This window comes from Haemorhous mexicanus, chromosome 19, assembly GCF_027477595.1.
Source record: "Haemorhous mexicanus isolate bHaeMex1 chromosome 19, bHaeMex1.pri, whole genome shotgun sequence".
Taxonomy (NCBI): Eukaryota; Metazoa; Chordata; class Aves; order Passeriformes; family Fringillidae; genus Haemorhous; species Haemorhous mexicanus.
This window is the reverse complement of record NC_082359.1, coordinates 12,788,637-12,931,599: the sequence shown is the minus strand read 5'-3', so window position 1 is coordinate 12,931,599 and position 142,963 is coordinate 12,788,637.

Sequence of the window (142,963 nt, the reverse complement as noted above, 5' to 3'; positions counted from 1 at the left end):
AATATTTATAGAAATATTTCCCAGTCATAAACCCCTCTCAGTGTCCACATTTGGTGCTGGGGATGGTTTGGAGTTGGGGTGGAAAGCTTGCAGTCCCATTAGCCTTTATCACTTCTGAAAATCAAAAATTGTGCCTAATGAGGATATTTGATGACTTTTAGTGACTTTGATAAAATGATGGACTTCAGCTATGTGGTTTCAAAGCAGTTTGATGAGATTTACCCTCCTGCCTTCTGTATCTATTCTATTCTTATCTTGAATGTCTGTTATAAAGAGACCTCTCCATTTCTTTGTACTAGAATTCCTTTTATCATTTAAAGATTCTTGAAAAGTGTAAGAAGAGAAAGAAATTACCAGGAACACACCTAATTAATTCAGAAATTAATTGAGGCTAATTTAGGTGACATTACAGCATGATGATTTCATTAATAAATAAAAACTATTATCAAAAGGAACACACATTTCCCCCCAACTTGAGTGTAGCTGCTCAGCTCCCATCATTTAAATAATCAAACAGTTTTTCACTTCCCTGTGATCACCAAGGGTGAGCTCTTTGTGGGGGAACAGACCTGCTTCAGCTCAGAAATTCAAACTAGCAGGAGTTCTCTGGTGCCTGAAGCTTTGTCCCAGATCCCTGCATGAGGGGAATGCTGAAATCCTTCCCACCACAGCTGCAGCTTGTCCCCAGACACACATCTGGGGATACTCAGGCAGGTCTTGCTCCTGGTGCCTCCCAGGTGTGGCTGTGCTGTGGAGAGCTGCTGGGCTGGCCTGGGGTGCTGGGTCACTCCTCCTTTGGGAAAGCAGCACTGGGACCCATCTGCCAGGGTTTCTTTGGGTGCTGGGGCTTCCTGGAGCCTCTGTGCTGTTTGGGGCTGTGCCAAGGGCAGAGGAAGGAGAACCTGCTCCTGGGGGAGCTGATCACTCAGAGCTTGGGCTGTGCCCTGAGCCTGAACCCTGGGCACAGCAGCTCCAAACCTCCATGAAAGCAGGGCAGGAGCAAGCAGTGCTGGTGGGGAATGACCAACAAGGGGCCTGGGTTCTTGAATTAGTTTAACTTTTCTAGAGGCTGAAATACAGTGAGTGCCATTCCTGCAAGCTGCAGTAGCATTAATTCCTGGGGGATTTGCCTGGGCTGACTCTGGGTGTTGTATCCCAGAGCAGGAGCCGTTCCAGGCAGTGCCAAGCTTTCATTGCCTTGGTCAGTCAGTGTGCAAACCCCAGCAATGAATTGGTAATTTTTAATATATATATTAAATTATATATATATTTATACATAAACAATGTAATTATTTATAAATGTATTCTAAACATCTAATTTAGAATGATGAATTTATAATGACATAAAAATACATTTATACATGTAATTTTCTGAGTGGCCTGTTCACTCCAGTGTGCAGCAGTGCTGCTGGGAAAGGGTTTTGTAGCCTCCCTCTCCACCCAGGCTGTGCCTGCCAGCAGCTTCTGCCCCTCCATTGTCATCATGCTGCCAGATGAGGGTTCAGAGAGGAGCCAGCTGGAGGAGGGGGTAATTTTAGCTCTTCTGAATACCTCAGAGTCTTCTGTAACTGGGTTTGAGCAGTAGTTGGTGCCAGACACTCTCCCATGATCAGTTACAGCACTCCACCAGCTCTGTCCTCGTGTTCACAGAACAGTTTGTGCCCCAGAGAGGGGTCAGGCAAGGAGCATCACATCCAGAGCTGCAGGAAAAGGGGCCTGGGGACTCCTGAACAGCAGAGCAAATGTGGGAAAACCCAAACCTTTGGATAACTTCCAAGTGGGAAGAAGTGCCTGGTAAATGCAGCCAGGTGGGATGGTGAGGGGCAGGGTTGATGGGTTTAGGGAGCATGTGCTGCATCCATGGGGGCTTCACCCCAGCTGGCCTGGGGGCCCCAGGCCCTGTGGCAGGAACAGGAGGGTTTATTTCCACTCCAGGCAGGAGCTCCCAGAACTGGGGCTGGCTGTGCTCAGTGTGACTTTCACTCATACAGCAGCTCCTCTGTGGCATTTTGCTTGGCTTGGCTTTGTTTCTGTGTTTAAAGGAATAAACTGTGCTCTGGCCATGTGAGAGCCAGCCTGAGCACTGCTGGTAAATCTCACATTGCTCAGTGTTTGCAGAAGTTCATGGCTGCTTGCTCCTCTCTCTCCAGCTGTGTGGCAACATCCACTCAAACATCTGGTGCTCCCTGGAGGAGCTGTGGAAATGGCCAGGGAAGATAAAAATAGAAGGTCAAACAGCAAACTGCACCATGCAATTAACCTGGCTGCAATTCCTGAGCCACGAATGGAGGCTGTTTTCCAGCAAAAGGGATCAATATACAGTTTGCTGTTGTTACACATGAAGGAAAAATAAATAGTGTCTTGAGCTCCTTTTCATGTGGAATTGCTTATCGCTCCCGAGCAGCTTGGGGTGGCACAGAAGGCAACAAAGCCTTCAAAGGCTCCCCTTGCAGGGCTGGAGCATTGCAATGACTTTGGTCCAGCTCCAAGTTCAGCTGGTGCTGCCTCTTCAACCTCAGCCACACGGGAGGGGGCAGCCTGGGGGAAAAGCAGGGTCCAGCCCAGGGCTGAGACCACCCTGTGTCCCCAGGGCACGGCTGGGGTGTGCAGGCAGGGCAGCTCCGGGGTTCTGTGCCCTCTGTTCCCTGCACAGGACAGTGGGAGGTGGCTCTGCACTGTCCCCGTGGGCTGGGACAGGGCTCTGTGCTTTCCTGGCTGCAGCCACAGCACAAGCTGCAGGTGCTGGTGGAATATCTGGCTGTGCTGGTGGAATATCTGGCTGTGCTGGTGGAATATCTGGCTGTGCTGGTGGAATATCTGGCTGTGCTGGTGGAATATCTGGCTGTGCTGGTGGAATATCTGGCTGTGCTGGTGGAATATCTGGCTGTTTGACACACCAGGAGTATCTGTGCTGACCCTGCCCTTGCCCAGGTTCCTGAGCCCCTGCTGCTCACAGCTTTGTGATGGTGACAGGGAGCCCTGAGAGCATCCAGGGCACTGCCTGATGTTCTCCTCCAGCAGATTTACTGCCTGAAAGCAAAGATGAGAAGTGGAGGAAAATATATGATTGAAGGTCTATTCTAAAATGAGAGGCATCTGATTTTCTGGCTTCTGGAAAAAAAAAATCCATTTGCCTTGTTTTTTTAGAAAGAAAGGCCATTTCTCTTTCTGTAGCATCTATTTTTAAACAGTTGAATTAAAAGTAATTATTTCATGTCTGCAGTAACCCTTTTTGCACAGGGACCTGTCTGAAAGAGTCATTGATTTCCTCTCTGTGTGTTCACCAGCTGCAGAACCAGTGCTTCATCTTTTAATCTCCAATATGAAAGGAACAACAGAGGTCACTGTGGACTTGTATTCTTCAAAGTGATTAAGGCAGAGCTGGGAGAGCTGGCAGCAAGGCGGGCCTGCTCTCCATTTAAGTGTATATATATATTTATTTCTCTCTGCTCCCCCCTCACCTGGGACCCACATGTCCCCGAGTCCAGGGAGAGCTAATTAAAATGGCTTGTTCCTTTTAAATGAGTCTGCAAAGCAGCTTGGCCCAGAGCCAGAGCAGGTATCACTTCACCATACCTGCTTTGAGAAGGAGGGAATTGTCCTTTGCTGTCTCTCAAGCAAAATCTCTCCTGCTTTTGCTCCTCCTTACCACCTTGAAATATTATTTATTAGAGATGTCCAACCCTGGAATTAAAGCCCAGAGAGGGGGCAGAGTGTTGGAGAGCCTGCTGCACCTGGTGCCTTTCCCAGCTCTGTTATTTTGCAGTAGACCCCATGGTGAGGAACAGTCCATGTCTGAAAGGACTCCCAGTAACAGGGGATCCAGGCATAAGGAAGAAAAAAATAGACTGTAAATTATTTTCACACCATTTAACCATTCAACTCTGCTGTTTGCAGAGCAAATGCCATCATTCTTGGACCTTCCCATTCACTTGGAGCTTCAAAGATCCTGAAGCAGAAGGACTGAATGAAATAAATTAAATATGCTTTCCCTGTAATGGAAAAATACATAATGAGGCAGCAGTTGTGAGTCTGCTCGATGGTTGTGTTCCAGAGCTGACAGTCAGACAATAAACAGCACACTGGATCTTTCAGGTGAGGGTGCACACCATCAGAATGATGGGCATCCCAAGCTGAGCCTCATGCTGGTACATTTGATGGAATATTTACTTTTCTAGGCTGCCTTTCTGTGGCTTTTCCTGTAACTGAGACAAAACCCCCACAACCTTCTTATCTGCATACACTTTAACTTCTGATCATCCAGTCGTGGGGGCACTTGGTCTGCATGTGCAAACACAGCCCCACATTGTGCTTTACAAGGGTTTTCCAGGCAAAGGTTTGAACTGGCATTCCCAAGGCTGGCTGCCTGCCAGCACCAGCGAGAGACAAATTTCAGTCATCAGCTTGTACTGCACATTCCATAAAGGCCAAAGCCATCCCTTTGTGCTGCTCTGCTACAATAAAGAACTGGGATGGGGTGAGACCAAGGAGCTTGTTCTGGTTCTTTACATCCTCTAATAAACTGATGTCTTTTACCCACAGTTACAGTGCTTACCTGTGGACTTGATGTTTCCATTACAAGGGAGCCATAAAAAACCTTGTAACTGGCCATTGCAGTGGCAGATTTACAAACTCCTTTTTTTTCTCCTCCTCTCCATTCAATTAGATGGGAAATTGTAGCCAGAGCTAATATTAAAAATGCCTTCACACATTAAGTTAACACATTGCAGCCTCGCTAATAGGATGCATTGGAAGCTAATTCCAACTTTTGCATAGCAGAGTATTAAATCAGGAATATGGCATCTTCTGTGTGATGCCTGTTGTGTATCAATTACAGAGCAATGCTCTGTTTGCCTCCAGCCATTCCTTCCCTCTCTGGCACTGCTCTTCCTCAGGGGTTTGCAGGGGCTGGAAAGAGTGAAAGAACCAGGCTGGGACAAGATTTTGTTCCTCCTTACCCCCACCTTTAAATACTATTTAGCAGAGACATTCAGCCCTGGAGATTTAAATCCTGGGAGAGGTGCTGAGGGCTTCAGTGGGAGCTGCCATCCCAAGGGATGGTGCTGACTCCTCCCAAACTCTGCCCAAATCCAGCAGGTGAGCACGAGGTCTCCTTTTACCTGCTCAGAGCAGGGGTTCAGTGTTGCACAGGAATGCTCAGCCAATGGTGAACTCCATCCTAACACCAGGATCACAGCAGTGTGGTCTGTACAAGCAAGCTTTTCCCTTCTAATTCTGTAATTCGAGCCTAGGAAAGTGAGTGAAGTGCAATTGATTGCTCAGTAAAACACTCAATTAGAGCAGATTATCTGAAGGAAAAGAATGGCAAACTAGAATTTATTTTTCTGTGTCATTAGGGAAGCCTGATAGCAGAATCACTGCAGAGCCAAAGAGGAAATCAGCAGCAGGGAAGAGAATTAATTCATTTAAAAACATGCACTGTGGCTTTTCTCAGGAGCTCGGTTTGGGGGAAGGATGCTGGGTGTTTGGTTGGGGTTTTTTTTGATTGTTGATTCCATGGATGGGGCTTGGGCCTTTCTTCTTCTGCTGCTGTCCCTCTTTTGTGCATCTCTACAGTCCTGGTTATTTACCCCAGCAGTGACAGTGGTCAGCCAAAGCTCTGCTCAAGCAGAAGAAGATTTCTCCCCACTGAAACAGCCCAAATGCAAACCCAGCCATCACTGCTGAGCTCCCATTACAGTTGGTTGTTAAAGCATTTGATTCTGCAGAAGAACAGCAATGCATTTCTTTTTCTTGCTCTGTTCAGTGTTGAGGATTGGATTCTGCCTCTTTGTCGAGGTTGGTTTTTGCCAAGGGCAATGATGGGCCACTCATCCAAATCCTGAGTCCTCCAGCACTCATCCCTGCTCTCCTGGGCTCCTCTGCCTCCCTTTTCTCTGGGAATTAAACTGTAAAATTATTGAGCCAACAGTCTGAAAACACAGCAGAAAATAAGTTCTGCATGGTTCCTAAGCAGAGTTAGGGGTCAGCTCTGGCTGCCAGAGCAGTGGGCAGTGCCTGATGGGGGTTTCTCTTTCTCCTGCTCCTTCTGAGGGGCTGGTTCTTGCTGGAGCAGCAGGGCAGGGCTCTGGGGGTGCAATTCCTGCTCTGCCCTCCTGGGAAACACAACTGTTTGTGCTGGGAAAGTCACCTGTGGCTGCAGGAGACACCATGTCCAGGTGTGGCTGAGTGTCCTCTTTGGGACTGTCTGCAAGGCTGGGGCAGTGTCACTGCCAGGGGACATGGTGGGAGCACAGGGAAAGCTCTGCACCTCCAGTCTGGAGAGTGGCAAGCACATCTTGCTCACTATAAAGTGTCTCTGGCTGCACATAAAGTGCATTTCAAGTGTTCTGTAAAGCTGGCCTGCTTTTATGAATCTCAGCTCTATTGACAGACAATATCTGGGCAAAATGCGATCGCAGCAGTTCTAAAAATCGTTTTAATGATGGAAAGTGGCAATATTTTTCATCAGTTGTAAAATTATATTGGCTTCCTATAATTCATTTAATGGCAATTATACTAAAAATACTTCCACTTGAAGTAAGTATCTGCAGGAGCTTCATAGAGGTGGGACTGTTTGACAGATATTTGCTTACACAAGCTGCACCTTCACAATGGAATCAAAGAAGCTGTTTTGCCATTAGTTCTACTTGGATTTGTACCCTCCAAGCCACTGAGAAGTGTCAAGGCGCTGTGGAGGCTCAGAAGGAACCCAGAATTCCTGATATTTCAAATTATTCTCCAAAGCTTTCAAAATTGGATTCGATTGAATGAGTTCTTGGAAAGAGCAAATAATAGCTTGTCTCCATTTGTAGCTGGGCCAGGCATAAACTGCATTTACTGCTGCTTCCTCCACTGCTCAGGAATTCAAAAATATACTGAATGATGAGCAGCTGAAGAGGCTGTGCCAGGGACTGGAGCTGTGTTATCTCTGCCTTGAATCATTTTAATGTTTGACTCTGCAGAGCCTCAGCTGGGGAAGCAGAGGGCTGGGTTCCTGCTGCACTGGACTGGCTGGTGGATTGGCTTTTTGCTGGAAATGGAGTAGGTTTGGCCAGATAAAATCCTCATAAGCTTCACATTTGCTAGCTGAGGTGTTTGTTATTGCTTTGCCATGGCTCCCCCTGCCCCAGCCCCACCAAACCTGCGCTGCCCAGAGCTGGGGGTGCAGGAGGAAAGCAGATGGGAGAGGGCAGAGCATGGAAAGAGTTCAGGATGGGAGGCTCAGCCCCACCTCCTCTCAGCTGGAATCAGCCCGTGCTGCTTCCATTTGCCTGCCCTGAGCCTTGGGGTGGGTCAGGAGGAGCAGAAATGAGGTGGAGCAGCTGCCTTCATCTCTGACTCTTATTCCTCCCCTGGTGTTCATTTCTGTGAGGTGGGGAGCAGGGTCCTGCTGCCCTTTGGGGGTGCACACAGGCTTGACCAGAAAGATCAGCTGCAAGCTTGACAAAGGTGCTGCAGTCCCTTTAATCCAAGAGATTGGGCAGCACACAGAGGAAATCCCAGTTGACCAAGTAACAGAGAGAGGGCAGGGTTTGGAGCTCTCTGGGAAGGTTTCTGTATTGGCTCTGCATCCCAAAAAATCTGCATGGCACCTCTGACCTGGGAATGTGCTGCCAGAAGGGGAGCTGGGCAGCACAGAGCTGGCACTGGGTATGCTCTGGCTTGGAAGTGTGAGGGGCACATCTGTGCTGCCTCTGCCCAGCCAGCCTGGCTCCCAAGGGCACCAAATGTGAAAAGGTGCAGAGATGTGGAGAGTTTTACCAGGGATGAAGAACTGAGTTCTGGATTTCTGGATGTGTTTTATAAGAGGGAATAAAGAATTGGACCTGGTTTGGAGGATGGCAGGAGGTTAAGTAAGCTGGGCTCCTCATCCAGCCTGCTTGTCAAACTGGGATTAAATTTGGTTTTACCATTGTTCCTTTTGTTTACAGACAGTTGTAGTCTTCAGATCTTTGTGCTGTCACCCAAGTTTTGATCCTGATAGAAGCTTCCTTAGTTCATGCCCAGTGATTTCCAGAGATGCTGCTCTACCCATCATAAACACACGTGGTTTACAAGATAAAAACATGTTTGTTTGTTTGTTTCATGTGGAGTAACTTTCATTGTAGAATAAATTCCCTTCCAGCCACTGGTACTATTGGATTGCACTGACAATGGCATTCTTTTATGGTGGGGTTGTGGAAATTATTTTATAGATTACCTATCACTGCTCTCAATAGTAGGCAGCTTTAGTTAATGTCCTGGAACTGGGATTTTTCTCCTTGATGTCTGCACTTTGTAGCCTTTTATTCCATGTGCAAGAGGTGGAAAGTACTAGAGAGGAATGCATCGACCAGCAGAACATTCCAGCCAGCTGTGGCTCCAAATGTGGGGTTGAGGGAATGAACAGGAGTGTCAGCTAATTTAATATCTGCTGATTTCCTCTGGGCTTGGGGGAGAGGCTCTTGGGGATTACAGAATGTCTACAGTTAAAGTCTCTTCCTGTGAATGGAGTATGTGGGTGTTAACTACTGGGAATCGAGGAACTTGAAGAGACCAGAACTCTGAGATTTGGGCTCTAAACACAGCTAGGATCTGCCATCAGAATTTGTTTCCCATCTTTCTCCATGTTCTCAGAATTCTGTCTCTTGCATTTGTAAATGCTGGAGTTTTGGTTTTGGACAGAAGTCATTTCATGTACGTCAGCACATTCTGTAATCTCCGTGGTGCCAGCAAACAGAGTGGGACACACGGGAGGGAGGGAGGGAGGGAGGAGAGAAACTGGGAGCCCTGGGGCACGGCTGCCTGTGGGGGAAGTGGGGTTGCTCCTGACAACAGCAGCCTGCTGGGCTCTTACTTGGCTCTCCCCCTGCTTACTTGCCTAAAATACTCATTTACCTCATTTCAAAGCCTTTTCTCGTCGTGTTATGAGTTTCCCACCTTGCCTGTTGTAGCTGCTGAGATATTTCAGGGCTGCCCTACTTGCAGCAAGTGCTGTCAGAGCTGTTTCCCCGGGAGGAGTTAAACACTGATCTTTAGAAAAGTGTCTCCTTGCAGTCCAGAGTCCTCCCTGGGTGGGACTGGAGCTGTGGCTGGAGCTCCTCTGGGCTGCCCAGCCCCTGGGGCTCTGAGCCAGCCAGGCTGGGGATGCTCAGGCAGGTGGAATGTCCAGGCAGGTTTTTGGCCAGGCACATTATCTCCAAAAGCCAGAACCCTTCATGAATGTAAAAGCACTGAAAGGGGAGGCCCAGAGGTTTTGATTGCTGGGTGCAGAGCAGGTTGTCAGTGCCCAAGGACAAGAGCAAAATAATCTGCAGAGACAGCCTGCTGGATTTTTGGGTCCCCTCCTGCATCACCAAGAGCACTGCAAAGACAAGTGGCAAACAAGCAGAGCTGCTGGAGTACCCAGAGCTGTGCTGCTCTCAGCACTGATATTTTCCTGTAAGAACAGTTTACCTGTTCAGAGAGCAACAGGTGACTTCATCCTCTCCTGAAGTCTCCACCTCATAGAAAATTCCTTCCAAAACACCCAGCATGACCCCTCCTGCACTGCTGACTTGCTATGTGTCATCCAGGCACAAGATGTCTCTGTGGGCTCTCCAGAAATTCTAGATTTAAAAAAAACCCAAACAAAACCAACGAGACAAATCTGTAGCTCAAGCTGTGTGGGGAAACCTGTCAGCTTGTGTTTGTGCTTTTGTTTGTTTGCTGTAAGGAATGTTTCCTGTGCTACACAGGCTGAGGGGTTGGGGTTTGTACCTTCCCCTCTGCCCCAGCCCCTGGCAAAGGAGACACCCAGGGAGGGGAGGGAAGGGAAGAACCTGCAGGATTTGGATTCCAGAGATGTTGGGGAGGAGGCCCTCACAGCTTAGGCAGCATGGGTGGATAATAAAGCACTTCATCCTCTAATTTCTGTATTGAGAGACACATTCCAATGGCCTGAGTGCTCAGGACATCAACAAACACCATCTTCATGGTGGCTGAATTGATTAAACTGATGGAAACTCAAGGTTTGAAGTATCCTAGAGTCTGAATGCTTGATTTGCACCCTAGAATTTTAATAATTAATTCTGGGTTTAATGTTCTTCAGAAATTTACTTTTAAAATAATTAATCAGTAGGGCTTCTTTCTAACCTTAAAAAAAAAAGTCACAACCACGTGTTGCACCCAAGCATTCAGAAATGTCCAAGAAAAGATTGCAAAAGCATTCAGTTGTGAGCTGGTGTTTCAGCTCTGGGTCTCAGATAAAGATCTTTGCTTTCTGGGTTTGAAAGGGCCCCTCTGGTGTTCTGGCTGTCAAAGCCACATTGATGAGCTCTGCCCAGTGGAGCAGGGCAGAGTTTTGCACGGGGCACAGAGTGGCTGGGAAAGTCACTGACTCTTACCTGGGCTGCCAAAAATGTGCTTATTTTGTACAAAAACGTACAAAAAACCCCTTTCTGGCTGTTCTACCCAGAACAGGCAGAGGAAGCCCATCCAGCCTTGCCCAAATAACTCCATTCCATCATGCCCAGCCAAAGGTAGGAGCTCAGCAGGACCCTCCCTTATCCTGAGATGTAATGTCAGGCTCGATTGAAAAATACAGATTTCTATTGCTCCATTCTATTCTCTAATTTCTACTGCTCAGAAATCACCAAGGATGGAGTGAGTGCATCTCCTTGGGAAGCCTGCTCAGCCTGCCTGCAGGTTCTCTTGCAGGGTGGAGGCTTTTAGAGCACAGCATGGAATTTTGGTGCAGTGGGCAAACTGTAGAGATGATGTGGAGTAATTGTGATAGATTGTGCTGGGAAACAATCTCCTTGTGAGCAAAGCACATGCTAACCAAAAAATGAACTCTTAATTCAGCTGTCCACTGATGCTGCTGATTTAGCCTTGTTTTACAGGCAGCACTTGATTTTGTAATCATAGTCTTTGCAGTAAATCTGCAAACAATGGTGGCACTCCCACAAACTGGAAACAGGGAAATTATTCTTAAAACCACTTAAATTATTCCTAAAACCACTTAAATTATTCCTAAAACCACTTTCCCAGGTGGGATCTGAGGATGTACAACACCCCACTGCCACAAATTGCCCCTCTGGGGCTGAAGAAAGTAAATAAGATAAAAGGAAAATGACCTTGGGGTGTTAAATTCTTAATCCTTTGTCTTTACTTGGGATTCCACCTGATACTCTTGCAATTAGGAGATTCTTGATCACTTAATTGGCTCTCAAGTCTTCAGTCTTCTTTTACAACCCTGTCAATAGCAGGATTGATAACATTTCCTCCTGTGTGGTAGGATTTGATGCCAGTCAGAAAAATCCTGTGAGGAAGCAACTCTGCCCATGTAACTGGTGATAAGAACTGCAAATGCAATAGCACAAAGCAACAAAAACCTGCCCCAAAACCCAGCTGGGAGGTTTGTGACATGCAGAGGGTGACAGCAGGGGAGGGACGTGTTTGAGAGGTGCCCCTGGGTGTTCTCCAGGAGCAGCAATTCCTCCCTTTCCTGGTTAGCCCAGCTGAAATTAAAGGATGTGTGTGGAGCCTAAGCTCGTCATTTTGGGGGTGGGTGGAGAAAACTCCCAAAGTGTTGGTGACAGTTCATGTGGTGGAAGTACCAAGTGGTGTTCAACCAAAGATTTCTGTCAGGGATGTCCTGGGAATTGGGAATTCCCTTCCCCAGGGACGCTCAGGTGAGTGGGCAGCCTTGTGCAGGTAGCCAGAGCTGTGTCACACCTGCCAGCTCCTGCAGGGCTGGGGCAGGGTCAGGAACTGATTCCCTGGGTGGTAAATGAGGAAATGCAGTGGTTTATTGCTAATCAATAGCATTTAGGGTAATAAACCCTTCAGAGTCACACACTGCTGTCCTGCTGATGATTTAATGTTTGGAGGTGCTTTGTGCAGCCCTGGCTCCGTGTTCTGCCACAGCCACTTTGTGCCATTTCTGAGTTTCTGGCAATTTCTGGGGCTGGCAGCACAGGTGTGTTTCCTTTCTGAGAGTTTGGAGAGACCAGGAATAGAGGATGTAACACACTGCAGAAATTCAATGTGGGGATAAAACACCCATGTCGTGGGGGGTGACTAAACCCTGGGTTTGGGCATTTGAACCCAAATTGTGTCTGACCCTCGGGCACATCCCCTCTGTGCTCTCTGCAAAATCCTTTTATAAACAGGCAAAACAAAATGTCCGTGTTCTGAGTGAGTTTAAGCATTTAAAACTTAATTTAGTAGATAAATCTTTGGGTTCTAGAAAGGTTCTCTCCTTCATGCAGAGCCTTTGCTGTCTTTGGCTGAGCAGGAGTGACACCCCAGTCTGTGTGGCACTAATAGACAGGAGGAGTGTTTTAGCACAAAATAAATGAGCACAGGGGTAAATGTGAGCTGTGGTGTGTCCTGGCACTCCTGTAAATCTCACATCACTGCTCTGGTGTTTCCTTCATGGCTAACCCTAGCAGAACTTTGCATTTTGGCAGCACAGTGTCACAGCAAGGGGGAGGAGCTGGGGCTCTCAGGGCCCTTTTCTCCAAAAACTACAACAACAGTTGCTAGAAATCCAGAATCTTTAGCCAAAAGACTCATCAAGCCTGTGGCACAGAAGTAGCTGTGCAACAGGCAAAGTGGAAAATGGCACTGAGGAGTAAATTTGATTCAAGGACAAATATTCTGCATTAAAGGCTGAATAAACCTCTGAACATGCCCAGAGAAGTGCCCATAATTAGTGAGCCCAGCCCTGACTCTGGTCCTTTCCCACTGCTGATCATGAACTGAGCTGAAACTGTATTTTCATTTATGCTTATTTGAGATTTTATATATATTTGATATACCCCACAGGTTGATCACCACATAAAATTTTTGTTGTTTTTAAAACTCTCTTAAAACCAAGAACACAGCCACTGCCACATACAATCATGATTTCACACTTTAGCAAGATGAATTTCATGAACATTTCCAAGAGGTTTTGGTTTTGTCTCTTTGTGGCTGCAGAATTTGGTCCCTCAGTCTATTAAGCTTCTTAAAGATCACCTTCTTTCCCAGTCCCTGTAGTTTTTCTGGTTTACAGAACTTGCCTCAACCCCACAAAGGTCAGGGATAGAGAAGAACCTTCAAGGCAAATATGAAACCTGATGATGGGTAAATATTCTGAGTATTTGACAAAATATATCAATATATTTAAAGTGATAATATTTTTATTCAGAACTCGTGCTTTGGCTCCCAGGGCAGCACAAAGCAGGAATTATCATCTAAGCAGCCTTTCCTAAGAAAGGGAATCTGTCACTGCCAGAGCTCCCCCTGGAAAACCCAACCCCAACCCTGGAGCTTCCCATTCCCAGCCTTGGTTTTACCCAGCCCTTGAAGGGTTTCCCTGCCACCCATCCCTGATCCCTGTGCCTGGAAGGTGCTGCCAGCAGTGAGTGTCTGTACATGGGGGTAATTTTAAGTTTTGCTCCCATAATGAATGGAAATTGAATCAATCTCTTCTGGGACTTACTCCAAGATGAGACATTAAAGCAGGATTTTTACACTCACCCTACACACGCTCCAGCAGTAAGCATAACTTCAGTTAATATTCCTAACAGCTACATTTTCTCCTCAAAAACGAGCTCATTAACTGGTGAAATATACAGGATTCAGGTGCTTGATAGCAAATAAAGCCTTTAAAAAATTACGTTTAACCGCCAGGGATTTTAGGAGCCTGACAAGGAACAGCTATTTCACACAGAGCTTTTTTTGAGGCACTCCAGAGCAAGTTCAGAATTCTAATTTTGGAGTTAAAAAATCTCAAGGTTGTTCCTCAGAGGAAGAGAATGTGCTGCTGGAGGACCAAAATCCTCCACTGCCAGTCAGAAAATGCCATGACTGCCTCCAGACCCAGGGCAAAATTATATCCTCAACACGACAGGAAACTTGGGAGGATTTTTACTTTTTTTAAGTGAATAAACCAGCAAGGAAGAGCTGAAAGAGTCCCAATAGTTTAACCCTGGTTACTGCAGCACCTTAGGAGGTTGTTCTTTGTGGAGCTTAATGAGGTGAGTGTTGAGGCAAGGTAGAACTGCAGAGGCTTGGAAGGGACAGCTCATCCTCCTCTGTGGGATGTGGGTGAGGCACAGGGTCACAGTGAAGTGTGGGTGCTGGGAATATGGGATCTCCTGAAGGTTTTAAGCAATTTGGGATTCCTTGATGGGTCTGGGATTGCAGGAGCTGGGGCAAATGGTGATGAAGCTGTGTCCTCTCACCTCAGAACTGGGCTTTAAGTGGGTGCCAGGATGATGGATGGTGGGGTCTCCCAGCCAGGCTGGTGTCTGTGGGTGCTCCCACATGTGGCTGCAGAGCCCAGGCTGTGTGACAGCCAGGACACAATGCTGCTGGCAGAGCCACCTGTCTGAGGTGACACGAGTGTCCCTCTGCTCCCCAGCCCTGCTCTCATCCATCTCCTCCAGGTTTCCTCAGCAGCTGCTGCTGGGCCCCTCTACAGCTAATTCTGGTCCAGGAATGTGTAGTTCAAGTGTAGAAATGTTAGGAGTAGGCAGAGCCCTGCAGGTATAGGTAATAGGCAGGTATTTCTCTTTTTTACCTGTTTACACATAGGTAAACTGAGGCACAGGCTTGTGATCTCCAAAATAAGCTGTTGAAGCAGTCTGGGCCTTTGAAATGAGGAATGCTGGTTCAAGTTACCTAACCCCATTTCCCACTGACAGCAGGAGCTGAAGAACTGCCTTTGAAGGATTTTGAGGATCTCTCCCAGCCCAGGTGAGCTCCCCCTGTGCTGCTCCCTGCAGAGAGCAGTGCTGCGGTCCTGGCAGCCCTTGGCTGGCTGGATCCCTGCAGGGACCCATGGCAGGGCTCTGAGCAGGAGTTCCAAACCCAGAGCCCCTCTGGTGAGCAGGACAGGGCTGGCTCAGCCGGGGAGAAGGGGGTGACAATTCCATCTGCAAGGACATTCTCTGAGCTTGGCACAAAATCCCCCTGTGGCACAGGTAGAGGGCTTCCCTGGAGCAAGCTGGGATTTGGGGATGTCAGCTGGATCTGGACCCTGCAGGGAGAACAGCATCATCCAAAAGATGATTTTTCCTTCCTGGCTCTCTTTGGCCTTCTGGAACCAAAGAAAGGCCAAGGGGGGCCCCACAGGTTTCCCTCACCACAGAGAGGTTTGCCTGAGGTAAGGCAGGAAGGTTTCTTACCCACAGACCAGCTCACAACTAATTAAAAGTGATCTGATCCTTTTGATCACACCTTCAGGGAGTTGGTACAGGCTATTATTAAAACCCAAGTGGGAATATCTTTTTTTTGTCATGTGGCAAATTCTCACATTTCATTATTTTTCTTACCCTCAATCAAGAAGAGAAGTAATGAATACAAATCCTGATCCTGTTCTCTCTGGATTTGTGTTTTTATTAAAGGAGCTAAAAGAACAGATAGCCAGTTGAAATAATTGTGGTTAAATTCAAGGCTTTCTTTTCTGCAAGTAACCCTTCATGCTGGATTTTTTAATTTAAAGCATCTCAGCTGGGAGATTGCAACAAGTGCAGATGCTCCTCAGATTGATGAATTGAATGAAATTGGCTCTTTACCCTCCACACTTTGGTTCCACTCCTTGGCACTCTGCAGTCCAGAGCCCTGGCAGCCCGTGCTGCTCTGGGAGTGTGAGCAGCACAGCCAGACCCAGCTTTGGGTGACTTTATCCCTCCTGGAGGAGCAGAGCCTTCAGTTTCACAGGGCTGTCAGCAGCCAGTTGCACCTGCAAAGGAGAACAAGCCCAGCTCCAGTCACTTCTTCTGTCCTGTGATTTTTATTTTTAATTTAGTTTTAAACCTCCAAACAATTTTCAGTTTCTTTTTCTGCAGTTCCTAATTCTGGAGTTGCAAAATACTTAACTCCTACTCCTATCCCCTAAACTGAGCAGCCTATTTTTAAAACCATTTCACAAAAGTGTAAATTCTGCTGGAAAACTTACTTCTGCAAGGAGAAGGAGTGCTGAGTTACATTAATGGAACCAATTGGCCATTAATGTCTCTGCCCATCAATTTGATATTGTTACTCCTCTATGAGGCAACATCATTTCTGTGCTCAGAAAACATTAGATTTAATTAGTGCTGGCACAGAACAGAGGAACCTTGAGTTAAAGAAATGCTAAATTGCTTCATTTCTGACATAGAAAATCAATGCATTCTCTATTCTTCCATTCTCTATTCAATTCTATTGACTTGGAAATGGTTTCCTTATGCTTCTAAATAGATTTACAGGACTCTGTTTAGGATTTTAATACTGCTAGCACATTAAAAATTAAAATACAGTCAGGACAGGGTCAGTTACTCAGGTGTCAAAGACAAAGCATGATGATGATGATGATGGAGTCTATTCATCCAGTGAGTTGGAGCACTTCTCACTTTGCTTGGTAGGAATTGTGTTCGTGCCTGCCACAAAGAGTTTGCCATCACCCCCAGCTGCAAGAAGTTTTCTGGGTGAAGTGAGGCTGAATTGGATTCCCAGGTGCTGAGGCTGATCTGAGGGCTGGGTGAGGAAGGGCAGTGCTCACCTCCCTGCTCACTCCTGCAGCTTCAAATGCTCGCTCTGCAAGCTGAGCCTGGGTGAGAAGCTGCTGGCCAGGGCTCCCTGCCTGCTCCTGGCCCCAGTTCCCAAGGCTGGAGTGAGTGTTTTCAGTGCCAGCTCACTGCCTGCCTGAGAGCAAGCCCAGGCTTTAACAAGACTTTTCAGAGGGGAGAGCAGTCTGGGCTCAGAGATGGAGTTTGATGGCTCCAATTAATGCAGGGCCTGGCAGGTTGGTTCCACCTGAAAACCCAATCCCTGCAGCAGAGTGGAGCCCTCCCCTCTGCTCCATGAATCTCAATTATGTCCTGAGAGCCAATCTATCACCCAGGACACCTCTGTCAGACGGGTGGGGCTGCCTCCAGCCTCCCCTTCTCCAAGGTCGCTGTCTGGGCTCCCTCCCGGATTGCCACAGTTGTTTATTGCCCCATCAGCTAGCTGGTGATTAGCTGGGATTTTCTCAATGCTTTTCTCACTCTGTGCTGACTCGTGGTCTCCTTTCCCCTGCCCTGAAGGGCCTTCCCTGCTCTGTATTTCAATCAAGTCTCACTGGAGTGCAGCTGTGTCCCAGAGTCCAGCTGAGCTCTGCTCCTGCCCAGAGAACTCCCCAGCACCAGAAACCTGCATCTTCAGGGATGGCCTTCCAGTCTCTAAAGAGTGTATTTATTTTATTTTTCAGAAGATATGCTTCCCTTTCTCCCTTTGGTTTGTTTTTTGAAGTAGCAAGTTCTCAAGAGAAGGGAGGGAAATAGGAAATACACATCCAGAAACACCAGTCTTTGTGTTAGTCTGCAACAGCTGGTAAAAAAGGCACAACTTTCTGAAATCTCCAGAGCTTGTCACACCATTTTTGCTATTTGGAAAGCCTTGATGTGCTTCTTGTGGCTGTCAGTCAGCAGCCAAGCAGATCCTGAGGAGCAGAGCCCATCCTGTCCCTGATGTGGCCCCAGAACAGCACAGCAGCTCACACTCATTATTGCAATTAATTGAAATCTCTGAAATCTCTGAACCTGCAGCCAGCCAGACAAACTCTCCTCTCTGTGACTGGCTCATGGAACTAATCCTGGAGCAAGCAGGGCCTGTGAGAACTGCCTGGCAGCTTTGTGGCCCTTCTCACCTCCTGTTTGAAACTCTGAGTAAATAAGGGATGGCTTTTTGTAGCAGCAGTGGAGTGTTTGCAAATGCTGGGGTGGAGAGCAGGTGGAATTTGGCATCTTGACATCCTTGCTCCAGGATTAGTGCAGAAACTTTGAGGAATTGTAGAGATGTTCATTTTGGAACAGTTCTGGGGTGGCTGGACAGGAGTTGTACCTTCACAAATGAAGGCAAGAGTTCAGGCTGCCTCGAGGCTCTTCCAACTCTCTAAATATTCCTGTTCCTCGAGTCCCTGTGCTTGATCCTGCAAGGGTGAGGGATACACTGCTGCTCCAGGAACAGCCCTGCTCTGGGTTCATGGCTGTGAAAGATTAATTCACAGAAACACACTGTCAGCTGTTGCTTTTGCAAAGTTTTGCTGAGTTTTAATCTAATTGCTAATACAGCATTAAGTACTTTTTGTTCATCATTACAGACTTTCCTTTAGGGCCTGTGGCCCTTTGTAGGACAAGAACAGGATTTAGTTTTAAGCACCAGACTGAGACATGATGAAAGCAAGAAGCAAAGGCTGAGACCTTAATTAAAAGAGAGTTATATTTCAGAGAGTTATTGAAGAAGGAGGAGGTGCTAGGGGCTAGAGAGAAGCTCTAAATGTTTCTCAAAGCCCATTTGTACAGAGAAAGAGCCAAGGCAACAGCTCTGTCATCCACCTTTGCCACGGGAGTGTTTGTGAAAGGCAAACTTCAAACGGGCTCAGCACCAGGAGCAGCCTGGCCCAGGGTGGTGGGCACATCAAGAGCAGGGATGAAGGAAGGAATGCTGGCAGCTGCAAGCACAGAAGCTCCTCTGAAGTTTGCTAATGCCTTTTGACCTTGCTGGAATTGGCTGCACTTTGTGATCCTCTTGATTTCCGTGTAAGTTCTGGCTCCTGCTCTGCTCCCCCTGGCTGTGAGGAGCTTTTCCTTGACTCAGCTCCCTGCTGGAACTCACCCCTGCCTGCTGCTGCTCCCAGGCTCCAGCACAGCATCCTGCACGGTGAGGAGGAAGCAGCCAGCTTCCTTGGAGAGGGGCAAAGTTAAGCCAAGCTGGTCAGGGCTGAGCAAAAGCTCAGGCTGATGTAGTTTACAAAAAAAAAAAAAAAAAAAAAAAACAAACCCTCAAGTTTTAGGGCATTTTTCATTGCTTCTGATTTATCTCTGTGTTGTATCAGGGTGTTTTCCCTGATCCATGGATCAGAATTAGCTGTGTGGATCAGAATTAGCTCTATGGATGAGAATTAGCTCCTTCCAATCTAATTTATAATAATATATATATATTATAATCGATAAATCCCATTAAATCCTTCATGAGCAAGCAAATGCTGTGGCAGGTGGTCTCTGGGAACGAGGGCAGCAATGTTATTTCTCCTGTGGACATCTCCCTGCCATGCTTTCATTCCCCCAGAGGCATCCAGGCCATCATCATCCTCTGGGATTCAAGTTGAGGACCTGTCAGCTACCCAGGGATCCTGGCAGGACAGGATCAGAAATAAAAAACTTTTTACCCCATCCTGAAGATCCCCACTCAGAAGAAGCCCTGGGATCTCGTGTGTGTGTTCCTCTGAGCACAGCTGTGCCCAGAGCTCGGGATGTGATGGAGAGAAATGTTGTTTTCTCACTTGGGGAATTATCTGCTGAGCTATCACCACTTCTCCCTGCAGCTCTCTTGAGAGAAACTGAATTAAATATGATAAGAATTGCTGGACTGTACCAGAAACCCCTCAGGGCTATCAGATGCTCACTTGAGGAGCAGAGGGAGGCAGTGGCCCTGCCCTGGTTCTGGTTTAGCACATTATTGATGCTTTGGGACAGCTTTGGGGATCCCTTCTCATCTCAGAGTTGGGCTGGGTGGTTTTTTCTCATGAGACCACATCATTTTTGGGAACTTCTAAGAATTTCTTTTTGTGCCAGACCTTTGGATTCTTTCTAGAAATTTGCTAATGGTCCTTAAGAGCAGAACAACTGAGATAAACTGTGTGCACAAACATAATACACACACAAAGGAGGCTCAGAGGGGATTACATTTCCTGCATCAGTTCCTGACTCCTCTGGATTTTTGCACAGCTCCTTCTGAAGAAGGCAGTACTGGTTTGTGTTTGGGGTTTTTTGTGGTTGGTTTTTTTCCTTGTTGTTTGTGAAGGCTTTGGAATATATTTTCACGTTTTTGATTCAGCATTCCAAGACTCTGGTTGTTGATCAAAGGAAATGCCTTCAGGTTAATTGTTATCCACTCAAGCAATACATAAAAAAATAAAATCACTAATAAATGAGATTAGAAGACAGTAAAGCTTCAAACTTCCTGGCAAGAATGGGAGAAAAAGCCACTTGAGGCTGCTTGCTGGCAGCCTCTTGCTTTTCTCACAGAAACCTGTCTGCCACTGAACTCTGGGCCCATAGTGAGGTGAGATCATTTCCAGAATCACAAGGTTGGAAGAGACCTTCAAGATCGAGCCCATCCTCTTTATTTTTTTTTGTTATTCACAGGAGCAGGGCTCTGAAGCAGGTACTTCTAGCAGGAGGTTTTAACTAATAGCAAAATAATAAAATTTATCTATGAAATCTCTGAACCTGCAGCCAGGCAGGCAAACTCCCCTCTCTGTGCCTGGCTCATGGAACACTTCCCTCACTTACTAAAATTCTTGTAAAATCTTACAAAAGCCCTGCAGATCTGCTGGGTGCAGAAGGCTGGGTTTGTGTGTTTGGAGCTGCAGGAATTTCTGGGATAAATGCTGCCTGGTGCAGGTGCCTGGCAGTCCCTGCTGGGAGCTGCTACCAGAGCAGTCCCAGGGCTGAGCCTTCCCTGGGCTCCCACTCCACACTCACAGGCACTGCAGGACTGGGATTCAGCAGCTCCCTGATAAAAACACTCCCCTGAAGTCCTCAGAATCATTTCATTTGGAGTAAATGAATTTCTTTCTAGACTTAGTCAAAGCAATTACATCCAGCTAGATGCTGTGTTATGGCATTGCATTTATCATCATTTAAGCACTGCAAAGGACTAAAGGAGCCAAACTTATCTTTATTCCTGTGCTGGCAGTTTGGTGGCCAGGCTGACTCTGCACTCCCCTTCTGCTCACTGCAGGAAGAAATGAGAGCTTCTGGCAGAATTTGGAATGCTGCCCCAAATGGAGCAGAGAACAGGCAGACCTAGGTTGATATGGGGTTAGGGTACAAATCAAGTTTGTCTCACACTTGTTGAGTTTTGGGTTGGGTTTTTTCCCCACTTGGTATTACCAGAACATGAGTTAACACAAAACCTTTCTTCTGTTCTTCTCTATTTACAACTTCTCCATATGCTTCACCTTCAGAAGAATTTTTTTTTTCTGCATCATACTCTGCCCTTTGTTTTATTTATTGCATCATTTTGTGAAAAGAAAATCCTTTTGCCTTCATATTACAAAAGAGTGCCTCCATCCACCTCCCTCAGAAGCAGGGTGATGCCTGAGCCCTGGCCGAGGCAGCAGTTAAGAATTCACTCCAATTTCTGAGGTGCTTGACCACTCTCAGATCTCCTTTCTTTTGAAGTGAGTTGAGAAACATCAATGTAGGATCTGGGTCAAAACAGATTGGAAACCCCAGTGATTGTAGGACAGCAGGGAATGTACTCTGAACTGCTGAGAACTCTTTCAAACCAGTGCTCTGCCACATTGAATTAGAGTTTCTCACTCCTGTGAGAGGTGGAGCAGGGAAAGGTGGAACAGGAGCTTTGCAGGGAGCTCTGGCACCTCTGTCCTGCTGCAGATCCCAGGGTCTGGGACAGCTTTGCTCTGTTCCTGTGAGGATCCACAGCCTGCATGTCCTGCAGCCAGCCCTGTGGCAGGAGAGAGGGATGTCTGCCCTCTCCCACCACATCCAGCCACGTCCTGCTGGGCCCTGGGCACGGAGCCCCTGCCAGGCTGGGGACAGGCAGCCCAGGGAGGGGAATTCAGGGCTCACAGGGATGTGAAGATGAGTTCTGGCAGAGCTGGGGCTGCAGACTGTAAATGGTGCCTTCCAAACCAGCCGGGTCTGGTCTCTCCTGCCTGTGCTTCTGGATTTATTCACGATTTATTCACATTGCTGGCTCTTGTTAAAGACAATGCCCCGAGGGTGGGAAGGTCTTGTTTGACTGCAGAGCTGAAATGTGAAATTCCAGAATCCCCTCTCCGTTGTAGCTAATTAAGGAAGCTCATTAACCCTCTCTGTGGATGGACTGAGGGGCTGTCTCTGCTAATGGGTTTTCTGGTAGAACAGCAAATTTACCTGACCCCTGGGATTAGGTGCCATGTTAAAGTAGTGCTCTGCCAGCTTGTGGCAGTGACATTTCCTTTTTTTGTCCATTCTCTCTGAGAAACTTCTCTGTATTAAACCAATTTCTCTCTTCTCTTGCCCTGCCTCGGGAGCAGTGCCAGTTCAAAAGCTGGGAAATCAGTCAGCTCATCTCATGCAAGGTTTGGGGATTCAAAGGGACAGGGATCTGCTGGCTGATGGGGAGCTAAAATGTCAACTCATTTCCCTCTGCTGACCGTGCAGAGATAACTGTACCAACAAATCCAGCACAGTGCTGGACATCATTTTCCCTCCACATCCTCCCTTGCCATGGAAGTGTTTACAGGAGCGTGGAGCAGGCTGCTCTGTGCTACACCAGTGCCTCTGCTATATTTAGAAAGTGATCTGCTGTTCCATTTGTCAGGAAAGCAATGATCTGATGGCCCTCACATGCAGATCTGCTGGAGAAATCTGGGCAGGGAGGAGGAGATGCTGCAGGACGTGCTGCTGAGCAGGAGCAGTGCCCAGGGCTCCAGGCTGGCCCTGCAGCCCCACCGAGGGTCCCTTGTGCTGAGCCTGCTGCAGGAGAGCACAGGGGACTCCATTTCTCCCTGCAGGAAATTCTTTATTTACATACATATTTATTTTATATGGATTTCACAGACTTTGTGTTTAACTTCAGTTGGCTGGTGGTTTTCTTGCTGCTCAGATCTTTGGGTAGTAACTGGCATTTTCAGGAGCAGGTCCTGCAGCAATGTTCAAGTGGTTAAATGCTTTTGTGGTGCAGGAGCAACAACAGCACACGAATTACCCAATTAACAAAGGCACCTGGGAGTATAAAAATACCCAAGGGACCCTTTCATTGACTTGGATAAGGGAGGGAAAAAGTCACCTTAGCTATCAGAGTCAGATACTAAGTGATTTTATTTAAGTGAAATATGAAGACTGGTATTCAGATTAAATCATTCCCCTGTGGCCTTTAAATCTATGGCCTTTAAATCATTTTCTTGCATGCACTGAGGCACTTAACTTGGGCAAAGTCCTCTTAAACCATCAGAAAATATCAGTAATTATTTTTTTTTCCTAGTGCTCTGCCTATTTGCCCTGCAAAGGGCCAGCCCAGCAGGATTTGCCCTGCAAAAGGCCAGTCCAGCAGGGCACAGAGGATGCCAGGGCAGCTCTCTGTGCCTGGGCACCACAGCAGGCTAGCACAGGAATGTTCCTCTTTCAGAAAGGTTTGGATTTCTTTGTCCCTGCCCGTTTTTCCCAGGTGGAAGGAGGTCGAGCTAGAGTTGGCTTTGCTCTACTTGGATTTTCCTTTCATTGAATAGAACTTCCTTTTAGTAGAGGAAATAGTGTGTGTTGGAAAAACCTGCATTAAAGACCCACCTTTGACAAAAAACTCTGCAAACCCAGCTTGTCCTGTGTCTCTGCAAGCTGCACTAATTAGGGTGTGTTATTTTTCTGGCTAACAGAAGGTGTGCCCCAAACTTCTGTAGCATCAGTGAACTTAAAATTCCTGAAGATTCTTCCCTCTGCAAGACTCCTGGGAAAGCCAGGCTCACTTGGCTGCTGTATAAAACCTAAAGCATCCTAATTACCTAATTTACAAATAAATCAGGGCTGACGTATTGATGCACCACGAGGTTAATTGCTCTTCCTGCTCAATTAGTAGGAAACTTTATGCTCTTTATTACATTAAAGTAAGCCATTATCACTTTCTGCATTTTTATATCTGAGGTTCAAGTGTGACAAAAACTTTTATCTCAACTCTGCAAACCTTAATTGGTTTCTGTCTGAATGCCCATTTCATCCCAGAACCCCAGCCTGGGGTCTTCTCCATCAATATTTGCTCTGGGATTCCACCCTGGAATTTTTAAGCAGGATTTATGGGCATTTTCTGGATGTCTTGCTTCAGTTCTTTTTGGAAGCTTTCGTATTTCTACAAATTCATCCTCTTGACAAGTTGCTGGCTTAGTTGGCTGTGAAAAGGTGATTTTTACTCAGTACATCAGAGCTTATTAAAGATCTTTTCCTAGCATCTGCCAGACTCTCACTTTTTCCAGAATTTGGGTGTTTCATGGAACACCTATTTTATTTTTTATTTTATTTTGTTGTGATTAGTCACAGATCAAAGGGAGTGTTGTAGGTATGTGGGAAAACAGCATTAGAAGTTTATTTTGAAATGATCTTTCAATGGATATTCTTTTCTATATTGAAAAAAAGTCAAAATTGTCATAAAATATCTTGATTCAACTGAAAAATTCCAACTTATTTTTGTATATTTCGTCTACAGAACAGAGTTGGAAATTAATTTTATTCCCCTGGAAATAGGAATTCCTTTTCCCTCTCAGGTTTAGTCAGAGCCAGGGAGCTGGGCAGGTTCCCAGCTCTGGTCTGCAGGTCACAGTGGGTGTGAGAGTCCTTCTCAAGTGTCTGTGTGAGACCAGACTAAATCTGGGCCATCCCTGGCAGACTGAAATTCATTATCCAGGCTCTGCTCCACAGCTGCACAACTCTGAGCCTTGCAAATTGGAAGATGCAGCAGTTCCCAACTCCCAAGGCAACAATTGCTGATGATGTGTTCCTGTCCACGTTAGTAGATGATGCAGCAAATAATTTATAATAAATGGTGGCTGCTGTTGAAAGGCTTTTGATGCTGCACACTTATTACCAGCAGGGTCTGCTTTTTGTCATTGTTTGCTCAGTGTTTGGAGGATTTGTGTCGTCTCAAATCACCCTGCCATGGCTGATCATGGCTTTGTTTAAGTGGGTTAACTTGTCTGAATCATGAAAGGCTTGCAGATGCTTTGACCCAGGCTCAGCTGAGCACAGATGGGCTGTCTGTGATGAAAGGGGAATCAATAGGATATTCCAGCCTGAACAAGTCAGGGAGTCACATCTCATCTTCCCCTCGCTGCCCCTCTCTGATCCTGATCCCTTCTGAAGCAGCATCACGTTCAGTTCCCATCCAAAGGAGAAGGGACAGGGCCATCCTGGGGCTCTCTGGGTGCCCTGCAGGTGCTGCTGGCTCACTGGAGGAGCTGCCCTGGCCCTCAGACCCCTGCACGGGGTGTTCTTCAGGGTCTGAGACAATTCTGGGGGGTTTAAAGCAAGAACTCATCTTCCTGCAGCAGGACAGCTGTGAGGGGGGGGTTGGTGCCTTCAGTTCCAACTTGCACATTTCCAGATTTTGTACTGCAGTGGTGTGTGACTCTGAACTCCATAGAAAGTGTCAGCAAGTTCTCCTCACAGCTCAGTCCCACAGAACAATCCTTTTCCTCACTGCTCAGTCCCACAGAACAATCCTTTCCCTCTCCTCAATCCCACAGAACAATCCTTTTCCTCTCCCCAGTCCCACAGAACAATCCTTTCCCTCTCCCCAGTCCCACAGAACAATCCTTTCCCTCTCCCCAGTCCCACAGAACAATCCTTTCCCTCTCCCCAGGCACACAGAACAATCCTTTTCCAGCCCCAGAACCAAGTGCAAACATCTCTGCATCAGCCCAGAAAGTGTAAACAGGGAGTGGAGGAGAGCAGCCTGGGAGGGTGGGACTGCAGAGCCTGAGCAGGAATTGGACACTGAACCCAGTATGGACATGGACCAAAAGTTATCAAAATGTGAGAACTCATGACCATTGTCCATGTTGGGTGGAGCCCTGGCTGGGCTCTTGCACTGCCCAAGGTGCCTCCTTTGAAGGCCTTTTCATAAATCCCTGTCCCTTTATCCCTTATTCCTGTAACTCTGCCCAGCCTCTGTTCCAGGGAGCCTCTCCAGGTGCCTGGGGGGGCACTGGCCCCTCTCCTGCCCCAGCTCTCCCTGGGGAAAGGCTGCTCCAGGCAGGGGCTGCTGGCTCTGCCTGCACTCCCCAGGCAATCTGGCTGTCCCAGTATTTCCCTGAGGTGATCTCAAACACAGCACAGCCTCTGCAATACAGACTGAAAGGCAATTCTCTTTGTTGTCTGTGGGATGGAGGCTCCCTGTTACCCTGGAACATCTTATTTATACATTTCATGGGCTGCTTCTAAAGGGCTGCCAAATCATTGTCAATTATTTATTCACCTCAGGAGGAGCAGAGCAGAGGAATTGCCATATCCAAAGTTAAAGAGCACTATCTCAAAACTTTGTAGAAAAGAAATAATTCAAATTTTAATAACTTTACCCTTTACTCATGTTTTTTCCCCATTTCTAAGCTTTTTAGTGTGGGTTGATTACACATCGCTGCAGGTGATTTTGTTTGAAGGTAGTTGAGTGAAAAATAAAGATTAATCTTGGCTGAATTTTTAATCATGCTTGCAAATGAGTTGCAGCAACCAACTATCAGCTGGCGTGGAAATGCAGTTATTAAGAACATATGGAACTGAAAAACTCCAGAATTGAGACTGAGCCACTTGGTAACTCTACCAGTTTCAGAAGCTCCTCACAACTTGTTCCATAAAATGATTCCTGTGGTAAAGGATGGGGCTGCCTTTAGGTCAGCAGCATTGGGGAATCCATGCATGAGTAGGGGGGAAATGTGGATATTTCTGTAGAGCAGTGAGAGAGGGGAAGGAGCAGGGCTGGGAGAGTGGGCAGCACCTGGGGAGGCTGGCACAGCTGCTTGCAGGGCTCTGCTCTCTTGTAGGCTCTTAGCAGCAGCAAATCCCTCATTCCTATGCTGCAACTCCTTTTTAAAATGTAAATTAATGGGGAGGGAGGCTTGGGAAGGAGTGCTGGGCTGCCTGGGCAAGGTCCTGGTGGTGATGGAAAAATGTGTTTGAAAGGAGTGAGGGCAGTGGGGCCACACAGCTGGGCACGGAGGTGTGCTGTGGGGCACTCCTTCCATTCCTCACTGGGAATGAATTCCTGGTGTTCCCAGAGAGCCAGGGGACACATTTGTCTCCTGCCTGTCCCCCCTGCCCCATTCCCTCTGCCCTTGTTTCTAACACTGTGCTCTGGGCACACAGAGTGCCCCCAGTGCCTCCCTGGATTGTGCTGCAACCCCTCGGAGCACTTGGAATAAAAATGGTGGGAGGGAGTTTGTTTGGGGGCTGTTGTGGATGTCAGGTTTGTACAGAAGAGCTCAGGGGCTGCTCCTGTTGTGCTCAGTGATGCAAAGGAAGCTCAGTGTTTTTATTAACAAATGCCACTTCTGAATTTTGAGTCATTGCAGCCTGCTCAACTCAGCAAATGCCTGTGGCAGTCAGATTTTCTGAAATATCCCTTTGCCCAGGATTTTGCTCCTGGGAAGCTGAGACACCTCAGAGAAAAAGGAAAACAATAATTATCTGATTTGTTTCTCCTGTGCTGTGCTCACATGTGGAATGTGTTTGGAGATTGTTTCATTGGTTTCATGTGAATTGTTTTGACTCAATGGCCAATCAAGGTCAGGCTGTCTCAGGACTCTGGAGAGAGTCACAAGTTTTCATTATCATCTTTTAGCTTCAGTCTGTATCCTTTCTGTATTCTCTAGTATAGTTTAGTATAGCATTCTTTAATATAATACAGATCATAAAATAATAAATTAGCCTTCTGAGAACATGGAGCCAGATTCATCATTCCTCCCCAAGAATACCACACCTGGACCACCAGCAAGTGAAACCAGGGCTGTGTCCATCACCATGATGCACGTTAAACTTGCCCCCCTGGGTCACTTCAGAAAGCAAGTGTTAAAAACTCCAGGAAATTGCAAACCAGTTTGAAACCAGTGGAATTCAGGGATGCTAAAAGGCGAGTTTTAATTCCTGACCTCTTGCATGGTTTGCATGTTCTGCAGTGGGACTCCTGGGACAGGAGCTGGGTTTTGTCACTCAGCTGTGAGCCATCCTGCTCTCCCTAACAGGCTGGTCCCACTCCTTTCCCTGCTGCTGAGCTGATGACAGTGAGCACCAGGAGCAGTGTTCTGTAGGGAGAGGAGTGGGGAGTTGTGTCACACCTCTGCCAAAATGCTCTCTGAGGGAAAAACTCAGATGATCCACTTTGAATGAGCAAAGGGCAATCAGCAAAATCTATTGAATTAATTTTCTCCCACATTGAGGGTTTTTTTCCTTTTCCCCCCTAATGAAGTGGTTTTTTCCTGCTTATCCTTGGCTGGGAGCTTCAGTCTCTCACATGATGGAGCAGCAGCTCCTCAAGCAGAGCTGATCCATCTCGTCTGTCATTAGCTTTCCCCTCTCCCATCTGCCACCAGACTGGGCTGTGCATGCTGCAGAGATCAGGCTGAGCTGTCAGCAGCTTCCCTCTGCTTCCCGAGCCACTCAGCCCATCACACACTGCTGGGGTTTTGCTCTCATACACTGAGGTTTCTCTCGATGTAAACTTCCTCCTGTGACTTTTTTTCCTTGCTGTGGCTTTGTGGTAATTAATGAGGAGTCAGCTTCAGGAAGTTGGTTCAGGCTTCTCAGAGATCAGAGGTTCATCTGTCTTCAGGACAAGCCATAGCCCTGTGACATGACCCAGCACTCACACAACCATCATTTTCATGGGTGCTGCTTTGGTTTCTAATGTTACTCCCTTATTTTAGATGATTCTGATTGCTCCATTGAGTTCTCAGTGAGGTTGCTTAAATTTAGTGTATCTTACAAGCTCCTAATAGCATTTGGTAACATTCTTCTTTAGAAACAATGATCAGAAATCTTAATTACATGAAGCTAAATGATGAAGCTGGGTGCTTTTTCTTGTGCTGTGCTTTGAGGCAGCCAAGCCATTTCTGATTTCCTTTTGTAGTTACTGAATGAAGGTTGATATTCAAGGTGACAGCCCCAAAAGCAGCAGTGGGCTGTGACAAAGGATCCAGGGTGAGGTCAAAGGCAGAGCTGCCAGGTGAAGATGCATGGCCACAGAAACAGGAGATCTTTGGGGAAACATGCAGCCTTGAACTAAATGCAGCAAAAGGCAGAGAGGATAGGTGTTAAAGAGAGGAACCAGGGGGTCTGTGTGTGGGGAGTGCTGGGGGAAGGAGGATTCCTGGGATGGTGGGGAGAGCCTTATCCAGACACTGAAATGGAAAAAAAACCCACTGAGAATCCCCACCCTTCAGGGCTCTGGCTCAAAGGACCCTTTGCCATGTCCTCGTGTCCCTGGGGTTGGTTCAATGCTCTTTGGTGGATCCAGTGTAGAGGGGTGCAAGGGCAGGTGAGTGACTGGGGATAATCTTTGTTTTCCTTCTCCCCCATAAGGGGATGGATGTGCTGGCATGGCTCTGAGCAAAGGCAGCAGATTGTACAAGTTCCTAGTAAACTGAAAAGGAATTCATTCAGCTTCATTTTTAGAGGGATAATTAAGGTAAATTAAGCTTAGCATCAAATTGACATCAACCTCTCAATTCACCAAAACTCTGCTTTAAAGTGCCTGAGCTCTGCTCTGCTGCTCTCTGCTCCTGGGCAAGAAATAGGAAACTCAGGGGGACCTGCAGAAACCTTCCCATGAGAAAAGACTTCTTTAAAAAATAAAAGCCTTCCCACCAAGAGCCTCCAAGTACAGCTGGGCTGTATTTTCCTGCAGTCCATGGTGAGAACCCTGTGTCCACTGTAGCTCTGCTGCAAAACTCAAACAGGCATCACTCCTCCTGGAGGGGAAGGGTTAACTGGAGCCAGGCCACTGCACACAGCATTTCTGTCCTTGAACTGCCTCTCACATTTATCCCAAGCTCAGCTGAGCCTCAGCTTCATGCATTGAATAATCCAGGAGCCAAGCCCAAAGTTTTCTGGCTGTGCCTCCGTCTCTGTTTGCCTTGTGCTGGCACTGAGCTCCTTGGAAGCGTTTGCCTCTGCTGCCTGAGCCCGGGGTGAGATGGAAATCCAGGCTCTGCAGGGAGACACAGGCACTGCAAAGCCCTGCTGGTCCCTCAGATCCTCCCTCCCCTCACTGCCAGCCCTGGAGAGCACCTGGACTGGGCTGGGAGCAGCAGAGGGAGGCTCCTCCCTGTGTCTGTTCTGTCCTCTCTGCTGTGTTTTGTACCCAGACACAATCCCACCCCTGGCAATCTTCAGTCATGGTGCCTCAGTCACTGGGGCAAGGGAAACGTGGCCTTTAGGAGCTGGTCAGCAGATCACAGCAGGGATAACCAATGTTTACCCAGGGATAACCAATGTCTTCCCAGGGATAATCAATGTCTTCCCAGGGATAATCAAAGTCTTCCCAGGGTAGCTCAGCCCATCATTATCAGCACCTCCCCCTTTGCTGGCCTTGGCTTTGTTAATGAGGCAGGAGCAGGAATTGAACAGAATATTCAGCTCCAGCCTTCTCAAATTTGCATTAAGGCTCTGGTTCCAGCTGCTGCCACCTCTGCATCAGCTTCCCCAGGGTGGGATGATGGTCCCCTGGCACCCTGCCCTGCCTCCCCATCACCTGGGCACAGCTGCTGGCCCCAGCTCTTCCAGAGGAGCTCTGCTGCTGTGGAAAAAAGATGGGCTGGGGTTCATGGGCTGTGGGGCTGGAACCACCTGAGAGCAGGAGACAGCAATTTTATCACCAGAGCAGCTCCAACAGCTGTGCTTTGCTCCTCCAGTCCTTGCAGAAGAAATGTTTCCATTCAGATCCATTTATAAAACTGCAGAAGGAACTGGGAGTTTTTGATGTTCCATCCCTGTTCAATTCTGTATGGAATTGAAATGACTTAAATGGTTTGAAAGACTTTGGCCCTTCATGGTTTCTGTAATTATTGGCATTTCTAATGTATTGGATCTGTTCCTGTCAGGAATCAGAATCTGGGGCAGAAGGAGGTGACTGTGCCTGCAGTCAGGCCTGGACTCCTGGGCAGGGTCCAAGGGCAGCCCCAGTTTCAGGAGTTCCAGGGATCCCAGCAGTGCTGCTCTCCCCTCTGGAGTTCCCTGGAATATTTTCAGTTCTGTCCCAGAGGGGTTTATGGCATTCTGTTGCTAAGGGGAAATGTGGCTGTGGCAAACACATTCCCACCCTGTTTATAAAAACCTTTTGGTTTATATTTTGTATTCCTTCTTTAAAAGCAATATCAACTGAGCATTTCAATGCATCCTAACAAGTATTTTTAAATTTGTGTGTGTGTGTGTGATTATGATGAACAGGTAAAGATTTTTTTTTTCCTGCATGGCCATATTTAACAAGATTTTCCCTTTACTAGTGGCAGTTTTCAAACAGCTGCAATACTGGGAGCTGTGTTCTTTCTGGGCTCTTATGTAAACACCACCTAGCACTTAAATCTCGTGCTATTCTTTCATCCTGGCAGAAGTTGTTTTCTTCACACTCTTTTCATTATTTTTAAGCCATTGAACTCTCATTCCCACAAATTCTGGAGCTGCACAGAGGCCAAGCAGAGCAAGAGTGCTGATTTGCCATTGGCAGGGGGAAGGGGGAATATTTTCATCAGCACTGGATTCATGGCACAAAGTCAATAACAAAGCAATATTTATAGAACTTGGAGATGATTGTAAACATACTTCAAAAATTCCCTTCAGCAGCCCTGAAATGTAATAATCAGTGATCACAAGTGCTTGAGTTATTTCTCCTGCTCCCCCAGCCAGGCATTCTTGTAATACTGCTCTTGCTGTTTCCACTCCTCTCTTAATTTCATTTGGATGCAAACAATAAGCAGAGCAGGGGAGCAGTTCATCAGGGTGAAGGGCAGCTCCAGCAGGGCTCAGTGCAAGGCTCAGCTTAACTCTGAGCCTCCACCTGTGATGCATGCTTAGTGCTTCTCCTAAGCACAGTCTTGTTTTAAGGGAAGAGTTCCAGTCAAGGATGATCTGTGTGGCCTTTTGGGGCACAAGAGCTGCTGCTTTCTCCAGCTCACCTGCAGAATTTTAAGGTGATGCTGTGATGGAACCAACTCCTGGCTTAATTCCTAGTTTAACTCCTGGTTCAGTGGCCACACAGGAGTTTTGCTGCTGAGGCTCCCCAGTGTGTAAGAGGAGGCTGAGCACAGAGCAGTCACCTGCACACCACAGCAGTCAGCCCCAAAAATGCCTTTATAAATCAGCAGAGTTTAGGAATAAATAGAATTCACCTCAAAGAGGGAAATGTCTTCATTTAGCCCCGTATTTGGCTCTGCCAGAGACTGATTGTTGGTGCTGAGGGGTGAGAGATGTCCAGGGCCACCACAGGAGCTCACAATTCCTCCTTGGGATCAGCTTGTTCTCCTCCTCAGGGTTTGAGAAGGGGATTCCTGTACTCTGACATTGCACATCAGTGGAAATATGGAAATCATCCTGCTGCAATGAGGGAGCAGAGCCCAGTCCTGAAGGGAAGTGAGCTCAGGTGGGTTGGGTGCTTGCAGGGCAGCTTTTCCTTGGCCTCTAGAAGTGTTCTCTGAAGGAAACAGCCCCGAGGGCACACAAACCCAGCAGGATGTTAAATGCTGAGCTTCTCCTCCTGGGGGTGCCTGCCCTTCCCAGAGCAGTGGGAGGCTTCAGCTGGCCTGGCTGCTCCCCCAGAGCCTTGAACACAGCCTCACTTCAGGATCTTCAGCAATCTGGGGCTCTCCAGAATTACCTCAGTGCCTGACAAAATAACCCCTTCCTCCTCCAGGCAGCTTCTCATGGGATTGCTGTCCCTTAGAAGGGATTTCTCCAGGCTGTTCTTTGTTTCCCTCTCATTCTAAACCTGTGTAACTCCAGCAGAATTTGGCCCAGTGTGTAAATCCTGAGCTTGACAAGCTCCAGAGCAGAGGCAGCAGTAATTGCAGCGTGTCCCTGTTAATTGGTGGGTGCAGTTACAGCTCACAGCTGAGCTGTGTCACAGCTACAGGAGTTCTTCTTGCCATCACCTGTCAACACAGGCAAATAAAACTCCACCACTGGGCTGCTCCTGCTGGAAAGCCACACCCGGGGGAGATGGAAATGCTCCCAGCCTGAGAGCCAGCCCTTGCTCCTGCTCTGCCTGTGCCCCTCCCTCTCTGTCCCCTCCTCACTGCATGGGAGGTGCTCAGAAATGAGAAGGAATGAGATGAAAAGTGCAGCTTCCCTTGCCTCAGAGGAAGGAGAGGCTGGCTGGAGGCTCTGCTCTTCCCTGATGCTGTGACTGGGTTAAATTTGTCCAGCTGCTGCCAACAAAACCTAAAAAACTCTGTGGAGTTCTTCATAGAAAAGGGCTGAACATGAAGCAAGACCTTCCCAAGGAGCTGCCCCCAAAGCCTCCAGCCAGGCCACCTCAGGGGCCAAAGCTGTCCCAGAGGTGCCCTGGGGGCACAGCCACCCCCTCTGCTCTGCCCCACAGCCACCTCAGAGCTCGGCACAATCCTGGGCTGCCTTTTCTGGCTCAGCAGCTTCATTAGAGTCTGCCACTAAAAGGTGTCAGGCCTGTTTGGGTTGTCACTCCTGGCTCATTCAGAGTGGGTGGCAGCAAAGCTCTGAGTTGTTTTTCTTTATTTGTAAAGCAAAACTCTGCTGGGATGAGTCTCTGTCATGATAGCCAGGAAAAAATGGATTTATCCAGAGCTGGTACAGTCTTACAGCCTGTGGGCTTTGGCTGACACTTGTTCATGCATTTGAACAATCTTTCCTTTGCCATTCCAGAGGAAAACCCCTGAACCACAAAGATAAATTTTCAGAAGCAACAGATAAAAGAATAAAGCATTAATAAGTTTTAGAACCCCCCACAAAGTGATTTGTTAAAAAATAAAAGCAATAAGTGCAGTGAGCAGAGCAGTGCTCTGTGGAGATCATTCACATTTGGCAGCAAAGGTCGGAGTGGGATCACAGGGCAGCTCTCCCCCCTGGGTGCTCAGGTTAAAAAGGTGTTTTATGAGGAGTCCTCCTCTGTTATCAGACTCTTGAAGGCAGCTGCAGAGCTCTTTCCTCCTTTGTTATTACGTGGCAATTTCCAAAGGAGGGAATGGCCTCGTGTTCCATCCAGTGCAGCTCCTGCAGCCCTGCAGCAGGCAGAGCCTTGCTGCTGTTTGGGGACAGCCCGACTGCACCAGGGCTTTAATGAAAATCCACCTCTGCAGCCTCAGCCCCGGTGTGCACAGGAGCTTTTCTTTGTCCCCCTCTTGCTCTCCATGAAAACAGCAACATCTGCTGTGCTTCCTATCCATCTCCTCTCTGAGCTTCCTGAAAACTTGCTGTGTGTGCTTTGCCATGATGAGGAGAGATCTGAGGGCAGGCTTAGTTCTGGTGCCTGGCAGGATTGTGGGGAGGACAGGGAGATATCTGTGCATGCCCAGCCTCTCCTCCTGCCCTTCCCTGGTTTATTTGGTGCTCTCTGTGCATTCCCAGCCTCTCCTCCTGCCCCTCCCTGTGCATTCCCAGCCTCTCCTCCTGCCCCTCCCTGTGCATTCCCAGCCTCTCCTCCTGCCCTTCCCTGGTTTATTTGGTGCTCTCTGTGCATTCCCAGCCTCTCCTCCTGCCCTTCCCTGGTTTATTTGATGCTCTCTGTGCATTCCCAGCCTCTCCTCCTGCCCCCCCTGGTTTATTTGATGCTCTCTGTGCATTCCCAGCCTCTCCTCCTGCCCCTCCCTGGTTTATTTGGTGCTCAGAGCTCTCTGTGCATGCCCAGCCTCTCCTCCTGCCCTTCCCTGGTTTATTTGGTGCTCAGAGCTCTCTGTGCATGCCCAGCCTCTCCTCCTGCCCCTCTCTGTGCATGCCCAGCCTCTCCTCCTGCCCCTCTCTGTGCATGCCCAGCCTCTCCTCCTGCCCCTCTCTGTGCATGCCCAGCCTCTCCTCCTGCCCTTCCCTGGTTTATTTGGTGCTCTCTGTGCATTCCCAGCCTCTCCTCCTGCCCTTCCCTGGTTTATTTGGTGCTCTCTGTGCATTCCCAGGCTCTCCTCCTCCTGCCCCTCTCTGGTTTATTTGATGCTCTCTGTGCATTCCCAGCCTCTCCTCCTGCCCCTCTCTGGTTTATTTGATGCTCTCTGTGCATTCCCAGCCTCTCCTCCTGTCCTTCCCTGGTTTATTTGGTGCTCAGAGCTCTCTGTGCATTCCCAGCCTCTCCTCCTGCCCTTCCCTGGTTTATTTGGTGCTCTCTGTGCATTCCCAGCCTCTCCTCCTGCCCCCCCTGGTTTATTTGGTGCTCTCTGTGCATTCCCAGCCTCTCCTCCTGCCCTTCCCTGGTTTATTTGATGCTCTCTGTGCATGCCCAGCCTCTCCTCCTGCCCTTCTCTGGTTTATTTGGTGCTCTCTGTGCATTCCCAGCCTCTCCTCCTGCCCTTCCCTGGTTTATTTGGTGCTCTCTGTGCATTCCCAGCCTCTCCTCCTGCCCCCCCTGGTTTATTTGGTGCTCTCTGTGCATTCCCAGCCTCTCCTCCTGCCCTTCCCTGGTTTATTTGATGCTCTCTGTGCATTCCCAGCCTCTCCTCCTGCCCCTCTCTGGTTTATTTGGTGCTCTCTGTGCATTCCCAGCCCCTCCTCCTGCCCCCCCTGGTTTATTTGGTGCTCTCTGTGCATTCCCAGCCTCTCCTCCTGCCCTTCCCTGGTTTATTTGATGCTCTCTGTGCATGCCCAGCCTCTCCTCCTGCCCTTCTCTGGTTTATTTGGTGCTCTCTGTGCATTCCCAGCCTCTCCTCCTGCCCTTCCCTGGTTTATTTGGTGCTCTCTGTGCATTCCCAGCCTCTCCTCCTGCCCCCCCTGGTTTATTTGGTGCTCTCTGTGCATTCCCAGCCTCTCCTCCTGCCCTTCCCTGGTTTATTTGATGCTCTCTGTGCATTCCCAGCCTCTCCTCCTGCCCCTCTCTGGTTTATTTGGTGCTCTCTGTGCATTCCCAGCCTCTCCTCCTGCCCCTCTCTGGTTTATTTGATGCTCTCTGTGCATTCCCAGCCTCTCCTCCTGCCCCCGCCCTGGTTTATTTGGTGCTCAGAGCTCTCTGTGCATTCCCAGCCTCTCCTCCTGCCCTTCCCTGGTTTATTTGATGCTCTCTGTGCATTCCCAGCCTCTCCTCCTGCCCCCCCTGGTTTATTTGGTGCTCTCTGTGCATTCCCAGCCTCTCCTCCTGTCCCCCCTGGTTTATTTGATGCCCACCCTGGCTGGGGATGCCCGAGTGCAGCTCTGCCTCTGCTCTCAGTTCTCAGCTCAAGGGCAGAACTGGGCTCAGATTTTGGCTTTTTTGCACTTTGCTCCCTGACTTGGCACAGTTTCTGCCCAATGGAGAAGTGATAGATTTGAATTTCTTTTTTTTTTTTTTGAACTCTGGGGTTTCTGAATTCAGCTTTTGCCATCTGATAAAGCAGCTCAGAAGCTGAAGATAATCAGATAATCTGTCTTTTCACTTCAAAGGTGTCTATCAGACCTTCATCCTCTGCTCTTTGTCAGGAGGAAACTCCTGATTTCTGAACTCAGGAAAACATTTTGAAACAAGCAACACAAGCGGGAGAAGAAAACCCAAATTTTTAAGATATTTAGATCTGGACTGTAAGTCCTTGAAATAAAATACACCAATGCATTTTAACATTTTTAATAACACTTTGAGGTGGGGTGAGAAATTTTGACTGCACTAATTCTGACATTCTCATTATGCCTCCCTGTGTTTTATCCTAATCACTTGGGGTATCATAATGCTGATTAATTTGTCTCCTGGAGGATCTCTTTTATATTAAAGTTCTGTCTGGCTTTTCTTTTCTTTTTTTTCAAGCACTGCACAAAGAAATAAAAACTAATTAATTGCATTAATAACATCTTTAAGTTCCTGTGCTTTATCTCACACTCAGACTTTGCCATCCAGTGTGCTGGAGAATGCACTGCTGGGATTGTCAGGTGATAACAATCCATGGATTTTCTGAGTGGGCTTCTCTGTTCTCCTTGGGCCTGTAAGGGATATTTCCTTTTTGCAGTTCACAATCAACCTGAGTGAGAATTCCCTTGGGACAGAGGTGGAAATGTTTATCCCAGCAGAAGACCCCTCCTACAGGAGTGTTTGTGTGGGGGGTCAGAACCCCAGATTGACCCTCTAAGTTATTTTGGGTGGGGTGGCAGTGAGCACCTGCCCACCCCAAAATTCTACACAACAGCTGAAAGCAAGCAAATCTGAATCCCAGTTCACTTGCCCTAGAGGAAGCCCAGCTAATGCCCTAGGCCTGTCAGCAGCACAGAAAAAAAGAAAATTCTTTTCCGTGGTTGAGGTTTTCTTCCCCAGCAGCTCCTGGGGAGTGGAAGTGGCTCTGTGAGCACCAGAGCACAATGCTTCCCATTGGGTGTCAGCCTTGGACAATTAGTAAGCAAAAGCCATCACCAGAAGGCAAAAAAAAAAAAAGAAGAGAAAAGCGATTAAAAAGAATTAAATGAGGCAAAAGCAATGCAATAATTTCCATTTGTAAGGAAAGGATATAATAAGACAGTGATGCAGTGCAGATTTGTCTCTGGAGTCAAACCAGTCTGTATGAAGACACCATGCCTTCCTTCAGCCTTCCGTGGTACCCTTCCCTGCCAGCCTCATCACCAGCTCAGGGCCAAGCTCAGCCCACCAGGCTGCACAAGGGGGGCACCCACCCAGCTGTGGGCAGAGGTGATTTATCCTCCTGCCCTGGGATCTCCTAGAGAGCCAAACCCCGGGGGGAAAGATGGAGCTGTGCCTCCAGTCATGGCCAGGCTGTCATCCCTGCATGCCAGCAGCTCCTGGAGGGGTCAGCAGGGGATCAGGGGAAAGGGGATCAGCAGGGGAAGGGGATCAGCATGGAAAGGGGATCAGCATGGAAAGGGGATCAGCATTCCTATGGGCAGCCAGCTGACAACAAACCCAACCCACGGAGCCAGAGGTCAATAACTGCAGCATTAATGGAACTCAGCAGCTGCTCCTGGCTCAGCCAAGCAAAACCAGCTCTGCCCTGGGGGGTTTCACAGTGCCCTGGGGGGTTTGAGCATTCCACTCCCAGCTGCAGTCACAGCAGCAAACCCAGCAGAGAGGAGCATCCTCTGTGCCTGGATCCAGGTCCCCATCTCTGGGATCTGCTGAAGGAGCATCCTCCTGCAGCCTGACCCCCTCCAGGTCCCTGTCTCTGGATCCAGGTCCCCATTTCTGAGTTCTCCTGAGCCCTCCTGCAGCCTGACCCCCTCCAGGTCCCTGTCTCTGGATCCAGGTCCCCATTTCTGGGCTCTCCTGAGCCCTCCTGCAGCCTGAGCTGATCCAGGTCCCCATTTCTGGGCTCTCCTGAACCCTCCTGCAGCCTGACCCCCTCCAGGTCCCCATTTCTGGGCTCTCCTGAACCCTCCTGCAGCCTGAGCTGATCCAGGTCCCTGTCTCTGGATCCAGGTCCCCATTTCTGAGCTCTCCTGCAGCCTGACCCCCTCCAGGTCCCTGTCTCTGGATCCAGGTCCCCATTTCTAGGCTCTCCTGAACCCTCCTGCAGCCTGACCCCCTCCAGGTCCCCATTTCTGGGCTCTCCTGAGCCCCCCTGCAGCCTGACCCCCTCCAGGTCCCTGTTTCTGGATCCAGGTCCCCATTTCTGAGCCCTCCTGCAGCCTGACCCCCTCCAGGTCCCCATTTCTGAGTTCTCCTGAACCCCCCTGCAGCCTGACCCCCTCCAGGTCCCTGTTTCATCTCTGGGCTCGTGGCAGGGAGGACTGAGGGTGGATGGCACAGGAAGGCTCCAGTGAAAGGGCAGAGCTGCCACCTCCAGATGTTTTATCAGGGCATGGCAGGGCTCTGCAGCAAGAGAGTGCCTGGTGGATAGCATCAACCCACAGAGAGAAAAAAATCCAGCAGGAAAAGCAAGATGAGAAATAAACATTTTGCAGAGGAGCCCATCCTGCCTCTGACAGCAGTGGCTGCTCTCTGCAGCCTCTGGAGCACCAGGACTGGAGCTTGGCTCTCCAAATCCCAGTGCTTCCAGTCCAAACTGGCCAGCTCTTCCTGGGTTGTTTGGTTTTTTCTTGGAGGGATGGAATAGATTAGTGCAAATGCCTGGAAATCTGATTCAAGCACATTAGGGGGATGAGATGTTGATGGTTGGGGGGAATTTTTGCATTTCCACAGGACATGTTGCTAAATAGCCTGGGCAGGAGAACAAAGCAGCTGCAGAATAAATGAGGCAGAGAAAAAGCTAAAACCTGGCCTTGCTGGGAAAGAAGTGCAAAGGGAACTTGCCAAGAGCAGACACAAAGAAAGGAGAACTGGAGACTGGAAAAAGAGGCTTGGAAAGAGTCACTGAATGGAGATGCAGGATTGTTGTACAGAGACCAGGGGACAGCAGGGACAGAGCAAATGTTCTGTGACAGAACCCAGCTTGGAGTGTCCACCCAAATGGGCAAGAGGCTGAAAAGAACCAGGGTTGGAGAGAGTGTCCAAATCCCATGTTTTCTCACCTGCAAGAGTGGAAGTTGAAGTGCTGAAAATCAAACAAGCCATAAATACCTGGTATTAGTTTCCTGCCTCTAATACCCAGGTTATGTGTAAAAAGGATAAAAACCCCAATAATTAAGCAGCTCTGTAGAACATGTGCATTGATAACAGGAAAAGAAGTTTTATTCCAGAACTCCCAGTGGGTTTTTTCCCACTGAGAGTACAGGAATTTCTGTATTGGTATCAACTACTGGCTCCCTCTAGTATGCAGCCTTGGAGAAAACTCTGAAAATATAAACTTAATTATTTCTTTCTTTAAGCCACAGTTTTCAAAGAGATTTTTTGAAATCTAGGTTTTGAACTAAAAAAGGAATTTGAGCTCCTTTTTTTAGGTTTCAAGTTGCAAAAGGACACTGAAAAGAGATTATTTTAAGAGCAGAGAATAATTACAGCCTCTTTAGCATGTAAGGTGTGATGGCATATAGAGTGCAAAACCAAGTCAGCCCTTGCACACATCATAAAATCATCAGGGTTTATAAAAAAGTCCTGGTAACCAGCAGCCAGGGAGGCACAGAAATCTGAAACTATGGCAACTCTGTGTAGGAAGAACATTCAGTGGAGAGAGGGATTAAAAACAATGGCCCTTCAATCTCTGCAGCAGCTTGGCTCCTCATTTTCTCTGCAGTTTATACCTTTGCAGCTTCCCGGGTCGGATTCTTCCCCTGCAGCTTCACCACAGCTGTCTGGGGAGTTATTTTGGGGGAAACTTGGTGCTTTCCATCAATCCAGCAGCCCTGGCAGCCTGCTCCTGTGTGCCCAGATCTGTGAGATGAGGAGTCAAACAGAAATTCTGCTGAAAGCATCAGAAGTGCAGGGGAAAGGGGAAATACCAACTTTTCCTGTTGCAGGACGTCCCCAGCCCTTGGTGTTTCAGGAGGGTTCTGGTTCCCAGCCTGGACTGCTCCCCTGTCCTGTGCCAGGATGTGAGCTGGGCATTTCAAACCAGGCAGTTTCCGTGGCTGATTGTTCTTCCCTTCCCTGCCTCCACCTCAGCCCTGCTCTAATCCAGCTCTGGGCAGAATCCTAGCCAGGGCTTCTGCTGCTGAGCAGGAGTTTCAGGCCACGGAGACCTTTGGCTCTGTGTCCCTGCAAAGGGCACAGGGATGTGTGGCAGGGAGGATTTGGGTGCATTCAGAGCTGCCTGTGTGTCCAGGTGACAGCAGCTGGACCTGCATCAGCTCACCCAGTGCCCAAGGGCCCTTGCTGGCCCAGTAAAACATTTCTCTATTTATTTTTCTGTTAATCAAGTTTTTGCACCATTTACACTCCTCCTTCAGGATTCATTCCTTCCAATCCTTCACCTTCCTTCTGCTGCCATTTTCTGTAGTGATTAGTGAATGGAAACTGCAGCTTATTTCAGGAGAGAGAGTTTCAGGTGCTCCAGGGTGCAGAGCTCCTGTGCTTGGGTGCCTTGCAGGCACGTGGGGAGCAGAGCAGTGTCCCCATGGCCTGAGAGCAAAGCCACAAATGAATGTCTGACCCTGCCTTTGGAGAGCCTGCTCCACCTAATGTGTAGCAGTATTTGATGTTCCTTTTTGTCTGTGGCTCCATTTCAGCAGTGAATGACATTTCTTCTGCACCTTCATGCCATTTCTTCATTTCTTCATGCCATTTCTTCATGCCTTCCACACCTATCCAGAAAACCAAATTCTCACCTGATTGAAGGTGCTGCTCCCTCAATGATCCCCCCAAATTTATTTAACCATCACAGCAGCAACAATGTGCTCAAGCTCAGAAAGAAGCTTCTAGAAGCTCAGCAAAAAGAGTGTTTGGCTGATGTGGTCATTTGTTTGGAGCCCTTCTTAAAATTCTGGAGATGAAGAAGCTCTGTCTACATATCATCCCAGGCAAGGAGAATTGCCAAAAGATCTGAGGGTATAGCTTATTTATCTTCTTGTTTGAAACACTGGGGGGATTTATGTCTGGCTTAGCAAGGTGCTGTCCTGATCTATAGCCCTGAGCTGTCAGCTCCTCAGATGGGCTCAGATCTCCTGCCTGCTTCCCCCTTAACTTTAGGGAACATTAATGGAGTTTTGCTAATTTTTAAGTGTGACAGTTACATGAACTGTTTTGTCTATAAATTTCCAATATGAGGGTTCAGAATAACTTATGCCCTGCTGAAGAGCTGCTCTCCAGCAGCTTCTCTGTGCTGGTGGCAGAGCACAGATCCAGTTTGGGTGGGCACCAGTGCCCCTCCTGCCAACACAGCCCACGCAGGCTCACCTGGGGCAGGCACCTGAGGCTCAGCCAGGATCCCCTGCAGGGATGGGCCATGGAAAGGGAATAATAAATATCTCTGAGCTGAGCCATGGAAAGGGAATGAACATCTCTGAGCTGAGCCATGGAAAGGGAATGAACATCTCTGAACTCAGCCATGGAAAGGGAATGAACATCTCTGGGCTCAGCCATGGAAAGGGAATGAACATCTCTGAGCTCAGCCATGGAAAGGGAATGAACATCTCTGAGCTGAGCCATGGAAAGGGAATGAACCTCTCTGAACTGAGCCATGGAAAGGGAATGAACATCTCTGTGCTGAGCTATGGAAAGGGAATGAACATCTCTGAGCTCAGCCATGGAAAGTGACCATCACTGAGCTCAGGATGTGTTACAGCTTTCTTCCAAAGGTGGGCTAGCAGCTGGGAAGGCCCCAGTGGCAGTGAGGAATGCAGCTGGGTGCTGGAAGGAACATGACTGGCACGGGGACAGCCCTGAGGGGGTTGGATCCCCTTTTCTGATCAGCATTCAGTGCCAGCCTGCACAGAACCTGAGCCACTGATTCCTGGTGTTATCCTGGAGTGTTCTGGGCAGAGCTCAGGGTGTAGTGTGTCTTCTCTTGAAAAAGAGAGCTGCTATAGCTGCTCAAACACAAGTGTTGAGTGCAGTGGCATTCTCTGGCAATGCAGGGTTATTGCCCACTTGTCAATGAGTTTAATGAGCCTTTGGCTTCCCCTAAACTTCCATAAATTAGAAGGCTGAGAAGAATGAGACTTTCTCTGTCATGGGTTTACTTTAAATTTTAGATTATTTCCTTGACTGTAGAAAAGACTCTGCTTTGAATTAATGACATTCCTGTGAATAAGATTTTTGGGACTCAATTATGAAAATCTTTGCTTTACTCTGAAGAAAAAAAAAAAAAAAAAAAAAGAGAGAGAAACTCCCAAGGAATCTTCTTTTCCTGGACACGAACCACTCTAGGCAGTGGTGTGAGCCCACCTTATTTTTCCATATATATTGAAGCCAAACTTGTGATGTTAACAGCTTTCAGTCCTTCTCCCCCTCAATTGCTCTGCCCTGAAGCAGCAGAGCTCTGGAGTCTCTTAATAAGTCCTTTGCTAAGGCGAGGAAGGCTTTTATTTTTAGCCCATCAAAGAGTGGCTGCTTTGTGCAGGCTGTCTGAGGAGGGTGGAGCCCCATCCCTGCTCCCCTCCATCAGAGGTGTTTATCCAGACTTTAACCAGCAGCAATTCACAGACCTGCTGATATAATTAGCAAAGTGCTGGCTGAGCGTGGGTGTGTGCTGCAGCTCCCAGAGCCGTGCAGGGCCCTCATCACCTCAGCCCACCTGGATGAGGAGAAGCAGCCTCGCAGGGAAGGCACATTCACAAGATGTGCAGGGCAGGAGGCCTCAGACTGGGTGGTTTTTCACCTAAGCCTTCTGCAAATCTTGTCTCCTTTGGAACACAGATTAAAGGAGATCTGATTGCTAAGCACCAGCCAGGCACAATTCCCAGCCAAGGAACAGACTGCCTGCTTGGAAGGCAAAATCCATTCCTCAGAAATCCCAGGCTGAGATACAGCAACAATCTCGGAGATCACTCTTTTCTCCCTCTCAGAATGTGTTCTGGTATTGACCCAGGTGAACATGAAAGCTTCCTGAGACACCTCCAGCTTTGGGAATCCTTCCTTTAAGCCTTTTTAAGCCCCCCTGCACATCGTGCATTGATTTTCCCACATATATTCATATTGGGTTTCCATTTCATTTTGCTTTCACTCAAGCCAGCAAATCCCTTAATTACTCTGCTGCCTGTAGCTGCCCACAGCTGTCTGTCCTGCTTTGAAGGATTTGGCTTTGCTGCAGGGGGGGAGCCTCAGAACTGGAGTGGCAGAGAAGGGTTTGGCCGGGCAGTGTCACCTCTGAGCACAGAAATTCCCTCGGCTGGGGCTGAGGAGGAAATCTCTCAGAGGAGCTGTGCTGCACTGTGTGTGCTGTCTTCACTCTCAGGCTGCTCCTGGGAAATGAGCTGCCAGGAAATCAAACCTCGCCTCGTTCTGAGCCCCCTGCAGGTGGGGTTCTGCACAAAATGGATTTTGGGTCCCACGCTCGGAATGCCACCGTGGCACAGGGAGGAAAAGCAGGGCAAGAGAGGAGAATCTGGTCGTGGCTTTTGTTTTGGGACACTCTGCTCTGGATCTGGGCTCAAGTGGAAGGAGGTGCATGAAGTTCCATTAATATTTTGTCATCAGTTTCTCTGTTTATCAGTATCCTGGAGCATCTTCCTGTGCTGATTTCTTGCCAGCAGGCTCTGGCACAGCCTGTTCCCCTGAGGCCTGAGCTGCCAGGAAGTTTGGTGAGAGAAAAGCACTTTTCAGAGTGCATGAGCCCTGAAATCAATGGTGAGGTGTAGTTCCTTAGCCTGGCCCAAAGAATAGAAAAGTCTTTGTAAGGCCACGTTCATAATGCAGCCTCACACATAATACAGGTTTTTTACAACAAATTTAACATTAAAATTGTCCCCAAACAGCAGCTGGGTCATTATGGAGCAGCTTTTGAAATGGAAAAGGTTGGGGAAATAACCAGCTGCTTCCTCAGCCTGCCTGTGCTTTCACTCTGGGCTAAATTATTATTTCCCTAATTAATAATCTGCATGCAGATTAAAATGATTACTCTACAATATATATTGCATGACAATAAAAGAGTGACAGCAAATTATGCTTCAGTGTGCATAACAGCTTAACTCTCTAAACAGGAGATGTTTTCTAACACTCAATTCATGTCCTTCTGCTGATGATTAAGCCCTCACTGATTTTGTTTTTATTAGTCCTCAGTCATTATTGTTCTTTTATCACTATGGGGTCTTTAGAATTAGCCAGAATGGCTCAGAAGCGTGGCTGCTGCTGCATTCCCTTATTAAATCAAGTTACCTCTCTGGTTGTCAGGGACTAAAATCAAACCCCTTTGTTACAGTGTTCCACAACCCTTTAAATATTGATTATTGTGACTACATAGAGCTGCTGAAAATTTATTTTTGTTTGGACTAGTTCAAAATGGGGAGAAACTTCCATGACAACAGTGAGGATGCAGCTGCTGCTTTCTCCTTGGCAGAGCAGCCTGGCTGCTTCTCCTTGTAGGGTTCTGGCCTGGGGGCTCCCCTCTGGACCTGGACCCTGCTCCCTGCAGGCTGGGATGGCTTTGGTGGCTTTGGGGTTTGCAGTGGCTGCAGAAGCAGCAGCTCTGTAGCAGAATCAGGGGCAGGGAGGTGCCACAGGTGGGCAGAGCCTGGCACCTGCAGGGACAGGAGTGACCTGAGCCAGACCATCACTGGCAGAGGTGACAAAGGATACACAGGGAGCTGCTCATGCTGCCTGTGATGAGGCTGCTGAACTAACTGGTCACTGTCTCCTCTGAACGTGGCAAGAAATAGATTTTCTGATCTTTCTCTGCTATGCTTGAGCCTAATTAGCCAAATGAAACCTGCCTTGTCTCACCATTAACTAAGGAACACAGCTGAATCCATCAGTCCCATCCTTCAGCAGGGTTCATTTACACCCAGGTCTCCCTGTAAAAAATAAATCTAAAATCGTTGAAAGCTGAAATCACTTTGACTGTTACTACAAAGGGAAATGCCAACCTCATTTGTTTGGATGCCTTTTTTCCTGTTGGATATTTTCTGTGAATCAGCTGTCATTTAGAGATGACTCCAAACAATCCTCCAGCCCAGAGAGGGCTCCAGATCTCACCAGAGCTGCCCAGGGCAGCACTTCTGTAAAAGCTGTTGGCTCTTTGTTACAGCCCTGAAAGCAGCAGCAGGAGCAGCTCAGGGCCCCAGGGACAAATTCCAGCTCAATCTCGGGCTCTCCCTCGTTATTTCCAAGGAACAGATCTTCCACCATGCTCCATTTCCTGTGCAACTCAGACTTTATCCAGCACATCCCTGTCCCTGCCCTGCTCAGCTCTGCACAGCCACCAGCCAGAGATGCTGGGGGGGTTCATCTTCAGGATTTTAATTTTTAACAAAATATGCCAGAAAAAACCTCCTCCATTATCCTGGCCTCCCACTTCCAGGCACTCTGAGCTGTTTGGTGTCTCCTGGTGTCAGAAGCCTCTTTTCAAGGTGGCTGATGGGGACTCAGGATGGGCAGTGGGTGTGCACAGGGAGCTGGGCACGAGAGAGATTGTCACTTTTTTTTGTTGTTTAACTGACAGAGCCAGTTCTGAAAGGGATATAAATTATTACATCCAGAGAAAAGAGGTCTGAAAATGTTAATTTGCTTTTTAAGGGCACAGACAATATAATTTGGGGCACAAGTGGGAGAAATTACTTAGGAGCTGTGAATGCAAACCAGAATAAAATTTACATTACTGCCTTTATTTTCCCTTCCCTTCATCTTCTCTCTGAATTATTCCTCACTTACTTTTCCCCTCCAGACATCACAGAGTTTTGATTTTCCTCTCACTATTTTCTTTAAATGGCCTAATGATAAAAAGTCTCCAGAAAATTTCCACCAAGCCCCTTTGATTTCATTAATGGAAAAGTTCTACCTTGGATTAAATATTTTAGGAGCAGGAAGATTAAAAAAATTACCTGCAGGACTTGCCAGTGGAGCATTGGCAAGCAGGAGGGATGGGGGCTGTCCCAGAGGGCAGAATGTGCCTTGGCCCTGGACAAATGCACAATTCTGAGTAAAAGCAAGATGAATGCAGGTGCTCAGAGCTGCTTGACCACAGAACAATCTGGTTTTCTGTGGGAATTTGTAAAATGTACACCTGCCTTCTGGGGCTTTTTCACGTTTATTTGGTATTTCTGTCTGTTATTTAAGTTTAAAGAAAGTGGAAGGATAGTGTTTAACTTTTCAGAGCCATGTGGCAAATGGAAAATCTTTCTGTTCTGAGTTTTAAAATTGAAAAATGATAGTTGTTTTGTGTGAAAAAGGAGTGTTTTCCTGGAGGATCTGAACATTTCACAAGAAGATTAAGGTGCAGGGGTGACAAGGCTGTACCTGAAAGCAAACTGAGGTTATTGCTCACTTCTCACTTTTTGACAATGAGAAGTTTGGGGTTTTTGTTTTGTTTTGGGGGTGGTTTTTTTTGGTTTTGGTTTTTTTTTTTTTTTTTTGAAATGAGAAGTTTGAGGGGCCATAACCTGGTGCAAAACAATTTCCCTATGAGACATCAGCATTTCTGAGAGGAAGGAGGGGCAGAGCAGAGAGCCTGTGGCATCCTTGGGATGCTCTCCTGCAGAGGGGCTGGGATGGGACAGGGCTGAGCCAGCCTGGACGTGCAGTTAAGGATTGCTAATCCTGTCCCAGGCTGTGTAATTACTGCCTGGAGCCTGAATTCACAGAGCTGGGGTTCCTAAAATAACCAGCCAGGCCCTGATTCAGGGCAGCAGCTATTCCTGGAGCTGCAGTGTGTGTGCTGCACAGCACGAGAGCAAATGTTACCTGTCTGGGAAATTACAGTCGTGTCACCACCAGTGACAGGTTCACTCGAAACATCCTTTAATGACTTTATTTTTTTTTTTTTTTTCAATCTGTAGTTCTGGTTTAATCTGCAGCACTGTGGGGTTTATGGATGTTTTTAAGTTGTTTAAGTCGTTGATATGACTTTTATGATGATGTTGACGTGGATTGCTTCCCCCCATTTCATCCAGTTTGGTTCTGCTGCATCCCCTTCCCTCCTCCCTGCCCCCTGAGAAATCCCAGGGCACTGCACAGCCTCAGCCACCCCACCTCGTTTAGGAGAAGCAGCACAGCTCTGATTGTCACTGCTCTGACTTCAGTGTCTGTTGGAGCAACTGCTATTTCTTTTTATTTTCTAGAACAGAGGAAAGAGAACAGCTTTTAACATATGTCTCCTCCTCGTGTGAGCTACCACACACTTCCAGCTCCAATGCATACACTGAGCAGACATATGGTTAAAAAGAAGTTCTTTTTCTTCAAAGACATCCAGAAAGAAAATTCTCTGTTTGAAAGGAGAAATAAAGGAGAAATTACAATTCCACCACTCGCCTGCTGGTAGGAATGTTGAGAGTCAGGGAGCTTGTAGCTGATGTGTTAAAATGCTGCTCTGCAGAATGAAAAGCCAAAGCAATCCCCACTTTGAGGTGTCATTTTAACCCTCACCTCCCGTGCCAGCATTGCTGGTGTGGGTCTGTGGAGCTGTGGGTGCTGCCAGGGCTCTGGAGCAGGGGGTGAATGTTCTACAGCTCGTCAGAGGTTTTGTTGGTGTAGGCAAGGAAACACAAGTGGGTTCTTGGCCTTCTCTGGGCCTTCTGCTTGCTTTGAGAGCACTGTTACAGAAAAAAAAAACCTCATGTGACCTTTTCCAACATGAAACAAGGTAAAATGCACTGGTGTCACTGGAATCCAGGGGAAGTGCTGCAATTCTGTTCAGACCACAGAAGGCTGGGGGATGTCCAGGTGCTCAGAAAGCACTGACAGCACTGGTGCTGTGGTACTCACAGGAGATGGAACCTGCCCTTGGGAAATTAATTACTGCCAAGCCAGCATAACCCTCTGTTCCCTGCATGGTTAGGATCCCCCTAGAAATAATCCTGAAATTTTTTATTTTAGTTGGAAGGTTAAAAATTGGGTTTAGAGTATCCCAGTCTAGCTACATGCAAGGAAAACACAATAAAAACCTATTACCAGCAAAGCAATCCCTTCAGAGATGTTCTGTCAGGTTTTCACTCATTTCAGGTGATGATCAAGGCCATTTTCTGCTGCTGCAGCTCCTCCTGCTCAGTGCAGGTTTCCATTATTGAACGTGTTTTGTTTCTTTCTGGAGTGGAGGAAACGTGGGGAGTGTTTTGCTGGATGCCTGAACACTGACAAATGCAACCATTTCCTACTCAGTGGGATCCCTGGCAAGGCTTTGATCCCAATATATCAGCAATCAAGAGACAGTGGACCAAATCCATCTCTAACACAAACTTCATTGGATTCCCACCGAGCTGCTCCGAGGATGAACTCGATGCAGGGCTGCTGACAAGCCTGAGTTACCTGGGTGGATGAGGGGAGGGATGGGGCACAGGAATTCTGGGTGCAAATCACAGGCAGGCCCTGGGAGGGCTGGACAGGCACTGCAAAGTGGTTGCTGTGCTGCAGCCAGCTGAACTGAGAGTGTTACAGAAATATTACTGCAAGAAGTGACAGAAGGTGCTGGTGACCCCACCTGGCAAAGAGGGCGGGTGGCTTTTCCCACCTCGGGGCTGTGTGGGCAGCTCTGCTCCCCCTCTCTGCCTCTGGCACACCCCAGGGCACTGAGGGATGGTGCCAGGCCATGGGGGCACCTGCTCAGCTGGGAGCAGCTCTACCTGGAGAGCACCTGGGCACTGCTGTGCCCTCCTGGCACAGCTCCCCAGCAGCTGCAGGGTGGGTGACCTCAGCAGGCTCCTCCTGCACTCCAGTGCAGCTGCTCCCATCTCCCTGCTCATCCTGGCCCATCCCTGCAGCCGAGGTGCCCGAGCTGCCAGGACCTTGCCAGGCGGGGGCAGGAAAAGCAAAGGGAATTCTGCTCCATGCCGAGCCCTTGCTGGGGGCTCTCAGCCCTGAGGAAGGGTCTGCTGTGTCCCCCTGGCCCACGGAGTGCCCAGCTCCCAGGGCAGGGCCCCTCTCCCTCTGGGACCTGTCAAATGGGGCTGCACACCCTGAGCACTGGGCTGCTCCAGGGACAGCTGATCAGAGCCATGAGGCTTTGATCCACACCCAGCTCATCCCAGCTCCCCAGGGAAATACAGGAGAAGGTTTTTAACCTCTGGGAAAGCCCCAGGGCAGCCCTTGTCACTCACACCCAGTGCCCTGGCCCTTGGAACCGAGCTCAGGCTCTGAAACACCTGGAAGAGACCAGCAGGTTATAATTGATATGTTCTTCTTGTTTAAATTCCTCAAGTTTGGGCTTCCTTAGACTCCACCACAAAACTCTGAAGGTCATTTTAATTGCAATATTTATAAATTGCTTTCTTGGCCACACAGTGCCACTCAGAGCAGATGAAAGCCAGGGCTCTCCCTCTGCCTTTGTTTCATGGAGAAGATTGAGAAGCGATTTACTCTCAGTAGAATGGTTTACAAGTGAGCTCTTACATAAATGATCAGCCAGAAGTTGGGCTGGTTTGTTTTTTTTTTTTTTTTTTCACATGGAATTATTTTCCACAGAGAAGAATTGGGTTGTTTTTCTCTGTACCAACCTGAAGATGCACAGACCAGATTCTCAGCTGGAGTAAATGAAGAGTCTGTATTGATTTACACCAGCTGCAAATATTTTTCCCATAATATTTTTCCTTCTACTGTAATTTTTTCGTAATGCAAGCCCTAATTTCTTCTCCCTGAACTCAAATTCAGAGCTCCTGTAATTCCTGCATCTGTTTATTTACTTTCTGGTTGGTATTCTTTTAGCTGGCTTTATTAACATACTACATTTTCCTCCCCTGCTCCACACTATGTGCACTGCATGTCTGAGCTCTCATTTATAGTCCATCTCTGCTTTCTGGGATGCTGGTATGTCAAAAATCAATAAAAAGGCAATTTGGGAATTTTCTCTGAAGTCTGGTTAAAGGAGCTGCCAATAATTAGCAGGGGAGAACAATCCTGCTGCCTGGGAGCCCTGGGATTTCTGACTGCAGCAGGATTCCCAGGGCTCCATGGACTCCAGACCTTTAATCCATTGTCAGGGCTGGGAGCTGAGCCTTGGCAGGAGAACCAGGCTTAGCTCTGTGCAAATCAGCTCAGCTCCAGTGACAGGAAAATGCTCCTGGCCTTTTCTCCACACAGGAAATATAAATATGGTTTTGTAATTTCAACTCCTAGCAGAGAGAAGTTGTGAAATATCCGTTTAAGAGGCTCTGGATTTTGTTGGTGCTTCCTTGGCAGATCTTGCCTTGCAGAGAGGGCTGGAGAGCTGGAAGGAATCCCCCAGAGCCCCAGCAGAGCCTGGCTTTGGGCTCTCAGGCTCTGAGCTGCACATCCCCACCTCAGGAGGGGAACACATAAACAGGGGACTGCTGGACACAGAAATCCCATGGCTTGGAATTGGGCTGGGAACGTGCACAGCTCTGCAGGGGTTTTGTGGGGCTTTCTTTACCCCAGAAAAGTTGAAAATAAGGTGTTAAATAAATGTCTGCTTCAGTGGAAAGCTGGTATTGTGAGATGAAGAAAACCATACCTGCAGTTCTGTCTGTCCCACGCACTAATCAGTGCACAGATAAATGCATTTTAATAATTTATTGCCATTTATCTTCAGTGCAGCTCTATTATGCTTTTCACTCTTGCTGTAAATATGTAAAATGCTGTTAATCAAGCTTTGTTAGTGAATATTTGATTAATAGGTAGCAGATGTACTTGCCCCTGTGTATGCTGCGTTAAATGCAATGTACCAACACATAATTCATTATTTTAATAACACACTGGGCTCATAAATCAAAGGAACACTTGAGGATGCAGCAGCCAGAATTACTGAAGGAATAGCTGTGCATTGTTTTAAAAGTGATACATTTGGGCATTGTTTTAAGTGTGGTGTGGACTTGATAATCAGCTGCTGATGAGCTCTAATGTGCCATTCCTGCGGGAACGGCCGAGGATTAGCAAACAGCTCCTTATTTCCCCAGCCCAGAGAGCAAAACCCAGTCCCTGACCCAAACCCTTCCAAAGGCAGAGGCAGGATGGATGAAGGGTGAGGAGGAGGAGGAGCAGCAGGTGCTGATGAGCACAGGTGTGCTTTTCACTCTGGCCTGGGGGCATTGGGCACTTCCAGGCTTTGGGCTCGAGGCAGGAAGGTGATGTGATGCCTCAGGTTTAGCTTTTATATTTTCAGGTTCTGTGCTGCTTTAGGGTGTGGGTCTGGGTTCACATCAGGGGATGGGGAGCTCTGTGCACAGAGCAGGGAGACAAAACAATTCCTGCTCCAGCTGGGCACCAAGGACAAATGATCCAAATCTCAGCCCAGGAGCACAAACCCCGTGGGCTGGAGAGAGAAAAACAAGCAGGGTGGGAGTGCCTGGGCTAAAGCTGGGCTGGGACAGGGAACTGCAAGGTGCCAATGGAGCAGAGCTGATCCCAGGGAGAGACCCCGTGCCTGATTGTGCAATTTGTGACCATTTCTGGGTGCAGCCCTGGCTGGGCTCTTGTGCTGCATCCACTGAGGATTTTCAATAAATCCCGACTTTATTCTTTAGCTCTGTCCAGCCTCTGCTCTGGGTCAGCCTCCACAGGGCACCAGCTGGGGCTCCCAGGCAGAGCAGAGGGAGGAAGCTGCAGGAAGGAGCAGAGAGGAGAGGATTTTGAGTGAGGAGTGGAGCAGGGAGCAGGCAGTGACCCCTTCATGCCCATCAGTGCTGGCTGAGCTGCTGCACACCGGGGTGGAAAAGGGATGCTCAGCTGGAGCAGCCTGGTGTTTTCTGCAATGGGCAATCACCTGCCAGAGCTTTCTGCTCCAAACCTGCCCTGACTGCTGAGCCAGCCCCTCCTGGTGACAGGTGCCACCAGTCCCTGACTCTCAGTGCTTGGAGCTCTCCAGGCTGAGGGGCTCCGTGGGGGAGGCAAAGATTGGGGTCCAGGGTGATTCCAGGTGCAGAGCCAAAGCACACAAACGTGAGCTGATGGGCACAAATTATAAGGCTGAGCCAAGAACTGAGCCCTAATTCCATGAGTCCCACGTGGGGCTCTTTCCCTCCTTCCTCAAGGCTGCCCATTCCTAAGGGAAAGTGTTTCTTTTTTCTGTCAGTGTCTGTTGTGGGCATATTTAATGCCAGGATGTAGAGTTCAGTGCCCACAGTCGTGTGTGGGATTGACTCTGATACATTTCACAGGCTGCTTCTTTTGGGTGACCTCGGCCATGTGTGTGATGCAAGAAGGGATTATCAGCTTTGATAGGGCCTGGATTTAATTCTGTAGCTGGGTTGAAAGCTCCACTGCTCTGCATTGATTTCCATGTGCAATTAAGAGGTTTTGTCAGCGACAAATGCGTGCAGAGATAATACACTGCACTCATTTTCATCTCTCCTGTGTACATGCTAAATCAAAATAGCACCTGGTGGCCGAGCCCTCCTGAGGAGAGGGGGATTTGATGTGGAAAAGGAGCATTAAGAACTGCTTGTGTGATATTACCATAGTTTTCAGGAGTGAAACAGCAAATAATTCCCTGGAAATCGGAATGACTCAAAAGCTTAGACACCCTCACTTCAACGCCTGGTTAAATGGATTCCTTGTGCTGAGCCTTACTCACACTCACAATGCAACTGAATGGCAAATTAGATGAGTAAGACAAGGAACAATCCCCTGAAACGTTGTAGAATGTTGTAATGTCTTCACTCTGCTGCTCCTCCAAGACGTGACCCTTGTAGGACTGGCAGATAACAGCATTTAGTGCTTGCATGGATATCCTGGAGGGAGCTGGCTCTGCAGGGGGATTTCAGCTCTTGAGGATGTGCCATCTCTTTCTCTGGGTTTGTTCCAAATGCAGGGGAAAAAAAAAAACCAAGCTAGAATTTCTTTGAAGTCTCAGAGATCTTATAACTAACTTTGCTGAAATATTTAATTTTGGTTTTTCTGGCATATTCCAGCTGTATCTTTTTGACAAGTATCATTCAGCATACAATCTAAAAATCAGAGCTACCTAAAACATTTACTTCATGCTTCAAGACAAACAAATGTTTCAACCTTATTCAACAGATTTTTATCTCCAGTCTTGGAGAGATCAATATCTGTTTGTGAAGAGCTTCAATTCTGTCAAATCTGTGTTTTCAGACATTTAGAAGTGCAGTCAGCTCTCTGAAGCTGCAGACTTTTTCATCTGCCCAATATAGAAATGGACCTTGGCAGATAAGAGTGTTTCAGGACTGCTCCTGTCAAACTTCACAGAATTGAGACCATTGGAATGTAGATGAAAATCAACTGCCTTTGTTTATTTCAAAACCAGCCAAATAAAAACCTAGCTTTGTAGGACTGCCTTTGATATTGGATAGAGCTCCCTTTGGAGCTGGGCTTCACAGGAACCTTTAATTTCTGATAGGAAAAATAAAAAGCTAGTGTTGAAAGCTAGAGCAGAAATAAACAATAATAATTAAAAACCAACCCTCTGCCTTGTAAAAGTCTGTTTAGATCCTTAGAGTGAGCTGTTGGTACAGTTGCATGTGAAGCAGGAATGGGTGATGTGCTCAGTGTCCCTGCAGATGTTTTTCCCAGGTTGCTGACAGATTTCAGAAAAAGGGTAGAAAAAATGGCCAGGCTGACATCACGTAACTTTGGACACATGAAAAATAGATTTCTGGTCTAAATAAACTGGAGTCCCTCTAGTCAGGAAATAGAAAGGGACTTTCAGGGGATGATTTATTCTACTTATTTCAAGAGGTATCATCTGTCTTGTGGAGGCAGCCTGGGCAAGAAACACCAGAGTTCAGAGAGTGATGTGGGAACCAGAGGGATCTGCACAACTAGAACGAGGTGCCCAGGACTGTGCTTTAGGGACAGGGTGTAAATCCTGCACTGGAAGGGTTTCATTTGACTGCTTGGGGGAATTCTGCATTTTGCTCTCCCTATCTGCCAGCCCAGTGAGCCCTGGAGAGCAGGACTCTGGTGAGAGCATGGCATGAACAGCTGGGTTTGATGATCTCAGAGGTGCTTTGCAACCTAAACAACTCCATGAGTCCATCACTGCCCCAGCTGCCCACAGCCCCCCTTCCCTGGCCAAGTCCTGTCCTGTGTAGGGAGGACTTAGGCATTCAGAGCACTTGGGCTGAAGGATGAACACTCAGAAATGAAATTATTATTTTTTCTCTTTGCTTCTAATAAATTATTATATAAATTATTCTAATAAATTATTATTATTTTTATATTTAATTTATTCTTTATAATAGATAAAGAATAACTAGAAAAATAATAAGTATTAAATAAAAATATAAAATATACTATTTAGTATATATTTATTGTAATATTATAAATATAGAAATAATAAATGTTATTTAAATGATCAGGAGGGGCTAAGTGGTGCTGCATGGCCTGAGTGACTGCAGCCACCCCCTAATCAAAGCTGACAGCTCCATTGCCTCATAATTATGGACTGCCAGAGGGGCTTTTTAGACTATCAGGACTTTTGGGATAGTTTGCATCTAAATTAAAATTGAACTTCAAAGCAGTTTGATGGAGGGAGATGTGTTTCCAAGGAGTGTTTCAGGAATGTGAAAGGCTCTCCTTGATTAGCATGATGCACTGTACCAGCTGGCTGCTGCTGTAAAAAATAAAATAAAATAAAGAGCAGCATCCGTGCTGATAATCAGAAAGTGTATCTTGAATCCTATTAATTTTCCTTTGAATTATTTATGGGGGTTTTGTTCCAGCCGTGCATCTCCTTTCAAATGTTCATTTAGTTTCTCCATAAAGAAAAAAGAAATGGGGAGGAAGAGAGAGAAACCTGGAAAACCTCCAAGGGTTAGCTCACCAGCAATCTGTTTCGATGTCCTCTTCTCAACTGAGCCCTGCTCTGCTAAATATTTATGGCAATGTTTAACAAATAAACGTCACCCACCTCCCCAGTTACAGTGAGGCAGAACACAGAGCTGCTGGGAGGGGGGATTGCCTCTTCTGTGCCACGGAGGGAGCAGAAATTCCTGGGGAAAGCCAGAACTGCAAGTGCCAGCACCTGTGTGTCCAGTTCCAGATGTTCTCCCTGCAGGCTTTTTCCTGGTCCCACCTGCAGGCAGCAGCAGCAGCAGAGGGGTCCCAGCTGCAGGGAGTTTTCCCTGCCCTGAGGTGGTGTCTGAGCACCAGTGGGAGCAGCAGGATGGATCCAGTGGATCCTGGTGCTCCAGGCAGGCAGCACAGTCCAGGTGCCCAAATCCAGCTCAGGTGACTCCAGGTGGAGTTGGCATTGTCCAAGAGCCCTGGGTGTGTGTGCCTGATCCCCCAGCTCCTGGGCTTGGATGGGAAGGGCTCTGTGCCACAGATCCTTTTTTGGGTTGTTTTTGTGTGCTTCGCCCCCCTGCTGGATCCACCCAGCTCCAAATCCTCCCAGGGGCTGAATTCAGCCTGCCAGAGCAGCCCAGTGCCCAGCAGTGCCCACACCTGCTCTGAAATCACTGGGACCCACAGATTACATCCCCCCAGCCTATTAATTCCTGGCTGAAAACTGGGAGTGCATGGAGCACTTCTGGGGGGAATTTTAGGGCTTTAAAATGTTATTGAGTCTGCTGGCTGGAGGAGAGGGAAACACCAGTTGCATGATCAGAGCTGTGCAGCTTGGCTCCTGTGCTCCCAGCACTGCTGCCTGCTGCCTGGCAGGATTTCTCCAGGATCCTGGATCCATGTGGATGCCTCCACACTTCTCTGCCTGCCTATCTTGTGCCAATCTGTGCAAGTGTGCTGCCTGCAGAACCCATCTAAACAGCTTGAGCTGATTTGAAGCTTGCTCACCATTAGACCAGTTTTCAGGAGAGAACTTTAGCAATAAAGTATCCAAACTTTTCTGTTCTCCCACCCTGACAACTCGTGTGTTAGCAATACCTTTTGTAAGAAAAGGCAGGCTTTCCTTCACAGTTTCATTATTTTTTTGCTTTCTAGCTGTTGCTGACTTTGGATGTTTGTGTTTATTCATGATAATTTATTCATTACTTCATTTGCAGATGGGGCACATAGTTAATAGCATCTAGGAGCTCCTTCCAAAAAGCCAAAGCTGTTCAATGAAGGTCCCCTTCAGAACTGCACCACCCCTGTGTTCTAGGGCAGAGCCTTCATTCTCACTGAATTTTTTGGCAGAGGTTCTCAGGGGAAAAGAAAACCAATGTATCTTTCATGAAACGTTTTCTGAGGAAATATTTCCTGGTTTACAAGAAAGCGTGGAACATTCCCCATGTATCTTTTAAAGGAAAATGATGAAAATTCACCAGGTGTCTTTTAAAAACTGGACACCTCATTTTCATCGAGGCCACATGCATGTGCAGATGCCTCACCTCTCCTTTTGGAACTCTCACTGAGTAAAACATCCCTCAGTTAAATGTTTTAGCCAACAGCAGCTTTTAAGAATTATTTATATATATTATATTTATATTAATTATTTATTATTTATATGCTTTTATCAAAAGCACAAGTCCTCTGCTTTTGATTTCTGTAGCAATTTATTTATTCACTTATACAGCACCTTTTTCAAGCAGAGGCCTGCATGTGCACATGAAATGATATTATAAACATTTCCATGATATTATAAATATTTCCATGATATTATAAACATTTCCATGATATTATCAACATTTCAGTGATGTTATAAACATTTCCATGATATTATCAACATTTCAGTGATATTATGAACATTTCCATGATATTAGAAATATTTACATGATATTAGAAACATTTCCATGATATTATAAATATTTTCCGATATTCTAAATATTTCAGTGATATTATGAACATTTCCATGGTATTATAAACATTTCCATGATATTATAAATATTTTCCTAATATTATAAATATTTCAGTGATATTATGAACATTTCCATGGTATTATAAACATTTCCATGATATTAGAAACATTTTCATGATATTATAAACACTTCCATGATATTCTAGACATTTCAGTGATATTACAAACCTTTATTAGCAACATTTCCATGCTATTAGAAACATGCTTACTCTTAGGAGGAAGCACAGGAGAATCTTTGCCACCTTGAAAGCTGCAGGATGAATCAAAGCTGAATCAATGATGGAGAGCTCTGTTGCTAATTAACCACTTAACAGGATTTCCTGGTTTTGGGGGAAGGTTTTTTCTCTTTGAAGCTGGAGAAGGGATTTTAGACAGCCAGCCCAGGATGAAATCTGTGCCAGTGGTGTGACTGTGCTCCTGTTGGCACCGTCTGAGCTGGAGTCCTGGGGAACATATGGAGTGCAGGGAGTGAGAATGGATTCAGTGCTGCTCCCGGTGTCTGCTGGCTGGGAAGCAATTGGAGCAGGAAAAGAAGAAATCTCCAACTCCAACTCGTCCTGGCATGCTCCTCTGCCTGCTTGCAGTCATAAATGTGGGTGGCATGGCCAGCACAGGCTTGGCAAGGAGGCAATGCTGCTTGAGGCAGCTCCTCCTGCACGAGCTGGCCTCTGCGGTCACCTGGCTACCAAGAGCTGCTCTGAAGCTGCTCCTAAACTGTGACAGAGCTGGGCTTCCCAAGGCTCTCTGGCCTGCTGTGGCACGTGGTGGGCAGCTGGAGATGGTCTGGGGATTGTTAGAACAAAATCAGTCTGCAGTGCTCTCAGCTGAGTCACTGCTTGGCCACAGACGTTGGCTGGGTGAGGGTAAACCATGAGGAGATAAACCATGAGGGTGGAAATCATGAGGAGATAAACCATGAGGGGATAAACCATGAGGGGATAAACCATGAGGGGATAAACCATGAGGAGATAAACCATGAGGTAAACCATGAGGAGATAAACCATGAGGAGATAAACCATGAGGGTGGAAATCATGAGGGGATAAACCATGAGGAGATAAACCATGAGGGTGGAAATCATGAGGAGATAAACCATGAGGGGATAAACCATGAGGGGATAAACCATGAGGAGATAAACCATGAGGTAAACCATGAGGAGATAAACCATGAGGAGATAAACCATGAGGGTGGAAATCATGAGGGGATAAACCATGAGGAGATAAACCATGAGGAGATAAATCATGAGGAGATAAACCATGAGGGGATAAACCATGAGGGGATAAACCATGAGGAGATAAACCATGAGGGGATAAACCATGAGGAGATAAATCATGAGGTAAACCATGAGGAGATAAACCATGAGGGGATAAACCATGAGGGGATAAACCATGAGAAGATGATAAACCATGAGGGTGGAAATCATGAGGTAAACCATGAGGAGATAAATCATGAGGGTAAACCAGGAGGGGATAAACCACGAGGGTAGAAACCATGAGGAGATAAACCATGAGGAGGTAAACCATGAGGGGATAAACCATGAGGAGATAAACCATGAGAATAAAAACCATGAGGGTAGAAATAATGAGGTAAACCATGAGGAGATTAAACCATGAGGGTAAGCCACAAGGAGATGAGCCATGAAAATAAACCATGAGAATAAAAACCATGAGTGGATAAACCACGAGGATATAAACCATGAGGGGATAAACCATGAGTGGGTAAATCATGAGGATAAAAACCATGAGTATATTAACCTTGAGGAGACAAACCATGAGAATAAAGCATGGCACGGGGACTCTGCTGTCACCTGCAGCTCCTGCTCCCCAGCTCACACCTGGCTGGGCTCAGGGCTGCTTCCCACAGGTTCTCCCTCAGCCATGCAGGTTTCTCCTGCCATGCAATGTCCTTTCCTGTGGCTGTGCTGGATCCACTGGGACCAGCCTGAGCCCCCAGCCCTGGAGCAGGAGCTGGCCGAGAGCTCTCCAAGGTGTGAGCAGTGAATGAATGCTCCATCCCTCTGCTCACTGAGCAGCCAGGCCATGGCTCTGTGGGAGCAGGAGATGGAATTCCTTCCTCCCTAGAAGCTGTGGGGAATGAGGGAGCTGTGCTGCTCGGGGCTGGGAGTCCCTGCATGATTGATTGGAGAGCATTTTGTCCTCAGGGGCTCTGTGATCTTGCTAAATGCACTAAATGCTAATGGGTAGTAACACGCTGTCTGAAGGAATGAGGCACTGGCAGCTTCACATCTCCGAGGAAAACGCAGGCAGTGCCAGATTCCTTGGGAAAACAGAGCTGTGGCCCCAGCTGAGGGAACGCTGAGCTGCTGAAAAGCCTGAGATTCACATGCTGGAAAACATCCCCAGTCAGACTTTCATCTCAGCTGCACCCAGATGAATTCAGCAGGAAAATCCAGGGGACTGGTACATGGAGCTGTTCATGGCATCAGCTCCTCGGTGCTGGAGTCAGGGCTGGCTCCCAAACCCTCTGAGCCCCCTCCCAGGGCAGTGACCAGCTCTGGGGAGGGAGGCTGGCACCTGGGATTGTTGCTGGTCAGCCCAGAGCCAGGTGAGCACCCAAGGGATCCCCCAGGGGGTTCCCTGCACTGGGACTCCTTGTGCCAGGGTTTGTGCCCTGCGTGGGGCAGAGCTCAGGGCAGCACTGCAGAGGGGCAGTGTAAGAGCCTGAATGAGGGATGTGGGACTCCAGGGGCTCTCCAATGCAGTTCATTGTATCCAGGAGGTTACAGCAGTCCAGGGTCGGGGGTGACAGAGCTGTGCCCACAGCTGTCAGCTCCAGCTGCAGGCAGGCCTGCAGACCCTTTGGTTTTGGTTACAGTGCATTCTATACTTTTCTTTTGGTTATATTGCATTATATACTTTTCTTTTGGTTACAGTGCATTCTATACTTTTCTTTTGGTTACGTTGCATTCTATACTTTTCTTTTGGTTATAATGCATTATATACTTTTCTTTTGGTTACAGTGCATTCTATCCTTTTCTTTTGGTTACAATGCATTCTATACTTTTGGTTACAGTGCATTCTATACTTTTCTTTTGGTTACAGTGCATTATATACTTTTCTTTTGGTTACAATGCATTCTATACTTTTCTTTGCTGAGCATCTTCATACAGTAGCACCAATCTATCCCTTAACTATTATCTATAGCCTATCATAACTCCTGTAATTACCATATTCATGTCACTGTTCTCCAGTCACTCACAGTCAGTACATTGCAGTTTAAGCTAGAAGTTGTTTTTCAATTTTCTTGCAGTGGAAAATTCTGAGACCTTTTTTCTACTTGCCACATTTGCTGACTTGTTTGCCTGTGCTCTCTTCCTGCTTGGTAAAAACATCTTCTTGTTTGGGGTGCCATACAAACCCCTTCTAACTAACACACCCTTTGCTCCTTGGTTACCCAGTCAGACTGGCTCAGCAATTCTCTTCTTCTATATCAAAACTTGCTTCCATTTCTATTCCTTCATCAGACTCTACATTGAAAAATCTTTCTGCCCAGCACACATAGCTGTGAGACTTTCTTGCCAAACTTTCACCCTTCCCAACAGGGCAGCTCAGAGTGGGCAGTGCAGATAGCCAGGGTGAGAGAGGGATTCCTGAGGGAGCAGCATCCAGGTTCAGCTCATCTCAACCTCCCCATCAGACCCTTCTCCAGTCCAACAGCCCCTGCATCTGAAATCAGGAGACAGAAATGAGCAGTAGGAAGGGGGAGCAGAGCCTTTCCTTTGAGCATGGAAATTATTCTTCAAATGTCTTTGCTGACAGCTGGCATGGCACAAAATAAGCACAGGTCTATTTGCAAGTAAGCAGGAATTACCATAAACAGCAGCTGCTGTATTACCACCAAACATGTAGCAATAAAGGAATTTTTTCTGCCTTCAGAAACAAAAAGCCTGCATGAAATAATGAGTGAGTTACCCACCTGTTAAGGGTCTGAGCACCAACAAAATGAAAGAACTATTTGTTGGTGACATAAGTCCTTTTTTGAAAGAGACTTTCTGGTTGAAACGGAACCTTTCCTTCTGGCTCTTCAGAAAATCCAGAGCAGTATCAAAAAATACCCTTTTTCTCAGCTCCTCTCTCTCAGGTCAGGGGATTTCCTACACTTCCCTTCTCTGTTGACTTCTTGCTGCATCAGGTAAAAAATTCAAATTTTCCTGAGGTTGTTTGGAGGTGATTCCCAGCTGCCTCTTCCCCAGCTGCACAGAGCAGAAAGGCAAGCCAAACCATCAGGACAGAGAATTGTATTTATGGCCAGGCCATATTCTGCAGGATAGGTTTATGCTCTTTTCTCTCTCTGTCTTTCCCTGCTAAAAGCCAGTCAGGAGCAGACTCCACAGCACTGTCATATTTTAATAAAAACTAATGACCCAGCACAGTGCCATGCAGAAAAGAGAGAAGAAGCAATTTGAGGTGCATCATTTTAGATTGATGATGCTTGGATTTATGGCTTAATCTGCTTCCCATGGAGGTGCCTTACCTGTCCAGAACTGCCAGGGGAAGTGTGCTCCTGGCACTGCAGGGGCTGCTGCAGCCCCTGTGCTGGGCTGCCCTTGGGACCACCCCTGCTGAGCATTGCTTTGGGATTGCAGCTCTCTGGAGTCCTCTGCAAACAGGATTTCAGCCTCACCAAATAGCCCTCTTTGGAGTTTACACAGAGATTTTCATCTCCAAAAAGCCACTTTGACACAAGGCTCAGCACACAGGGAATCAGTTTCAGGGTTTCCACTGCGAGTTTTGGTTCAGAGTCAGACCTTTCCAACCAGATTGCTCACTCTGTTTCCTGAGTCAGTGAAATTAGCTGAGTAAAACATCACTTCCACTCCATCAGGGCCTGAGAAAATAAATGTGATCCCTGAGGGAGGGTGAGGGGGCTGTGATGGGTTTTGGCCTGGAAAAAGCCCGTGTCCAAAGCAGGAGGAGAGAGTTCAGGAGTTTCTTGTTCAAGGTCCCATCTTCTTCCCATTCCTTCCTTTCTCACTGTCCACAGGTTTAAAATCAGGGTTTGTTTTGGGTTCTTGCTGTGTCAGTAGACACCTGCTTTAGCTGATAAAGGATTTGGGACAGTATTTTGTATGGGAAGACTTCTGTGGCCTGTGTGGAACGTTTGTGAAGCGACTCATTTCTCCCTTGATTGCAGTTTTGTAGTATTGCTTCTGTTTCCACTGCCAGCTTCTGTTTTCAAGGTAACCATATTTCAAAAGCCTGGTATCATTTTGGTGGGTGAAATACTCTGGGAGCTTTTGAAGTAAAAAACACACATAAATTTTCCACAGCAGGTTTCTGTAACCAGCAGAGAGAATCAGATCTCACAATTTGCATACAGACTGGGCCAAGTTTTCTTCAACACCAGTTATTAAAAACACATTTCTGTTTGGCTGTGGGCTTTTCTGAAGGCATTAAAAATCCAGTTATTTACATTATGGATGGAGACATCAGCATCCCAGCCATGGAGAGCACAGGAATTTCATTGTGGTACCATCCACAAAGGGGTTTTGGTTCTTTTCTGGAATCTTATTTGTGATTTCTTTTTCTTTCTGAGAACATTCCATCCACGATATCTGTCTGCTGGTTATCTTCATATCTGCAAGTGTCTGGGCATGTGAGCCTGTTTATTTGCACAAAGACACACAGAATCCTTATTTTCTGGCTACATGATAAACCAAAATGTGTGAAGTCTTTTCACTCCCAAAGCAAACCTCGTTGTGGTCAAATGCTGTTTTATTTTAGGAGAGATCACTTTAATCTCTCTCTCCTCACACTGATTCAGACTCTGATTCTTTCACCTCCTTCAAAGAGCCCCTCAGCCCTGGGGAGCTGGGTGTCATCTCCATGGAGCTGCTCTTGCTATTAAATACTTTCAGAGGAGCAGGAGCATCTCTGGTCTCCTTGATTTGACAGTGACAACAGCAGCTGAAGGAGATCTGATCAACTCTCGAGTCAAAATGGGCAACATTTGCATTTTCTGTGTCTGTTTTCTACCAGATATCAATCTGATAGCAGATTTAATTCAGACTGGAAATAGAAGAGTTCAGATCCTGCCAGATTAAGGTTTTCTCACTCTACAGAAGAGAGAAAATATTCTAGGTAGGAAAAGATGTCAAGGGGTGGCAAGGGTAGCAAGAGAATGAGACCAAACCTGAACTCACTGAAGATGCTGAAGTTTTTCTCTTGATTTTAGTAAGTCCAGGGTGTTACACTTGAATTGAATCCTGTGGTGGACTCCCTGAAGGATCTGCTGTGATTCAGCATGAGCAGTGCCAGCATCTGCTCCCTGTGCCCAATCCCCTCTTCCCCCATCAGGCTGGTGGGAGAACAATGCCTCTGGTGGTTTGGGGTCAGCAAGGACACTGCTCCACGAGCAGCTCTGTCACAGTGTGAGCACAGCAGCAGTGACACTGCCCCAGCAGCAGCTCTGTCACAGTGTGAGCACAGCAGCAGTGACACTGCCCCAGCAGCAGCTCTGTCACAGTGTGAGCACAGCAGCAGTGACACTGCCCCACCAGCAGCTCTGTCACAGTGTGAGCACAGCAGCAGTGACACTGCTCATGAGCAGCTCTGTCACACTGTGAGCACAGCAGCAGTGACACTGCCCCACCATGGTGCAGCTCTGTCACAGTGTGAGCACAGCAGCAGTGACACTGCTCCACGAGCAGCTCTGTCACAGTGTGAGCACCAGCAGCAGTGACACTGCCCCACCAGCAGCTCTGTCCCAGTGTGAGCACAGCAGCAGTGACACTGCCCCACCAGCAGCTCTGTCACAGTGTGAGCACAGCAGCAGTGACACTGCCCCAGCAGCAGCTCTGTCACAGTGTGAGCACAGCAGCAGTGACACTGCCCCATGAGCAGCTCTGTCACAGTGTGAGCACAGCAGCAGTGACACTGCCCCATGAGCAGCTCTGTCACAGTGTGAGCACAGCAGCAGTGACACTGCCCCACCAGCAGCTCTGTCACAGTGTGAGCACAGCAGCAGTGACACTGCCCCAGCAGCAGCTCTGTCACAGTGTGAGCACAGCAGCAGTGACACTGCCCCAGCAGCAGCTCTGTCACAGTGTGAGCACAGCAGCAGTGACACTGCCCCACCAGCAGCTCTGTCACAGTGTGAGCACAGCAGCAGTGACACTGCCCCAGCAGCAGCTCTGTCACAGTGTGAGCACAGCAGCAGTGACACTGTCCCACCAGCACAGCAGCAGTGACACTGCCCCATGAGCAGCTCTGTCACAGTGTGAGCACAGCAGCAGTGACACTGCCCCACCAGCAGCTCTGTCACAGTGTGAGCACAGCAGCAGTGACACTGCCCCACCAGCAGCTCTGTCACAGTGTGAGCACAGCAGCAGTGACACTGCCCCACCAGCAGCTCTGTCACAGTGTGAGCACAGCAGCAGTGACACTGCCCCACCAGCAGCTCTGTCACAGTGTGAGCACAGCAGCAGTGACACTGCCCCACCAGCAGCTCTGTCACAGTGTGAGCACAGCAGCAGTGACACTGTCCCACCAGCACAGCAGCAGTGACACTGCTCCACCAGCAGCTCTGTCACAGTGTGAGCACCAGCAGCATCTGTGCCTGGACTCTGGTTTTCTCTCCAGAGTTCATTTCTGCTCTCTGAGCTTTGGGGCTTTGCAGTTTTTCCCAAAGGAAATATTAAATGATGAGCACTTGTTAAACAAAGAGCTCTGCTGGCCTCACCACAGGCACTGCCTCTGCTGATAGATTGTTCATTTTAGGCACTATCTGACTACACAAACACTTCTCTGCTCTCAGTACCTGCCCATCAGGAGGATATTAGCTCTTGCAGAAATGCTGCTTTCCTTACCTGGCTGCTCAAGGAGCCCAAACTTGGCTTTCCCAAACTCTGAGCACTGGGAACAAAGCCTGTCCTGAAAGCCCACAGGAACAGATCATGAGGAGAATAAATCTTACCCCAAATTAAAAATTATTAAATATCATTTTTCTGGTAGACAAATGTCCACATTTCCCTTTTCCCACGGAGCATGTAGATCAGCTCCTGACTCCTTAACTTTCCTCAGACTCACCCAGAGCTGCTGTGTCTGTTTGGACTCTTATTTATATTTATTGTCCAAAGGCAGTGAACATTCATCATTTGTCTCCCAGGGCTCGTGGCAGGCACTTAGAGTGTGAGAAATGTTCTGGGGAGTTCCTGTAAGGTGCTGCCCAGAATTCCACAGTGGGATTTAAAAAACCATTTGAAAACCATTTGCCTGTGTGCAGAGCTCACTCCCACAGCCCAGGGAGGGGCTGGGGATGTCACCTGGACAAATGTCACCAGAACATTCCAGTTCCTGCAGAAACTTCGAGGAGGAAAATCAAACCAAGCTGGGAAAGCTTTCTTTTCTTTCCTTGAACGCTGTGTTTGTGCCTGGACCTCTCCCTAATCAGCTTTTAATGACTCTTCCCACTGCTCCCAGAGCAGCTGATTCTTTGCATGCAGCCTTTGTTTCCTGCAATAAAACCCATTAAGCTCCTTGTTTCTGTGACCCCATCTCACACCGAGGCTTAGCACAACAACTGGAGCCCTTTTTGGACTTTATTCTTTTATAATTTTGGTTCTGCAGGCATTGCAGCAGGGCAGGTGTCAGTGCAAGGATTCATTTCAGTGCAGCACGATGTGTGTGTGTATTTAAAGCCTGCACTGATCTCATTATTACACTTACATGCTTCACTTCTGCAAAACACAATTTAATGAGCCTGTGACACCTTTCAACAGCCTTCTTGAATATTTTTGTTTGGTGAATATTCCAATGGACAAAGTGATAAATTTATGGCAGACAATTTTGAAGATTTTCACAGACTTAAAATACCGAGCTGTTGGAAAGATGCTTCTAGAACACAACACCAAACTTCTGTTGCTTGTTGAGATATTTTGTTTCCAAATTAACTTCAAGAAAGTTGAGCATTTCAAATTAAAGTTCTTAGAAAATGAGCTTTTGTAGAAAGCTTTTTTTTTCTTTTTCTGTCAAAACTCCTTCAACTTATTTTGGGCCAGCTTTAGAGAAAACTTCTTCAGTTGCCATCACAGCTGATGGCATGATCACTTTGCTGCTGGAGAGAAAACCAGCACTGCCCTTTGCATCCTGGTTTAAAACTGATTTGGCTTTAGGCAGGTTGATCAGGCCCTGCCATCTCCTGCTGCTAATGGGCTCAGTGAGGGGTGATAAAGGGAATAAGAGCAGCTCCAGGTACCACAGGAGACACTTGGTACCAGAGATTCCCTCTGCTCACCACATGAGCATCTGTGCTGCTGCAATGAGTCCTGAGAGCAACCAGGAGAAGAAAAAGGCTAAAGGAGCACCTGAGCTTAGTTTGTTCACCAAAAAGTCCTGTCCTACAGCTATCAAATTTAATTAAAAAATGAAAAGAACAGGGCCAAACTGAGCTGAACACTTGGCTGTGCTATCACCAGCCCTGCCTTGGCAGTTTCTGGAATACTGAATAACTTTCTGTGCTCGCTGTGATGGCCTCTGTTGAAAACATCAGTGACATTTCACTTTGAAAACAGAATCCACTGTTCACCCCAAATGTGGTTTTCTGAAAGCCACATTTCCCTTTCATGTCTGTAGGGAAGATTTCCAGAGAATTTGGTGAAGACCTGGGCAGAGCTGTTCAGAGAACTGTGGTGTCTTCAGGGAAGTCTGGCCTTGGTTGTGAGTGGAACATCCTTGGAAAGGGACCAGAGAACCTCTGGTCACAGGCAGGTCCTGCTCTGTCCCTGAGGGCCATCTCAGGTTTTAGTTGCATGACTTCCCCAAGGAGAAGGAATTTCTCCAAGCCCAGGCTGGGATCAGAAATCAGAGCCCATCTCTGCCCAGCCCCTGTTTTCCAGCACAAGGACTCAGGACGGGGACACACCTGAGAACTGGGATTCAGTCACTGTAAAACTCTGTATAAATAATGTAAATGCAGGGTGAAACGTGAAGATTTTTGTTTTTCAAAGGAAAAAAGTCGATTCCACAAGTGCCCTGTGAGACTGGCAGCTGTGCCCCTGCACACTGGGCACTGGTTCCTTTCCAGTCTGGACTGGGAGGTGTTTGCCACTGCCTGGGCTTCAGTATCAGTGCAGCAGAGCCTGGCAGAGAGCTCTGGGGCTCTGCTGGTAGCAGAAATGCTGGTGGGTGGCACTCAGGAGCCAGCAGAGAGGGACAGGAATGCTCTCATTAAACCCTGGACGGCTCCCAGGACACAAAGGGGGCTGTGGGAATCCTTGGATCAAATCTTGGCTCAGCCAGTCCTAGATTGGTGTCCTCTGCCCAGAACCCCCTGCAAGGGCCAAAGGAGGACACAGGTGACAGAACATTTTGCTGCAGGGTCACTGACCTGTGATCTGGCTGGGTGTGTTACTGACTGCTCTCTGGCCAGCTGGGATGCTGTTTGCACCACTGCAGAGCTTCCTCTTTGGGAAGTGGCATTTTCAGAGAAAGGAGCTGCTTTTGTGAGCAGCTCCTGCTTTCAGGTGCTCTGGGGCCCCCTGAGTCAGAGGAGGTGCTGAGCAGAGAGCTGCTCCCTCTCAGCAGCTTGCACAGAGCCAAGGTCTAATTATTTCCAGACACACATCTGAAAAGTCTTCTTGCTTAGGCTCTGACACAAGCTGTAATTACGAGGTGGAGCAAAGAAAAAACCCAGTGTTTTCCAGAGGAGTTGGGCTGGGATTGTTCTGTCGGAGCTGGGAGTTGCTTTGATGCAGTAACATCCCACATTGCAGCTCCTGGAATTCCTGCAGGGCCTCAGTCTCCTCAGCAGCTGCACCCTCTGCCATCAGCAAGAGGTTATCTGCTCTGGACAGCCCCAGGAATTCAAAAGAGAGCAAAGAAAATTAATAGGAGTATTGCTAATGGTACTTAATGCAGCCTGGAAATTGAAAACAAGGACAAATCATTCTGTGGCTGCAGCAGAAATGGCATTTTAACCCTGGTAGGCATGGCCACAGAGCTGGAAAAGGAAGGTTTGTGATTTGGAACATCAGGGCTATCTCAGCAGTTGGTCCAGAACTGATGGAACAAAGCTCAGCAGCTCCTGCTCTGCCAGTGCACAGAGCTGAGGGAATTACTGTAATTCCTTTGCATCCTCCCATGACATTCCAGCCCTGCTTGCTCTTCCACAGGGGATGGCTCTGCTGACAGAAATGGGGCTTTCCTGCCAAAGTTCACCCAGCACAAACCTTCTCTCCCATCTCTGTGCATTCCTGCCATCCCACCCTCACTCACATCACAAGGTGTCAAAGGAATTTGATCACTTGTTCTTCACACCTTTTACTCACAGCTTCTCTATCCTCTATAAATCTTTCTGTTTTCCTTTAATTAACCTTAAACATTTTAGGTCTGTTGATTTCTGAAGTCCCTCAAAACGAAGTGACAGCCATAATGGGGCTGTTCTGGATTCTGATCATTCTATTTCTCTAAAAATAAAAGCTCAATATGAGCTTCATTTACAGTTGTGCACCTGGGGAAGCTCTGATTGCTGCCTGTGGTATCCAAGGCTATTAAAATATTCACAGTGCAAGTGCTCTGCAGCCAGGGAGGATTTCAGCTCCTGCTGCTGGGAGGAATCCTGCCTTGCTTAGGAGGGCAGTGGGGCTGAAGTGGTGAGGCAGATCCCAAACCCAGAGGTTCCTCTATGAGGATTTCAGGTTGTGAACTTTGCCTTGTCCTGAGAAAGGAACAGTTTGGCCACTGGAGCACCTTGAGCAGCAGGGCAGGAGCTGCCTTGGCCGAGGGGACCCTTTTGGTGATGCAGGAGACTTTACCCATTCTGGAGTTTCTAGGTTTGGCCTCTCTATGAATGATCAAGGCACTAAAAGAAATCTGATTTTCCCCAGGATTTCTTGCCAGTCTCTTTGGAGCTCTGTGCTCAGCAGGATTTCTGCAAATCCACTGAAGTGTTGTCCTTTCCATGCCCATCCAATGCCTTGGAGCACTTTCCTCCTCAGCTGCTCTCTCCTGTCCAGCAGCAGCACAAAGCCAGAAGGACCAGCACCACTTTTATATTTGCTCATCTCAAGTGGAGGCTGTGAAGAAGGGCAGTGAATAAATATTTGCTGTCTCCCTTTCAGTAAGACCAAAGCCATGCCAATACATTAAAATAAAAGCTGGGCTGTGACTGTGGCTGGAAAAAGGCAGGAATCCACGCTGGGAGGAGAGGCAGGGGATGGGTCCAGAGGAAAATAAAACTGCCCAGGGGAAAATTAGGCATTCAGAGGGGAACTGTGGTTTGTTAACTGTTTGTGCATCTGTCAGGAATTGAAGTTAATTCAGGTTCACACTGCACTGGATTCTTGTTTGGCTTCAGTGAAGTTAATACTCAGTGTTCACTATTTGGCCTTGTATAACTCAAGCCCTTTTAATACAGTTTAAAAACTTAAGGAAGTCCAAGATGTTGCCATTTTCACATATTGAACCATAACAGTGACAAGAAAGAAAAATTATTTATTAAAGTCCCTTCTCCTTCTCTTATTTAGGCACTAGAGAGAGCTAGAAAAACTATTAAAATGCAATAAAGTTCAAGCAGAAAAACAAACTAAAGAGCTGAAACATAATTATCTCTTCCTGCAAATGAAGCACAAGCAGCATGTAAAGCTACCAAACAAATGATTCGAGTAATTTGATGGTGTGTGAGGACACTGAGGAGATTTAGAGACAGGACCAAAGCACACTCAGATGAACCAGGACTGAAAATGAACTCAAAGAGGGTTTGCTGTGTACAGCAGTCCTGATGCTCTCTGGGGTTTAGCCTATCGTTTTAACCTGCCTTAATTAAATATCAGCAACGTGTGTACTTTGTACTTGAGGGCTAACAAATGTGAATTTTGCAAAGCTGCTGCTGAAGATGGCTTTTCATGCACAATAAGCACAGGAGCCCATGGTTCTCAGCTAATTACCACTGATGGGGGGGGCTCACCTTGCTCTTGCTGTTGGGAGGAGAATAATGGGCTGAGAAGCTTCCATCATTTCTCTGAAAATATCTTTTTCTTTCCACTGTCTGCTCCCCTTTTCAGCCAAAATATTTATTGGTTTGGGCATGGTGGTGATTTATTTCTATTTGTTTTTCATTTCCTCGTGCAGTGTTTCAAAGGGTACCAGAGCCACGAGTGCATTGCTGCTCAATTCCGTAGAGGTGCCACGTTGCTCCTGAGTGCATGTTCTTGATGAGGTTATTAAAACTTGGACAATACAAATTACCATAGCAACCAAAAGCATCCATTCACAGCCTGTTCCAACCTCGGGGGTATGGAAATAGCTCAGAGCACCGGGACACAGCTGACACGTCCTCTCTGTCCTGCAGCACCCCACACTCTCTGCTCCTGGGGCTCCCAGCCAGGCAGAAGGTGTGGCTTTGTTCCTTTTATTTTCTTGGGGAGTGTTTGATCCAGCTCCAGCCCTTGCTGGTGACTTCTCCATGACCCTTTGGTGATCATTTGAGAGTCACCCTTAGCCAAAAGCAGAGTGACAAGGGTGTGGGCAGGGATGGTGATGCTGGAGTGGGGCTCTGGGTTTGGCTCCCATCTCAGGCCTCATAAAACAACTTCTGACTTTTGGGCTGGAGTTTGAAGAGCTCTGGTTTGGGAAATGGCTCTGTAGTGCAAGGTGCTGTAAAAATGCTGTAAATCCTCCCTTCATAAGCAGGTGCTAGTTAGGGAGTCCCAGCAGGGAGCTGGAATTCAGGAATTCCTCCTTTACAGCCATGGAAAAGTTGGGAGAACTGCTCCCATTTCCCCCAGATATTTCAGAGCAGGTATTTCACTCCTAAACCCCCCCAGCACGTGGTGGCTGCAGATCATCCCCTGGCACTGCCCTGGCTGTGGAGAGAGGCTGCAGTGACCCTGCAGTGCATGCCAAGGGCTGTGCAGGGCAGGGTCAGGGGAAGGATGGGTCTGGAGGAGCAGGGAGGGCAGCTCTGGGTGTCTGCTGCAGTCATTCCCTGGGCTCAGCAGCCCAGGAGTCAGGAGGAGGGATGGGGATGGAGCCCCTCTAGGCCCAGCAAGCAGCGGGCATCCTCGTGTGTCTGTGCTTTGTGAGCACTGCTGCATGCCAGGGCTCATGGGGGCAACCCTGCCTGCTGCTCCTGCTCTGCAGCCACGCTGCAGCCGGGGAATTCCATCTGCTCCCCTTCCCCAGCCCTCCCCTCTGCCCTGATGGTTATTCCACACCTCTGGAATCTGCTGGGGTCTGATCCCCAGGGAAGGCCCGAGGGCTTGACAGGGCAGGCTTTGAATTGCCAGCTTGGCACCTGCTGGAGATCAGCACTGCCCCTGGGCCAGGCTAGGACAGCCAGACTGCAGCAGGCAGCGAGATTTGACTCAGCTTTCATCCAAATGGACTCCACACATCCCCTTTAGGCTTTCATCTAGTACATATATATATATGGATAGAAATATACTAAATATTCATTTATATATATGAATATAATTCTATAGATATTAATTCATATATATGAATATTAGAAATATATACTGTATATATAGTATATATTATATAGTCCATATATTTATATTATATTATATTATATTATATTATATTATATTATATTATATTATATTATATTATATTATATTTAGTATATATTATATAGTATATATTATATAGTATATAGTATATTATATATTATATACTATATACTATGTACTATATTATATATTATATAATATATATAAGTATAATATAATTATATATTATATTATATATATAGTATAATATATAATTATATATTATATTATATTATACTTATATATATATAAGTATAATATAATATAAGTATATTATGTAATATATAAGTATATATATTGTATAATAATATATGTACTATATAATATATAGTATATAATATAATATATGGTATATATTATACACTATACATTATATACTATATACTATAAACTATATACTATATACTATATATTATATATTATATTCTATAATAGAATATTTATCTATATGTAATATAATCCATATCTTTCTGTATATCTAACAACCAACCGTGGTGTGTTCCAGTTCTCCTGGCTCAATCCCAAACAAGATGATAAGAATCAGGATTCCACAGCAAAGTACATTCCTTAGAACATGCATAATCTGGTTTTATATGGAGCACATAATCAGATTTACGTTATGGAAAAAAGTGCTAATTTAAACATTTTATACCATTTAAAAATGTAAGTAGCTTCAAACAGTTTATTTCTTTATTAATAGGCTGTGGTTCAGCTTCAGAGGAAGCAGCAATCCCAGTCTGCAGAAAGTGTAACGTGGCAGATTCTGTCCTGCAGCTCCTTTGCTTTATTCCTGTGCCTAAATACAGCAAAGAACAGAACAAGTCTCCACTTGTTGGAGGCGAGGGAAAAACCTGCTGACACAGAGGAGCTGGTGATGTGTTTTACAATTATCATTGTTACAAAACTCTCCATTTCCCATTTTCTCAGCACTTCCACCTTCCAGAGGGAAATTAGTGTAATTTTACTCTCTAAAGAAAGTCACTCTGATCATAGCTGGGGTTGAACCCCGAGATATTAGTTTTAATGACAGTAAAAATGTGATTTTTGCTGTCCTTGATTCCCTCTGCAGGTGAGAAAGCAGTGCCACGTTCCATTTCTTTTCCTGGCAGTAGCTTGCAGGAGCCAGCCAGAACATCACCTCTTCTGCAATACTGGGGGAGAAAAAGGGGAGTTTCCAGCCAAAATTCCAACTATTCTATTAGCAAAATTGAAAAAAGAAATTCTGTTTGTGCCAGACTTGTCAGGAATTGTTGTGACAGTGAAGGAAATGCTGTCAGTGCTTCTCCTGCACCAAGGAGCTGAAGCACTGCCCTACCAATCCACCCAAATTCTGCACTAGGGCTTTCCAGAGAGCTGAAATGAGCTGAAAGCAATGGAAAGTAGGACATATGAAGCCACAATAAGGAAGTTTTTTCTTTTGAGAAGTGTGGGAGGAACTTGAGAAAGTGCAGAGCAGCAGCTCTGACTTTTCTCCTGGATGAAATGGTAGAAAACTGTAATAAAGAGACTTGATAGACATCCTGGGAAAGAGACAACATTGGTTTTGTAGAGGGAAGTCATATTTCACAAACCCATTAGAGTTTTTGGATAGAATCAATAAATATGTGAAGGGTGATCTGGTCTGTGCTGCGTTAGATGGATTTCCAAATCTTCTGGGTGAGAGTCATCAGAAAAACTTTTGAAATAACTGAGCTGCCATGGGCTGAGAGAAAGGCTTGTTCTGTGCACTGCCTGCTGGAAGAAATAGGAAACAAAGGGGATTTTTGTAGTGTTTTAATGTCTTATCCCTGCTTTGAGCAGGGCTGGAGCAGGTGAGGTCCCTCCATCCTAAATTTCATTGGGATTCTGGGAGTGAGGGAAAGGGGACAGGATTGCACCACTGCTGCCAAAACAGGACTTAGGACACCAGGCTGTCATCAGTGCTTAGAATAAAGTGCTTGTTCTGACTCAAACTGAAAAAAAATTAATTAAAATATATAGAGAGAGATATATACACACATATGTATATATAAATATATATGTGTGCATGTTTATATGTAAATATAAACACCTGTAAAATATAAATATAAATATATAAAAGTAGAAATATAAAATATACAGCTATAACTATAACTATAGATATAAATATAAATGAAATATAACTATAACTATAACTATAACTATAAATATAAATATAAATATAAATATAAATATAAATATAAATATAAATATAAATTAGTTCTTTTTCCTTAGCTGCATGGTCCCACTGGAGCCTGTCAATCTCTAGAATAACTGAGTGGCTGCAGAGTGGAAAAGCTTTGCCAGGGTTTTTGAAATTGGTGTTTTGGAAGAAATTGTTGGTCCCTCCAATCTGATTTTCAAGCTGGTGCAAGGAATGAAATGATCATAAATTCTGAGCCGAGTTCACAGCTCCATCCAGGTGGTAAAGGTGACTGTCTGGGGGGTTTATCCTGATTTTAATTCGGGTGGGAGCGCTCAGGAGAGGTTTGCCAGAGGGCCTGGGTTGAGGGGAGAGGTGGCAGCTGGCAAAGGATCATCAGGTGAGACCTGCTGGAGCAAGCAGAGGTTCAAAGGAACACGATGGGAGCAGAATCAGTGCGGAGAATTATCTGCCATCACTCTGCACTTTGCTTTCCTTGCAACGATCTTAATGACAGCCAGTGGGATCCAGCAGGTGCGAACTACAGCAGGTAAATATTCATGAGGAAAGGAAAAGCAGCAACTGGATTTAAGCTGGGCTCAGCACAGGGTGAGAGTCCTCTGCCAGCTGCAGGGCAGACAGGAGGGAAGGACAGAGTGCCACGAGTGGTCATGGCCAGGGTCAGCTGAGGGATAAACCAGGAGGGAGGCACGGTTGGAAAAGGCTCTGGGAATGTGGCTGCACCTTTCCAGGGATGCTGAATTCTGTGCCTGAGAACTGAACAGGAGCCCTGGGGCAGAATTCCAGGGGATCTGAATTCCAGGGGATCTGAATTCCAGGAGATCTGAAGGAGAGGGGGCAGAATTCCAGGAGATCTGAATTCCAGGGGATCTGAAGGAGAGGGGGCAGAATTCCAGGAGATCTGAATTCCAGGGGATCTGAAGGAGAGGGGGCAGAATTCCAGGAGATCTGAAGGAGAGGGGGCAGAATTCCAGGGGATCTGAATTCCAGGGGATCTGAAGGAGAGGGGGCAGAATTCCAGGAGATCTGAATTCCAAGGGGATCTGAAGGAGAGGGGGCTGAATTCCAGGAGATCTGAATTCCAGGGGATCTGAAGGAGAGGGGGCAGAATTCCAGGAGATCTGAATTCCAGGGGATCTGAAGGAGAGGGGGCTGAATTCCAGGAGATCTGAATTCCAGGAGATCTGAAGGAGAGGGGGCTGAATTCCAGGAGATCTGAATTCCAGGAGATCTGAAGGAGAGGGGGCTGAATTCCAGGGGATCTGAAGGAGAGGGGGCAGAATTCCAGGAGATCTGAATTCCAGGAGATCTGAATTCCAGCAGATCTGGAGGAGAGGGGGCAGAATTCCAGGAGATCTGAATTCCAGGAGATCTGAATTCCAGCAGATCTGGAGGAGAGGGGGCTGAATTCCAGGAGATCTGAATTCCAGGAGATCTGAAGGAGAAGGGGCTGAATTCCAGGAAATCTGAATTCCAGGAGATCTGAAGGAGAGGGGGCAGAATTCCAGGAGATCTGAATTCCAGGGGATCTGAAGGAGAGGGGGCAGAATTCCAGGAGATCTGAAGGAGAGGTGGCAGAATTCCAGGAGATCTGAATTCCAGGGGATCTGAAGGAGAGGGGGCAGAATTCCAGGAGATCTGAATTCCAGGAGATCTGAATTCCAGCAGATCTGAAGGAGAGGGGGCAGAATTCCAGGAGATCTGAAGGAGAGGGGGCAGAATTCCAGGAGATCTGAATTCCAGGAGATCTGAAGGAGAGGGGGCTGAATTCCAGGAGATCTGAAGGAGAGGGGGCAGAATTCCAGGAGATCTGAATTCCAGGAGATCTGAAGGAGAAGGGGCTGAATTCCAGGAGATCTGAATTCCAGGAGATCTGAAGGAGAGGGGGCTGAATTCCAGGAGATCTGAATTCCAGGAGATCTGAATTCCAGGGGATCTGGAGGAGAGGGGGCAGAATTCCAGGAGATCTGAAGGAGAGGGGGCAGAATTCCAGGAGATCTGAATTCCAGGGGATCTGGAGGCAGGAGGGGCTGGTTCCTGCTCTGGCCCTGGGCTGTTGCTCGCTGCTGCCAAAGCTGCAGGCTGCCTTGCCAGTGTCCCAGAGCAGATCGTTCATCCAGATCCTGAGGGGTGGTTCTGCTCCTGGATTTCTGTCCAGGCAGTGCCACTGGGAGAGGAAAGCAATCCTGGAAGTGATCAAAGAGTGAGATCAGACCTTCAGAGTGAGAAAAGTAAGCTGGAGGGTTTAAACTGAGCCCTGGCTCTGTGGCACGATTGGAAGAAATCATTTTCCTGTCTTTTTTCCTGGAGGCAGAGCAGGACTGATGGCACCCAGGTCCCAAATTCCATCCTTGTCTGGGGACAGCTGGGGGATGGCTGTTCCCCAGACTGAGTGCAGAGGGCACCCAGTGCCTCTCAAACAGCCAAAGTTTGGGTAAAATGGCCCAGAAATGCTTTGTGAAACTGGTGCTTGCTGCAGGGAGTCCAGCAGGGCTCTTGCTCCAGACATTTCAGGGCACTTCAGCAGCAGCTCCTTCTCACACATCTCTGGAGCCAGCTCCAGAAAAGGTGGGGGAGGCTTCCATCCCTGCAGTTTGGAATTGTTATTTCATTTTTGCCCTTGTAGAAGCTGGTGTTAGACACATTCCAGGCCTAATGTGCATCAGAGAAAGCAGAATTCCTCCCCAAAGGCAGGAGGAACTCTGTTTGCAGGGATTGGAATGACCTGGGGGCCTTGGAAAGTGTCACTGGGGTCAGTTTAAAGCAGCTTTTTTCATCTGGTAACCTCAGCCAGTGTGCATCCACGGAGGAGAGGAGGCAAATCCATTCTCTAAGTGTTCATACACAAAAGAAATAAGAAAAATTGGCCCTGTCCTTGAAAGAGCATTACAGTAAGTTAAATCCCAGAGTGTCATCTGAGGAGCTGGAAATGGAGCTGTCATCAAGAGAGTTAAACCAAAAAAAAGTTCCAGAAGGCTTCCAGGCTCTCTGGGATTGCAGATATTGCAGGAGAATTTGGCTGTGTGCATTGACTCTGTTCAGCCTGGGCAGGGCTCTGACACCCAGCCCAGGGCCCTGAGTGCAGGAGGATGCTCCTTTTTTTGGGAGGTAATTTTTTGGAGCTGTGTTTGCCATCCAGGGCCCTGAATGCAGGAGGATGCCTCTTTTTTTTGGGAGGTCATTTTTTGGAGCTGTGTTTGCCATCCAGGACCCTAACCAGGGCCCTGAGTGCAGGAGGATGCTCCTTTTTTTGGGAGGTCATTTTTTGGAGCTGTGTTTGCCATCCAGGGCCCTGAATGCAGGAGGATGCTCCTTTTTTTGGGAGGTCATCTTTTGGAGCTGTGTTTGGCATCCAGGACCCTGAGTGCAGGAGGATGCTCCTTTTTAGGGAGGTCATTTTTTGGAGCTGTGTTTGCCATCCAGGACCCTGAGTGCAGGAGGATGCTCCTTTTTTTGGGAGGTCATCTTTTGGAGCTGTGTTTGGCATCCAGCTCCTGCTGCTGATCCACAAGCTTGGTGTGACCCACCCACAAGTGCAGCCAGACCAGCCCCCTGCTCCCCCCTCCACGGTGATGGAGCACTGGGGAGGGAAATGGAGCATTTATGGCAAAATTCTCAACCTGATTGCAGTTTTTGGATGAGTGTCAGTCCGAGGCAGAAGGCTGGGAACAGTGGGGATTATCTTGCATTTATAAAGTATACACTGTTCCAAAGGGCTCCCAAGCAGGTTATAAAACTAAATGGGGTTTTCAAGAGCAAGTTTTAGATAAGAATAAAATCTGCTGGGGAGGGAGCAAACCAGATGAAGAAAATCTATTGACCCATTCTTCAAAATACGTGCGGAGAGTGGCAGGATTATTTCTCTCTCTGCTGATAAAGATTTTTGCCACTCTCATTTGGCAGTTTCCATCAGCAACTTGCAGGAGGTGGAGGGCATTGCCCTGGTCTTGTGGAAGAGGAAGCTGAGGCAGGGCAGTCAGGATGGCTTTTGCCAGGGTTATACTGGAAACCACTCCAGAGGCAGAAGGGATTTCCTGATTTTCCCAGGCCCACATCTCCTGTGGGGCTGGCCTTTGGGCAGTGGAGGCCACGTTTAATTTGATCTAAATCTCTGTGTGTGCCCAGGAATTAATGGAGATGGGGCACTGGGGAGCCCTGAAATGCAAATTGGGGTCCCCATTTCTGTGTGGAGCAGATCCCTTTAGAGCAGCAATGGGAATGAGTGGGATGAGAGCAGCAGAGTGGATTTTACTGTCCCCAGCAGGATCCCCAGACAGATCAGCCACTGATCCAAACCCTGCTCCACCTGGATTGGACACCCCAGACAGATCAGCCACTGATCCAAACCCTGCTCCACCTGGATTGGACACCCCAGACAGATCAGCCACTGATCCAAACCCTGCTCCACCTGGAGCTGAGCCTGCCCTGGCTCAGAGCAAAGGAATTGTCACCGTGAGGGAGGGCTGTCCTTCTCTGGAGGGGAAGCTTTCAGAAATGGAGACTATTGTGCAGGAAACAAAAGGGATTGTTTCCATAGCTACTCAGGTTCCATCAGGAAATTGCTCCTGGGAATTACTGGAAATCAGAGGGTTTGTCCTCCCCGTGGCCCTTGGGTCCTGCACAGAAACTGCTTTTGAAAAGACCAAGCATAAAAAAATTGGATGCTTTTGTTTACAAATCTCAAGTTTTCTGGGAAGCAGGAGTGTGTGACTGAAAGCAAAGTGAAGGGTGCACAGGACAGGGCAGTTTTGCTTGGAAATTGAAATTGTTTCCTGGCAGTTCAGCATCATTTCACAGAAATTCTCTTTCACCAGGAAGATTTTCACCTGTGCTGTGGCCAGTGGGGTCTCAGGAGCACCTGCACTGCCAGCAACAGGAAAGTTAGTTATTCTTGAGGCAAAACCTAAAATATGTGACAAAGTCCAAGACATTCTGACAACCTACACGTGAAATGGATTAGGCAGTGTGTCCATAGATCCCTATCAGCAGGGACTTTGTGTTTGGGGGAGGATTTGACCCCTTTTTTCCTGAAGCAGAGCCTTCTCTTCCTGGCACGAGGCTCCCCTTGGGAATGCTCACACATTTGGAGGCACTGAATATGCCCAGAGATAAAATAATAACTGATTACACACAGTGCATTTTTATTAACACTGCAGCAATGCAGGTCACCTTCAAAACCAGATTCCTTTTAGGAAACAGGAGAATGGCAGTCCTGCCAGGATTGGAGGCAAACTTTATCTGAAATGCTTGCTGTCTGCTTTGTTTTTATACAATAATATGCTGGAATAAGTTCTTTTAATGATGCTGAAGGGAGGTTGGAGGTTTCCAGATAAGAGGGAAAAGTTGGCATGCAATTTTCAGCAGGATTTGGGAATTATTCCTAGTTCCACATAATCCTTGATCTCCTTTGTAAAGGACTGGGGCTGATACTGTTAGCCCCGTTTTACAGATAATGAGAAAGTGGCATGGGGACTTAATAACTTGCCCAGGAAGTTCAGTTGAATTAATTGATAACACAAAATCAAAACAGAAGTGGATTCAGCCCCCACAACTTGGAGCAGAGAGGTTTCCAGAGCCCTGTTTCATTTGGATGAGAAACTGCATCCATTTGTCCAATTGCTGCAAAGGATTTAGGGTTGGCTGCATTCCCCTCCCCTTCTGTCTTCCTGCCTGCTGGGGGACACCAGTGGAGGGATTTTTTGGGTCTTTTTGCTGCTTTTGAGGTTGTTTGGTTGTATTTTGTGTCTCGAGGACAGCTGTGTGAACAGGAATACCCAAATATTGGGGGAAATTGGGGGCCAGCAGCACAGAAGTGCTCCCCTTTCCCTGCCCTGTGACTCTGTGCTCCTCCTGCACAGCTCCCTGGCAGCAGTGCCTCAGAAATGGCTGGGAACCAATTCCTGATCAGTTCTTGATATTGGCAGCTGCTGGGCAGCTTCCCCCAGCTGTTGCTGACACTTGTCAGGTGTCTTCAGCCCTGCTCTGATTTGCATGAGTTCATCCTAAAAGCAGACAAAATCCCTTTTGCTTTGAACGTGGGAAGTTCACTTCCAGGCTGGGGCCAGCTGATGCTTTCCTGCCTCCTCAGGTGTCTGGGTGTTAAACTGAAGTTTAAATTTCCACGTTAACCCTCTGTGAAATACTTTACAAGGTCAGTCTAAGTATTTGAAACTTTTGCAGCCAAACGTGGGGTTTAATTTCCTGAGCTGAGCTCTCCTGGTGCCCCCTTGTCAGCCTGAAGGTGACCTCCAGGGTGCAGAGAGATTTCAGGATGCATTATCCAACCTGCAGCATCCTGGCTCAGTGCTAATGGACAGCTGATGACTCATTCCAGAGCACAGACTCTGATTTTATTTAAAAAAAAATAAAATAAAATTATCCTGTCACTTTTAAAAGGATCCCAACCTTCCAGGATAATGAAGAGCAGATGAGAGGGCTGCTGGAGCCCTTAGGATGAGGCAGCCCTGCTTTTGACTCCCTGCCATCTGATACTCTCTCTGCTAATTGCAAGGAGCATTTCAGTTCCACTTTTCCCAGTTGCTCAGTTCCAGAGCTTTGCTGCCTGGCTCTGTCTGTCCTTTCTCCTCAGCACAAAACCCTCTGTCTGCACTGGCACAAGGTCTGGGGGCCAGCTTTGCTCTGCACTGGGGTTTTTTTGGTGCTCTCACTCCCTGGGGAGTGGCTGGATCATTTCTTTTGGAGTTGGTAGCAGATGAGAGCTTCCTCCTGCAGGAGTCACACCCAGGACCTGCTCCCCAGCAATAAAACCCTTCCCTAGCTCATTTCCTCCCAACACACCTCCTTGAACATTCTTTCTGTTCCCCTGGCACGGGATTCCTTCTGTCTGAGCTTTCCTTGGCTCCCAGCTGGGCTTACTCTGTGTTAAACCTGGGACCTGCTCTCCAGAGAGAGCTCTGTGCCTGCTGAGCTCTGGGGGTTCATGCCCATAAACCTGAATTTCCAGGCCTAGCATCTCTGAGCTCTGTTCCCACCTGACTTCCATGGTTTGAGGCTGTGCCTCTTCTCCCACGCTCACAGGAACCACTTTAGTCTCTGCTGGGTGTTACTGAACCCAATCCCAACCAGATCTCTTTCTCAGCCTCGCAGCTGGGTCTTCCCCAAAGCCAGGCTCTGCTGGGAAGGGATCCATTCAGCTCTGCTGGGAAGGGATCCATTCAGCTCTGCTGGGAAGGGATCCATTCAGCTCTGTTGGGAAGGGATCCATTCAGCTCTGCTGGGAAGGGATCCATTCAGCTTTGTTGGGAAGGGATCCCTTTTGGCTCTGCTGGGAAGGGATCCCTTTCAGCTCTGTTGGGAAGGGATCCCTTTCAGCCCTGCTGGGAAGGGATCCCTTTCAGCTCTGCTGGGAAGGGATCCCTTTCAGCTCTGCTGGGAAGGGATCCCTTTCAGCTCTGTTGGGAAGGGATCCCTTTCAGCTCTGTTGGGAAGGGATCCATTCAGCTCTGCTGGGAAGGGATCCCTTTCAGCTCTGTTGGGAAGGGATCCCTTTCAGCTCTGCTGGGAAGGGATCCCTTTTGGCTCTGCTGGGAAGGGATCCCTTTCAGCTCTGTTGGGAAGGGATCCCTTTCAGCTCTGTTGGGAAGGGATCCCTTTCAGCTCTGTTGGGAAGGGATCCCTTTCAGCTCTGCTGGGAAGGGATCCCTTTCAGCTCTGTTGGGAAGGGATCCCTTTCAGCTCTGCTGGGAAGGGATCCCTTTTGGCTCTGCTGGGAAGGGATCCCTTTCAGCTTTGTTGGGAAGGGATCCCTTTCAGCTCTGTTGGGAAGGGATCCCTTTCAGCTCTGTTGGGAAGGGATCCCTTTCAGCTCTGTTGGGAAGGGATCCCTTTCAGCTCTGCTGGGAAGGGATCCCTTTCAGTCTTCTTCACCAATCCTGATCCTGCTTTTCCCTCTGCTGGGGCCATTCCAAGGCAGTTCTGGTGCTGTAAATGGATTTAAGCCTTTCCCCAGCTCCCATGGCCCAGGGTTTTGTGGCCCCACAGGGACCCAGGGTTTGCTCACAAAAATGCACCCAAGAGGTTTCACCTCTGAAATTCTTCATATAAATCTGAGAGGATTGCTGTCAGTCACACAGGGGCAATGACTTTTCTTGTCTTGTTTACAAGATTTCTTTCTGTTTAATTTTTCTTTTTCTTTTTTCCTTTTTATGACACTTCTAGTTAAATGTATATATTTTAAGTTGTTTGCATGCAGCAGTTTTCACATCTGAGGGAGGATGGACTTGGATTATGAGGATTAAAAGGCTTCCTGACAATCCTGCATTTATATATTTTCTTTTTCATTGCTGTTTACACTCCCCACCTCTGTGAACAAACAGTGCTGCAGAATGTGAGATGCTGCTGGAGTTTTCTGAACCTCAGGATAACACCAGGGAAAATTCAATAGATTCATTCTCTGCCGCCTTCACCCAAAATACAAATGCTCAGCCCCCAGCTTAAACTGCCAGACTGTTACAAAACTCAACTAAAACTGAACATTAGCACGTGTGCTCCTCACACACACACACACAAATCTCGATTTTGGTGGAGATGAAAGCTGGAATTATTTTAAGACAGCACACAGCATTAGTGTGTGCTGAACTACAACATCTACAAACCCCGGGTCTGCTGGCAGCTGGCAGCAAGGGTGGATTTTGATTAAGTAGGCCAAGAACACTGGAAAAAATGAGAAATTCTGTATTTATCTCTGCTGCAGACAGAGGGGTGGGCGAGCAGCTGCCTCCACAGATGAGTGCAGAGCTGCTCCTTGGCCAGCTCAGATGGATTAAAGGAACCCAGAGTTTGGTTTTGTTCAGGGGAAAATGGAGCAAGGAGGAGGCTGGGAGAGGAAATATTAGCAGGCACCTGCAGATTCAAGTTCTGTTTGTTCAGCAGGGAAGTGTCCAGTCCCTCTGTCATTAACTGAGAATGTGGGTTTGTGAAAAGCTGAAAATGTGGTGAGGAAGCTCAGCTTTGTTACCCATCAAACAGCACACCAGTATCTCATGTACAACTGGGATTTTCATTAGCCTGCTCTGGCCTGAGTGCTCGTTCTTTGTGAGGAGAATTGAAGGAATTGTGAAAAGTTGAAGACATTCCATTAAAATCCTTGCACAGCCATGAATTTATTAAACATCTGTGGGAAAATTTGCTGAGCTTCCACTCGCCCAGGTGATGACTTGAGAGACCAAACCCTTTTCCTCAGGATGATTCACCCCATCCTTCACCCCTTCAACCTCAGCATGGTCCCCAGGGCTTGGCCTCGATTCCAGCCCAGCTGGAGGGGACTTTGGAAACTGTTCCACTCTTTATAAAATTGTTTCTTGGTTTCCTGGTGATTGTCCCTTGGTTTCCAAGGTAAACTTGAGGAGGCAAAATAAAATTTATATGTGGTAAGGTTACAAAAGGAAGATTTTGAGGAATGAATAAATAAATATTCCCAGTGCCTTGAGTGATGTGAAACCCATACTCTCATGTGACAAAGCAGAAGATCTACTTGGAAATGCTCAGATTTGAGAGGTTTTTCATTCTTAGACTGGATGCTGGGCCTGTAGGATGTAGAGATGGTCTTCAGTCTCACAAGTGGCACTGCAAGTGTAACACAGAGCCTGAGTTCACTGCTCAAATTACCTAAATAATGGCCCTTCCTAGGTGGAGATGATTCCCAAGGCATAGATGTCCTTGCAGAGATTTTAATCAGTGAAGCAAAATTTCTGGAGAGGATTCAATCCACTCTTCCCTTTTGGGACCCTGAGGGTTCAGAAGCCAGTGCTGACAGGAGCTGACAGGGCCAAAAGCAGCAGCAGTGCCTGAGGATGATCTTACCAACCCTGGAAGCAGCCCTGGTGATGTGGGTTTGGATCCAGCTTCTCAGTGCAGTCTCCTTGCTGACTAAATGTTCCATCTGGCTTGGCTGGTGTTTATCCAAGTGCTCTGAGTTTCTGACCTGGCAGTGCAGATGTGGGCTGTGCTCTTGATTCAGATTTATTTTCCTCAGCAAGAGCACTGGAGGGGAGCAGTGATGGTTTGATAGCCCTGGAAAAGGAGGTTGGTAGAACAAATTTCAGGTCTGTTCTTACCTTCACTCCTATCCTGCAACAACCAGTTAAAAGTTGCTCAGCAGTGCTGTGGAGATGATGCCTCAGAGGCCAGGGGCTCAGAAATGGATCCTCTTCCCCTGAACTGATGGAATATCCCCCTGCCAGGTGCTTATAAACACATTTTAAAATAGTAGAGGCCTTTATCTGGGTACACAAGATCCATGTGATTTCAGTTTCACAGAGCAGCCAGGTTTGCCCATTTGCACGTGGAAAATGAAAATACCAGATGGCAGCCAGGAGCCCAGGGTGAGTGTGCTGATAACTGAACCTCTGAAGTGCAGGCACTGCTCTGCCCTTTGAGGGACACAAATTGTCACTGATAAATGTCACTCGGGGTGCTCCCAGGCCACTCACCCTCAGGCTGTGCTCAGAGCAGCCCAGGAGATGTGGCTGCCCCTTGTGAGGAGGGTTTGGGGAGGGAAGAAGGAGGAGCAGAGAGCTGTGATCCACAGCCCAGGGACGTGGGTTTGGGGTCTGCAGGGTGGGCCCTGCCTGAGGAAGAGGGCACAGGGATTGTTCTTGGAGATAGAAATGAATAAATTGAGAGAATGGAACTTTCTGGTGGGACTGAGAGATGGAAATCTGCACAAAGAATGGCAGGGGAGAGCAGCCACGAGGGGGGAAAGGCTTGAGCTGCTCTCTGACCTGAAATATGCAGTCACGAGCTAGTCAGGTGAGAAATCTGCACAATCTTGAGAATAAAACTCAGCTGTCACCTCATAATAAAAGTGGCTGGTGCCTCTGGGAATGAAGAACAAGCCCTGGCTGGGCAGACTGCAAGGGCTGTTCATCATCACTCGCTGTTGGACGTGCTTTCCATTCACTTGTTCCTTCTCCCCCCCTTTCAAATCACACCCATAAGTCACGGGAGGGGGAAATCTCCATCCTCAGCTTCATTAGACAGAGTTATTCTTTGGAATTCAGGGCAAGGAGCATATGGAAATTTCCCCAGCAAAGAGCACACACTACACCCAGCATAAGAATCAGGGGTGCAATACTGAAATGAGTGCCACTGGGGGTTATTTTGAGCCAGGCCTTGAGATGATTGAAATTCAATTACCTCTCCTGCTCTGAAGGGCCAAGGAGCTCAGAGAACACAAAGTGAGACCAGAAGGATTAGGAGAACAAAGAATCTGTGTTGATTGTTGTTCTTGGTGATGGTGGCTGTAACCTGCTCTGGGAGGGCTGCAGACAGAAAATGTTGTTTGTGCCGTGGCTGTGCTCAGATTTCCTGGTCAGAAACTGGCTGAGCACAGCTGACCTCAGAGCAGCCAGAACATCCTTGGTAGAACCAACCTTGTTTGTAACTCGCCCTGAATCTCTGACTTGCCCTGAAAACTTGGTGAGTAGATGCCTTTAGGTCTACTTTGCATATTCTTCTTCTTCTTTTAGCCTGCATTTCTGCCTCTAGTCAAAGGCCTTTCCCTTCTCTGTCACAATAGGAATCTTGCCATTAAAATGGGGTGTGTGGATGTAGGGGGAGAGCAGTCAGAGGGTGTGGGCCCAAACCCTCTGCTTTTACAGCCAAATGGGTGAGATACTGCTCAACACTCCGTGGCTGTGGCCTCCTGGTGACAGCAAGACAAAGATTTAATCTATTGATCAACAGCATTCACTTTTATTTGTAAGACAACTGCTCTGTTACAATTTTACTGTGACTTTTTCCAACCCAAAACATCTGGTTCAGGGTGGGGCTGAGCAAGTGGCACCCTGCTCTCCTGGAAAATTTAACAATGCTGAGGCAAAGTGTTGTTTTGGAAGATAAATCTCTTTTCTCTTACACTGCTGTGCTGCTCTAAATCAAAGCTGTCCTCAGGAGAATCCTTGTGCAGGAATCTTGTGCAGGAATCCCACTCTGGTGCAGGCACAGGACAGAGGCAGCACTTCCCAGGTGACTGGGTGCATTTGTGACCTCAGCCTGCAGAAGGAGCAGCAGTGCTTTAGAGCCAGGCTTCAGCACTTTAGACTTCAGTTTAGAACTAGATTTTAGCACTTTAGACATCACTTTAGAACCAGACTTTAGACATCACTTTGGAACCAGACTTCAGCACTTTAGACTTCAGTTTAGAACCAGACTTTAGTACTTTAGACTTCACTTTGGAACCAGACTTCAGAACCAGACTTTGGCATTTAGCCATCACCTCCATGCCAGACTCTGCACAGGGGGCTGGCAGCTCTCTGGATGCCCCTGGCCATGCTGGGCCACTGCAGCCTCAGAGATGTTCTGCTGGTGACATTGTGCAGCCATTCCTGCCCCCAGCAGCCCAGCAGGGATGTTCTGGGTCTCCCCTGCCCCAGCAGGGATGCTCTGGGTCCCCCCTGCTCTGGCAGGGATGCTCTGGGTCCCCCCTGCTCTGGCAGGGATGCTCTGGGTCTCCCCCTGCCCCAGCAGGGATGCTCTGGGTCTCCCCCAGCCCCAGCAGGGATGCTCTGGGTCTCCCCCTGCCCCAGCAGGGATGCTCTGGGTCTCCCCCTGCCCCAGCAGGGATGCTCTGGGTCTCCCCTGCCCTGGCAGGGATGCTCTGGGTCTCCCCCTGCCCTGGCAGGGATGCTCTGGGTCTCCCCCTGCCCCAGCAGGGATGCTCTGGGTCTCCCCCTGCCCCAGCAGGGATGCTCTGGGTCTCCCCCTGCCCCAGCAGGGATGCTCTGGGTCTCCCCCTGCCCCAGCAGGGATGCTCTGGGTCTCCCCCTGCCCTGGCATTTCCCACCCTCCCAGCCAGCCCTGACACCAGGATGGAGAGGTCAGAGCCCCAGTGTGGGTGTGGCAGCACAGGAAATCTTGGGTTTGCAGCCCACAGGACTTGCAGAGGAAGCTCAGGCTGGGATTTGTGTTGCTAAGGGGATAATGCATTTGTAACAGATTTATTCTTTGCTTCCTCCTTTGTGAATGTTTCCTAACTCACGTTTTCAGTGTGGATTCCATTCCTTTCTTACACACCCTTTTAATGCAGAAATGTGATTATTGGTATTTTTAAAAAATAATAACTTGTAATGTTCACAGCACTGTAATGGAAACAAACTGAATTTGAATTCCATTTTAGGGCTCATTCCATGTAAAAATAGGCTTGAGGCAGGAGTGCAGCTTTGCACATGCCCCACGCTAACAGAGATATAATGCAACAGTTCCTTAATGGCTCTAAAAGCAACTATAGCCACATAAACCCCTTCAGGATAGAGAGATGGGCATAATTAGAGTTGTAGATCTCAGATTATTCCATTTATCTTTGACTCCTTACCAGATGCATTGTCCTGTGCCCCTGCAGAGAGCCTGGCTCCAGCAATTGCACAGAGGCAATTGTTATAAATGCCTTTGCCTTCTCTGGAAATTAGAATTCAAATTTTGTCCTTTCAAACACTCAGCAAAGGATGTCTCTGAAATTACCATTCAATAGGTAACATGGGATTATTGCCTCATCCATTTCCTTCAGCTCAGCCCAAGAGCTGCTCCTCGGTCAGTGCAATCACCATTGTCCCTTGGAAATGCACAGCCTGTGCCTTGCTCCTCTCCCTGCACCACCTGAGCTGCTCATCTTCGAGGACAGGCACATTTTCTGCAGGCCAGCCTCGCTGGGAGCCTGCTGTGTTGTGGCCAAAACCTGGGAAAATAACAAACAGTGAGCTCTGAGCTCAATCATAATGCCTGACAGAGGGGTGGGGTGGGAGCAGCTTTCATTGGGGTTGTTAAACTCAGGTAGGATCTCAGGGAAACCTCCCTTCAATGTACATCAGCCTGGCTCCCTCTGCCAGAAGTACCTGAACAGAGGCCCAGAAATTGTTAGAGAGGGAGGAGCTGCCCCTCTCAAGGTGCTTTCCTCAGTGTGTGAAGATGTCCAATGTGAAAAACGCCAATCAGTTGTTTTTAAAATGTTAAAGGTTTAATAGTAATAAAATGGTTGTAAAAATAGTAATACTTTAGAATAATAATAATTTAGACAATTTGAATTAAGACAATATGAGACAATAAAAACAAAGAGTTACAGACAGTTCAGGTACCTTTTCTGGGCAGCACAAGCCCAAAAAGGACCCAGAGGATTAACCCTTAAAAACAACAGCCTGTTGCATATTCATACACTTCATGCATGATGCATAAATTCCATTCAAACAAAGGATTTGGCCTGGTCATCCTCAACTTCTTCCTCCTAATCCTACCAGCACCTTCGAGGCAGGAAGAAGTTCCTTTCTCCTGATAAGGGAGCAATAAATTCTTTTTCTCTGAAAGATTGAGGTGTCCTGTGGCTGCTATCTCACTGCAAGTCCTTTCTGAAAAAAAAAGTATCTTACATAGCATAGTTTCTATTTTAACATTTTTAATAACCTAAAACAATATTTAACACGCTACTGAAGAGAATTAACACAGCATCACTTTCTAACACAACACATATAACATTCACTTTAACATTTGCCAGAAGCCAATCATGAAACACACATTTTTCACAATAAACTCCCAGGCCCGGTGGAGTTGTCCTGCTGAGCAGATCCCAGGGTCAAATGCACTCTGAAAGTTTCTGCTGTCTTTCCTGCTCTTTGTTCCCAGGCTCGGTGAATGCATAAAAAGCAGACAGGTACTCTCCTCTTCTGAAAATTCTCGGTGCACATGAGGTGGACTAATTATCTTTAGGAAAGCATTGCTCCCTTTGTGGAAATTCCAGCTATTGTCGGCAGGCTGAGAAGTAATCCAGCAAAAAACTTCGGTGTAGCTGAATTCAATTGATTTTGTTTCCAGGATTACAGGCAATTTAAGGCATGGCAGGAATGCACTTCCTTTTTTTTATTTTTTTTTTTTTCCTATTTTCAGCTGTTTTCCAATTACAAAGTGCTCCTGTCCTGGCATGAACATCTGCATTCATTTGGCAAAAGACACATTTCTGATAGAACAGCAAATTCCGCCGTGGTATTAAACCACTGGGGGTTTTTCATTCCCAAACTTGTACAGACAAGAGAGAAGAGGAGAATGATGTCATCTCTGATATTGCAATAATTACTTTTTGCCAATTCTTGGTTCCTCTTGCTGGTTTAAGCACTGAAATCCCAGCAGTGCCTCGTGTTTGAAAAGCAACATTTTCACTGAGAGCAGGACTGGGAAGGGCTTTCCATCCAGTTCTCCTCCACACAAAGACAATCCCAATAGAAACTCCTGAGTCATTTTTGGTTGTCCAGGAGTACTGGTATGAAGTGCTGGGAACCCTCCATGCCCTTGACTGATTTTAGCCTTTCTTGGGGTCAGTCTTCTTAATTAAGTAATTAAGGACATTAATATCTCAGCTGAGGCTTCTGTGGAGCTCTGTCCTATTCGTGTGGGAAGAGATGAGATCTCAGGACTGGTTCCTCCTGCTGGGTGTGGGTGAGCATCAGCTGTGTCCACAGAAGAACTGAATAATTCCTTTCCATTCTCTTTTCGTGGCTTGCTGTTCCCCTACAACTCCAAGATTTATTCAGAGGAAGGGAGAAAAAAAGGGAAGTAAAAAATCTTGGTTGCTTAAAAATGAAAGAGAGAAAGAGAGAAAGAGAGAAAGAGAGAAAGAAAGAAAGAGAGAAAGAAAGAAAGAAAGAAAGAAAGAAAGAAAGAAAGAAAGAAAGAAAGAAAGAAAGAAAGAAAGAAAGAAAGAACGAACAACCTTTTTAAAAATATGGAATATCTGGTGAGTCCCAGCAGCAGAACACCGCGGGGTAGGCATTAATGACCCGTTAATGCACTTCTCAGGTGGTAAATGGCCCATTAATGCTCCCCTGGCCGGGCAGCATCGATAATTTATTCAAATTCACGGCCAGGGCTCGGTGGAGGAGGGAGGCAGGCACAGAGGCGGGGTGTGGGACATGAGCACCGCAGGTGGTGCTCTGTGCTGGGCTGGGTCTCTGTGCTTCCCAGCTGTTATCCCGCGGGAATGGGCAGAGGAATGGCTGGCACTGGGACACCTGGAGCCACGGACTGCCCTGGACAGGGCTGCTGTCCCTGTGCTCGCATTTCCCAGCAGCACCACCCCCGATGGGTAAATCCTTGCCCGGGCTCGGCCACACCAGCCCTGGAGCCACATTTCCCTTCGCAGAGAAAGTCTGAACCTCAGAGGAAGGAAAAACAACTCTTCTCTCACTGGCTGTGCCCGGGCTTGTGCCTCGGATGGGGCACGGCAGGGCGGGCTCAGCTCCTGGGCTGGGCTGCCAAGGGGAGAACAGCACTGCGGGGGATTCAGGCTCTGTCTGTCTGTCTGTCTGTCTGTGGGGGATTTCAGGCTCTCTGTGTGTGTGATTCCAGGCTCTGTCTGTGGGGGACTCCAGGCTGTGTCTGTGTGGGATTCCAGGCTCTGTCTGTCTGTCCATGGGGCATTCCAGGCTCTGTCTGTCCGTGGGGCATTCCAGGCTGTGTCTGTGTGATTCCAGGCTCTGTCTGTCTGTGTGTGATTCAGGCTCTGTCTGTCTGTCAGTGGGGCATTCCAGGCTGTGTCTGTGTGGGATTCCAGGCTCTGTCTGTCTGTCCATGGGGCATTCCAGGCTCTGTCCGTCCATGGGGCATTCCAGGCTGTGTCTGTGTGTGATTCCAGGCTCTGTCTGTCCGTCCATGGGGCATTCCAGGCTGTGTCTGTGTGTGATTCCAGGCTCTGTCTGTCCGTCCGCGGGGCATTCCAGGCTGTGTCTGTGTGGGATTCCAGGCTCTGTCTGTCTGTCCATGGGGCATTCCAGGCTCTGTCTGTGGGGGACTCCAGGCTGTGTCTGTGTGTGATTCCAGGCTCTGTCTGTCTGTCCGTCCGTGGGGCATTCCAGGCTGTGGCAGAGCTGTCCTTCCCCGCCTGGAGCTGTTCCATGCTGCCCAGGCAGGAGGTGGAGGGGCAGCTCTGCTGTCCCCAGTCCCCAGAGGAGCTGTGAGAGCCCGGGGGGCTCCCCCCGTGTGCTGCAGGGCACAGGGGCAGCAGGAATGCCGAGAGGCAGCCGGGGGATCCTGCCGTGGGCAGGGAACAGGATTCCCCTGACCTCCTTGGAGCTGCCCCAGCTCCTGTGGAGCAGCATTCAGGTAGAAAACCCCTCCAGAACCCAAGCTCAGCCCACTCCACCTGCAGCCAGCCCTGTGGAAGGCAGAAGCCCCATGCTGGCAGCACTGGAAGCTGCCCAGGTGCCTTTTTTTAGGGCTTGGGGAGGGCACGGAGCCAAAGGCATCCCACGTTCCTTCTGGAGCTGAAGGAACTGCCAGAATTAGCACCAGGAGCCACTTGTGCCAGGGAGGCTGAGGGAGCAGGAAGCACATCCCCAATGTGAAAAACACCAATCTCTTCGTTTTAAAACTTTAGAAGTTTAATAGTAATAAAATGATTATGAAAATAGTAATAGAATTAGAGGAATAATAATTTGGACAATTTGGATTAGGACAATATGAGACAAAAGAAACAAAGAGTTACAGACAGTCTGGATACCTTTTTCTGGGCAAAATAACCCCAAAAAGGACCCACGTTAACAGAGGATTAACCCTTAACAACAACAGCCTGTTGCATATTCACAGATCTCATCCATGATGCATAAATTCCATTCAAACACAGGATTCTGTCTGGGCAGTGTCAGCTTCTTCCTCTGAATCCTAGCAGCATCTCCAGGGCTGAGGATGCAGGAAGAAGTTCGTTTCTCCTGATAATGGAGCAATAAATTCTCTTTCTCTGAAAGATTTAGGTGTCCTGTGCCTGCTATCTCAGTGAGAGTCCTTTCTTTAGAAAAAAAAAAATATCCCACATAGCATAGTTTTTATTTTAACATTTTGTTATAACCTAAAACTACATCTACCACACTACTGAAGAGAATCAACACAGCATCGCTTTCTAACACAACACATAGAACACTCACTTTAACATTTGCCAAAAGCCAATCATGAAACACTCATTTTTCACACCCAACACCTCGTCCACCTGAGCAGAAACACCTCGGAGAGGCAGCGAGGGCGCAGCAGCGTGGCCAGGAGCTGCTCCAAGCCAGCCACACATCAAACCCTCAGTGCCTGCCTGCCAAAAGTCAGACAGCAGCCTGTGCCAGGGTCTGATCAAGCTCCTCAAATCCACCCTGCCAGTGGTTCTTTCCCTGAGAATGTGAAATGCTGAGAGCTGTCTGGAGGGAGACATTTCACACCCCTGCTCCTGGAGGTGCAGCAGCAAAATGGCTTTAGCTGGGGCACAGCTCCTTGTTCTGCTCTGCAGGAGTAATAAACATCAGCTGAATAATTTAGGCTGCAATAAAAAGGCCCCATATTTCTATTTTTTTTCTTTGACAAACAGTTATTTCTCTCGCCCACAATGACTGTTTTTGAGGATAGCAGAGTGAAGCTGAGTTTTCCATTTATAAGTTTCATACTTTTGTTTAGAAGGCCTGATTTATTCACATTTTTGCAACGTTTCACTGTGGCGGTATATGAAGCCAGGATTTGAGGAAAAACAGGATCCATTGGCAAGAAAAAGCAGAGAGGAGAGGTATTTCTATTTTTCAAGCAATTGGCCCACTGTTTAAACAGCCAGGGGAAGAGAGGAACTTGATTCCTGGCAAGAAATCTCTGATCTTTATATATTCATCTGTGAATCTGACTGGGAAGCTCATGGATGTGGAAGAGCATTGGGGCCTGCTTCTCACTCAGGTGCAGGTGGTCAGAAAGTTTCTGTGAGATAGCAGGATTAAACTTGCAGAAAAGTGATGAAAGATGCAGGTGCGTTGTGTCTGAGGAGGGCCACATGTAGGTGAGACACAGAGCAGCCCCAGGGCGTGGCTGTGGGCAGGTAAAGTCCTGTGCCAGACAGCAAATGAGAGATGTGATCCTGGGACACTTCCTGGCAGCTGGCTGCTTCAAGGGGCACTTCAATCAGAGCTGTTCCCTGGGTGCCCTGCTGCCTCTCCAGGCTGCCCATCCATCCCAGGGCTCTCAGTCTGGAACACTTTGGGGCTGCATTATTTTGGTGGCAGGAGACAAAAAACAGAAAGCTCTCTTTGATTTTTTTTTTATTTCCCTTTATGTGCTGCTTTGCAAGTAGTTTTCCATCCAGTTCATCTCTCCAGGCTGCCCATCCATCCCAGGGCTCTCAGTTTGGAACACTTTGGGGCTGCATTATTTTGGTGGCAGGAGACAAAAGACAGAAAAGCTCTCTTTGATTTTTTTTAAATTTCCCTTTATGTGCTGCTTTGCAAGTAGTTTTCCATCCAATTCATCTCTCCAGGCTGCCCATCCATCCCAAGGTTCTCAGTCTGGAACACTTTGGGGCTGCATCCCTGTACCTGTAACTGCTGCATTATTTTGGTGGCAGGAGACAAAAGACAGAAAAGCTCTCTTTGATTTTTTTTCCCCCTTTATGTGCTGCTTTGCAAGTAGTTTTCCATCCAATTAATCCCACTAGGTTTCTAATTGAAGTGGTGGTTTGCATAAATATTAATCAGTCACTAAGAAACACGGAGGGTCAGGGACAGGCCAAATGAAAGAGGGTGTTTGCTATTGCTCTGGGTTATTTTTGTTATTTTTGCTGAGCTCTCCTATTGCAGAAGATGCTCAGCTCATGTTTGCCTGGTGTGTTTTTGTTGGGTTTTATTGGTAATAGCAATAGAGGTAAATAAATTACCTGAGCGTGTAACTCGTTCTCGTTGGCCCTTAATGCCATTTCCATGGGAAGTAAGTGGCTGCATATTTTCTGTCTTGCTCTGGTCTCTCACTTCCTCCCTGACTAATGAATGGGGAAATATTTCTTCACTCTCCCCGGTGCAGTATGTTGTGAGGACAAATAAATTAAAGCCTTGGAGTTGTGAGCAGGGGCCATACAGCCTGCTAAAGAAAACTGCCAGGCAATGTTCTTGGTACTCACCTTGGCTGTGTTACTTGTTTCAGCTCCAAAGTGAGACGGTTTCAGAATTTCTTTCTTTGCTTTTCAGGATTGTTTTCATTTCAGTGTAATGGGATTCCTCTTACCACTTCATTAGACCCCTTTACCTTCGTTAATTCAGATCTTTAAAAATTAGGAAAAGGAAGGAGCTGCTTAGGAAGGTGAATTGACAATGAAGGCAGGGCACTGGCCAGACCAAGGCTTCTTTCTTTGTTATTGAGAATTCATTCCAGGGAGAAGATTTCCTGCCCAGAGCTGGCAGGGCTCTGGACTGTGTCCTGCCCTCCTTGTCCCCGTGCTGTCCCAGGGATGCAGCAGGAGCAGCAGGGGGGTTTGGTGCTGAGCTCAGGGTGGGCTCTGCAGGGCTGGGGACACCCTGAGCCTCACTGAGAACTACAGAACCTCCATCTGCCTGCCAGGGAGAGACAAGAAGGAGCTCATTTAAAAAGCACCCCCAGTTTGACACCTTTGTGCTGTGGGAGCAGGCTGCAGTTAGCTTTCCTATCCCAGGGTGGCTGTGGCAAGCAAGGGGCAGAGCTGGGGGCTGTAAATCCAGTGAAGCTCATTTTCCATGGATGGCTTTCGGCAGCACTGGGCAAGGTGGAGAAAAGTGACAAAATGTCAAAGCTGAAGCGTTAATACTTTGGTAGGATCACTTTTCAATGCATCCTGGCACTCCTGTAGTGCAGGAAGCACATTCCTGCTGCTGGGTCCAAGGCACAGATCCCAGCCTCGCAGCCAAGGCTTTCCCTCGCCACTGTAAGCTCAGCAAAGCTGCAAACACTGCTGAAATTAAGTTGCCAGAGGAAAATGTTTCTGATGGATCCGTTTTTATCACTTACCCTGTGGTGACATCAGCCAGCCTCGCAGGCAGCCAGGGAGCACAAACACAATTGGAAAGGGGACAGGAAAGGAAGTTTCAATTTTTCTTCTGCTGAAATGTAGGAGTTCTGGGGAAACACAGACACTTCAGAGATATTTGCCTTCCTTCAGGCGTGCCATCAGCTCTTGTAGAAGCTTCAAAACAGAGCTCACCAAAATGACAGCACTTTGTTTGCTGCTGCACTGAGGAACGAGGCTGCTCCTGAGGGAGCATTTTTTAACATCCTTGCGATGCAGGGCTGGAGAGAAGCCTCAAACCATTGTGTGATGACAGCCACCCCAGCTTCTCAGACATGGCAACGCTCTTGTTGCCTGTCACCACGCAGCAGTCACCTGAAAGGACAATAAAATGGGGATTTTGGAACAGCCAAAGAAATGAAGCCACGGTGATAGAGCTTGTCAGCTGCTAATCTGATACCCACACACATGCATGTTGTGTGTCTGCTTGTGTTAAATCATCCTGGGCAAGAATTTAGCTCTTAAATAAAACAGGGTGTGACCATGATCAGTGACCAGCAGCAGTTTGCTCTTCCCTCCCTCCCTGATCACAGCTCCAAGTTATCACTGGAGCCCTCCACAGCTCAGCTAATAGATCTGGGTAAGCTTCCAGGTATTTTTGCTTTGGTTTGAGGTGTGCAAAACCCTCCTCCAAGCTGTACCTGGCACGCTGAGTTAACCCAGGGCAGAGCTGTCACTGAGCTGTTTCACTGTGGCTCCCACAAAACCAGAATCCCTGTGCATGAGCTTAGAAAAGTTCACCAGCCTGCAGCTATTTGCTCAGGTATTTATAGAAATAAATATTCTGTTTGGGCCAGAGTAGGAAGCTGAGCTGCACAGGGAGCAGCTGCTCTGCTGCTTGGGGAAGATGAGAACGAGAAGAGAAAAGGATGAGGAGAGTCAGCCTGCACAGGCAGGGACAGCCCAGGGCTCCTGGGCAGGGCAGCCCCACGCTGATGTTCCTGGGCAGAGCTGCCTTGGAAGCCCTTTTCCCACATCCTGACCCCTGTGACATTTGGAAAAGCCTGCCTGTTTGTTCTCCATGGGAGCATCTCAGAGGAGCCACTCAGCCTGGTCATTAGGTCACTTTTTGGGAGACCAAAGATCCAAACCTTTTCATCCTGCAAGCAGAGGTTTGAACCTCTGCTGCTCTCTCTTTCACATGCCCAGGGAAGAATAGCACTCCTGAAAACATTTTATGGCTTTGACAAACGTTCACTTATGAAAGAAATGTATTTTTGCCAAAAAAAAAAAAAAAAAAAAAAAATCCTGAGCCGTTTTTTTCCCTTGGCTCTGCTGTTCTTTATTTTCCTCTGCTTTCATCTCCAAGCCTCCTACCCTTTTTCTGTCTTGTCTGTTTTGATTCAGCCCTTGCCCTGAGTGGCTCCTGTCTTGCTCTGTGCTTGTTCAGTGTCTATCACCACGGCTCTCAATCTGTTAGCACCCAGAGGCATTAACATAATGCAGGTAATAAGGGCTAAATTTAACTTGCTCACAACTACTTTTACCCACTCTAATATGCATCACACCCTTCAAGTGACAGACTCAAATTGCATATAATAGCTGCCAGGCTACAGTACACAGACAAAGAAGGTGATAGAAAGCATTTGCCTCAATAAAAAAAAAAAAAAATCTTTTTCCCATCCAGAATCCTCAGCTTCATTTTTCCCCATTGCTTTCAGAAGCTTCATGTCAAGATAGATTTTCCTTCCACTGTGATGACATTAAATCTCATGGCTGCTGTAAAATATGCTTTATGAGTTATTAAAGAGTGTTACAGCAGCTGAATTGGGCAATCATTAAATAAATATTGCTAAATAGTTTATTAAAAGAAAATTTAAGTGCTTGCCATTTTTACTTATCCTCCCTAGGATAGTTGATTTTATAGGTTTTCTTGCTTTATCTGTTTTTATGATCTGGAATAAACTCTACAAACTTCATCGTTCATCCAAATATCTATAAGAGGTTTAATTGATGAAGATCCCCTTTGAATAAAAAATAACTCAAGAGCAGTTCCTAATTTTCTGTCTTCAGTTCCACAAGTATCCCAAACTGAAAGCTCCAGAAAATGACTGTGAAGTTCTTTAGCCTGTAATTCTTTGCTTCTGCAAGTTGAACTCACTTGAGTTAACCAATAATAATCAGATTATGGATGGAAAAGTAGAAAAAAAAAGTAATTCTAGAAGTGCAAGAAGTCTGAGTCATAGGGAGCAATTTGTAAGGGTTCATTTGGACACTGGCTTTGGATTCTGGCAGAATGTGTGCCCTTGCTCACCCAGATTTAATTTGTGTGCCCTTGCTCAGCCAGCTCTCATTTGTGTGCCCTTGCTCACCCAGCTCTCATTTGCTCACCCAGCTTTCATTTGTGTGCTCTTGCTCACCCAGATTTCATTTGTGTGCCCTTGCTCACTCCCCTTTAATTTCTCTGCTCTTGCTCACCCAGCTCTCATTTCTGTGCCCTTGCTCACCCAGCTCTCATTTGTGTGCCCTTGCTCACCCAGCTTTCATTTGTGTGCCCTTGCTCACTCAGCTCTCATTTTTGTGCCCTTGCTCACTCCCCTTTCATTTCTCTGCCCTTGCTCACTCCCCTTTCATTTGTGTGCCCTTGCTCACCCAGCTTTCATTTGCTCACTCCCCTCTCATTTGTGTGCCCTTGCTCACTCCCCTCTCATTTGTGTGCCCTTGCTCACTCCCCTTTCATTTGTGTGCCCTTGCTCACCCAGCTTTCACTGTGCAGAGTCTGCAGGGCCCAGGACTGGCCCTGTGTGCCCAGAGCACAAACCAGGAGAGCCCCCCCAGCCCTTCTCAGCCCCGGGGCAATAAAGAGCCAGCACACCCCCAGGGCTGCCTGCAGATCTGCACAATGCAGGTGTGGATATCCTCTCTCCACTTTGTGATTTCTTGTTATTTTTTCCCCTAGGAACTCTGCTTATTCCTTTACTCCCTCTTCTTTCTGAAGCTCTCCTGGCTGGGTGCTCCATCTTTGCTAACCCATCTCTCCTTTGACCACCCCAGTCTGTGGTGCTGCCAGCTCTTGGCATTTCCCAAAACCCCACCACGTGGCTGGGTCCATCCCCTCCATCCCCAGCTCCTCTTGTCCATCTCTAACAATATTTAATCTCTCCTGGCTCTTTTTCATTCAATTGTCTTCACTTCAATAGGTTTAAAAATAGCTCCTGCATATTTAATTATGCTTCACTTCCCTCTGCTCCTTGCAGTCCACCCAGTCTCCAGTGCAGGGCTCTGTCTGATGTAGAATTCCCATCTAGGCTGGCCCTCGTCCAGCCCATTCCACCCAGCCCATCTCAGCTGGAAAAGGCTTTTTCTCTGGTAAGGCTGGGAGCCTCTGCAGCACAGCATTGATCAAAATTAGGTCAACAGTGTCACACAAGTGCCTTGCAGTTCATGGTAAAATTGGTCATTAAGAGCCAGGAAAGCAGGGTATAACCATGGCCAGAGAAGCAAAGAAGTAATCAGAGGAATATTTCCCATTCCTCTTTTAATAAGCTATCATTTACCCTTGTTCTGTTTTGATCCCTTTGGGGCATATATCTTGTGCAGGGAAATGTGGAAAAAAAATATAGAAATATAGAGGAAAGTAATAATGAAATAGTGTATGTGTTTAAATATTTGCAGGAGAAGGGAAACATCCCAGAGCTTCCCACAAAGTCTGTGATGAAATGGAAGCAGTGGAGGCTTGTCAAAGCAATAATTAAGTTCAGTTCCAGAGGGCTGTTTGTGCTAGACCTGCTGGGCTTCCTTGCAGGGAATGCTCTGTGATGCAGAAGCCCACTGCAGTCAGGTTTTCCCACTGAAGTCTGGTTTTCCCACTGCAGTCAGGTTTTCCCACTCAACTCAGGCTTTCCTGTTGGGATCTCTCTCTCTAGCTGGTCAGAGTGACCCTGAGAAAAGTTCAAAAGTTTAATTTCCCAGCCCGGTGCTTGAAGGAGGAGTCAGGGCTCTTCATTTCTCGGTCTCAAGGTTGTTTATTGTATCTTATCTATAAAATTCTTTCTCCTGCCCAGCCAAGGTCTGCTCAGCAGGACAGACAGAGGCACTCTGCCTGCCCCCAGGGCTGTGTTATCTTTATATACTAAAAACTCCGTGTACAATATTTACAATTACTTTCCAATACCTATCACCCATGTTAGACAGTGAGCTTCTACTCTAAATCAATCCAAAAGTGCCACCATCACCAGTGAAGATGGAGGTAGAGAAGAAGAAAGGCTGGACATGCCCGAATCCCTCCATCTTGTCCCCAAAAACCTCTATACTAAAAATCCCAAAACCCACATTTACACCAGTGATAACTTTATTCTTACACTACTTAAACTGCCGTGGCTTTTAGGTCTTCATGTAAAGGTGGCAATTTGCTCCACGGTTCATAATCAAACCCACTGCTGTTCTGGGCTGTGTGCCAGGGTCTCTGAGCCCCTGGCAGGGGTCCTGGCAACTCCAGACTCCCAGAGGGATGTCCTGAGTTCTGACACTTTCCCACGAACTCAGGTGTTCCCACTGAACTCAGGTGTTCCCACTGACTCAGGTGTTCCCACTGAACTCAGGCTGAGAGCAAACCCCTGAGCAGCAGCTGGAGTTTTGTGTGTGCCAAGGTCATCACCAGGACAATTTGGTTTTTTGGTGTGACAGCCCTGGCTGGGGTCAGCTCCTGTTCCAGCTGCAGTAAAAGATGAACAAACAGCAACCAGGGGCTGGTCCCTGTTGGGAAAACATCCCCCAGCAAAGGAGCTGCCCTTTATTCCACAAACACCCCTGTGCTCCTGAGTGGATTTACCTCTGGATGCATTGAGGTGTTTACCTCTGGATGCATTGAGGTGTTTACATCTGGATGCACTGAGGTGTTTACATCTGGATGCATTGAGGTGTTTACATCTGGATGTGTTGAGGTGTTTACATCTGGATGCACTGAGGTGTTTACCTCTGGATGCATTGAGGTGTTTACATCTGGATGTGTTGAGGTGTTTACATCTGGATGCATTGAGGTGTTTACCTCTGGATGCATTGAGGTGTTTACATCTGGATACATTGAGGTGTTTACATCTGGATATGTTGAGGTGTTTACCTCTGGATGTGTTGAGGTGTTTACATCTGGATACATTGAGGTGTTTACATCTGGATGCACTGAGGTGTTTACATCTGGATATGTTGAGGTGTTTACCTCTGGATGTGCTGAGGTGTTTACATCTGGATGCATTGAGGTGTTTACATCTGGATATGTTGAGGTGTTTACCTCTGGATGTGTTGAGGTGTTTACATCTGGATGTGTTGAGGTGTTTACCTCTGGATGCCCGTCAGGGGAATTCCCAGACTCTGGAGGTGCTGGAGGTGAGGTGAGCCCTCACTGAGCTGTGTGCATGCCCTCTGTCACACACACCTTGACACTTCCTGGCTCTGCAGGGCTCGGAGCCCCAGGTGCTGGACCTGGCTCCTCTCAGACGAGTGCAGCTCAGCTGCTGTTGCAGCAGGAACACGAGAGGCACTCGAGGCTCTGGAGGAGTTGGTTTCCTCTGAGCTGACTCTTCATTTGCTGCATTAGTGGGAGAGAGGGGTGATGGCACTTCTGGTAATGCGGGGATTGAGTGCAGAGCAGCTCAAAGGGAAGGGGGGCAGCTCACAGACTGGAGATAGCATCCTCACAGTGCTCTGATTCTCCCACTGCAGCAGCTCTCAGGGCAGGGGCAGCCTCCAGGCACCAAAGGACACGAGAGGTGCCAAAGTAAAAGGATGCAGCAGCAGCTGACTGACCCACACCAAAAACCAGCAGGGTTTTCTGTCCTATCCTGAAATTCTGGTGTGGGGCTGGAGACACTGGGCATCCACCCAGGAGGGCCTGAAAGCTGCTGAACCCAGGCACCCAAAGATGCTCACCGACCTCAGAGCGTGATGAAGCAAGTTCTGAGTGGTTTTGTTCTGTTGAATTGGATTTTTGTGATCTCGTTTGGCCGTGGGTGAGCTGACACCCCCGTGGGTGAGTGCTGATGGTGCCCGTGCCCCCCAGGCCTGGCAGAGCCATCAGCCACACGTGGGAAATGACAACAAAAGAGGAGTGCTAAAGAGCCATCACATTTCTGAACAAATGTGAGAAAATTAATGACAGGAGATACTTGCTGCCTTTTTTTTTTTTAAGCAAAAAGGGTTGGATTTGAAGTGCAAAACTTTAAAAATTGCTGCAATAATGTCAGTCTGCTCGAGCTGCCAAGTGGTGCAGAACCTGGCGTGGTGCACACACACAAAGACAAAAAAATCCTCCTTTTTTGTTCCCTAGAAAATCTCCATCCTGGAAATGTATAACTGGAATGAATTGCTGATGCTGATTAATTAATTATCCTAAGAAATATTTCCCACATAGCTGAAGGAGTTGAGGGAAGCCTGTGACACAGATTTCACCAGGTGACCTTCCAGGGGTCAGGCACTACTGCAAACATTTCACAGGGGCTTCAGTTAAAGCCCAGAGGAGAAAACTCCAATTTCAGTGTCTGGGCTGTGCTGGGAGAAATTTGGAGCTCTTTGGTGGGGTTCTGATAGAAACAGGCAGCAAATGATTTTCCTGTTACTCAGAGATATTTGCATTTTCAAAAAAAAAAACAAAACCCAAACAAACAAACAAAAACCACAAACCCAACAAAAACAATGACAAAGACAAACAAAGAGAAAAAAAAAGAAAAAAAAACCAAAAACCAAAGTTTCCCATTTTTGTTAAGGGAGAGCTGAAGATCTTTACCTTTCTTTAGAGTCCAGAACTTCCTCATGCACTTCAAAGCAAAAAGAACAGGGAATTTCCAGCCTGGTGGAAAGTGAGACCTTCTGCACCACAGCTCTTTCTATTTAGTATTTTTTTTTAGTATTTTTTATTTATTTTGTATATATATTTTTATTTTGTATTTGTGTTTTGGCTCCCTTTCCCAGCCCCTCCCATGGCAGAGGTTGGCCACTCATAAACCTGTCCCTGTGGAAAAATATTTAAGGAGAGAAATCTCCATGTTTTGTAGCAGACCATGTGCAAGTGATGGGAAAGGGGCTCCAATGGCCAAAACACTCACTTTGGAAGTGAATTTCAGTGGGTTTTATTCTCAGCAGTGCACTGTGCCAATTTACAACTTTGATTTACAGCGCTGGGGTCTGTTCCCTGAGCAGTCCTCACTGCCAGGTGGGGCCATGGCTCTGGGATGGCAGGGAAAGAGCAGGAACCACTGCAAACCTCGCTGGGCTGCAGCTCAGACCTGGGGCTCACCCACAGCCTGGCTACCTGGGAGGTGAGGGGGACAGAGGACACAGCTGGGACAGAGTTTCTGCATTTGGGAGCCAGGAGCCCCCGAGGGTGACCCAGCTCTGTGAGGACTCAAATCCAAGAGCTGAGCTGCTCCCAGGAGAAGCAGAGCTGGCATTTGCTGCTTTGCCAGGCTGAGGTAGGGGTGAGCTCTGATGCAGGGCCCATCATTAATTCCAGAATGTTCCTTCCCAATAATCTGGTGAGAGCCACTGCTGCAGTTCTGATGTGTTGACATTCCATGGCTTTGATTTCTGATCTGTTCCATGGTGCTAAGATGGTGCTGGAGGCAATTAGCTGCACTTGGGGAATGATTGATTCCTCTGCTCCCTCCCAGCTGCTCTCTGGGTTTAACTTTTAGCTACAGTTTAAAATCAAAGGGTTTCTTTCTATTTTTTAAAAATCAGTTTACAGTCTGTTGACAAAAGAGCCCTCCATCTGAGTGGATGGTGTGCTCTGGCATGGCTGGCTTCACTACCACTGCAACATTTAATAATTACAAATGTTGGCAGTCCAGGGTGGTCTTTGAGCTTGGAACTTCTTCCTGCTTGGCTTTAGGGTCTCTGCCTGTGCCATCCTAAATATATAATTTGCAATATCAAGCATTAAAATACACCTTCCATCTTGTGAAAGAGAAGCCATTACCAATCTTTCTACACTAAAAAAGCAGTTTAAAACTTACCTAAACAATGCCAATTGTACACCTAGGGCAGGTGAGTTGTAGGGAGAGGCAGCTGCTCCAGGAGCAGCGATCAGAGGTGTGAGTGCATTGGCACTCAGGGGCCAGGCAGGAGCTCCCCCATCCTTCCTGCAGCTCAGCCTGTCAGGAGAGCAACCAGAGGAAATCAATTAATTGCCCATTAATTACCCAGAGCAGAGGCCAGGCAGGCTGAGCAGGGGGGATCAGGGATTTTAAGGCCATGGCAGAATTCTCTGTCTCATTTTGTGCACGTTTGTGGTGCAGAGCTGGGAGGGGCCCAGAGAGAGCCCAGCTGACAAAGCCCAGCCCCAGCTTGGTGAAGTTCACTGCTTCTCCTCTGCCTGTTCTCCATTCTTCACCCCTGGGGCATTCATCCCCTGCAGGGGCTCATGGCCTGCCCCTCTCCCTCCTCTTCCTCCCCACGGGGAAGGTTGGGGGTCACTGCTGTGTGACAGGGATGGCTCATCCTGCAGCCACCCCACCTCTGCCTCCAGAACAGGGTGAGGAAGGACAGAGAACTCTTTCCTAAAGTCCTTGGAAATCCTTGAATAATCCAAGAAATCCTTGATTTCTTTAAAGAAATACTTGATCAGGAATTAGGTGGTTGTAGTGTTTCCTCCCTCTGTGTTGTTCCTTAGTGTGGAAGAGGAATAAAAGTTGCAAGTGGGTGTTTTATAATATTTTTATAATTGACTTTTCTTAAAGAAACCTTTATTTTTAAATATGAAGGCTCAGACTGGGTTTTTTTTCCCTTCTGAATGCAGCAAATGGCAGATTTGAATCTGGATTTAACAACTCCCAGTTTCACACTGATTTGCAGGCTCCTCTGATGCTGCTCCTGCCAGGGACATCAGGCCCAAAACTCCCGAGGTTGCCTCGAGTTTATGAAAAGAAATGGAACAAAGCAGATACCCAGGAGCTCTTGGGTGCTGCCCCAAGCTCTGTGCACTCTGCCCTTTGCAGAATATGTGCTACAAATGCAATTTGCAAAATTGTATGAATTAAAACCCAGGCATTTGTTTTTCTCCAACACCTGTTGTCCACAAAAACTGACATTTCCAAAGACAAGCTAATTGCACCAAACTGAGATTTCCCAATACAAGCTAACTGAACCAAACTGAGATTTCCAAATACAAGCTAATTGAACCAAACTGAGATTTCCCAATACAAGCTAATTGAACCAAACTGAGATTTCCAAATACAAGCTAATTGAACCAAACTCTGTCCCTGATTTTTGTGATTCTGCCCCCAGGTTCTGTGGGGACGTGGGGCACTGCAGCTCTGCCCAGCTCTGCAGCAAAGCTGTCTCTGAGCTCCAGCAGCATGGGAGCCCCTCAGAGTGCTTTTCCTGCTCCAGCACAGGGGTTTGGGGTTTTGGATCAGTGCCCTGTCAGGTCACATCCCAGGCAGCCCTGACCTTTGCAGTGGAAGGGTTCTGGGGACATCATTCCCTGCTGCTGGGCTCTGCTCTGGCTGGCAGTGGAATCTCTTCAGTCAGAAATATTTGGGTGCTCGAGCTCCAAAAGTCCCTGGAAACCAAACAGAGGCTTGGTCACTTGAAGGTAACAGAATCCTGGAAAAGTGGAGCTGAACAGAAATGTTCCTGGCTGCACCAGCTGGGCTCTGCCCTCTCCAGCAGCTGCCCCGTTCTCAGCGTGCTTTTCTGTCACCAACATGTTCTATGGAAAATCCTTTCCTTAGGATTTTTCCTTCCTGAGAAGCTGAGAGGCCTCAGGAACAAACTGCAAACAATTCTTATCTGCTGCTGTGGGATGCAGCAGGTGGGGCTGGGATTGGTCTCACCTGGTTGTTTCTCATTAATGGCCAATCCCAGCCCAGCTGTCCACACTGTCTGGGTCAGAGACAAGCCTTTGTTATTCATTCCTTTTCTATTCTTAGCCAGCCTTCTGCTGAAATCCTTTCTTCTGTTCTTTTAGTATAGTTTTAACGTAATATAGATCATAAAATAATAAATCAAGCCTTCTGAACATGGAGTCAACTTTCTCATCTCTTCCCTCATCCTGGGACCCCTGGGAACAATGCAGCAGTTTTCTTTGTCCCACCCCGTGTCCTTTCCCTGTCTCCTGCTCTGTTTCTAGCTCCCAGGGATTGTGCCCAAGTCCTTTCCAATTCAGTAGCCCAGCCTGAAAGCCCTGAGAGAACAGGGCTGGGGCAGAGGCTGTGATGCTGATGGAGCTGGAGTGTGCCAGGACATCCTCAGACCAAGAGCAAACCTTTGTTATCCCAGACATTTTTATTCCTTTTATTCCTTCAGCAGGGAAATGCTCCTGCTTTTAATATTCCTGCCTCATTTTGCTGTATTGATTTCATGGTTAAGTTGCATGGCATTACCTGCAATTATTTGTCATTTTGCTCTTTAAAAAAAAAAATCATCCCAAGTCGTGGCCTGGGCTGCAAATGAGATGATCACTGGAGTGGAACAGCAGTGTCCAACTTACACTGGCTTAAGGGAATTCAACTTGCATATTTACAGCAGAGCCCTCCAAATTTCTGCCTAGCTTTGCTGGAGCTGGAAATGCTAAGGATTTTATTTAGGAGGGGGGGAAATTATAAAGGACTGGTTGAGAAATCAGAAGCAGTTCAGTAAAATTCTTGTTAAGATTTGATCCCATCACTGTAAAAAATTCACTAAAATTCTTGTTCAGATTTGATCCCAACACTGTCAAAATTCACGAAAATTCTTGTTCAGATTTGACCCCAACACTGTCAAAATTCACTAAGATTCTTGTTCAGATTTGATCCCAACACTGTCAAAATTCACTAAAATTCTTGTTCAGATTTGATCCCAACACTGTCAAAATTCACTAAAATTCTTGTTCAGATTTGATCCCAACACTGTCAAAATTCACTAAAATTCTTGTTAAGATTTGATCCCATCACTGTCAAAAATTCACTAAAATTCTTGTTCAGATTTGATCCCAACACTGTCAAAATGAAAAAAAAAAATTAAAAAGGCACAAAATTTTTTGTAAAAATATTTGGAGGAAGTGCCAGGTCAAAATTCTAAGTGGTGATAATTTTTTTGCAAACCCAAATGTTTTTAGCTTTAGGGTAATGGTTTTGTTTGGATTCAAAGGTGCACCCAGGCATCATCAGAACTGCTGCTGAGCAAGCCACGGGCAAGGCCACTCCTGATTTCAGTGTGGGCATCCTTGGCTGCCACAGAAATTCCCTCTTGTCCCAGTTCTTCCTCCCTTCTTGGGCAGGACCAGGAGGTTCCCACATCTAATCCCTGTCAGAGAGTGCAGCACCAACTCTGAGCCTGCCCAGCTCAATAACTCACAGTAACATTTATTTATTGTAACGTTTGTTAACACCAGTTAATAAATCAGATTCGTCAGCTACCAACAACAAACGTGCAATAAAAATGAGGATATTGAGGCACACAGAGGTCAGAAGGCAAGGCACCCCTTTTCAGCTGCTGGGATGGATTTGGCAGAGTTTCAGGGGTCTCACCCAGGATGAGACCTGGGCAGAACCACCCTGAGCTCCACTGCAGTGAGGAGGGACCCCATCTGCAGCAGAGGGGTGTGACCTCACCTACTCATTCACAGTCATGACAAAAAGCCACTTAATTTGATTTTTGGCTTGATAATTTTTTTTTTAATTATGCTAATCTTAGCAAATAGCTTTTTAATTTTTAGTATTCAGGCTTAATTAAAATGCAAAGGAAAGTTTAGAGGCACTGCCCCTCATCTCCCACACACTCCACCACCTGCAAAATTGTGGGGGAAAAAAGGGAAAAAGATCCCTGGAGTTCTTAAATATCTCTGCTAAGGGAGACCCCAGAGCCCTGCTTTTTCACCCTGGTGAAAATCACATGGTGTGATGGGCAAAGAGAACCTGAGAGCTCCCTCCAGGCAGGGCGTGTGGGTGTGAGGATTTCTGGGCCCGTGGAGCAGGCAGGGGTGGCACACTGCACTCCAGACTCAGGGAAGGACGTGTTTGCCTTCATCCTTTCTGCAGCTTTTCCCATCCTGATGCCACATCTTAGAGCCCAGCAGGAAAAGAACCACGGTCACCCTGCCAGCTCTGCCAGAGCCTGCTTTAAATGGGAAAGGCTTTGGCAATGGGTCCCTTTTTGCTGGTTTTAAGGAATAAAGGGTCCAAATAGTAAAAAATCTGACTGATGAGCAGCAGCCGTGGAGAATCTCAACTGACACGAGATAACAATGGCTCTAAATCCCACCCTGTTCCTCCCGTGCTCTCCTGTTACACTGAGTTATGATTGCAAGTGACAGAAAATGTCCAAATTTGTCACTCCTCGTCCAGCATCCCTCAGTTCCTAAATACATCCTGCTACAAGTGAGCCCTCCAAGGCAGGAGGGATTGAAATAAAAATATTTAAAGTGTTTGTGAGGAAATATTTGAGAAGTGCTTGTGAAGGCATTGTGGAGCTCAGCAGAGTTTGTTCTCCCTGTGTGTCTGGGGCAGTACCAAGGCTCCAGTCTGGCCCAGTAATTAAAATGTTCTGGTGGCCTGCAAACAGCTCCAGACAAAGCCAAACTTGCTTGCTGGAGGCAGCAATGACCCAGGGGAGGAAAAGCCATGGGTGTGGTTCTTTGGGCAGCATTTTGGCTGCTGTGGGTCCCTGGGAGTGGGTTTAGGATCCAGCTCCAGTGGAGAAGCACATTCCTGCAAACCACAGCAAAGCCAGCCCTCTTTCCAGTGCTTTTATCAACCAGGAGCACTGTTAATGGGATCTGTTCTTCGTGGGATCTGTTCTTCATGGGGTCTGTTCTTTATGGGATCTGTTCTTTATGGGATCTGTTCTTCATGGGATCTGTTCTTTGTGGGATCTGTTCTTCGTGGGATCTGTTCTTCATGGGATCTGTTCTTCATGGGATCTGTTCTTTATGGGATCTGTTCTTCATGGGATCTGTTCTTCATAGTGTCTGTTCTTCATAGTGTCTGTTCTTCATGGGATCTGTTCTTCATAGTGTCTGTTCTTCATGGGATCTGTTCTTCGTGGGATCTGTTCTTCATGGGGTCTGTTCTTCATGGGATCTGTTCTTCATAGTGTCTGTTCTTCATGGGGTCTGTTCTTCGTGGGATCTGTTCTTCATGGGGTCTGTTCTTCGTGGGATCTGTTCTTCATGGGATCTGTTCTTCGTGGGATCTGTTCTTAATTGGATCTGTTCTTTATGGGATCTGTTCTTCATGGGATCTGTTCTTCGTGGGATCTGTTCTTCATGTTATCTGTTCTTCACGGGATCTGTTCTTCGTGGTGTCTGTTCTTCATGGGATCTGTTCTTCGTGGGATCTGTTCTTAATTGGATCTGTTCTTCATGGGATCTGTTCTTCATAGTGTCTGTTCTTCATGGGATCTGTTCTTCACAGGATCTGTTCTTCATGGGATCTGTTCTTCGTGGGATCCGTTCTTCACGGGATCTGTTCTTCACAGGATCTGTTCTTCATGGTATTTCCACTGACTCCTGTACCTCTGGAGTGCCATTCTCTGCTGGTGACACCCAGCTGGGGACACAGCTTGTGGAAATGCTTTGGTGCCAGCTGGGAGCTGCTGACGGGGTCAGGATTTTATGGCCCAGGCATTAGCACAGTTCCCTACATCACAATCAATCCTTTACCAGAGCAGGGAGATCCCTGCCTTCATCCACTCTTTGTGTGCTGTGGCACTGAATGTCTGTGTGGATGGGGTTGTCTGGAGCCAGCCTGGTTGGGTGAAGGCAATCACTTCCTAATTTACTAATCATATCTGCAGCTTAAGGGGAAAGGTTGGCAACCTCAGATGGAAGATTAAACGAGTGAGACTCCCAGAGATTCCTTTAGCTAGAGAAATTGATTTAGAGCACTCAGGAAAATCTTTCTTTTGGAAATGGAATGAGCAGGTGGCTGCAATTTATATAAATTAAACCCTGGGCTTGTTCCTCTGGCTTGAGTGGGTTTTCTCCCTGTTTTTAACAAAGCTGCTGGTGCATAAATAGTGTTTGATTCTTTTTCTAAATGTTGGTTCTGTACAGTTGTTTTTGATCACTGAACCTTTTGGAATCAATTGTAGGATTAATCTAATTGCAGGCTCCTTATTCTGTGGAGCACAGTGCAAGAGAAAAGCTGTGGTCAGGGAGGGAAACCACAGCTTTGCATTCTTGGCTCGTGGCACTTTCCTCAGCCAGCGCCTGCCCTATCATTACAATCAAAATTCTTTATCCTGAAAATTGCCACATGAAATTTTGGAGCTTAAAATAGCACTTGTGTAAGGCAGAGATTAGATTATGCAAAGTGTTAATGCAGCATTAACTGAAGAGTCCCAATTAAATAATTATAAATAGTTACAAGTCTAGTCTCTTTATTTCCAGAGCTCTGGAGTTTCAAAGTTTTGCACTCTGACAGTGCCAGGTAAAAAGGACCAAGACCTCTGCAGCTTTTGCTTTTTCTTCTTTGTTTTTTTTTTTTTTTTTTTAAGGGCAGACATGAAATTTCAGTTTTAAAAGTAACCAGTGTTCCTTTAAGAGAAAGTGCTCTCTCTCCCGAGGCACTGGCAGGGTTCAGGCTGATTCTCAGAGGCTCAGGAGGTGCTTGCTGCCACTGGATGGTGAAAGTCCAGCCCAGTGGAAAGCAGGACAGTGAATAACTCGGCCATGGGCAGGGGCAGGACCAGATTGATTTATTTATTCATGATGCCTGTTGAGTTGCCCAGATAAGAGATTTTAAAGCCATGCAGTGATCTGGATTTTGAGCCCCTCTGTCAGGGTCAGAACGGGTTCCTGCTCTTGGGGAGGCTGCAGGTGCAGGTGACACGGGGTTATTGCATTCCATCAGGAATTCCAGGCAGCTGGAATATCATATTTCCCTTTCTGCAGAGCCAGGAGAATAAAACACCGCCAGCAGCACGGGCTGGGGTCTGTCTGTGCCCCAGTTATGCCTGAACTGTTGTTTTTGGCCGTGCTGTGACAGGGTAGCTGTGATTCACACCTGGGCGTGGCAGAAGGCAAAGCACTAATTACTCACCTTGTCTCACAATAATGCACAATTTATTGCACTTCCTCCTCTCCGAAATGCCAGCTTTTAAAGGTGTGAAATGCCAAGATGTGGCTAAGCACGGGTGGTTATCACAACCTTGCCACAGCAGGGAGAAATCTGAGAGCAGAGGGGAGGTGGGACAAAGCAGAGAGTGAAATTTGCATTCAGCATTAAGGAGCGGGGATGTAATTCCAGGTAGGTGGATAAAAGCAGTGGGATAAGGAGGGTTTGAACTCTGCTACAGCAATCACACTGCTGCTGAAACATTTGCTTGCTGGTGAGACATCTTGCTTAATTGCTGAGCTGAAAACTATTTATAAAATGGCCCCGTTCCTGGAGGCTCAGGTAGAGGAGAACAGCTGTTCTGCAGGAGAAAACCTCTCTTTTTTTGTGTTCTGTGGAAGTTTCACCCCAGAGATCCTGGCGTGTGTCCTGGTGAAGGTGCTGTCTCAAATAATGCAGTGGGAGCACACAAAACTGGGTGTTAGGTCTCCCCTGGTGGGGCTCTGAGGTACCTGGGGAGGAGGGACAGCAGGAGGTGTTCACCCCTCACTGCTGGCTGACATTTCAGCGAGGGTGGATCAGGGTGTGCAAGTGGGCTCGTTTGCAAGCAGAATCCAGTGAAATTCCAGTGGAAAGGTCAGAGTTGGGCAGTGCAGGGCCCCTGTGACCTTTCCCTTGGAGCTGCCTCTGTGGCACTGCCAGCTGCACTCTGGCTTTCACTTTTTGCCATTTAAGAGCATTCTTGAATGCTGTTAAATGGCAAAAAGGCCTCTCTCAGGTCTCTGCAGTGGAAACACTGATGAATCAAGTGAAACAGAGGTGGGAGTGGGAGAAAAGAGGGGGCCTTGCTTTGAAAAGTAATGCTGCCATTACTCTGAACTTGATTGCTGTCAAAGCATCCAAACCTCTTCTTTTGGGGGCTGGATTTAGCTTGTCGGTTTCTCAGGTCCTCTAATTAGGAATTTTCCCATTCTTTTCCAAACCCACACTCCTCAGGGCACTGCTGACCCCTTTCCTTCCTTCCTTCCTTCCTGGAGCTGGCTCTCCAAAGGCAGCACATCTCTGGGCACATCCCTGCCCTGACGAGGAGCAGTTGTGACAGCAGGGACAGCCTGGGCCTGTCACTTGTCCCTGCTGCACTCTGGGCTCTGCTCATGCCCCAGGACCACAGCTGGCTTTCATTTCTGCTGGCACTGCCTGCCCCAGGGGCTGGGGCTGCTGCCAGGCTGTGGGACCCTGCCCTGCTCTGCCCCTTTTGGCTGCTGAGGAATCAGAGGTGCTGGAATTGAGGTTTTTTGGGGGGGTTGTAACGCTGGTTTTTGCTGTGACACTGAGAGTATGTGAAAATAGAGCATAGAAGATGATTCCACAAAAAAAAAAAAAAAAGGGATAAATGATTGTGTTGGATGCTGGAAAAGACAATGCAGTGATTGTGGACTTTATCATTAAATTAACCCAGGGTAACTTTTTGGTTTTGGGGGATTGTTTTGCACAAGCAGTGAAATTGCTGGTGTTTGTTTCACTAAAACTCAGATGCTGCATCATCTTTCCCATTCCCCTCTCAGCAGGACAGGATAAATGCTCATAATGTTTTCTCTGGAGTGAAATTTCAGAAATATGCTTGAGGGCAGGGGGCTGATTGACCTCTGGAATACTGTTTTTCTGCCTGACCTTCTTCTCTTAAAACAGAAAAAAATCAATTCTGTTGTGTCTAAACATCTCGAGTTGGAAATCAGCATTAGATTGTCATAATCTTTATTTAGTGCAGCGTTGAGTTATTTGTTTAAAGCTGACTCTGCCTGACAGTATTAGGTTACATTTAGGGAGATGCTGGGAGTTGTGTTTGAAGCTGCATCTTGGATTTACTGCAGCTGCTGTAAATACCAGCTAAGCACCCTTCATAAATTATGCTAAAGGTATTTCTCAGTTATACAGGAATTATTCTGGTATGGAACTGAATATCTGCCATCAGATCCCTGCAAAGTGTGATAAGGCCAGTGAAAGGATGGCAGTTAAAATCCAACATTCAGCAGTCACTGGGGTTTCCAGTAATGTGAGCACACGAGTTGTTTTCTGTACAGCCACACTTGGGATTGGTTTTGCCATTGGTGAAGCTGCTGCAGAAAGAGGTTCCCCAGATCTGCTTTGTAAATTTGCTTTATTCTGAAAACACAGAGCTCACCAGGCAGCAACTCAGAACTGCAGCAAGCAAACCTGGGTGAGCTCAGGAGGGATGAGAGACAGAGCCCAGCACTGCCCAGAAATCACTGAACAGCCCAGCCCAGAAATCACTGCCCAGCCAGAAATCACTGCCCAGAAATCACTGCCCAGCCAGAAATCACTGAACAGCCAGAAATCACTGAATCACTGCCCAGAAATCACTGAACAGCCCAGAAATCACTGAATCATTGAACAGCCCAGCCCAGAAATCACTGCACAGCTCAGAAATCACTGCCCAGCCAGAAATCACTGCCCAGAAATCACTGCCCAGCCAGAAATCACTGCACAGCCCAGAAATCACTGAACAGCCCAGAAATCACTGCACAGCCAGAAATCACTGAATCACTGCCCAGAAATCCCTGCACAGCCAGAACTCCCTGCCCACCTTCCCCACGGGTCTGGGGTGCTGCAGCCTGAGCCATGGAGTGCCTTTCTCAGGGCAGGACCAACACAAATTCAGCAATTTCTGCATCTGGAGCAGGAGCTGTTGGCCAGAGCCCAGGGTCAGTGATTCCCCAGGGACAATACCTATCTCCCCCAGGACCATCCCCAGCTCCCCCAGGACCATCCCCAGCTCCCCCAGGACCATCCCCATCTCCCCCAGGACCATCCCCATCTCCCCCAGGACCATCCCCAGCTCCCCCAGGACCATCCCCAGCTCCCCCAGGACCATCCCCAGCTCCCCCAGGACAATCCCCATCTCCACCAGGACTATCCCCATCTCCCCCAGGACCATCCCCATCTCCCCCAGGACCATCCCCAGCTCCCCCAGGACCATCCCCAGCTCCCCCAGGACCATCCCCAGCTCCACCAGGACCATCTCCAGCTCCCCCAGGACCATCCCCATCTCCCCCAGGACCATCCCCATCTCCCCCAGGACCATCCCCAGCTCCCCCAGGACCATCCCTAGCTCCCCCAGGACCATCTCCAGCTCCACCAGAACCATCCCCAGCTCCCCCAGGACCATCCCCATCTCCCCCAGGACCATCCCCATCTCCCCCAGGACCATCCCCAGCTCCACCAGGACCATCCCCAGCTCCCCCAGGACCATCCCCATCTCCACCAGGACCATCCCCAGCTCCCCCAGGACCATCCCCATCTCCCCCAGGACCATCCCCAGCTCCCCCCTGGAGCCATTCCAAAGGACCAGGAGCCCACTCAGCACCTTCCTGCCAGGGCTGGGCTGGTGCAGCCCAGGCTGGGCTCAGGCTGTGCCAGGCTCTGTGTGTGCCAGGCTGAGTGCCAGCAGGCAGGAGATGGATGGGAGGAAAGGATGGCACCCAGTTCTGCTCCCAAAGGGCCTGATCCCAGCCCCACCCCAGGATCTTCCCGTGAACCCAGCCCAGCTTTGGAGTGAGGCCAGGCCTGTTTGCAGAGCAGTGAGTCTGGGGCTGTGAGAAGGAGAATTCTCGCAGTGCAGGATGGACTGAGCCATCACCTGCTTTTGGCAAAGCCCCTAATGGAGTTTTCCTATAATAAAAACAACAACAACTCCTCAGTCGTAGCTTTATGATTAAACAACACTGGGGTAGTGCTTTTCTCCTCTTCTTAATTTGCATAATTCCCAGGCTGCTGTGCAGAGAAACCTTTTGAGATATTAAGTAGATTATAAAAATGTCATGTCAGATTTGAAACTGTCACTAACACAGGACTTTTAATTATGAATAAATTAAAAAAAGAGGCTCTGCTTCTCCCATGGCCACGAGATTTTGTGCTATGCACAAACACTAAAGCTTAGCAATGTTCAAAGGCTGAAAAGTAAAAGTGAGATAAGAGAATGGATTATTCTGGAAAACAGGGGGAAGTAAAACTGATAAAACATTCCTATTCAAATGATATCTTCACAGGAGTCATTACAAGAGAATTACTATTGTTGGAACACAGAGAGAAGCAAGGCTGTAAAGCACTCTGGGCCCTACAGCAGGGATTAATTCAAGAAAGGAATCCTTGAGCTGGCAGCAGCAGGGTGGGGAGCAGAGATCCAGCAAGGCTGTGCAGGGGATGCTCAGGAGGAGCTGTGTGTGCAGGGGATGCTCAGGAGGAGCTGTGTGTGCAGGGGATGCTCAGGAGCTGTGTGTGCAGGGGATGCTCAGATTTCTGTGCAGGAGATGCTCAGGAGCTGTGTGTGCAGGGTTATGTTCACATTTCAGTGCAGGAGATGCTCAGGAGCTGTGTGTGCAGGAGATGCTCAGGAGCTGTGTGTGCAGGGGATGCTCAGGAGGAGCTGTGTGTGCAGGGGATGCTCAGGAGCTGTGTGTGCAGGGTTATGTTCACATTTCAGTGCAGGAGATGCTCAGGAGCTGTGTGTGCAGGGGATGCTCAGGAGGAGCTGTGTGTGCAGGGGATGCTCAGGAGCTGTGTGTGCAGGGTTATGCTCAGAAGCTGTGTGTGCAGGGTTATGCTCACATTTCTGTGCAGGAGATGCTCAGGAGCTGTGTGTGCAGGGTTATGCTCACATTTCAGTGCAGGGGATGCTCAGGAGCTGTGTGTGCAGGGTTATGCTCACATTTCAGTGCAGGGGATGCTCAGGAGCTGTGTGTGCAGGGTTATGCTCACATTTCTGTGCAGGAGATGCTCAGGAGCTGTGTGTGCAGGGTTATGTTCACATTTCAGTGCAGGGTTATGCTCAGGAGCTGTGTGTGCAGGGGATGCTCACATTTCTGTGCAGGGGATGCTCAGGAGGAGCTGTCTGTGCAGGGGATGCTCAGGAGCTGTGTGTGCAGGGGATGCTCAGGAGCTGTGTGTGCAGGGGATGCTCAGATTTCTGTGCAGGAGATGCTCAGGAGCTGTGTGTGCAGGGTTATGTTCACATTTCAGTGCAGGAGATGCTCAGGAGCTGTGTGTGCAGGAGATGCTCAGGAGCTGTGTGTGCAGGGGATGCTCAGGAGGAGCTGTGTGTGCAGGGGATGCTCAGGAGCTGTGTGTGCAGGGTTATGTTCACATTTCAGTGCAGGAGATGCTCAGGAGCTGTGTGTGCAGGGGATGCTCAGGAGGAGCTGTGTGTGCAGGGGATGCTCAGGAGCTGTGTGTGCAGGGTTATGCTCAGAAGCTGTGTGTGCAGGGTTATGCTCACATTTCTGTGCAGGAGATGCTCAGGAGCTGTGTGTGCAGGGTTATGCTCACATTTCAGTGCAGGGGATGCTCAGGAGCTGTGTGTGCAGGGTTATGCTCACATTTCAGTGCAGGGGATGCTCAGGAGCTGTGTGTGCAGGGTTATGCTCACATTTCTGTGCAGGAGATGCTCAGGAGCTGTGTGTGCAGGGTTATGTTCACATTTCAGTGCAGGGTTATGCTCAGGAGCTGTGTGTGCAGGGGATGCTCACATTTCTGTGCAGGGGATGCTCAGGAGGAGCTGTCTGTGCAGGGGATGCTCAGGAGCTGTGTGTGCAGGGGATGCTCAGATTTCTGTGCAGGAGATGCTCAGGAGCTGTGTGTGCAGGGGATGCTCAGGAGGAGCTGTGTGTGCAGGGGATGCTCAGGAGCTGTGTGTGCAGGGGATGCTCAGGAGCTGTGTGTGCAGGGTTATGTTCACATTTCAGTGCAGGAGATGCTCAGGAGCTGTGTGTGCAGGGGATGCTCAGGAGGAGCTGTGTGTGCAGGGTTATGCTCAGAAGCTGTGTGTGCAGGGTTATGCTCACATTTCTGTGCAGGAGATGCTCAGGAGCTGTGTGTGCAGGGTTATGCTCACATTTCAGTGCAGGGGATGCTCAGGAGCTGTGTGTGCAGGGTTATGCTCACATTTCTGTGCAGGAGATGCTCAGGAGCTGTGTGTGCAGGGTTATGCTCACATTTCAGTGCAGGGGATGCTCAGGAGCTGTGTGTGCAGGGTTATGCTCACATTTCTGTGCAGGAGATGCTCAGGAGCTGTGTGTGCAGGGTTATGCTCACATTTCAGTGCAGGGGATGCTCAGGAGCTGTGTGTGCAGGGTTATGCTCACATTTCAGTGCAGGGGATGCTCAGGAGCTGTGTGTGCAGGGTTATGCTCACATTTCAGTGCAGGGGATGCTCAGGAGCTGTGTGTGCAGGGTTATGTTCACATTTCAGTGCAGGGGATGCTTAGGAGCTGTGTGTGCAGGGGATGCTCACATTTCAGTGCAGGAGATGCTCAGGAGCTGTGTGTGCAGGGGATGCTCAGGAGGAGCTGTGTGTGCAGGGTTATGCTCAGGAGGAGCTGTGTGTGCAGGGTTATGTTCACATTTCAGTGCAGGGGATGCTCAGGAGCTGTCTGTGCAGGGGATGCTCAGATTTCAGTGCAGGGGATGCTCAGGAGCTGTCTGTGCAGGGGATGCTCAGGAGGAGCTGTGTGTGCAGGGTTATGTTCACATTTCAGTGCAGGGGATGCTCAGGAGCTGTGTGTGCAGGGGATGCTCAGGAGCTGTGTGTGCAGGGTTATGTTCACATTTCAGTGCATGATATTTGTCTTAAAATCGTGATAAAAATAACTATAAATCTATGAAACTTCTCCTAACATATATACATGCTATTTGCCTTTTAATTGTGATAAAAAATAACTATAATTTTATAAAACTTCTCCTATCATAGGTGCATGATATTTGCCTTTTAATTGTGATAAAAAATAACTATAATTTTATAAAACTTCTCCTATCATAGGTACATGATATTTGCCTTTTAATGGTGATAAAAAATAACTATAAATTTATAAAATTTCTCCTGACAGATCCATAATATCTGCCTTTTAAGTGTGAGGGTCAGCCCTGGCCTCAGCCTCTGTCCCAGGAGTGTTTGCCTGCCCTGGGCTCCTGCAGGCATCTCTGGCTCCCCAAACTCTCCTCTGGGTGGGCTGAGCTGCCTCCCTCCTGCCTCCAGATCAGACCAAATCTGCATTCCTGCAGCAGGCAGGGAGGATTTGCTTTGTGAATTTCAAAGCCCCCAGGAAATAAAATCATTAGTGCCATCTCTTCTCCTGACCAGGATTTTTCACTGCCAGCCCCACGTTGAGGTGGGAGCTGGAGGATCTGCTGGAGTGGTATTTCATGTTCAAACAGACTTCAATTTACCAGATCTAATGGATAACAATATTTCAAAAGGAGACTTAATCTATTTCATTGCATTTTATATTACTTTGTTTAATAAATCATCTTGCACTGGAAGCCCAGTCTAAGATGAATTTAACAGACCTTATAAATGATGGGTCAATATCAACTTTGTCATAAATTCATTTTTACTTTGGATACAGGCCTGGTGGGTCCTTCTGTATTGCTTTACTTCCAATGATCCATCATTCACAGTTAACTTTGACTTTAAAATGTGACAATGTATTTTCTTTCCTGAAGAATGGGATTTCTCCCTTTAATTTTTCACCAGAGAAAAATTAATACCGCTTTAATTAGAGGTTTAGATAATGCTAATTTCAATTTACTTTTCTTTGTTGCACGGGATGGTTTGAAATCCAGCCAGCAGCAGGAGGAAAAGGATTAATAACCAGCACTGGCAAAAACAATGCATGGAGGAACAAGGGTGATGATTGTCAGGGGGAATTCAGCTTCCTTAATGCAGACAGAAGTATTTGTTCCAGTTCTCTTTTTCCCCAGATATTGGATCTGCAGGTATTTACAGCAAACTCAGTATTTTTGTGTTAGGGAGACAAGGGTTGTACCGGGGAGAGAATTAATTGGGGAAATTCCATCTCTGGGGGGACTGGAGTGAATGGGGGTGGTGCAGTGTGGAAGGAAAGTCACCCACACAGGTGGGATATTGTCCTCAAGCACGTGTTGTACAGGAGAGAGGAACAGGAGCAGAAATAAATGTAAAACACAACTTTCAGAGACCTGTGCAAGGGAATTGGCACAGGCCAAAGTCACCAAAGGGCTGAAATCTGAATATCCTTTCAGGCTCATCACAAAGCTTGAGCAAAGGCTGAGTTCTCTGCCTAACAAGGCTGTTCAGGTAGTTTAGAGAAAACTAATTACCACCTCTGAGAGCAGAATGTGCTGCAGCAAGCAGGGCAAGTGGCCCAGAGGTGCCAGGAGGTGACAGAGGTGCTGCTCCATGGCACACCTGGCAGGTGTTGGTGCCAGGTGGAAACAAAGCAAAGCAATCAAAGGAAAGCAGAAACACAGAGGTGCAGGAGAGCCAGGCTGTGACCTGGGGGCTGTGACCACCCTGCTGCCTTGTTCTGCTCACAGTCATGGTCTGCTCTGTCAGCTGGGGAATGAAACACCCCAGGGACATCTCAGGCAGGGAAACGCCACATTTGGGCTCAGATCAGCTGTGCTGCAGGTTCCTGGGAGCACAGTCCTGCTCCCCTGGCTCTGCTCTGCCATCCCACAGCCCCAAGGCAGCTCTGAGCCCTCCACTTGGTCCCAGGGTGGGAAAAGCCTTTGGTGGTGGATGGTTCTGGGAGCTCTTTGGTCTCTTTCTGAGGTGGCAGCCAGCAGCACCTGTCAGCACAGGGCTGAGTGTCGCTCCAGGACACTGGGATTTCCAAGGAAAAAAGAAGGAAGTTTAATTTCTGACTCCAGCATTTCTAGATGTTCAAAGTGGCAGTGGATTGGAGGGTGGCAGTGCCACCTCTCCAATGACACATCACATTTTTCTTCTTCTAGAAAAGAATGCAAACCAGTAAGTATTTACAGAAAAGCACATGAGAAAGTTTGTTACAGGAGTGTAAACATCAGAAAGTTTAGAATAATAAAAAAACCCAAAGCAGCAGATGAGAGAATCCATATTACAATTTCCCACTCTATTTCTGGTCTCTTTTTAAAGCAGACCAGAAAAGGAGTGGGAAACTGTGATATGGATCCTGCTTTCCTCTCTGCCCTGAAACGAGAGCATCTGGAGGATTCCTTGCCTTGTTATCCTGTCTGGCTTGGCTGATCAGGTCCCAGCCTGGGCAGGGCTCTCCAGGAGGGGTTTGGGGGTGGTGGATGAGCTCTGTCTGCAGAGGGCTGCCCTGCTGTGTGCTCTGCCCTGGGCACTGATGTGGCTGCTGGGTTCACAGTGGCCCTGCCTGCTCAGCTTTGCTCAGAGCTCCTTTCCCTGCCATGCATCAGCCCTGGCACATCACTGCTCTGTGCTCTGCCCTGTGCCCAAGGGCAGCCTTGTCCTGGGACAGAGCAGCACAGGCTGTGGCTTGCAGCCCTGGGGAAGAGGTGCAGCTTCATTTCTGAGCCTGTTTCATGCCAGGCAAGTTCTGCTGTAGCAGCTGAACCTCCTGCATGAGAAGTGCATCCCTTGTCAGCCCCTTTCCAGCTTTCTGCCCCAAATTCCTTTCCTTTCCAAGGGGAGATCTGGCTGAGGTCAAAGCTGGCCCTGTCCTTCCTCTCCCACCCCTCTGGAGTGTTTGCTGGGGTCCTGGTGAATCCTGCTGACGCCTTTTCAGGACTACCTAAAACCAGCTGCTTTTTGTTTTATACGAAAAATAGAAAAGCCAAAATCCCGAGGCATCACTGCAAGAGCTTTGAGAGGGGTTTTCCCAGGATTCCTGTTGGAATTGGATGCAGAAGCCTTTACTCAAGGCTTGTATTATCCACTGTTTGCATCAGTTTTTCATCTGATCACCCCAGAAATGCAGGACTTAAAACCTGACTCAAGTCAGGAAAATCCCTTATCTTGGCATGAGGAACTGCCAGTGACCAAATGCCACCCCACTGCAGTCCTGTGATGGCAGGATGCTCTTTAGGCACTTCTGTTGTAGTCAAACATCATGAAAAAAGTGGCTAAGCAAACAAATAAACACAGAACCTTTATAAGCCAACACATATTGCAAACATGATTTCTATTGTGTTATCTGTGGTATACTATTTATACATTATAAATGATATTTGTATTTCAGAATTCCCCAGGGAATTTCAGGGAATGTGTTTCTCACTGCAGAGACCTTTGAACAGAGCCTCAGAACTGCATCAGCAGCCCCTTTTCAGTTCCAGAAGAATGCTTAGTTCAGATTCTTGGGCAGACCCTCGGAGGTGCTGTTTTGTAAACCTGTCACACTCCAGGCTGGCTTTGAATGTCATATTTAAATGGGAGTTTCATGTGGGTTTGGGCTGGCTGCCATTCTCCAGGCAGAATTCTCAAGGATCTGAGAGGCAGGCCCAGCAGAAAGCAGAGGCTCTGGAGTTTTAATAGGTGACAGAAAACCTTTATTTATTTTTTTTTTCTTTTCTTTTTGGGAAAGCCAGACAACATTCTACAGCTAAAGAGTGAAAATGCTCTGCCTGATAACATAGACAATTGATTTTTCCAACTTTGCAGCAGTTGTAATGGAGAGAAACATTTTATCAACAAGGACCACGAGCTGCTGTGGAGAACTTTTCCATTTATTAAAGAACTGCCAGGCCAGGAGGGGAGGAAGGCAGGGAGGAGATGTGACAGGCTGCCACAAGGGCTGACCCCGTGCCCAGGTGCTTCTGAGGCAGCAGAGCTTCAGAGCTTTTCTCTTTCATTAATACAAATCCAGAGCTGCTCCCTGAATTCATCTGGGTTTGATTATTCCTTGGCTGAGTGGGCAGAGAAGAGGGGATGAAATTCATTGCTGATTTTTGGGGGCACAGCTTTCCTTGTGCATTGTCCTTCACTAACCAGACTTCCTCACCTCGTGCTGCTGGGCAAATCCAAAATAAACGAAAGCCAAAGAGCTGGAAAAACACTGTCAGTATTATTATAACTGCATGGGGTTAAGAGTTGTGCCTGGGCAATGGCTGACTTGGGTTTTATTGGGGTTTTCTGCTGTTTTCACAAATCCAAGCTCGCTCCTGCCCTCTCTGGATTCACTCTTCCCTGGAAGCAAAACTGAGCCTTGAGATATTTGTGCCACAACAGCCCTTTTTCCCCCCAAATCTCTCAGAGATCTTGAGAGGACAATCCTAGAAAGGAAAATGTGTTGTGTTTCCAAAGTACAGGAATGGAGACTTCACACTGGGTGCTGCCTTCAGCTGCAAAATCGGGATATTATTATTATTATTATTATTATTATTATTATTATTATTATTATTATTATTATTATTATTATTATTACTCAGGGATGGTGCCAGCAGCCTGGGAAGGGCAGAGCCTGTGGGTTCCTGGATTTTGGGATTTTTGGGTTCTGGTGGAGCTGATGGGCACCAGGTGTGAGTGACACCTGCAGGCTCTGGCTGCTCTCTCTGGGCTGGCATTCTTTGCTGCTGTGTGCAGGAAGCAATTTTTCATCTTCAGGTTTTGTGACATCTTGCCACGTCAGCAGGGACAGGATTGATCCAGGAAAGGACATTTCAGTTCCTTTCCCTCTGACTGTACAGCTCAGGGAACATTTCAGCATTTCTGACACGAGTGCAAGATTGAGAAAATGAAGGAGCTTACACTCTCGCTCACAACATGCTACCAACAGCAGATAAATTGAAATATATTAGATTTTCAGTTACTCGTGTTCCTGGCTCTCTGCTCGGCCATGAGGAACAGCTGAGGATGAGGGACATAAATGGCATTTTGGCCACACTGTGCCTGTGGGACACAGGGCATGAAACCCTGAATTTCTCACGGGGTGGGACATTTCCAGTGGGCAGCCTGGGCTCTTCCCTCTGCAGCTTTTGCTCCTGGATTTGTAGGTGTCAGATTAGTTCAGGCTGAACTTCACACTGTGACAGAAAGTGAGCTTTAGTTCCTGGGAGAAAGGAACAAATCCCACTTACCTTGTTCTGCTGCTGACCTTGTGAGCAGCCCGAGGTCTTTGGGAGGTAATTCGATCTCCCTCGCCCCCTTTTATCACCTCCTTTCCCTTTGCAACACAAATAATTGATCCCTGCGCCTGCCTGCACGGAGCAGTTTGGGGCAGGTTGGAATATTGCAGGCTGGAATACTGCAGGTTGGAATATTGCAGGTTGGAATATTGCAGGTTGGAATATTGCAGAGCTGTATAACACTGCAGGTTGGAATATTGCAGGTTGGAATATTGCAGAGCTGTATAACACTGCAGGTTGGAATATTGCAGGTTGGAATATTGCAGGTTGGAATATTGTAGAGCTGTATAACATGGCAGGTTGGAATATTGCAGGTTGGAATATTGCAGGTTGGAATATTGCAGAGCCAGATCTGTGCTCAGGGATGCTCAGGGGTTGGGGGAGGAGGGGTTTTCTCACAAAATCATCTGTGGTTCACCCCAGTGTCAGAATGACTATTTGGGCATCCAGGCATTGGCATTAAGTTCACTAAAATGTAGTTTTTTCCTGTTTTGGAGGGTGGGCAGCAGCAAGCTGGATGTCCTGGTGCCACAGTGGCCCCAGTGCAAGTGCCACCCGTGACTGGGGACACTGTCCCCAGTTTCCTGCCTTGGGGAGAGCTTTAATCCCCAGGGATGCTGTGATCTCTGCAGAGCCACTTCTCAGGGTGTTCCCAGCAGGGAGGGGACCCCAGGGGCTGCAGGAGCAGCAGTCTGGCTTTGTGGGGTCACACAGGGACAGGGTGGCAGCAGCTCTGTCCTTACCAAGTGCTGGGGCACAGTCTGCTCCTGCTGCCAGGCTGAGCTCCAGGACTGCCCTGGGAGGCACAAAAGGAGCAGCCCCAGCTCCAGGCAGGGTTGCTCCTCACTCTTCCCAGCCCTGGCATCCGAGGCAGCAGGATCTTGGCTGAGCAGGCCATGGGTTATGTCAGGGATGGGTTCCTCTGTATCCTCAGAACATCTGGCTGAGCACATCTGTCCCTCTGCCAGAGGCTAGAGGAGGGCTTGCAGCTCCAGTTGTGAGCATAAATATAGCTCTAAATAGCATCTGGACCATGAAACCAGCTCTAAAATACTGAATTGCAGGCATTTAGGGGGAAGGCAGCTTGACTGAGCTCAGTAATCACCAATTCCAAATGAAACTCAGGAGGTAAAAAAAAAAGACAAGAGAGATTATGGAATGATTCTGAATTTCAGAGTAATTGTCATGAATGCAAACCCTGGCAAGCCAATTCCGTTTGTGACTGAAACTGAGGCAAAATTAAAATTTGTTTCTAAACTGTGGAGTCCTCTAGCTTGCTCCATGCTCTCCCCACATCAATGTAACTTTCTGTCCTCAAGCTACAATCTTCCAAGCAAAGCACAGAGCAGTGAAATAAAACCTGAGAGAAAAAGCTGATTTCTTCTTTCCCAAAATCACAAACCCTGGCTTTCAGGAAAAGAAGAACAAAAGCAATAGCTTTAGGACAAAGGCAGCTGAGATCAAATAAAGCCCAATTTAAGATGTGATTAAAATTTTAAAAAAATAGAAGTCATAATGAGAATATTCAGCTTCTTTCCCAGAAGAAGGGCCAGGGGATTTACTGGAGAATATTTTCCTTTGAGATCTCTGTGTGTGGATATCAGGGACACAGGAAGCAGCACCAGTGCATTGTGGTGAGGGCAGCAGCTGGGCAGAGAAATGTAAGAAAATTCTCTGTGTCTGCACGTTTGTTCCCAGTAAGATCAGAAAAACAAACCTCCAATCAACTGCAAAGGAAGGGAGGAAAAAATTCCACCTGAAACAGTTTTTAAGGACAAAACTGTGACTAAAAAAGGAAGGTTTCCTCTGCTTATCCACAGATTATGAAGGTGGACTTTTAAAAAAATCGGAACTAGAAATATCAGCCATGCTTAAGGAACTCACTAATGCTGGGCTGCTCTTGTTTGAGCTTCAGTAATTCCACCAAAATCGGGGGTACTGATCAGCTGCTTTAACCTGTGCTGCTGCCCAGCACTGCCAGGCACAGAAATTCCTTCTGAAATTTAATGGTTTTCATCCCCCCTGAGCCCGTGGCTCCTGTGCTGCTGAGGGTCCCCAGGAAATCTGTTCCTGGCCACAGCCAGCTGGAGGAACCCGTGGCACCCTGCACTGCAGAATCTACACAGCCTTACAGCATTCGTAAAAAAATCTTCAAAATCTTATTTAAATGGTGAGAGGCAGTAAAATAGCAGAGGTTTTCAGGTGAGGTGAAGGAACCCAGAGCCCATGGCTCTGAAGGACCATGGAGGAGATTAAATCCTGTGAGCAGCTCTCCCTAAATCCTGTGAGCAGCTCTCCCTAAATCCTGTGAGCAGCTCTCCCTAAATCCTGCCTTGTTTCCACTTCCAGCTGCGAGTGCCCGTGCTGAAGGTGAGGTAAATGAAATGTTTATTGACATCCCAACGTGCCTCTCTGGGATTTTCACTGAACATTTGGGAAACCCGCAGAGGACTCTCTCAGATCTCATTCTGTTAAAGAAAAAGTGATTTTAGTCACAAGGTGTGAGTTCCATGGATGAGCGAGCATCAGTAAACAAGCTTAGGCTGAGCTGGCACCTTGGAAAAGCAACTTCTAAAAGCAATTAGTGATTAATTACCCTGGGCACTTGGGAAGGTCGTTAAAGTGTTCCCTACGTTTTCAAGGAAAGAACAGTCCCAGCTCAGGGATGGGGATGGAAACCTCTCAGGTGCTCTCCAGCCAAGGAAATTTTCAGCTGGGAAACAGAAATCCCTCCTGTGTTTGGTGTGGGGAGCTCGGAGGGGCCAAAGGTCCAAGATCAGCAAAGCTTTCCAAACCCCCCCACGGCTCCCAGGCTGTGCATCCAGCTTCAAAACGTGTCAGGATTCCAAGGGGGCTGAAATTGGGGCTGGTGGTTTGTGCCACTCCAGCAGTTCCCAGCCTCAGCCACCTGCACCCTCCTGTTTCGTGCCCACCTTGGCACTGCTGAGGGACAAAACCAGGGAGCCCACGGGATAAATCAGTCCAATAAATCTCCTGTGGAATCATAGCTTGAATGCTGGAGTCTGAAATGTCAAAAGGACTTTGGACCTGTGAGCCAAAGCTCAGAATTAAACACAGGGTTTGATCTGAGACTTTGGAAAAGGCTCCCAAACTGAGAATTTATAGTGGATTATTTTAGTGGAGAATTACAGTGGATTTATAGTTTACAGCAGAGCTAAGTGGAGGAAAGTTTAGAGTTGTAGAGTTTAAGATGCAGAAAAAATAAAAGTAGTTCCAGAGGTAAACCAGGAGTTTAGAGTGCAGAGCTGTGGGTTTGTGTGCTGGCTAAGAAAGCTCAGCATGAGTCCACAAGACAAAATATTTAAGGATTGGGTCAAAAACATCAATATCCTTGTTGGCAATGTTTTATTTGTCAATAAATCCTTCAGAGGTCTTGTACCTAGAAGTCTTGTGAGCCACGCTGTGAAGGTGTGAGCTGAGCTCACCCTTCCTGCCTGTGGGGAAGATAAGAAAAATAAATTAAAACAACTAGCACAATTCAGAGGGGCCCATCTCGAATTCCTCCCAAAATTCCTCACAGCTGAGGTGATCAGTTTGTCAGTGGCTGAGGAGGGGTTCTGGGTTTGGGACTGATGTGCCATTCCCAGAGCTCAGGACTGCAGCAAGGAACCCCACTTGGGTGGTTAATGATGTTAAAATTGGGCTGGACACTGTGCCTGAAGGAGGGAAGCCACTCTCTGGATCAAGGTACTGCCCAGGCAGACTCAACAAGTTCTCTGTGATTTGAAAGAAATTGAGTCGAAGTGGAGAGGCAAAACTAAAAGAAAATGTAATTACAAGGCAGGATCTGTCTGAAGCTGTGCTACCTTGCAGCCAAAGAGATTGTAATGCCAGAGGATGTTCTTACCTGACCACACATGGCAGCAGGGCTGTTTAAACAGTTCTCATTCCTTTAAAAGTGTGATTGAAATTGGCAAAAAGAGAGAAGGGAATTTCCCCCCACGGCTCCTGAGTGTGTGTAAACAAGTCGGTGTCTGACTCCATTTGTAGCCCTGACACCTGCTCCTGAGGGAGGCAAATTGGGCAGATTTTCCTTAGGTAAAACACCCAAATAAATCAGTGCATGGCAGGCCCGGGGACGGGGGGAGGGAAGGAGCTGAGATCCTCTGGGCTACAGAAGATATGAATTCCTTTTAATGAGATTTTGATTACCAGCAGTGGTGCCTTGCAGCAAAAACTCCAGCAAGAATCTCTGATGTATTATTTTGGAGGAGAAATTCCAGGATGATCATGTTAATCCAATGAATGTCCATTTAGGCTGGCTCATGATGGAACACTGGATATTCCACAGTGCTCAGCACAGGGCTGAGGAGACAGGTCCTTCATGGCATGACATAAAAAGGAAATCAGGTTCATCAAGAATGCACTTCCTCACTTGGAAACCTTCTCATTTACTGAGTGCCAAGCATCACGGGGGATCAAAAACTGATAGAAGGAGATCATTTCCCCCAAATAAAAATGCAAGATGTGATTAGCCACTATTGACTGTTACACCAGAGGAAAAGGAGTTCAATCCCACATCCAGATCCTCTCCCAGGCTGAAGTCTGCTTAGAGAAAGAGGCCTATAAACATAATTTTTTTGACTGGAAGATCTTTCATTACAGAGACTTATATTCAAGGGAAAGTGGTGTCATTATGGAGAACTGACAGCTTTTTCTGAGAGGAATGCATAACTTCCAAATCAGGCCCCAAAATGTGCCAGTTCTCAAGGAGTTTATCACACCATGTGCATAAAGTGGAGCACAAAAAGAGCCTGAGCTGCCTTTGATTGCTGACACTGCATTTCCCACCTGGCTGCAGGTGATTTGGGTGGGTGGGACCCGGAGCAAAAACCTGCAGGGACAGAAGGAAGAATCCCCTCAGTTCCCTGGCCCCAAGCTCCCATCCTCTCCTGCTGCTGGTAATTCCATTTTGCACCACTCTCTGAGCTCCCAGCCTGTTTTCTGCTGAGCTTTTAACACCTGCAGCTGCCTTTGGCTGCAGAATCCCTAAGTGGGGTCAGTCCTGCCAAAACCAGGGGAGGCAATGAGCAGGGAGGGGTGGAGATGGAAATTTGGGATGGAAATGGAGCCAGTCCTGCCTGTGGTGTGGGAAATTTGGGATGGAAATGGAGCCAGTCCTGCCTGTGGGGAGGGAAATTTGGGATGGAAATGGAGCCAGTCCTGCCTCTGGGAAGGGAAATTTGGGATGGAAATGGAGCCAGTCCTGCCTGTGGGGAGGGAAATTTGGGATGGAAATGGAGCCAGTCCTGCCTGTGGGAAGGGAAATTTGGGATGGAAATGGAGCCAGTCCTGCCTGTGGGGAGGGAAATTTGGGATGGAAATGGAGCCAGTCCTGCCTGTGGGGAGGGAAATTTGGGATGGAAATGGAGCCAGTCCTGCCTGTGGTGTGGGGAGGGAAATTTGGGATGGAAATGGAGCCAGTCCTGCCTGTGGGGAGGGAAATTTGGGATGGGAATGGAGCCAGTCCTGCCTGTGGGAAAGGAAATTTGGGATGGAAGTGCCAGTCCTGCCTGTGGGGATGGAAATTTGGGATGGAAATGGAGCCAGTCCTGCCTGTGGGGAGGGAAATTTGGGATGGAAATGGAGCCAGTCCTGCCTCTGGGGATGGAAATTTGGGATAGAAATGGAGCCAGTCCTGCCTCTGGGGAGGGAAATTTGGGATGGAAATGGAGCCAGTCCTGCCTGTGGGGAGGGAAATTTGGGATGGAAATGGAGCCAGTCCTGCCTGTGGTGTGGGGAGGGAAATTTGGGATGGAAATGGAGCCAGTCCTGCCTCTGGGAAGGGAAATTTGGGATGGAAATGGAGCCAGTCCTGCCTCTGGGAAGGGAAATTTGGGATGGAAATGGAGCCAGTCCTGCCTGTGGGGAGGGAAATTTGGGATGGAAATGGAGCCAGTCCTGCCTGTGGGGATGGAAATTTGGGATGGAAGTGCCAGTCCTGCCTTAGCAGGCAATGCCCAAGGCTGGAGCTGGAAATGTCTGGGTGAGCTGTGGGGTGGTAAATGAGGCTGGTTTGGGAATTTTGCCTTTTCTGGGCTTGCAGGAGCCCCCAGGGCTGGAATTGTGCATGGGCTGGCATTCACTGGCAATGTCAGCTGATGTTTTTATGATATAATTAAACAGCAATTGCTTCCCTTCCTTCCTTCCTTCCTCTTCTGTCTTCCTACAGCGAGCTGTGAATAGAGCATGGTGAGATCTATTCTTGGTAAAACTCTACAGTTGTGCTTCTTTTCTTTAATTATTATTTCAGCAGACACTTTCTCTGCATGATTCCAAAGTAGGAAACTCGACAGCACGTGTTTGAGGCTCCCAAAAGCTGATGTTTGTTCTCCTGGGTCAGAAGCAGGGCATTAGTCACGACTGAAATAGATATTTGTTGGATTTTTGTTTTTTAATATTCTGTATCCTTTTACAAAAATAACAGCTAGATCATTGGATATTAATGGGCTGCTGTTTTTGGGATTCTGTTTGAGCTGTAAAATCAGTTTATTTGGGTTAACTTCCCACCCTGTTGTGCTTGTCTTCAAAGTCCATGGAGATTCTGTGTTGTCAGGTGACAAATGTGAGGTCCTTGGTGATGGTCAGACTGGTCCCAGAAGTGTTTCCCCAGGTGCATTTGTGTGTGCATGACCTGAGCTGGAGGACTTGACTCTTCCTGGTGTTTATTCCTTCCTGACAATTCTTTAACTCACAATTAGTCCAAGGAAATTTGAGACGTTGCCATTGTCAATTCCTGTTGAAACCCAGCTCCACAAAAGTAACCTTAAAACAGGTGTGGGGTTTAGGAGGGCTGCCAGGAGCTCCTGATACTCCAGACATCAGCACAAGCTACAGAAATGAAGAGTTTCACCTTCCTGTGAGAACCTGAGAACCACAGGAAAGGTTGTGAGGAGAAAGTGTCAAAGAAAGGCAGCTAAAGCCCATGGCCAGGCCCTGTTAAATCAAAGTTATCCTGCAAGCACCAGGAAGGAGAAGGAGAAAAACTGGAATGTTTATAGAGGAAAGTTTGTTTTGACACCAGACCAGGATGTCAGTTTAATTCTGGGGTTTGTTTCTATAATAGAATCAAAGAATTATTACATTGAATTTATAAAATAGAATAAAATCAGCAGGTATCTGACATTGCTGTGACAGTACCAAGCCTTCTGTCCTGAAAGTAACCAAACCCAGGGCAGGTTGTGCAATGTGTGAAGGGAAATTCCTTCCCCTGCTACCAGCAGAGTCAGAGGGCTGGGATGGATCCGTGAATTTATTTCATTTGCTGCACAGGCTGTGAAACAAGAGCAGGATAATTCTCCCAGCTCTCATCCCACCCTCAATCAGAGCAGAAATAAATGCCATGCAGATTGTTCAATCTCTGCTAACCCTGCTCTGAGATCCCCCTTTCTTTACTGACAATCACACGCTGCAGGTACCACGGATCCATCTCATTCCAGCTGGGACAAATCCCTTTGTTTGCTCTGCTGTAATTTACCAAATTGGCAGATTCCAGTGAGGACAGAAATGATAGGTTAGGCAGACGTGCTGTTTGTGGCATTGTCCACAGAAATGCAGAGTGGGGCAGGATGAAAACGGGGAATTTTTTAGCTTTGTGGAAAGTGTGAAATGCAGGGTGAAAACGACTGATTTAACTCTTCTTTAAAGCTGCATTCAGGCAATTGAAGCTTTTTCCTCGTCAAGGTTCTGTTTTGAGAAGCTTGCCTTTGCTGATGTTTTCTTGCCTTTTCTTTTACAATAAAAAAGGAGGGAATGAAAGCTAGAGCCAAAATAATTTCAGAGCAAAATGTTGAAATTTCACTAGAATACTTTTGGAAGGAGCATTTTGGCATTTTCAAAAATAACCTAAATGTGAAATTTGGCAGAACACTTGAAATTTCCCATCACTGTTACAGTGTGGAATCAGCATGTTAATTCTCTGAACAAATCTTATTAAAAACTTTGACTGGCCAGGTTTGGTTTTGTCGAAATACAAAGAGAGAGAGATCCTTGACAAAATGATGTCATCCCCATCCCATTCCCCTCTGAGACTTCCCTGCTTTTCTAACCCTTCCAGACTTGGTATTTAACTTCCATTTTATATATATGTATATATATATATATTTAACTTCCATTCCCCTGCTTCCCCCTCACCCACAGCTGCAGTTTGGCACCAGAAAGGGGAAAAAAAAAAATAAAATTAAAAATGTAAGGGAGATAAAACTTGTAAAATCTGTTCATGGGAATAGTTGGAATCCCAGGAATAACTCGGCACAGAATGTTCCAGAGTGCAGGAAGCAGGATCCAAGTGGAACAGTGTCAGGGGCTGGGAGCAGAGCAGGGATGGGATGCTGCAGGGAGGAAGGGAAACATGAAGAGAGTGGAACAGGCTGAGCAGGGCTGCAGGGACAGAACAGCACACAGCCTTTGAAGGATGGAAGCACCAGAGAGCAGGGGAATTCTGAATGCTAAAAAAGGGATTTTTCATGAAGTAATGGCTTCATGCAGCACTCAGGGAAATGTGAGAGCCCCCAGCTCTGGGATGCTGGGGATGAGCACACCCACAGAGCTCTGAAGCACCACGGGAGGAGCTCTCACTTCTGTTTCCTGGCAGGTTGAGTGGCCTGCACATCTTTTGTTGCTCAGTTTTGGGGAAAAAAAAATGGGGCTGCCACCTCAATCAGCTTTTTAATTTTATTTTTTTCTTAATTGTGGAGTCTGTGCCTCCATGAATTCCAAAGAAAGCCATTTTGGGGGGGAAGACCCAAAAGAGTCTCAGGCAATCCTTTATTTATCCCAGTGCAGGGCAGCAGTGAAGCCCTGAATTCACTGGGAGCAGAATTTGTTGTGTTTACAATTCAGGGCAGGGCTCCCACCCAAACTCAGTAACTGCTGGGAGCGGGGAAAATGGGAATTCCTCCTGTGGGGAGGGGAAAACACCCAGAACCAGCTGGGCTGGGGTCAAGGAGCTTTGGCCCTGCAGTTCCTGAGATTTCTCTTTTTCTTTCGTGGAGCACAGAAATCCTGAGAGGGTGGAAGCAGCTGGGCAAGGAGACCAGCCTAGTGAAAAATTATTTGTCACAAATAAGACTTCAAGTCCTTTTAATCAGTGTGTCTGCAGCTATCCTGACTCTTCTTTCTCAACAGAGGTCTCTCACCTCCTTAACTTTCACTGGGAAATAAGTTTTTTGGAGGGGAGTCAGCTTTTCAAAATGAACTTAAGATGGAGATTTTATTTTTTAGTGCTCCAACTTCCCCACTGAACAGCTGAGGACATGATTTGTTTGCTAAAAGCTATATTTTCCTCATTGAAAATTGAGTATTTGGCTTCATTCTGGCTTGTGTTTTCATCCACAAGTGGAAAGACTTCTACTGGAAGCTTTAGGGCCAAACCCAGAAGTGTTTAGCAGTTCTCTTGGAAAATGGTTTGTGTGGCTTGGCCAGGAGTCTTATAATGCAATTAAGACAACTTGTTCAGGCAGAGAATTATAAATGCTGATCTCTTCATGGTTGTGCTGAACAGCTGTAACATTGTCCTGAGCTCAGTGGTTAAATCTCAGCTCAGTGTTTACCCTTTACTTGGTTTTTTTGTTTTTTCAGAATGAAACTTTCCAGAAATAGGGAGAGATGTCTAAAACATCTCTCTTTAAAACTCCATTTATAACACACATGGAAGTGTATTTATAGCCTTACAAATGCATCTGGAAATAAATATTGCCCTGCAAAGAGCCTGGTTTTGATTTATTCAGGGTGCCTAATCCCAGGCAGATGCATCCACACCCTGTTGGGAAAGCACCAGGAACTGATCAGATTTCTAACCTGCCCTTGCCAAGCAGAGACAAGGGCCAGCTGTGGTGGAGATAGGTGTGGACCTTGAGGTTACCTGTCCTTCCTTCTGTGGGCCAGGACAAATCCAGGGGGAGGAACACCCTCCTGGCAGGTCTGGGGGTTGTGGTCCAGCATTCCCCCCTGCCTGAGCAATAACTGTGGCCATGGAACAGCAACGGGACAGCCTGGGGAGCTGCCAGCAGCAGGGAGAGGGGAAAGAAAGGAAAAGATCTGCCCAAGAGTCACCTAAATGGGCATAAAAGGGAAAGGAATCTCATTTCCCAAAGTTCATCATTCACAAAGTGAAGAAAGGGAAAAGGAAAGGAAAAGGGGAAAGGGAAAAGGGGGAAAGGGAAAAGGGGAAAAGGGGAAAAGGGGAAAAGGGGAAAAGGGGAAAAGGAAAAGGAAAAGGAAAAGGAAAAGGAAAAGGAAAAGGAAAAGGAAAAGGAAAAGGAAAAGGAAAAGGAAAGGAAAGGAAAGGAAAGGAAAGGAAAGGAAAGGAAAGGAAAGGAAAGGAAAGGAAAGGAAAGGGGGAAGGGGAAAGGAAAAGGAAAAGGGGAAAAGGAAAAGGGGAAAAGGAAAAGGGGAAAGGAAAGGAAAAGAAAAGGGGAAAAGGAAAAGGGGAAAGGAAAAGGGGAAAGGAAAAGGGGAAAGGAAAGGAAAAGAAAAGGGGAAAAGGAAAAGGGATGATGCTTGTGGTGACATTGCTGGAAACGTGTCTGGCAGGGGTTCCCTTGGGGAAGGTCATGGCTGAGGGCTTGGATTAGTGGCTGAACAAAGTCAGAGACCCTTGGTTCCTCCTCTCAGCTCTGCTTCCAAGCAGCTGAGCGTGTTTTCCCCAGGAACTGGTGCTCTTTCACTCTTTACTTTCCCCTGCCTTGTGTGACTCCCTCGGGGAGGGGTTGGTTCAGGTGGCTTCAGCCTTGGCTGGGCATGGAAAGTGTTTTTCTACTACAAATTGCTCATCAGTAAGAATTCTGAGATAATGATGTGTGTAATGTTACTTGCCCAGAAACATCTGTCCAAATACCAAGATAATATGGACAAGTGAGATAAAACTTTTTCAAAGCATGGCCTAGTGAAACCCTTAAATAAACTTTAGATAACAAAATTTACCACAAACTCTTTTATTTATTTTTTTTTATTTTCTCTAGGTGTTTCTTACCTGGGAGCTCAAGAGGAGGAAAGAGTTCCTGGTGCAGATGGGAAGCAAGGATTGGAATCCCAGGGTTTTCCTGCAAGCTGAAGGTTCTGGAGGTGACTCCAGCCCAGGGTGAGTTCTGCACGTTCCCAGGCCAGCACGTGGTGCATTCCTAACCACCCAAGCTATCAGCAAAACAGGAAGAAAAGAAAAGTTTAAGTTATGAGAGAAAATGGGCTTTGGATTCCTATTAATGATAAAATGAATTTTATACCCAAAGCGTTGGACAATGGCCCCCTGGAGAACAATGAAGAGAGTGAAATCCCTCAGCCAGTGAATGCTGAAAGCTGCATAATAGTCTTATCATTTCTGTACAGCCCTGCTTGAGACAGCTGTAATTAATTATGAGAAAATGACAAATGGTCAAGGCTGTGCTGAAGGCAGTGGCCCTGGTACTTGACATTGTAATGCAGCTGGGGAAAAGTTGTCAAATCAAGGTTGTGCTAATTTATTAGGCAGCCATTTGTGTCAGGTCGAATAAAAGGGAGAAAAAAAATAAGAGGTGAAAAGCTGCTGCAAATATGAAGTGTTTGGGTGGGTTTTCATCCACTGTAGGTTCTAAGAATGCAGTAATTTAAATTTCATTCATCTGACTTCTGCTCCAGGTCCTGTTTCCTCATCCCTCACACAGAGAGCCACTGCTGGAAATCCAGCCAGCACTTTTAGGTTCTTGTACCCCACAGAGGCAAACCTCAGTCTGGGCTTCCACTCCCAAATGTTATATTTTATATGCAATATATATATATATATAAATGACAAATCTTCCCCACCCTGTCTTGTTTAGATCCTGTCAAAAGAGGTTTCCAAATTCTCCCTTCAGCTCCTGGGACCCCTCATTCCCAGCAGCAGCAGAGTCCTGTGAAACTCTTGGGTTTCACCAGGGGAAAGGGAATTTCAGCTCAGGAAAAAGGGAATTTCAGCTCAGGAAAAAGGGAATTTCAGCTCAAGGAAAAGGGAATTTCAGCTCAGGAAAAGGGAATTTCATCATCTCAGGGAAAGGGAATTTCTGCTCAAGGAAAAGGGAATTTCAGCTCGTGAAAAGGGAATTTCATCAGCTCAAGGAAAAGGGAATTTCAGCTCAGGAAAAAGGGAATTTCATCATCTCAGGGAAAAGGGAATTTCAGCTCGGGAAAAGGGAATTTCATCATCTCAGGAAAAGGGAAGTTCAGCTCAGGAAAAGGGAAGTTCAGCTCAGGAAAAGGGAATTTATATAATGCATTATACTATATATTCAATATTCTATTCTATCATATTTGAGGAAACCCTTGAAATTGTCTTTATTTATTTTTTCCTGAGTGCACATTGATGTTTTGCTGGCTGTTTAACCGCTGATCTCCCACTGGAGCACTCGGACCAGGAGGTGGCCGGGTGTGAGGGTGGCTGTCACCTGCCCATCACTCCTGCTGGCACCACCCATTAAATGCTGCCTGCAGCTGGAATAACCCTCCTCCAGAAATCAGGGATTTTTGCCTGATGAGGTGATTGCTGACACTTGGCTGGCTCTGCAGGGTGGGTCTGATTGGAGACACCTCTGGCTGGATGTGAAACATTGCTCTGCTCTGCTGCAGCCCTGGGCTGTAAATCTGTTTGTATCCACATGTCCAATGGCTGGGTGGCATTTAACAGAGCAGTGAGGAAAGGAGCCAGCCCAGGGGGTGACAGTGACAGCCACAGGGCCACAGCCCTTCAGATCGCTCTAGAAAAGGTAAATAATAATTAATTTAATTTTTTAGAAAGGGTTTCTGTTGAAGCTGTGCTCAAGTTCAGCCCAAAGTGCCATTTAGCTGTCAGGTGTGCTGCAGAAATTGCATTTCAGGCAGCATTTGTTGCACTGTGGGTCCCTGAGAACAGGATGGGAGGAGATGAGCAGAGTTCAGCAGTGCCTCTGACCAAACCCCAGTCCTCCTCCTCTCCAGCAGCTGTGACCTTCAGAAAACTGTCCCAGTCCCACGGAGAGCCTGCCCTGCCTTCCCCCAGCCCAGCAGTGAGCAGTGCACTGCAGTGGTGTGAAGTTGTATCCTGTCCCTCAGCTGTGACTGCTCCCTCCTTCCCTTCCCCTGCCCTTTCCTGACTGCTGTCTGCCAGTTCCACATTCCAGCAAGGGCATCGTGTCATTGGCACAGTTCAACAGATGCTTCTCAGCCCTGGGGTCATTGGCCTGTCCAGGTGTCATTGTCCCCTGAGACCCTCCCCCTCCCACCTGGTGGGTGGCTCACCTATCCTCTCCCTCCCACCTGGTTGGTGGCTCACCTGTCCTCCCCCTCCCACCTGGTTGGTGGCTCACCTGTCCTCCCCCTCCCACCTGGTTGGTGGCTCACCTGTCCTCCCCCTCCCACCTGGTTGGTGGCTCACCTGTCCTCTCCCTCCCTCCTGGTTGGTGGCTCACCTCTCCTCCCCCTCCCACCTGGTTGGTGGCTCACCTGTCCTCCCCCTCCCACCTGGTTGGTGGCTCACCTGTCCTCTCCCTCCCTCCTGGTTGGTGGCTCACCTCTCCTCCCCCTCCCTCCTGGTTGGTGGCTCACCTCTCCTCCCCCTCCCACCTGGTGGGTGGCTCACCTGTCCTCCCCCTCCCTCCTGGTTGGTGGCTCACCTGTCCTCTCCCTCCCACCTGGTTGGTGGCTCACCTGTCCTCTCCCTCCCACCTGGTTGGTGGCTCACCTGTCCTCTCCCTCCCACCTGGTTGGTGGCTCACTTGTCCTCCCCCTCCCACCTGGTTGGTGGCTCACCTCTCCTCCCCCTCCCACCTGGTTGGTGGCTCACCTATCCTCCCCCTCCCACCTGGTTGGTGGCTCACCTATCCTCTCTCTCCCACCTGGTTGGTGGCACACCTGTCCTCTCCCTCCCACCTGGTTGGTGGCTCACCTGTCCTCCCCCTCCCACCTGGTTGGTGGCTCACCTGTCCTCCCCCTCCCACCTGGTGGGTGGCTCACCTGTCCTCTCCCTCCCACCTGGATGGTGGCTCACCTGTCCTCTCCCTCCCACCTGGTTGGTGGCTCACCTGTCCTCTCTCTCCCACCTGCTTGGTGGCTCACCTGTCCTCCCCCTCCCACCTGGTGGGTGGCTCACCTCTCCTCCCCCTCCCACCTGGTTGGTGGCTCACCTGTCCTCTCCCTCCCACCTGGTTGGTGGCTCACCTGTCCTCCCCCTCCCACCTGCTTGGTGGCTCACCTGTCCTCCCCCTCCCACCTGGTTGGTGGCTCACCTGTCCTCTCCCTCCCACCTGGTTGGTGGCTCACCTGTCCTCCCCCTCCCACCTGCTTGGTGGCTCACCTGTCCTCCCCCTCCCACCTGGTGGGTGGCTCACCTGTCCTCTCCCTCCCACCTGGTTGGTGGCTCACCTGTCCTCTCCCTCCCACCTGGTTGGTGGCTCACCTGTCCTCTCCCTCCCTCCTGGTTGGTGGCTCACCTCTCCTCCCCCTCCCACCTGGTTGGTGGCTCACCTGTCCTCCCCCTCCCACCTGGTGGGTGGCTCACCTGTCCTCTCCCTCCCACCTGGTGGGTGGCTCACCTGTCCTCTCCCTCCCACCTGGTGGGTGGCTCACCTGTCCTCTCCCTCCCACCTGGTGGGTGGCTCACCTGTCCTCTCCCTCCCACCTGGTTGGTGGCACACCTGTCCTCTCCCTCCCCCCTCCCTGTGGGTTTAAAAGGTGCTGGAACCTTGTGGTCGGGATTCTTTACTGAGATTCAGAGCTGTGTCACCTTGGAATAAACTCTGGATTTAACTCTCTGGCAGAACCCTTTCTCTTCACCATCACCTGAACCTTCTCCACCAGAGGTACACTGAGTTTCTGCTTTGCTGGGGCTCATTCTGAGTGCCCAGCTGCCACTGCCAGCGAGCCACAGGTGTCTCTGAGGTGGGACATCCCCAGCAGCCACCTCTGGCTCGGTGCCCTAGGGCCGGACGAGCCCGGGCACGCTCCACTCAGCAATAACAGAGATGGAATTGGATGGGGGCACCTTTGTGCTGTGCCCTTCCCAGCCCACACAGAACACCAGCTCTGCTGCAGGCTGCAGGCTGGGATTACCCTCTGCAGACAGAAATGTTCTGTTGCCTCAGTCCAAGGCCTTTGCCTCGTCCTCAGAAGTTATTGTTCTGAGGCCAGAGTGTCTCCAGCTCATATCCTAGCTCGTGTTTCCATTATTGTGTGTGTGTGGTGGTAATTTCTGTCTGGGAGGGAAGAAGAAATCCATCCAGTGCCCAGAAATGAAAGGGAATGTCTGAGGACATCTCCCCTGGCAAAGCTTTTCATCTCGGCAATAGCATTTACGGAGGGGCTCCATTTAAATTCACAAAAAACTTCTTTTACAATGTTGGAAGGTGTCCCAAATTCTATCTGGGATAATTTAGTTTTCTTTGCTTCACTAGGACAGGGCCAGTGTTCACCCTTGTGTTAAAAAATAAGAAATTAAATAATATCAGGGAACCCAAAAATCCATCATGATGCACACAAGGTATGAGAGAATTCCCTTGCTCAGGTGGGGCCTCTTCTAGAGGTTTCATCCAAAAAAAAACCCAGAATTTTGCTGCAGGAGTTGGTAAACAGAAACTGGGAGAGAGTCAAGGCGAGTTCCAAAAGAGCTGCCATGATTTATATCTGCTTAGGGAAAAGCATTACAGCCATCATTGCCTTTTAGCTCAGGCACAGTATAGAAAATTACCTTCCACTGCCACCGTTTATAAAATACTCCTGGAATGTTTATCAGCAGTGTTTATCATAACAAGAGCAGCAAATGGCAGGATTCTTTTAACAGCTCTTCAGGAGACTCGAGAAATCTGCACTCGAGGTAGCCAGTAATTGGCAGAGATGGGGAAAAATCGTGATAACGTTGTTGGAGTTACTTTCCCCTAATAAAAACTCCATTAGTTAAGGAGCTGAAACTTCCTGCAGAGGGTAACGCTTGTCAGGTAGGTGTGAACACCCGGAGAGAGGTGTCAGACAGGTCCCAGAGCTGCTGGGATTGCTCCAAGTCCAGTCCCAGCTCTCTCCTGAGCAGAATTCCCTTCCCATCTCTCAGCCTTACTGGAAAGAAGATTCCCCCCCTTTTTTTTCCCCCCAGTAATGTTTGCACGTAGAACTTTGCAAATTTGGCCTCGAAAGTTCCAGCTCTGCAGTACCAGCCTTGCCTGGCATCCTTGAGCCGTGCCCATCCCCTCTCAGCTGTGCTAGTGCCCAGCTGCCAGGGAGCCAGAGCTGGGCACCCACCCTGGCCAGGCAGGGCACAGAGCCCTCCCTGCTCCGTGGGCAGCAGCCAGCTTTGTTATTTCATTTATTCCAAGTTCAGCCCTTCCAGCCAGCTGGATGGGGGCACTTGGCTGCCCTTGCAGGGCCTCCTTGGCTTCAGCCCTGGGTGAGTGAAGCATTCTGAGTGTGTGGAGGGAGCTGCCATCCCCAGGGCTGTACATGGAATTAAGATATCCAGCACCCTGGCAACAAGGAGCTCAGCACAGGAGGCTCAGCCAGCCCAGCCTGGCCCTTCCTGCTCAGCCAGAGCCCTGGTGCTGCTGCTGGAGCACAAATTCCTGACCACCCCCAGCTCCCAGCTGAGGCTGGAGCACCACCTGGATATTCTGTGTTCTCCTTGCTCTGTGCATGGCCAGAGGAAGCAAAGATTCCTGTTCTGTGATTGTGGGAATATTCTGTGCTCTCCCTTGCTCTGTGCAAGGCCAGAGGAGGCAAAGACTCCTTGTCACTGTAATTTTTGGAATATTCTGTGTTCTCCTTGCTCTGTGCAAGGCCAGAGGAAGCAAAGATTCCTGTTCTGTAATTTTGGGAATATTCTGTGTTTCCTTGCTTTGTGCATGGCAAGAAAGATTCCTGTTCTGTAATTTTGCGAATATTCTCTCTTCTCCTTGCTTTGTGCATGGCCAGAGGAAGCAAAGATTCCTGTTCTGTAATTTTTGGAATATTCTGTGCTCTCCTTGCTCTGTGCATGGCCAGAGGAGGCAAAGATTCCTGTTCTGTAATTTTGGAAATATTCTGTGCTCTCCTTGCTCTGTGAATGGCCAGAGAAAACAAAGACTCCTTGTCACTGTAATTTTGGGAATATTCTGTGTTCTCCTTGTTTTGTGCATGGCCAGAGGAAGCAAAGATTCCTGTTCTGTAATTTTTGGAATATTCTGTGTTCTCCTTGCTCTGTGCATGGCCAGAGGAGGCAAAGATTCCTGTTCTGTAATTTTGGGAATATTCTGTGCTCTCATTGCTCTGTGCATGGCCAGAGGAGGCAAAGATTCCTGTTCTGTAATTTTTGGAATATTCTCTGTTCTCCTTGCTCTGTGCATGGCCAGAGGAAGCAAAGATTCCTGTTCTGTAATTTTGGGAATATTCTGTGTTTCCTTGCTTTGTGCATGGCAAGAAAGATTCCTGTTCTGTAATTTTGGGAATATTCTGTGCTCTCCTTGCTCTGTGAATGGCCAGAGAAAACAAAGACTCCTTGTCACTGTAATTTTGGGAATATTCTGTGTTCTCCTTGTTTTGTGCATGGCCAGAGGAAGCAAAGATTCCTGTTCTGTGATTTTTGGAATATTCTGTGTTCTCCTTGCTTTGTGCATGGCCAGAGAAAACAAAGATTCCTGTTCTGTAATTTTGGCAATATTCTGTGCTCTCCTTGCTCTGTGCATGGCCAGAGGAGGCAAAGATTCCTGTTCTGTAATTTTGGGAATATTCTGTGCTCTCCTTGCTTTGTGCATGGCCAGAGGAAGAAAGATTCCTGTTCTGTAATTTTGGGAATATTCTCTCTTCTCCTTGCTTTGTGCATGGCCACAGGAGGCAAAGATTCCTGTTCTGTAATTTTGGGAATATTCTGTGTTCTCCTTGCTCTGTGCATGGCCAGAGGAAGCAAAGATTCCTGTTCTGTAATTTTGGGAATATTCTGTGCTCTCCCTTGCTCTGTGCATGGCCAGAGGAAGCAAAGACTCCCTGTCACTGTCCCATTTTCTGGAAAATCCCTTTGCCAGGATTTCTTTTCCCGGGCAGCAGAGAAGCCTCAGAGAAGAAGGCAAACAATATTATCTCTTTTGCTTCTTCCTGTTTTGCTGCTTTGGAATGTGGTTGGAGATTGTTCATCCAACATGGGAATTGTTTTTACTTATGACCAGTCACAGCCAGGCTGTGTCAGGACTCTGTGTGAGGTCACCAATTTTCATTAGGATTTTTTAGCCTTCTGTCTGTATCCTTTCTCTCTTCTTTAGTATAGTTAAGCATAACATTCTTTAATATAAGTTCATAAAATAATAAATTAGCCTTCTAAGAACATGGAGTCAGATGGGGGACCCCAAAAATACCCCAATTCCTGCTCTGTGATTATGGGATTCACCACGAGGCCTCCTGCCTTCCAAAGTGCACCACAGCACTGGAATTATTTAAGAAGTGTTACCCCAATTTCTCTTTTTCCTTAGAAGAAATTGATGCATTCAAGGTCAGGACTCAAGCTGCATTGATTTCGTGCCAGGGGATTTGGTCTTTAGGTGATGGATTGTGTGGTGAACTGATACATCTTTTAAAAATTAGTAAAACTTCCTGGTGTGCCTTGAATTGTTGGCATTTTCTGAGGGGTGGATGTGGCACAGCTCTGTGTCCTGGGGCTCCTTTGTTCCCTGTGCAGGGAGCAAAGCCCTGGGCAGGGCTCTCCCTTCTGTCTGGGAGATTTTGGGATGTTTGGGGACTCTGAAGGTGCTGAGCTGGTTTTAGGGAGCAAAGCCCTGGGCAGGGCCCTTCTGTCACAGACATATTTTATGGAAAATCCTTTCATTAGAATCTTTTCTCCTCAGGAGCTGAGAAGCTTCAGCTCCTCCATGTTCTGCTGCTTTGGAATGTGATTTGGAGAACTGTTTGCCCAGCATGTGAAATTGTTTTTACTTGATGACCAGTAACAGCCACCTGTGTCGAGGCTGTGAGCAGCCACAAGATTTTATCATCCTTCCTTTCTATTCCTTTCAAGCCTTCTGATGAAATCCTTTCTTCTCTTCTCTTAGTGTAGTTAGAATATAGAATTTTCTTTTAATATATCATAAAACAATCAATCAGCCTTCTGAAACATGGAGCCAAGATTCTCATCTCTTCCCTGCTCCTGTGAACACCAGCACATCCTCCCATCCTGTCTGGGAGCTTTTGGGGATGTTTGCAAGGACTCTGGAGGTGCTGAGGCAGTGCTGAGCTGGTTTTAGGGAGCAAAGCCCTGGGCAGTGCCCTCCCATCCTGTTTGGGAGATTTTGGAGATGTTTGGGAGTTCTGAAGGTGCTGAGCTGGTTTTAGGGAGCAAAGCCCTGGGCAGTGCCCTCCCTTCTGTCTGGGAGATTTTGGGGATGTCTGGGGACTCTGAAGGTGCTGAGGCAGTGCTGAGCTGGTTCCAGGGAGCAGAGCCCTGGGCAGTGCCCTCCCATCCTGTTTGGGAGATTTTGGGATGTTTGGGGGTTCTGAAGGTGCTGAGCTGGTTTTAGGGAGCAAAGCCCTGGGCAGGGCCCTCCTGTCACAGACATATTTTATGGAAAATCCTTTCATTAGAATCTTTTCTCCTCAGGAGCTGAGAAGCTTCAGCTCCTCCATGTTCTGCTGCTTTGGAATGTGATTTGGAGAATTGTTTACCCAGCATGTGAAATTGTTTTTACTTGATGACCAGTAACAGCCACCTGTGTCGAGGCTGTGAGCAGCCACAAGATTTTATCATCCTTTCTTTCTATTCCTTTCAAGCCTTCTGATGAAATCCTTTCTTCTGTTCTCTTAGTGTAGTTCTAATATAGAATTTTCTTTTAATATATCATAAAACAATCAATCAGCCTTCTGAAACATGGAGCCAAGATTCTCATCTCTTCCCTGCTCCTGTGAACACCAGCACATCCTCCCATCCTGTCTGGGAGCTTTTGGGGATGTTTGCAAGGACTCTGGAGGTGCTGAGGCAGTGCTGAGCTGGTTTTAGGGAGCAAAGCCCTGGGCAGTGCCCTCCCATCCTGTTTGGGAGATTTTGGAGATGTTTGGGAGTTCTGAAGATGCTGAGCTGGTTTTAGGGAGCAAAGCCCTGGGCAGTGCCCTCCCTTCTGTCTGGGAGATTTTGGGGATGTTTCCAAGGACTCTGGAGGTGCTGAGGCAGTGCTGAGCTGGTTTTAGGGAGCAGAGCCCTGGGCAGTGCCCTCCCTTCTGTCTGGGAGATTTTGGGGATGTTTCCAAGGACTCTGGAGGTGCTGAGGCAGAGCTGAGCTGGTTTTAGGGAGCAAAGCCCTGGGCAGAGCCCTCCCTTCTGTCTGGGAGCTTTTGGGGATGTTTGGGGGTTCTGGAGGTGCTGAGCTGGTTTTAGGGAGCAAAGCCCTGGGCAGTGCCCTCCCTTCTGTCTGGGAGATTTTGGGGATGTTTCCAAGGACTCTGGAGGTGCTGAGCTGGTTTTAGGGAGCAAAGCCCTGGGCAGAGCCCTCCCTTCTGTCTGGGAGATTTTGGGGATGTCTGGGGACTCTGGAGGTGCTGAGGCAAAGCTGAGCTGGCTCCAGCCACTGCCACCTCTGGGAGCTGTCCCTGAGAGCTGTCCCTGGCACTCTGAGCTCTGCAGGACCTGCCCCAGGTGGGCTGAGCTCTGCCCCTCAGTTTTGGGCACTGGCAGGATTTGTGCAAGCCAGAGCAGGGCCAGGCAGAGCCTCAGTGCTGCTCCAGAAAATCCTCCTGCAGGTTCTTTGGGTGGAAATGAAGCAGGAGAGGGGTGGTGGCCCTTGGAAAGCCAAACCCCACTCTGCTCCTCCCTGCTCAGCCTTCACCAGCACCTGTGGCACTGCTGAGACTCCAGGAAGGTCCCAGCAGCCAGGGCTTTGCAGTCCTGCTTAAGGGAAAAAAAAAAAAAAAAAGAATAAAAAATTCAGATTTCATTAAACAATGAATGGACTGGGGAAACTTTAGTGAGATGAGCTGTGTTTTAGATATCAGTCATCTTTAAAGCAAAGAGCAGTGTCAGGATGGATGAAATAGGAAGTGCTGGAGAGGTGTCAGTGCTGGGAACGAGACAGAGATTCCCTGCAGACAGAGGGATGTATATATGTATATATGTATATGATGTACATATGTGCTTTAGTAATGTCTAAAGGAGAATCTCGGATTTCATTTTCCATAACATCTTCAGGCAGACTCTGAAGGCTGATGGTATTGCTCAGAAAAGGCTCACACCTCTTCTTCTGGAGGTGAGCAGACAAGAAACCCCTCTGCAGCCTGCCCCTGCTAATTGCAATATTATTCACATGCTCTTGTAATTATTTCAGGATCTGTTCCAAATCCTTTTTAGCTGGAACCTGATGATAATGAACTTCCAGGGCCTGTTTTCCTCCAGCTTGCAGTGTCATGCTAAATGGACTGCATCAAGGAGTGTTGCTGTGCCTGGCTGTGCTAGAGCCAGATCACAATTTGCAAATGTGTTTTTTGGGAGCTGCTGCTATTTCTCACCACCTCCTTGCAGAGTGAGCAGAACACTTCCCACTGCTGAAATCTGAGAGTGAGAACTTTCCAGGCTGATCTTCCTGGCAGTGACCAGCAAAGCAAGGCTTTGAAAGGGCTGGGGAGCCTGGGCTAGGCCAGCTCCCTTTGGTCCTCTGGCAGCCCCTTCCAGAGGCACCTGGGATTTTGGAAGGACAGCATATCTGCCTTCTAACAAGTAAACTCCCCCTTTGGTATCTCAGTTTCCCCAGAGAAAGCGTCCCCAGACCCAGCATTGTGTAATCTCAATATTGCTGCATTATTTAATGCTTGCCTAGCCACCTCTGTCTGTGTGTGTGTCTGTATACACATTTTTTTTCCCCCACCAGTTTCCCTCTGTTGGCTAAAATGAAGACAGAAATGGTGAAGGGTAGAAGGAGGCAGTTCAAGGATTAGAGC